Genomic DNA, 136,810 nt, shown 5'->3' with positions numbered 1-136,810 from the left:
TTTCAGAAGCTAACAGGAAAACCCCCAAATTATTCCTTTCTTCGTGTATTTGGATGTCGATGCTTTCCTCTTCTAACTCCCTATCGATCTTCCAAACTCGAATCAAAGACAAAGCCTTGCATCTTCATTGGTTACAGCCCAGACCATAAAGGGTATCGATGTTTAGATGAATCATCTAATAGGGTTTATATCTCTCGAAGCGTGATCTTTGATGAATCAATTTTTCCATTTCATCTACAAAATCAAAAATCCCCAAATTTCTCATCTTCTACTCCTGTAACCCTAAATTGGTCTGTTATTTCAAATCCACAAATTCCAACGGTCTCAAGCCGAGCTGTCCCTTCTCCCACCGTCCATCGTGTCTCAAACACATCTCCTGGAACCATCCCTTCGTCCATTCCATCTTCTAATCCTAACCGTTCATCTCACGTACCACCTGTCAACCCCACAACTAATAACGTGGTCCAACGATTATCAAATCCTGACCGTTCCTCTGCTCCCTCTCATGGATATCCTCCACCTGTCTCTGTGGTCCAACGATCGTCCTCTCCTGCCTCCCACTCCTCTGATTCTTCTTCGTCTCTGAACCCTAATTCAGAGGACGACTCATCTGTCCCTCCCTCTCTCTCAACTGCAAATACTTTACCACCACCTCCTTCAACAACCGACATCTCTGTTACCACCTCTAAACATCACATGGTAACTCGCAGTCGTGATGGTACGAGAAAGGCAAAGGTCCTCTTTACAACTAGTCTGCCCCAATTACCTATTATGGCAAATTCATCATTGCTTGAGGAACCATCGACGTTCCTTCAAGCATCAAAGTCTGAACATTGGCGTGCAGCCATGAAAGAAGAAATTAATGCTCTGAATAAAAACAAAACCTGGAAATTGGTTCCTAGGGATTCTAATATGAATTTGGTCGACTGCAAATGGGTTTTTCGGGTGAAGCAAAATTCAGATGGTTCGATAGCTCGTCACAAGGCTAGGCTTGTTGCTCGTGGTTTTACTCAGCAAAAAGGGATTGATTACACCGAAACTTTCAGTCCGGTTGTTCGTCCGGCCACAATTCGTACGGTTCTATCTCTAGCTGTTAATGGTAACTGGTTAATTCGACAATTAGATGTAAAGAGTGCGTTTTTGAATGGGGATCTTAAAGAAACTGTGTTTATGACTCAGCCGAAGGGATTCGAAGATAATTGTCATCCTGATTATGTATGCAAACTCCAAAAGGCAATCTATGGTCTAAAGCAAGCACCGAGGGCTTGGCATCATCGTTTTAGTTCGTTTTTGTTCGAATTAGGGTTTTCTCAATCAATTTCAGATCCCTCCATGTTCTCAATTCGTTCATCATCAGGTATAACAATTCTATTGCTTTATGTAGACGACATTATTGTCACCGGCAGTTCATCTGAGTTTTTACAATTACTAATTTCGAAATTAAAAACCCAATTTGATATTACTGATTTGGGATCATTGAGCTACTTTTTGGGCATGGAAGCAAAACGAGATTCTTCTTCTCTTCTTCTCACTCAACAAAAATACACAATTGATTTGCTCACCAAGTTTGGTCTATTACATTCTAAGTCTGTCAATACACCATCATTAACTGGTAAGAAATTGTCTAAGAATGATGGAGAACCTCTGTCGAATCCTCAAGAATATCGAAGTCTCGTCGGAGCACTACAATATCTAACACTAACTCGACCGGACATCGCTTATTCAGTCAATCAGGTGTCTAAATTTATGCACTCTCCAACTACAACTCACTTGAAGGCTGCTAAGAGAATCCTTCGATTTCTCAAAGGAACAGTAACAACTGGAATCCATCTCCGATCATCTTCTTCATTACCTCTGTTAGGATTCTCGGATGCGGATTGGGCCGGGTCACCCGATGACAGAAGGTCCATTACCGGCTCGTGTATCTTTCTTGGACCAAACTTAATTATGTGGACTTCTAAGACTCAGCCGACTGTGGCTAGGTCGTCGACTGAGGCTGAGTATCGAGCCGTGGCTCATGCGGCTGCTGACATCATTTGGCTAAGAAATCTATTGGGTGAATTGGGTTACGTGTCTTCCACTTCACCAATCATTCATTGTGATAACTTAAGTACTACATACTTAGCCGTAAACCCAATTCATCATTCAAAGACTCGTCACTCGGCTATTGATTTTCACTTTGTACGTGAACAAGTCAATGATGGTAAATTACGTGTGCATTATCTTCCAAGTGAGTCACAAATAGCGGATATCTTCACCAAGGGTCTTCCAACATCAAGGTTTCAAGAGCTATGTATCAAGCTTTCACTCGGTCCCCGAGGTTCGGCTTGAGGGGGGGTGTCAACATACATTTATATATATGTGTAATTGTCTATGTACACAATGTAATTGTCTATGACTTCAATGTCTAGTATTGTAATCTTGTACATGAAACCTTTCTATAAATACAAAGTGAATAGCCCTCTTTAGGGCATCTTGCCTTCAACGTTTTCAAAACAATGATAAACCCACACCTTTTAACTGACAATATCCAAAACTCATGGAACTAAATTTGCCATTAAATAGTATAAATAGGCTTATAAGCTTAATTCCTTTCACAAAACTCACAACTCAAATGATTCACTTCTTCCCCCTCAGACATGAGCAATAATGAAGTTTGTCGTACCAGAAATTTCCATTTTCTCTCGACTAAAAATACCAGTTTGTCATGGCTATGGAAAAAATGAATATTCTATCTAAGATTCCTGTCACTCTTGAACAAAATTAACACATTTCTGCAAGATTTTGACTCAACACACATTTCAACTGTTTGTTGAATGTGTAAACCTTACCAGATAGTACACTACTTGTAACTATGGCTCCATTATAATGCAGCCTTCTCGAAGAACTTTTATCTTTCGACCATAAACCAACTTCATGAAGTTCTCCTTCCTTCCAGCAGATATTAACCGTCAGTCCACCACGAGCCTTAAGACCTTTAACACATCCATTTGCCCATATATCTCGAGGAAGAGCCGGAAGTAAATACAAGTCATCCACCGTACTCTGAACGAGCATTTCTGCAATTGCTGTACAGAAACTGAAACCAGAAATCACATAATTAATAAATAGAGTCATTTATTTGTTGTAAGTTCATTTTTTTTGTAGGTTGCTTACCCGAAATTGGCGTCGATTTGGAAAGGAGGGTGTGCAGTGAACAAGTTACTATAAAGGCCTCCTTCGAAGTCACTTTCGTGATCTGGGTCTACTAAGTCGATCAAATGCTTTACCATTCGGTATGCATGTTTGCTGCTTTTAAGACGAGCCCATAGACAAGCTTTCCATGTAGTTGACCATCCAGGCCCTTCTTCCCCTGTTCAAGATGGATAAAATACAGATCATGCTTCATTTCTCAAACCTTCAATTATTTATCGACATGGGCCAAGAAGAAATCACTATGTGATGAGTGGAGCGAATCACATAATTCCCCACCAATCACATAAAGGAGTCCTCTTAGTCCACATCGAACACAGACTTCTATAGATACAACGGAACCATAAAGTCCTAGCAAATAAATTAGGTCCAATCGATAAGGCCTGTTAGCTCGTGAAACATTCACCATTATGCAACGAGATAAAATTTTCCTAAACGAACCTCGTTTATAGAGTGTGTTGTCAGCAGCTTTAGAAAGATCTGGAGTTCTCTCAACAGTTATTGTATGGCCTGGGAACAGACCAAATAGGTGCGATAAATGGCGGTGGGTCACCTCTGGATCTTGAAAATCTTTTGCCTGCATCACGTAAACACCGGATTTTAGAACGAAAGCTCGTTATGCATGCAAATAAGAATTTGTGTATTTATATATGAAAAAAAAGATGTTGGAGTTAGTCTCAGTTTGGTTGTAAGAGGGGGTGGTATCACTTTATAAGTGTGAGGGAAAGCTTCATCTCTTGATCTAGCTTTTGGATGAGAGGTCCAAAACCACTTGGGTGCAAGAAAGGCCCAAAGCGACACGCACAAGTAGAACTCATAATGGTATATATCTATACGATACAAGCCGAAAATCATAGTCCGTTTTTTTCTCTCTTACCCATTCTATGATGGTACCGTCTCTTGCAATTTTTGTTGGGGGAAGCTTTTGTTGTGCTTTTTGAACTTTCTCGACTAAATCATCCTTGGTTTTTCCCAAAAGCTGCTTACACAAAGGAACCAAATCAGCGAAGTTTAATACTAATGCAGTCAAGATTGGTAATATGACTTCTCATACGTTAAGGCTCATTCTGAACAAATTACCTTAGATGCGGAAATAACTTCGAAGAAAATTTCCCTGATGATTGCGATGTCCATAGTGGTCGAGTAACTCACACTAGCAGGCTTACCATCTGGGGCGATAAATCTGTGCTCTGGAGAAGTTGATGGATTGGTCCCCAAATATCCTCCAGGGGTTTCAATTAGCCAATCCAACAGAAAAGATGCACAGCCTTCGAGCAACGGATAAGCTTTCTTTTCTAAAAATTCCTAAGCACCCAAAAGGACTGAGAAACTTAATCACAGAAGTTCAATCAAGATAAACCAGAAAAATATATATCATGTTCTAAAACTTCCAATGTAGCATTTTCCAAAATTTACATCTCAGTTCCAAAACCTAAAAAGTTAATATAAATTATTATAATGTATCTTAACTACTGCAATTCAATGGACTCTTAATTTCCATGTGAGAATGGTCACAGTGTCCGACATGGATTAAGGGAAGTTTAAGATCGAGGTCTCTCCACTCATTGTCAGTTGATTTTGATTTGGAACAACCATTAAATTTCCATATCTCCTAATTTAACGATAGTGCATTACCTACAACTTAGGTCGTACTATTTCCCTTTACACATCATCGATGTCCCTTAATTGGTAAGTTTGTGGTCAACCAACCCAAACTATATGATTGGAATATTCGAATATGTGAATTCCTACACGAATTCATATTTGGTGGCTGTGATATTTGGGTTGGAGCTAATATAGCCAATGATAGTCTCATCAGTATCTCATGTAAGAATAGTCCAATACGGACAAAGCGTACCCTCATAGACAAGAATCTAAATTTAGGTCATCTACACTCACTGCCAATTGGTTTTAAGTTGGATGACCACAAACTTAACATGGTATCACTGTATCAGAGCTAGGCCAGCAAGTGATGGGCCCAACGGTCACAGATGCTCCATGTCACCCTCAAACTTAACATCTTGACTCCACAGACCTAGAAATGGCTTGTTTTAGCTACCATGGTTATCTTTATGAAGTAAAACCATAGATAAAGCAAGAAGCGCGTTGTTATAACATACTATTTGAGCTAACTAATATAAAGAAACACTGATGAATAATTCAAGAGAATAGTTCAGAATCCTACTTTGTCCATGGTGTAAGTATAATGCTCCCATAGATGTGTACAAAGCCAAGCACCACCCATTGGCCAAAAAGCCCAAACGGGATCTCCGAAGTCTGGTGATGTTTTTGCCCATATATCTGATACTTGGTGTGCCACCCAACCACCAGCTTCATAATTGACCTAAAATGTAATTCTTTCGATTAGTTACTAAACCAAATCTTTAAGTCAAGCTCTCAAATATTTTATACATGAGATGAAAAATAAAGGTCGTTATGTTCTCTTCACCATGTTGGGTGTTCCTACAAAATGGAAGTAGAATATGAATGCTTCAAGATCTAGTATGTCCTAAGTAGATAAGGCAAGCGTATTCCACCGCTATAAGGTGTAATACCACATAAAGTCTAGTTACTTACTTTTTCACATATTTTACAGTCTTGTGCCCACCATAATATCCTATCTTTAATACTAACCTTGCTTAAAAGTCAATACTTATTTTGATAGTAATACCATACTCAGAGAGACCTTTCACTATTACATCTAAATGCAATTGATATTCAAGGAGTAACAAGATTTACGACATGTTTACTAAATGAGTGCTTACTCGTGCTGTTTTAGTCCCATTGATTGAAAGAGATGAGATGAAATCGAACAGGGGCTCTTGACACTCACGGAGGTTACAAGAAAGCGCAGGCCAGTAATTCATTTGGAGATTGATATTCAAATGCGGAGCACCACTGAAAAGAAACGAAAAATATTGTTCAAATACATCCTTAGCCATGCATAATTTTGTCTCTGTACCAAAATTGAGCGTTCAAAATAATAAATTTGCCATAGCAAGACTAAGTAGACTAGCACATACTCCCATGGTGGCTCGATATCCTTGTTCCATATTCCTTGTAGATTTGAGGGCTGAGTTCCAGGCCTTGAACAAGAAATAAGCAGATAGCGACCATACTGGAACAGAAGCTCAATTAATCTAGGATCTTCGTCAGTTTTAAAGGACTTCACTCTTGCTGCAGTAGAAACATTACCATTCTTCATTCCATTGATATCAGAATCATTTCTCGAGGATTCGTGATTTTCTATTCTATGAAAGTTATCACTTTTAGTTTTCTTAGAGCTCTTACAGAGCTGCAAAGAAACACGGTGGAAAAGTTTTTGATAATCATCTAAATGACGTGCATAAAGATCAGAGTACGAAAATGTTCTTAAAGAATTCAGTTTGTTGAGAGACTCCATAGTCGGATCCTTTTTAGAGTCTTTTGGGTCGGTGAATGGCCCAGAAAATGAAGATGAAGCTACGAGTAGTAAGACAGCCCAGTTCGAACCTTCGACCTTCAACTTTCTGTCCTCCAAAACATTTACTACTCCTACGCCATTACTAATCTGTAAGCCGAGAACTGCACAAAACTGGATCCCTTTTGGATTATCATCCTCTTTAGGTGCGATTCTTTTACCAGGACAATTTCCTTCCATAACAATCTGATTATCGCCATTTACCCAGGAATGATGATGTAACTTGCTATCTAGAGAGACAGTGAAGGACAAAGACCCTGATTTACTAGCAGAGATCTTGGTCACAATTACTTGATCAGGATATGAGCTAAAATGTACTCTCTTAAACTCTATGTCCCCAACGGAATACTTCACATTTGCTGTTGCAGTATCCAAGTCAAGTTCTCGTGTATAAGATTCTTCAGCATATTTAATATGAGAATCGTCAAATTCTAGCTTGATGTCGCCTAGAAGCTGGTAAACCTTCACAATACAAGGAAAGTTCAAATGTAAAACGTTAAGTATCCAATAGTATCATCCTAGAATTACTGAAAAAAACAATCTAGGAACTGGCATGAGAGTCACGAGACCCATTTCTCTTGCACACACAGCATTTTATATTCAACGCATTAGAAAATAATTGAACTGTAAAGATGTGGAAGTATACATTATACCTCCTATATGAAACTCATATCTAATTTCTTGTTATTAAATGGTAGTATAGCCACTTATAAAAATGATGATATACTACAAGTGATGGGTACTTTCACAATGGTCAACTTATATAGTATTAGAATTTTGAATAAGGTTCTAATTACATCATTCGGTATTACCTAAAGTTGATATTAATGATTTATATCCTAATGTAAAACTATGTTCTTATACTTCCTTTGTTCTAACAACTATAAATTGCAACTACAAATAATGTGGGACTCTCTAAGGGAGAAAAGTATCTAATGAAAATAAATAATGTTTCCATAATTATTCATTTAATTGTACAATTAATTAACAAATAATTTAACTTTAGAACCATTGACAAGCTTAATGACACAAGTTGACCGAAACCTAATACAATCAGCATGTCGCACGTGTCACATGGTTGCCACCTCATGTGTTCAGAGCCAATTAGGCCTAACTCACCTTGAAAAACGGCTTGCAAGGAAACTTGTCTACTTTGCAAATTTTGATGCCCAAGTGATGTGAAATAATGCTAATGTTTCCCCTCAACGCCAGAGTTGGAGTCACTCGACACTACCCCTCTACTCCAGATCTGGAGTCACTAGACACTCCCCTTCCACGCAGGGTTAAGGTCATTAAGTCTCGACTCACCCCGGAGACACTAGCTCAGGTCCAATGTGACAGCCAATTGGGTCTACCTCTCGTTAAAAACCGGGTTGCAAGGAAAATATTGCCCAAAGGTTACCTACTTTGCAAATTCTAATTAATATTTAGACGATGAGGGAAACAGCTAATAATGTGATCACGAAAGCTGATACATGTAGCATTATTCATCAATTTATTGTTTTATCAATCAACTCAGACATTGTTGAATGAGTCTAGGTAAAATATGTCCACTTACGAACATTACAACAAAATCAAATTTAAGAATCCCAATAATAATCAAGTGAATTTTTCTCATTTTGATTATAATAATCCCATAAATTACCCTAGAAGAAACAAAATAGTAAATAAAATCGAAATGAAATGTAGAGTAGAACATACATCAGAGGGTTTGCCAGACAATTTGAATCCAGCTTCAGTTGCTTGAACATATTGACCTTTATCTACTAGGTCTCTAACCTCTGAAAGTGCTTTTGGGGCATCTTGGTTAGTATAATTCCCTGGTACCCCAGTCCACAGAGTATCCTCTGAATACAAAACAAGTATAAGTTCAAAACAACAATCAATCGATCAATCAAGATAAATCATCCAGAACAAAAAATCAAATCTGTTAAAGATCTCTAATTTTAGTTCAATGCCAGAGGAATTTCACATATCAGACAGTTTTATATACCCAGAAATCATCATCTAAACTAAACTACAAAAAGGACCCAGAATTTAATTTAAAAATCAAGATCAGAAATGAAGATATCATAGTACTATAAGAATTTTACCGTTAAGTTGTAGAGTTTCAGAGGCAACTCCACCCCAAACCATGGCACCAAGACTTCCATTGCCAATGGGCGCGGCGTCGGTCCAATGCTTAGCAGGAGCAGAGAACTGAACCTTGAGAGGATCACTGGTACCCATTTCGGCAAAATTCAAGGTTGGATTCCAATAGTCGGTTTCCAGTGGAGGACGAACCAAAACCCAGTCTTCATTATCATCTTCCATGAAAACCAGAGAGATGGGTAGAGAGAAAGAGAGTTGTGTGTTTTTTTAATGTTTATGTTTCTCTGTTTGTTGAAGAGTAGGTAACGTGAATTGTGTAGGGAAGGGGTAGGAAAATGAGAGGGAGAGAGAGAGAGAGGGTGAATTGTGTACAGAGTAGAGAGAGAAAGTGAGTGAGGGAGAGAGAGAGAGAGAGAGAGAGAGAGAGAGAGGGATAATAAGTGATTGACAGAGGGCGTTAGACTACGGACTGTGGCGCCATTCGACTCTGTTTTTTTCTTCCTTTTTTTTTTTTGTCAGATATACGATCAGTTGGGAGTAGGGGAGTGTTTGGTATTTGGGTGTTGGGTTGCGCTCTTCATTTCCTTGACGCCACGTATTATAGTTGCGGTGGTTAAAAGTTTGAACATAGGGTGCGTCTATAGGGGAATGGCAAAACTTCTCATGGGGGCTTCTTTGATTTCCATTGACTTACGGGCGCCCTTATCGGATTGACCGCTCTGAGGCCAAAGCCCCAAAGCATTGCCTCGGACTGGGCAAGTCCAAGGCAAGATTTTGGGGCTAGAATTGGGCCAGTCCGAGAATCTCGGTTCAACCTTTATCTTCGCGTTGGAATTCTAGAACATATAGCAAATCTATGTCAACATAGGAGAAGATGAACTTTAGAGCACAAAGCAAATCAAAGGCATCAACACATCTTTGTTCTAGAAAAGAAGAAGAAGAAACGAATAACAAATGAAGATGAAGAAGAAGAAGAAGAAAAAGAAATAAGGGCAGCAAATTCAGAAACAAACTCGGATTTTCAAACTCCAAAGTCCTAAGGTTTCCTTGCACTATCTTTTTTTTTCGAAAATTGACTAGGATCTACGAAATGCATTATAGTGGCATTGATACATCAAATATTATAAACACGATAACCGTCTGATTTAAATTCTTACAAAACAGACGTAAAATCTAAATAAACTGGGCCTAAATTTCAACTACATTATTTTTACCTTAACACTCTAAATTCAATAAACCATGGATTCACTTTCTCCGCAAATCGAATTTGGGAATTCTAATATTTTAGAGTTTATATTAACATTATCGATCACTTGGACTACAATTGACTTATTGTAAGATCTTAAGGAGAGCAGGCAGAGATATAAAGACGAAGAAGGAATGAAAAGAGTTTTTTTTTTTTTTCTTTTGAGTAAGGAATGAAAAGAGTGCAAGTCCCGAGAGCAATTTTAGATCTGCATGGGGGCGCCTACAAAAGGAGGCCCCAAGCCCCCAAGAGCAATTTGGGGGTGGGCCAACCCTGAAGATACTAGTATTGAGGCAATCACGTCACGCGTAGGAAAGTGTGACGGATGTGAAGGCTATTTAGTAAAACCAAGTGTGGGTGTAGGGATAGAGAGATTATTACGTGAGGTTTGTTACTTTAAAACCTACACCACCCCACGGCCCCACCCCTAAATGGACCCTCCTCCTACACATTATAACACATTTACAGCAGACGTCACCCATGATGGACATCCAATCATCCATTACTTCTTTGCCACCGCCATTTCATTTCTTTTTAAATATTATTATAATTGTCGTAATAAAGATATTGATACATATGTGATAAACATGATATTTATCGAATTACTACTGGTTTAAAGTTTGACGAAATTAATAACTTAGAAGTCAACAAAAATAAATGGGTTTTTTGAGCTTACCTCCTCAATACTAATTAATAATTTAGTTTACCCCCTCCCGTAATTATTAATTGAGCTTACCCCCTTGAGTTTAGAATTTTTGGCAAAACTACTAAGGACATGTTTGGCATGGGATAACAAAATCATAAATTCAATAATGTACAAACAAAATTCATCTTTGCTAATCATATTATCGACGAAATAAAATAATAAAGTAAGGTGGAATAACTACGAGTGATCATATTGAAGGATAATTGCTCTTGGTAATCACATTTATTTCACATACGCCAAACACAACCTCTGTGTCTTTGTCAAAAATAGTAAATCTAAGGGGGTAAGCTCAATTACCCATTATTGAGGGGGTAAACTCAATTAGCAATTAGTGATGAGGGGGTAAGCTCAAAAAACCCAAAATAAATTGCATAAAGCTGACAATTCAATTATTTCTAAATTTGCACTTCTATGTGATTGAACATGGGACTTCCACATTACGGAGTAGATGCACTTACAAACTGGACTACCAGTTATTGACTCCGTCTTTTCATTTCTAACTCTTTAATTTTGAAACCTTTTTTGAGTTAATTATTAACCTTACATTTGGTAAATTAGTACGTTTGTCGTCTTTTTGTTTCGTTGAAAGAGTAGGTTTGGTGGTTGGCACTTGGCAGACGTAGTTCCTAATTGTGCAATTTTTAATAATAACTCATTGACATAATTTGCTTAAATTTACTAATTTAGAATATGGTGTTTCGTAAGAAAATATTATTGTTATATCGCGACAATAGAAATAATACTCAACTATATAAATAAACACATAAATACCATAACACAAAAATAAATTTTCAAATACACATAGAAACGTTTAATTTAAGAAAGACACCTTTAAGAAATTGAAACTTCCTTTTATTATGGTTAGAGTTGTTTCTTTTTTCGATTGACTATGTTCTACGTTAGTCGTTACAAGGCACTGATACATCAATTATTTATTATATTATACAATTTTAATAACTAAAGTTCAATGTTACTGGATTTACACTTCCAGTGGGTCGAATTTGGGACCTCGACATTGGAGAAGGATGCACTAACCAATTAGGCTACCAGTTATTGTTATAGACTAGTTAGAGTCTTTATTCTCGTCTTGTAATGAGAATGTGGTAATAGAAGTGGTGGTAGGAGTTGTGTCAGTGAGGTGTTGGTGGTGTGATGATACTAGTATAAGGGTGGTTTCGTGTAGCGGTGGAATGATGAAGTGGTGGTGATAGAGGTGAGTGGCATGGATGGTGGGGAAGTTGTGGTGGTAGAATGTTTAGTGATTGCGACACAAGAGGCAAAAAGTATTTTTCATTTCTTTCGGTGATCTAGTTTTATTAGAACTAATGAGGCGCCTTCAGAAGTTTCTCAACTCTTGTACTCTTTTAGACCGGGTGTCCGGGTCTAACAACAACTCCTACCACCACCAGCCCCTGGCCGTTTTCTCACTGGCCCTTTAGAAACTAATGAGGCGTCTTCAGAAGTTTCTAAACTCTTTTTGAAAAGGCCTAGTATTACTGGGTCTTCGTCAATTGAAGATTAATCTCTTCAGGGAATGGAAATTTTGTAGGAAAATTTGAAATGCACTCACCATTTTCGTTATATACACTCACATGTAGGGTAATTTTTGTCAAAGTCAAAGAAGATGTGAGTGCGGTAGGTAAAAATTGTAAGTGTATATAACATTTCTCAATTTTATAAGCAGACTAGTTTGTAATGAGGTTCATGGGCGATATGCCTAATATAAAAATGTATTGGATTAGGTAATAAACCTATTTCTATTAGTTCTTGTTATATCATCATGTAAGTACACAAATGCATTACTAATATGTTAAATGTTTAATGAAGGTGTGGATTAGTGTAGGAACAAGCTTACTTTTTACGCAATACAACTTAAGTCGCATGAAATTAAACAGTAAAAGACGTAGGGCAATTTACTCTTGTTTAATGCAGTGAGACAACATGTCAAGCAAAAATAACGTTTAGTTGATGGGCAATGACCCCGACCGAAACATATAAATAGTGAGGAAGAAAAGGAGATAGGAGAAACCGATAAAGAATGAGAAACAGATGAAGAATGAAGAGTGAGAGAAAAATGAAATAGGTAAATTCCATTTTATGGCCTAAAACTATAAGAAATTTCCCAAGGTAACCATGGTTATGCATATAAATGCGTTCAAAACGAATTTAAGTCTCGAGTATCACCAAAAAAAATTAGCTCAATTCGCAGGTTGCCCTTAGAGTCATATATTAAGTCTTGAATATCAAAAACATGTGTTTCGATTTCCAAACTTGTGAGAAGTCACCAACTAGGTTGTTGTCTCATTTTAATACGGGTGACATTTAAATACAAGTACCTTAGTTAACTTTGCTCCTTAGGTGGCCCATGGCATAAGGAGAGGAGTGTCGATGCAACTGCACTAAACGCACCCCCCTCTCCAACTCCCCTGATACTAGATAGCTAGCTACGTCTGGATGGTCGATAAACAACAAATAATGAATATTGAAATTTTTGAAATTAGACCGAAGTGGACTGTGGACCGGCCTAACTATCATAACCGTCACAAAATTTTGGTACCCGACCAGAATTGGTCCGGGGAACTTTGGCCGGAAAGCATTCCCGTCTCCGGCCTATCTGCAGTAAAGTCTGCCCAAGGTGGATGGTATCATTGTATTTCATAAAAACGGTTCCAAAAACTTCAGGATTTTTGAGTGAGAGGCCCAAAAAATGGAGGGTAAATAAGTATTACCCCCAACCTAAAACAAAAATGAGAACCCAGTCCAAATTGTCAGGACAGCTCACACTTTTCTGGTTTTTATTTTATTTAACCCTCTTTTACCCCTTTACGGGAAATTTCCGTGTTTTCTGACAATCTGACGGATGACAGCGAAGCAATTAATTCTCCGTACATGACGTAATGTCAGAGAAACATTCAGATTTTTTGAAAATTCAAAAATGGCGCCATTTTTTGACGAAATTTTAGGCAATTTTTTTTGGATCCTGCCCACTATATTTTCTGTTCTTTCTCTCATTATTTGTGAAAACATTCACATTTTATCTTCTTCATCTCTTTCAATCTCCAAGAACATAAATTTTCTGTTCTTTCTCTTTCTAAAAGTTTTATGTTCTTATTTTTGGATGTTCATCATTCTTATTTTGCTTCACATTTTATCTTCTTCATATCTTTCAATCTTTAAAAACATCAAAGTTTCCTGTGTTTCTCTCTCTAAAAGTTTTATGTTCTTATTTTTCTTCTTCATCATTCTTATTTGTTTCACATTTTATCTTCTTCATCTCTAAAAACATCAAAGTACATAACCAAATGGTCAGTGCACAGAACCATTCCCGGTACAGAAGAAAATTCCCAGTTCAAAAGTGACCAGTATTCAACCAAATGGCCAGTACACAGAACAATTTCCGGTGCACAAGAAAATTCCCAGTACAAAAATGTCTAGTACATAGCCGAATGGCGAGTACACAGAACAATTCCCGGTAGACAAGAAAATTCTCACTACAAAAATGTCTAGTACATAACCAAATGGCCAGCACACAGAACAATTCCTGGTACACAATAAAATTCCCAGTACAAAAATGTATAGTACATATCCAAAAAATGGCCAGTACACTAACTAATTCCCGGTACACAAGAAAATTTCCTTGTACAAATTCAAGAAAAACTACAAAAAATGAAGAAATTTGTTGAGATTGGAAAGAGATAAGAAATAAATCTGGAAAAAAGAACGAAATTTGTTGAGATTGGAGAGAGAAATTTAAAAAGATTGGAGAGATAAATATGTGTGGAAGAAAATAAAAAAGAAATAAGAAATAAATCTGGAAAAAAGAACGAAAATGGCAAGTTGGTAAATTTTGTAATGGCAATTCTGTAAATTCGTGGACAGTACAAGGTTTAATGTCAGGTGCGTCAGACTATTTTTCAAAAATTTTCGCATTTCCCGGGAATTTTTCGGTGGCAATTTTGTAAATTTATGGAAAGTACACTGTATGATGGGAGGCGTGTCAGATTATTTCTCAGAAATTTGAGAGTTTCCCGGAAATTTTTTAATGGTCGTTTCGTAAATTTCGAAAAGAAGAAGGGTGTTTCGGAAATTCCACCCCCACCTCCTGACCATTGGACCTGCCTCTTATTCTTTTCCTGCAGTGGACCTGCTTCTTGTTTTGGGTCAAGGATTGGGCCTTTTGCCCAACCCCTCAAAACTTCAGGCCAAGAAAGACTTGGGAAAAGGCTTTTAAAAAGATAAAAAAGACCTCCTCCTCTCGTGAGCCGTGTCCCTTGTTTGCTGGTTGCACTCAATACCCCACTTTTTTCCCTTACATTTTCGCATCACCACACAAGCCCCAATCCCCTCTCTTCCTCCCTTCTCACTTCTCTTCTCTCTTTCCCCTCTCAAACCCAAATACTCAAAACTATCAAGAAACCGTTTTTCTCTTTCTCTTTCTCTCTCTAGAACCAATAGTCCATGCAATTCCAATCAATACTTATCCAGATGAGGGTGTTACAAAAGCCAATAATTTTGCTCATTTTCTCACTCCTACTTGTTGCAGCTGACAAGATTGAAACCAGTACTACTACTATTATGAGTATAGAAAGCAAAAATCAATTACAAGGATTATTAATGAAAGAAAGGGTAATCATTAGACGTCTTCAATATTACCCATTTGAAGCTTTTTTCTCAAACAAAAGAAGAGTTCCCAATACCTCAGATCCTCTTCACAATCGTTAATGAAGAACCCTTGTTCATTTTTACTGTTTTTTTTTTCTTTCTTTCTTTCTCTAGAATTGAGAGCTAGAATGGGTTTACTTACTTGTTCTTGAATTTTGCTTGATTCTCTTAGTTCATTGTATAGTAGTATGAATGAGGAAGAAGAGTACTGAAATGGGTTAGTCAAATTAAAGAAAGAAAAACAGAGTTCCATTTTAGTCCATATAGTTTTTCTTTGTTTTGTGAATTATGAGTATCTCGATGTTAGTAGTAGTAGTAAATACAAAAGGACAATGTGTGTTCTATTCTATGTAAATGTAATTGAGTAACTGTTAGTCTTGCTTTTCCTCAGTCAATTGCTTTCTTCGATTTGGTTAGTTTCAGTCTTTTTTTTTTTTTGGTTTAGGTGTGTTCCAATGGTTGCTTGATTTTTTTTTGTTGTTGAAGATTGGTTGCTATTGATTCTTTAGTCTGCACAAACTTCGAAAGGCACTCTTATAAAAATAAATGTGACATCTAGGTCTTTCTAATCATACAATTTGTTTTAAATTGGTTGTCTCAAACTTTACACTTTACTATTGGATTTAATGTAATAGTCTCACGTCGTTTACGAGAATTTCAGAGTTTGGGCTATAGATACGAGCTCAAACTCAGCAACTATCGAACAATAGCTTTTTAGATATTGTTGTGGAGCCTCGGGGTGATCAATTGAAGGGCACTTAGACTAGTCTAGTCCGTGTTGTTCAAACCCAACACAAACAAGGTCATTTCAACAAAAAAAAACACAGACTAGGTCTAATCCTAGTGTCACTGAACAACCTTTCTGTGGGAGGGCTCAGAATAAGGGCAGGCAAGATTTAAAAAATGAAGGGCGCTTATAGATACTCCCTAAGAAATTTTTGAATTTTATTAGAGAGAAAAAGAGATCCAGCTTTTAATTGTGAAGAGAGAGAGAGAGAGAGAGAGAATCAGCTTTTATTTGTCCTTTAATATATGAATTTTCATGCTTTCTTCTCTTACTAATGATATCTCTCTTTTGGATTCTTCTGTTTAATCTTTCTTGTCCCTGCCTGCCCATTTTCTTACTTTAGATTCCCATCCTTAACTTATCAACTCTGTTATCATTTTACACACAGAAATCTTTCCCTCTTTCAGTCTCTCTGTCTCTCACCAATTCTCTGGTCTTGCTTTTTTTTTTTTTGCATTGAGTCTTGCTTTTTTAATTCTTTCATTCTTTTTCATATCTTGCTTGATATCTACTTAAAGGACACTTTATTGTAGACTAAGCTACTAGTCAGGGGTGAGAAAAATGTAAGGAAAGGAAAATCTTTGATGTATTATCATGACTCTTACCCTTTTCAGATTTACAGAATATTTCTGCCATTCAAAATGTGTATAAAGGCTGTGCATAAAAAATGTATGTCCATTTGGTCAAAGGTTGGTCAGGATTACAGACCTAAGGGATGGTTTATGAAAGGTTGGTCAGGATTACATGATAACTTCCTTCCCCTTTCAAGTCTTTTCAATTCCTCTTGGTTATACCAAAAATGCTCCTCCCCTACCACAAAATCCTTGTTTTGATCCACCCTAAAGGTTATATGATACCTTTGCAACCAAAAAAAAAAAAGGGTTAGATGATACCTAGTATGACAGTAATAGATATGGGCCTATAAAGAACAACTAAAGCCTAACAAACATATATCCTTTCATGTGAGAGTGATGTTGGTGCCCTTACGTGACCCAACAATTTTTATGTGAAACGGTTGTGTAGACAGATATTCGCGTCTATGCGTGCCTAGTCCAATCGTAACTTAAATTTTTTTGTTCTAAGTCCAAATTTGGACCATTATAGTGCCTAAGATCCAATTAGAATCAATGAAAAATTCGGAGTCCAAATAAAACTCTAAATGAGAATCAGATCCAATTGTGAATCTTTATTTTCAAACGTGAATCTTTATGCAGTTGCTCTTTTTTAAATCTATTATAACCAGTAGAGCTTTCATTTTGTTGTTGAAAAGAGTAGAGTTTATTTTGGCACAAATTTTGTTTTCTCCATTGTCTCTCCTACAACTAGTCAAAACCAGCCTATAATCGGAAACAACTATTTCTCAATTGAAATAAATTATTTTTGTCAAAAAACAAAATTGAAATAATTATTTAAAGCCCAAACTTCGTTAACGAAGCTTTTAAAGTAGAATTGTTTGAAGCTTGTTTCTCAAGTTTTATTTGTGTTTTTATTTTGTTTGAAAACTAAAAAGTGTCATTAGTAGCTATTTTAAAAGTTTCCAACCACAAGATGTTTGTAAAACGAGAAAATCTAAATTTTATTGTGTTCTTTTATCTTTCACCGTTCACTGCTTAGTTTTTCATTGGATTCGAAATCTTTACTTAACCTGAATTTCAAAGCTCATGCTTTTTGACATCTTTATCTCGTTGTTTTTTCAAACATTCTTCTTCGTATCCATGTGTTTGAGCTTGTTTTTTTTTTGTCATCTTCATTTTTTTTTTTCAAAAAGCAAAAAGGTAGAACCTCATATTTCTTTTTTGGCTACTCTCTTGAAGAAATTTGTTTTCCAAGACATCATGATTTTCAACCTACAAAATCCATAATGTGTTACGTAGTTTTAGTTTTGTAGTGTTTTTTTTTTTTTGTTGAACTTTAGTTTTGTAGTGTTCACAAAAACAACAATAACCTACTTGCTCACTGCAATTTGAGGGTTTTTTTTTGAAAGTGAAACTAGATTAAAACAAAAACATCTAACACATACTAGTTCAGAAGAAAAGAAGGAAAAACGGTCCAAATACGGTTACAATTATTTTGCTGAGCCCATTTGACAATTTTGTCTACTTGGTAGTTGCCTTTCCGAGGGATGTACGAGTAGATGATGTCTTTGAAGTGTTTGTTTTTTTCCCAAATCGTTATAATGTGATCTTGAGATTGCCATAGGACCGTTGTAGATGATCGTCTTATATGATCAATGATGTTCCTGTTGTCACTACACGAGGTAACTGCAATTTGAGTTAGCTATATACATAAACTTTCTTGTGCACTGCATACTGTAATTTGCTTTATGAATGTAAGCATCACTAAATCGTTGAATTATTTGATTTCTGATACCATGTATCCCAGTCTTTCGATGTGATTTTGTCTGACAACTTATGTATCACAACAAAATCAAAACAACATAATTGTCCTCGAAGTAAAATAATCCTTTGACGATGTAACCAAAAATCTTCATCCTTTAACAAAAAGGGGACTGTCGGACCAAAACAATTCGATTGGAAGGTCAGGCAACATACGCGTACCATACAATGCATCCTGCAAAGTTCCTTTATTGCCTAAGTACAGTTAGATTTTTTGTGAATATTTTAATGTTTGTCCACTACATTATGTATTTCTACTCAATTAAAAAAGATTGTTTAGATACTCGTACATTTTTTGATAAAATTTAGCAAAATATTAGACCTTTGCAGTCGGTTATCAATATATTCGGAATATTTTGACGAAGTTGGTTTGAGAATTATTTAGTAAACGTTTGTACTTATCGAAAAATTATTATCATTTTTTCCAAAAACAAAGGTTTGATTGTTTATACCGTTAACCAAACTTACGCTAAATTTCTCTAAAACCGACAAATATTTGGTTTTTTTGAACAACATCTAAATAAAAAAAGACTCGAGTTAAATTCTTCTTTTTTGTTTCTTCTTCTTTTAGTGAAGGAAATCTCACCCTAGCACCACACAAACAAAAAAAAAGTAATGATCATTCCTTTTTTTCCAATCAACAATTGAACTTCCTAAATACATTTATGAAAATGCTAAACACAATATGATTTCATTAGAAGCTAACGAGAATATGCTTTAGTTATATAGCAACATTCTCTACATTCTTAAAACATTTTTGGTGGGCTTTCGAAATTTCATAATTGCAGAACATTGGCGGTCACTCAACCACGTGGCGTAAGCAGAGTGTAAGCAAGTTGTAACTGTAAGTATTTTTTGAATTGTCAGCGTGCCTCCAGCTGTAACTGTGTAATGCCCAAACATGGGAGAAATTACTTATGCGTTATCCCAAACCAAATTAAGAAGGGCAACAACTTATTAGACGTTGTGAGAGAAAGGCGTGATGGGAAGAGCATCAAGAGCGTATGGGGAGGTATTGAGGTTGGTAAGGAAGTTGCCAAAGGACTCAAGACCTTACTACTCAAAATTCGCTAGAGAAAACTTCGTCAATTACAGAGAAATCGATTCCAACGATCCCAATGCCCTAAACGATCTCTTCAATCGAACCTATAAACATGCTATCTGGGTTCTCAACAAGGTCTTTCTTCTTAAACATTTTGTCTGTTCATCTCTCTATAATCCCAAAAGTATGTATCTTTGATTCTCTTCGAACTAATTGTTTCATCTTATTCGTTTCAGTATTCTGTCGATGAATCCGCTGCCGATAAACTGAAGAAGGTCTGTTGCAAGTGATACATACAAACTGAGTTATGTCTGGTAACTGTTTGTTGAAATTCCTCACTGAGAGTAATTGTTATCATTTTTCTTCATGTTTTTTGGTTCTTGCTTGCGATATACTAATATGAAGAGCTTTCTTGCACCCATCTTCATGTACGTTGAGATTTTGTTACCAAGCTTTCATTGCTTGAATGAATAATGTATGACAATGCCTTAAAATTGTGGTAATTGATATACAGTAGTATGGTAGAAATCAAAACAAGATTATACTTTGACCCTCTCTCGATTTAAGGAACTCCTTCTGGGGATTAAATTTCAGGCATTCATGATCAATTGTGACGAAATCAGTAGTCGTGTTATGTTTTGCTTCCACGCTTTCTTAATGAAGTTTTCCCATTCTATTAAGTTTGTGAACATCTAACATTAGCAACGAGTGAGACGCCCTAGTTATTACATTCTTGGTCGTCAGGCTTCCCTGAACCCATGCCGGATTATTCTCACACGCCCTATATGTATGGCTCTTTCGTAGGCTTATACATATCTTTTTTGTTGGGGGGTGGGGGGTGTCAACCACGTATGACCTTTTACGGCTATCACATGTGGGCCGTACTCCCAGACCATGTTAAGTTTTTTAATAGCTAACTCAAAAGTCAAAACCAATTCGCAATGGGAGTGAGGCTCTCTCGGCAATTCATTCTTGGTTGTGTTTTAATAAGCTTTCAAGACGTATGCTTTGAGGCATCATTTGAACTTGAGGATAAAAACGTGCCCATCTGAAATAACATGTTATTTTTTTGTTGTCAAGCAACAGAAAAATATCAGTACTTTTATTTGTCTCGAGGTGCCGCCTCACCTTGTGAGAGCAAACCGCCTTGAGGCGTAACAACGTATTTTAAAACATTGTTCTCTCTCATTGCTCGAAGATTATAATTTGGTAGAATTATCCTACATAAGTAATAAGTTATGGATTAGATGGTCAATGAGATTGATTTTGTTTGTTTATCACTTTATCTTACAGTGTAGTATATGGGACTTATCCTTTATTTCGGTTGTCCAGTTAGCAATCTAATTTTAATCAAACTATTCTGTCTTCCATTGTTTACGGAGAGTCTCTTGTTAATTTTGGCCCCCAGGATTTGTAGTATTCATCCTTTGAACTGCTCAACGGAGAATTTAGGTTACTTGTTGAAGTTGCTCACATGTTGTATCTTCATAGTCAATTCTGATTGACTAAAGTATTTATGCTCCCGAGAATATTTTGGATGTCCAATGTCGCGACTTTTTCAAACTTGAAGTTAAGGGTAGACTTCATATTGAGTAAGTGACTACCCAAGTATTCAACAAGCACTAAAAGACATATTGCCCTTCATATCTAGGTTTAGGTACCACCCGGGCTCACTAGCTTAGATAAACATGAGACAAGTTCGGAGACATAGACTACCCAAGGTTTTCTCCGTCTCACCTATCTAGGCGCCAAACCTACTCGAAAGTCGTTGTTAATATTGAAGACTGTTTTCTTTACTATTTTTCTATAGCATCATGTTTCCTGTAAAGAGTCAGTTTTCTTTCTCCCATAGTCTTCAACTATTCTTATGATGCAGTTTTAGTAGTTTTTATTGTCAGTGAGTCGTCAGTTGTGATTTTTGTTCAATAATAAGATTTTGAAAGATAAACTAAGAAGATGAACCTTTATAACGACTAACTTGTTCGCTGTATTTACTTAGATATACAAGTAATGTCTTATAAATTGTTCCGTAACTAGTTCACATATGTTCTATAGAATTTTAGATATTAATTGTGGGAACAAGTATTCGCACTTTTTTGACAAAGGGCTGATTGATTCGTATAATTAAATCTAAAGAGACAACCCAAAATCACAATCTAAATAAACTTTCCTATATTTTAGTATGCACTATGCACCCATTTAGGGCTTTGAAATAGCTCGTTTAAAATATGGGAAGAGAACTATTATAAGATAATCAAAAGGTACACGAAAATAAAACTATTTGTTTATAGAAAAAGTAGAAAAGAGTCGTAGGCTCTGCGGCGCTCGCTTAGAATATATGTGTTTTAATTTTATGTCAATATAGTAGTGGCAATGAAAGAGATTGAAACAGTGTGTCTTTTCCTTTTTTAGGTTTTCTTATTTGCTTCCGTTTCAAAGGGGAAAATCTAGAAGGACAAATTTCTAACCTAACCATATCAAAATAAGATCCTCCAAGTCTTACTCACAATAGGATACGTAGATAAAAATCATAAATCTTGTTGATTTTTCAATCCCATGACTTCTAAATTCTAACCCCCAAAGTCTTAGCAAAAAATATTCAAACATAGTCTTGTGGTGTTGTCCTTCTTCCAGATCCATAAAATTATTTCAACAACCATTAAATTTGTCGTATCAATGGATAATTCTAAACTGACCCCCTACACTTATATTTTCTGCCACATCTCTTCTTACCTGTTAGTATTGAAATTCCTAAAAGTTCTTGAGATGGACACATGTATTGGAAGGTGTAAATGGAAGTACATGTTACACCATTAGGAATGAATACCATTTCTTTTAAAATGAGAATTTGACTCAAAATATTTTACATAATAAATAAGAAAAACTCGTTTGACCTTTAACAAATAAAATGGGTCATGAAGTAAACAACTTACCTCATAGAATAACAAAGTCTTTGGTGATGCTAATATGCAAATACAGCATGTTACAAGCTCTTCCAAACTCCTGCGAATCATCTCCAGACTCCAGTTCACCAACCTCGACGCGGCAATTGGAAGATGTATATCGGAAACACAAAATTATTTGGAAAAAAAAAAAAAATCTAGAAACTCATTCATGAAATTGAGTTTACAAGATTTGCAATTGCACAAAAAAAATAAAACGTTATCTTATCCGAGTTTCTTTTAGAGAAGAAAGTTTTGAAAGTGAATCTTGTTACAAAAATAGTGGAAAATTCTTTCTAAATATATAAATTTTATCGAAATCTGACATCCAGTGAAAATGATACAAAGTATATATATATAATTAAAATTTAAATAGCAAATAAAGATATTAGTTATACAAAAGGGCAGTTTAATCTTAATAATTTTTTAAACCTGAATAATAATTATAATGGTCGGTGATTTTTGAATATTATTTTGTTTGAAATAGTTAAAGAAAAATGATAGAGAACAAGAAAATCCAGATATACTTCAGACATACATCCTATGTGGCTTGCTGTGATTTGTGTTTTTGATGATTCTAATTCACAAGACAACGAATCACGACAAACCCACATAAGATATATGTGTAGAGTATATCTGGATTTTTTTTGTTCTCTATCATTTCTCATAATTAAACCCATTTTTTTGAATTTTCAATTGGGGCCTTGCTAGCACTTTCCTAGTCCAAAACTGCAACTTAATTAACTACTATATTATTTATCTCCCTCTTCATACACATATATATAGTAGCTCATTGGAGCTCAAACACTTAACCTTTGCTTCAAGTAACAATGGAGTTCTTATCCTTCTTCTTCTTCTCTAGCTACTACTACTATTACTTTCTTCTCTTCATTTCCTTCCTTTTTGTTTCCAATCTCTTTTTCAAGAAGAGCAAGAACCAGCCACCAGGTCCTACTGGTCTACCCATACTTGGCCACCTCCATCTTCTCAACACACTCTTACCTCAAACCCTAAAACATCTCTCGGACCGTTATGGTCCAGTTTTACTCCTCCGCTTCGGTTCCACTCCTGTCCTATTTGTTAGCTCTCCTTCTGCTATTGAAGAATGTCTTACAAAAAATGATGTAATTTTCGCTAATCGTCCTTCCATTATAGCTGGAAAACATTTAGGGTATGATTTTAGTAGTCTTGAATGGTCATCTTATGGTCCTCATTGGCGAAACCTTCGTCGTTTCACAAATACCGAAGTTTTCTCTTCTACTGGTCTTCAATCTTCTTTCGATATTCGAAAAGAAGAAGTTCAATATATGATTCATGAACTGTTCAAAAAATGCTTACCCACTAATGAATTTCTAGAGTTTGATACCAAGGATATGTTTTTTGAGTTGGTTTTTAATTTCATTATGAAGTTGGTATCTGGAAAGAGATATAGTGGGAAGATAAATTGGTCTCCTAATGTTGTCAAAGAAACTTTCATGCCTGAAAGATTGTTGTATTTTGCCGATTTCTTGCCATTTCTGAAATGGTTTGATTATGAAGGATGTAAGAGGAGTTTGTTGGGTATGAGAAGAAGGAAAGATGAATTTTTGGAAGGTTTGATTGAAGAGAAAAAGATGAACAGAAAGATGTTATCAGGATACAATCATGAAGAAACTACAAAGATTAATAAGGAGAAGGCGATGATCGATGTTTTATTGGATTTACAAGACAAAGAACCAAAAACTTACGCCGACGAAATTATTAAAGGCGTCATATCGGTAAGAAATATATATACTATATACAAGGAGATGCTAGGTTCACAAAAAAAATTGACAAAATTTTTGCAGAAATGACGTGGCAAGATTCTTTTCAAACTTTGACTGAATCTAGACCGTTCTTTTTAATTATGAGCGAATTATGTTTTAACAGTCAGAATTCAATCAAACTTTGAAAAGAGACTTGTCACATCATTTTGACAAAAAAAATTGTGATTTTTCTTTGTAAACTTAGCATTTCCCTTACATAAAACTATGCTAAAAACACACTTCGTGTCGCACTTTCAATTTGACGACCACTCAGGGTGAAACAAAATTGCAAGCAAACAATATAATCTAAGGTTTACTAGGATTGTTATTATCTCGTTTTAAAATGAGAAGTACAATCACTTTGATTGGATGGCAATGCGTCCAAGCAAAAGACTAACTTAAAAACAAGAATATCTGATTTAGTGCTCTAAAAGTATCTGGGGTATGTACTTTATATCTACATTACAATAGATTTATCATTTTTTTTGGGTTATTTTCCTAATAGCCCCCAACTTTGTAACCAGCTTCCCGCCTAGCCCCCTAAATTAGCAAAAATATCCATATGGCCCCCTATTTCAGTTATCTTTAACTTTCGTTACTCTCTCTCCTCCATCTCTTTTTCTCTCTCTGCCAAGTCACGCCACATCATCTATCAGGCCACATCATCATCTTCTCCGGCATAAGTCGCCGGCCGGCGACCTTAAATTTTTTTTTTATTCTCTCTCTCAAAAAAAAAAAGATTTTTTTCTCTCACTTCTCTCTCTCTAAACTCCGGCGAAGGGGGTTTCCCTTCGCCGGAGGTCTGTTCGTCAGGAACAGACCAGGTCTGTTCATCACGAACAGATCTGTTATTCGTGATGAACAGATCTGCTGTTCGTGATGAACAGACCTCCGGCGAAGGGAACCCCCCTTCGCCGGAGTTTAGAGAGAGAGAGAGAGATGTGAGAGAATTTTTTTTTTTTTGGAGAGAGAATAAAAAAAATAAAAAATTTAAGGTCGCCGGCCGGAAATTTGCCCGACCGGCGACTTATGCCGGAGAAGATGATGATGTGGCGTGATAGATGATGTGGCGTGACTTGGCAGAGAGAGAAAAAGAAATGGAGGAGAGAGAGTAACGGAAGTTAATGATAACTGAAATAGGGGGCCATATGGGTATTTTTGCTAATTTAGGGGACTAGGCGGGAAGCTAGTCACAAAGTTGGGGGCTATTAGGGAAATAATCCTTTTTTTTTCTTTTATTATCTAATAGGGTTGTGAACTTGTGATCAACACTAATTAACTAAAAAATAAGTTCTAAGATATGGATTAGTGAGGTCACTATTCACTATCTCATAGTACCACAAGCCAAAATACAAAGACAAGGGCATGTGTAGTGGTTCAAGAATATGACCTCATTTCTATAATATTTATTTGTGATTGTGTAGATAAGCCTTACCCCTTCGGCCCTTCCCACTTGATTGATTGAGACAATAGTTCCCTTATAGGTTCATAAAGTTTGTTGTCAATGGTACCTAAACTTTGATAAATACGCTATGTTCGTGATCAGTATCGTGTTATTTTAGCTATAGATATTTTATTATTATTTTTACTTACTTATTTGTCAGTTAATAAATGAGTTTTGTCAAGATCGTGTTATGTTGGACTAAGTCATCTCTCAGGTCTTCCTCCAAACACAGGCCAAGTCAGTACGACCCTTATGAACCTCTAAGGGCGTATTTAACTTCAAGTACTTCATATTTACCATGTGGTTAAATTTTTTGAGTAAGTTGTAAAAACAGTTAATAATTAATAATTTACATGCACCTTCACTAATTTGGGTATTTTGTGGTTTAGTTGATGTTTACAGCAGGAATTGACACACAACTAGTGACTCTAATATCCACAATGTCACTTCTAATAGAGAACCCACAAGCTTTGGCAAAGCTAAGAGCAGAAATTGACCTCCATGTAGAAGAAGGGCATCTTCTAACTGAGTCTGATCTTCCTAAGCTACCTTACCTCCAATGTGTTATCAATGAGTCACTCCGATTACACCCACCAGCACCAGTGCCGGCACCACACTACTCTTCGCAGGACTGTACAGTAGCTGGTTACAATATTCCCCGTGGGACGATGTTATTTATGAACGTATGGGCCATTCATAGAGACCCTAAGTTATGGGATGAGCCATTGAAGTTCAAGCCTGAGAGATTCCAAAACAATGGGGCAAGAGAAGGGAGAACCGATCTCGGGTTTAAGTGGTTACCATTTAGTTCCGGTAGGAGGGGTTGCCCCGGTAATGGGTTGGCTATGAGGATTGTGTCGTTGGCAGTAGGCTCTTTGGTCCAATGCTTTGAGTGGAAGAATGTTGGGGATGATGTTCTCAAAGTGAAAATGGAGGAGGAAGGGAGACCTTCTTCAAGAGCCATGTGTAGACCAAGAACGGACAAGATTGATCTCTTCTCTCAAATTTGAATTAACTCTACAAAAATGATTTTAATGAGGTCGAGGTCAAATTTTGATATTTGAGTTCGAAGTAATGATTGTAGATTTTCACGTCATACCTTTAGATGTGTGAGTATTTTCCACGTGTGAAAACCGACAATTTATTAGCTTGGTCTCAAACTATGATGGTTTTAGGTCGAACTCATTAAATTATAGGCGGAGTCTTTTGTATTTCTTGGATTAGTGTCTTAGAATTGAGTCTTTTAAATTGTTGTAATAAGGGTCTCTTGTTCCTATAAGTTAGAACCCAAGTCCACGAATGGTGTTTTAAGAGTGATTGAATTGGCCAGAAGACTACATGTCTACATGTAATGTTTGTTATTTAAAAGTTATTTATATATTGTTTTGCTATGGGTCATTTTTCGAATCACAAAATTGATTATAATTTTATATTAGGTCACGTCATTAATGATTTTCTTTTTATTATGCATTATTTTGATATTCACTAAGTCGATTAATATATTAGTTTAAGTACGTTTGAGCGAGCAACTAAAGAAATTATCATAACACTGGTTGTATCCCAATGCTTTCCAACCTAAGAAGGAATAAAGATAGAGCCTAAAGCATATACTAGAATGAAGGAGTACTATTCAAAGACAGCAAGGTGGAATAGGGATTAATGGACTATTCTAAGGCCAATACACAAAGTTGCTTTACATTTTCAATGGAAAAGGAGATTATATTCTAATTTATTGAATAGTAGTAGTGATTTGTTGATCACTGTTTTTGAGTATCATGTCAAATCTCATGGGAAGAAAAAATTGATGATCAAACTTTTAACAGACACAAAGTGAAAAAGGCTTTAATGACAATTCTTCCTTTGATCAACAATGGAGTCCTTTGAATTTCAATAAGTAAACTACTATTGTTTAAAAGAAGGTAAAATATCATATAAGTTCAAGATATTCCTATTCGACCGGCATTAGACAGTCGGCTAAAATTCATAAATTTGTAAGGGACACTTTCCCACCTAAAGTGGTGGATGACTTTCTCCATTGTCCAGATACAATTATAAACAGATTCCAACAAAGAATTAGACATTTTCTTTTCATTTCAAGAATTATAAAGGTATTCCGCATTTCAGCTCCACTATAAACAACTCCGATTACTATTTTATGCACGTGAATTTGTTTTTCTTATTATATACAGTGCATAAAAGAATACAATCATTCCTCCCTACTAAAGTACGAAAAAGTATAGCCCCCATATATTTGACATTTTATTTTATTCAAAAGTATATTATGCATATAGTATCTGTTTTTTTTAGGAAAAGAAGGATATTATTATGAGAGATGTTACAATCACTTAGTATGACATGCTGACTCATTTTAACTGAAAGACAAAACTTTTTCAAAGTTTGACCACGATTTGGACCGTTCTTTTACCCGGATGAATCAGCATGTCATCCTCTAAGTAAGAATTTCTAAGTGATTGTAACATTTCCCTATTATTATAACAATCTTGATAGTAACCGTTGAAGTTTTTTACCTAAGAGTAACTAACAATTGAAGTTTTTGTCTTAATTTCACCCTTACTGGACCTTTCATGATTGAACCATGTTAATGTACTTAATATATGCTGAATAATGCCGGTTAAAAATACCTGAAGTTAAATTAATTTTTGTACGAAATAAAATTTATCGAACATTTTAGAGTTCAAACTAATTTCTTTTCCTACAGTGTTTGTTAAACCCAACCGAGTCTTTATTTTAGAGTTCAAACTAATTTCTTTTCCTACAGTGTTTGTTAAACCCAACCGAGTCTTTATTTTAGAGTTCAAACTAATTTCTTTTCCTACAGTGTTTGTTAAACCCAACCGAGTCTTTATTTTAGAGTTCAAACTAATTTCTTTTCCTACAGTGTTTGTTAAACCCAACCGAGTCTTTAGGCTGACAAGCTCCAGAGAAGAAAGAGAGAGTGAGTGTGAAGAGGAGGGTGTGAGATTTGGCAGCTACTGCCTACTTATGACGAGCTTCATCCCCTGGTGAAGCCCCTCTTTTTGTGTTTCTCTTTCTTTCTTCCCTCTCCGAGAATTTATCGTTCTCCTTTGGTCTCTCTCTTCTCCATTTACCTCGATCAATCTCTCCCCCGATCACTCTCTCTTTGTTGGCGAGTCTCTCCCACTAGTTGAATTCTCCCCTTCCTCTTGAATAATTGCGGGCAGTTCGAGTTTTAGTTCTTTACAAGACAGATGAGAAATGTAGCTAACAAGTGTGCCCTGAGTGGACTCCTACTTGTACTCTTTCTACTATATTGGCGGGACGGGTGCCAGCCAAGTTAGATCACACAAGGCTTCGCACCTTGTGTGATCTGGGATTATCGGGTCGGATTTGTCGGAGATAGCCTGCTTTGAAGGACCCACGGGGTGGTAACGAAGATCAAAAGAAAAATCAACTGCACTACATGGCAAAGGGCTAGTCGTAGTTTAGCGGCCTGTGGCGATGACTGGGTCTCTGCGGGTACTTTCTAAAGTGCTTTCGGAGTAATTTGGTAGAATTCTGGGGATGCTCTGTGTTCCTGAGTGGAATTCACGTCTCGTGTGGGTCTTGAGTTTGCGAAGAAGTTTCGCATCCTCGACCGTAGTGCGAAAATTCTACAGGTTGCTCGTCATTCTGTTGGCAGCAGTGAAGGACTTCGGCGAAGGTAGCGTAAGGATGGGCATGGGACCGGGGGAGAATCACTAGATGTTTGTGGTACATTGATATCATGGTTCAAATCCTTTGCCGCTGGATACGAGACGCTCCTTTGCATTTATTGCGATTCTTTATATAGAGTGGTTCCTTCGAGAGGAGTGGTCTCTTTCAAGTTAGTGACTCTCCCTCGATCTCTTTCTACTCAGCAACTGGCATTTATCGGCTTTTGGTTGTTGTACAAGCATGCGGTGTCGTTGCAAAAGTTTGCATTCGAGCGGGTTGCCTTTCCCCACTGTCAAGGTTTGCGGTCACGCCCGTCTAGGGCCCTGGATGGGCTTTCCACCATCACCCCATAAAACTTACAAGAAATTTGGGCTGGGCTTGACAAATCAAGAGGTGCCTATTTTAAACATTTTAGAGATTGGTCACGAATGGAAAAGCCCATTTCGTCTCTCTAAAATGGAACTGAGTTACGGAAAGGAGTGAAAAGCTAGAGAAAACGACGAAGTTAGAGAGAGAAAGAACCAAAGAAAACAATGGCAGAAACTGAAGAAATTCCCCCAAAATCACAAACAGATGATGAAATCAACAAGAAATTTCAGAAACTAGGAATCTCATTCAGCATTTGGCCTCCTACACAACGTACTCGAGACGCAGTGATCCATCGTCTAATCGAAACCCTATCAACTCCATCTGTTCTCTCTAAATTATATGGTTCCATGACAACCGATGAAGCTTCTTCAATCGCTCGTCTAATCGAAGAAGAAGCTTTCTCATTTGCTACATCCGCTTCTTCTTCATCCGCATCTGGCGATGAAACTAATTCCGTTGAAGATGATGGAATGGAGATCCTTCAGATTTACTCCAAAGAGATTAGTAAGAGAATGATGGAAGCTGTTAAAGCTAAAAAAGCATCTGATCCTGTAATTGAATCTCAGAATTCAATCAACGGTGCTGATACTCCTGCAATTAAAAGTGAGGAAAGTGAATCTCAATCTTCTTAGATCTTGAATTTACTGTTTATTTTTTAGGGTTTGTGTTTGGTATTTGTTTATACTCCTGAAAAGTGATTGTGTGATTGTGTTGTTATTGATGAATGATCTTGAATAGTGATGCATTGTTTCAAACTAAGCTTGATTCTGAAATTGTTGTTTGGAATCTGCTTTAATGTTTCGGATATGTAATTTCGGTTTAGCCTTGATTGAAATTATGTGTGTTAAGATGTGAAAATGATTAGTAGATTATGAAAAACTTTAGAGATTTCTTGATGAGACATTTGATCCATGGAAATGGGAAATGCATGTCTGTAAATTAAGAACACCCCTCAAGTTGAGAATTGTTCTAGTAGTGATAATGTAGTCCTTAACATGTTAAATTGAGAATTCTCAAGTCGATCTTGATGATAATCCCTTTGTAACTTAGAAACATAGGTACTAAATAGTTGGGGATGGGATTGGATCGGATCGGGTAGCCCACGTTCATGATCACTCTTATCGGGATCGTCTCGTGATTGGCTTGGGATTGGTCACCTTTCTAACTACGTATAAACAATTTACATTATTCTGCACACATTATAAATAAATTGACTCGAGGGGTCGGCGTGGATTTGCTCGGCTCTACCCTTCATCCCGTCTAATCCACGTGTCACTTGGGTGGATCGGGAGATCCCGTTTGCATAGGGAATCAATTAAAACTTATGCACTTCATAGAGTGGTTTTTAGTAATGCTCGTGTTTATAGGATTTTATCAGTTCAAAGTGATGGCTGATGGAAACTATAGTTGTGATTCTAAATATAGTCTCGTGATCTCGTCTAATGGACATTTCAGTTTTTTCTTGATCTTCGGGTTTTATTGTCATTTTATTATAGTACCATTGATTGGTCCATAAGAATTCTTAAGATGGAAATTGGTCTAGGACTCCAAATCAAATTCTAGCAACTCAGAAAGGTTTTCTCTGTGATGGGTAAGCATGCATAGATGAAGATTTCGAGGTAGTGTTATACTAATATATTAAAGTGTTACAGTGTACTTCGGTCGACTATAACCAAAATACAAGTTACAAAGTGCTTAAGATTTTTCTTTTAATATGGAAGAAGGTTAAAACTTAAAAATGCTTGTTTTAGGATACAAGGGATAATTTACTTTATTTGCTAGGAGGATGGAGAATTATTTGGAAAATGCTTATTTGTAGGGCTCCACGATCTTGAGGTTACTGTTAAGTTTTTGGTCATCCAACTCAAAACCAATCGGCAATGAGTGCAGAGGACCTAGGCTTTATATTCTTGGTTAAGAGATTATCTCGTTCCCATGTGGGAGTTGGGACTATTCTCACAATTGCGGAAGCTTTTGAGAATGTTCTCAGAACAATAGTAGGGTGAAATTATTATGAAGTTTTGGTATTGCCGACACACATCGGAGTAGGTAAAGTAAGGAGACTAGTTAATCTTGGTATGTTTTAAAGCTTTATAGCATCCAAACTTGTTTGAACTCTGAATACTAGAAATCCACAGTAGACATGTAGAAGAACTTTTCTGTTGATTCCTGTTATTGGTTTTCTTGAATCGTCATGCTGCAGATATTTTAAATTCTCTGGTTGGGTTGTTGAAAAGCTGAAATCAGTATCTTGTTGTTTCTCTGCATTAGTAAAAATTGCATTGGTACTATTCATTTTTTGGGCATAAATTGTACCTACACTCGAAGGAAGGCCTAGATTCATCACTATTTTGGATGAGCTTGTGAACGATTCATGTTAAAAGCAGCCATTGTTTGTTCGTCAATGCAGATCATAGTTTGTTATTAACTCGGAATATCTAGTACAACATCGAGGTTTTATTCCTAATAATTTTCCTTCATCTTAGTGGTTGAAATATTCTTTCTTCTGCTGCTCAAAGTAGATTAACATGAATCTGTCTGATACTCTTAATAGAGTACTCTTGATTTTGAACTGACCTGATAGGTCACCTGCTCACCACCCTTGCGTCACTCGTATAACCTAGAAACTAGCCTGATCCAATCCGTCCAACCTGCTTTTTGTTTCAGTTCTTTTGGGGCATTGGCCATATATCTCAAATAGGATTAGTCGAACCATCTAACCTAATAGAACTCTCTTCTGTTATAGTTTTACCTGGATGACGTTTCATGCATATATCATCACCTCTCGGTTGGTGGAGGGCTATCCCAATCTCGAGCAAACAGGCCATCACGTCTTAAAGACTAAGCTTCTCCAAAAATATAGTTGTTAGGGTTTTATATTCCACACTTTGATCTCTATATTTTGAGCGTATTATATCGAGTCGACCTAACAATACGTGTCACATGACTGAAAATCAGTTTTGGTTTGAATGTGTGGAGTCGAAATAACTGGTGCATCATTAATTTTTCTTTTGATCATAGGAGAAAAAAGAGGGACTAGAGATAAAAAAAAAACGAAAATAGAAGAATAATGTGTGTGTATTGAAGGAGGAGCAATTGGAAGAGGTGTCGGTTGAAAGAAGCACGCCGTGTTACAAAATGTTGTTCCTATTTCTTGTTCCTTTGTTATTGTTGTTTTAGGTTTTCAAGAAGGGAATTAAAACAAAACATCTTTTCCTATCTCTGAGATTTCTGTCCCACGTGTTTCCCAAACTCTGGTTTTTGTACTCCACGTGTTAACCCTCTTTTTGTCTTATTCTTTCGTCTTCTTCCTATTTTGGCCTAAAGCCCAACTCAGGAGCCCGAGGAACTTACTACACCACCACTATAGTATTAGTAGTAGTAGCCAATAAAAGGAAGTAGTGGGTCCGACCCCCTCTCACTATCCCACCGCTTCTTTTCTTGTCTATACACAATAAATAGAGTAAATAACCAAGTTTTGAAAGGTCATTCAAGCTCTAGATGACATTACTGCACTTATTTAGAGTATATGTTTTTATTAAACTTTATAGGACTAATTTTTTTATTTGAAAAATCCTAGTTTTTCTCCTTGCTACTAAACACGCCTTCAAAGTGTTTTTCTAACACATACTCAATTGTCTGCATGAATACGTAATATAATACATTCTTTAGGTAGATATATGACGAAATATCTGACATGGATATGTGATGTAATACACTCTTAAGTCGATAGGCAAAAAAATACCAATGTTATTTTGATGAACAACGAATACTGCTACATTAAGTGGAGATTACAGTACAGAGACGGTGGTTAAACAAATTAGTCACCTTCCATAGTTCGGAAGACCCGATCCAATAAAACATCCATCAAAACCTCGACCTCTTCAACTATGAGGAAGAAAATAATAGAAAATGGTGTATACCACAAATTTAACATATCGAAGTAAAGTTAGCACAATATTAAGAGACCCTAAGTGGTGGATACATAGGCCTTTGGTCCCATAATGAAATCCTCACTCTTTTTTTTTTTCTTTTTGTTTGGGACCCATACTCCATTAGAGATGAAAACAACAACAAAGATGTAAACGAGGAAAATTACTAGAAACGAGATGGTAGTGAAAGTCGGTTTACTAAAAAGACAAAAAGGTTTCTTTACCGTCAAAACCAGAAACATCTTTTATAAGTAAGTACATTTGGAGAAAGAAGAAAAAACCACTGTTGTTGTTTTGGTTATAGAAAGAAGGTGGTTTTGACCAAGACCTGAAAAACCCCAAGAACAAAATTATATAAAGAAACAAAGAAAGCTAAACAAAACAAAACAACAGATGAAAAACTGCCATCACTTAACTCAAAGAAGCTTCTGAATTGTCAGTCTGTCACTTCTTCCTTTATCACCCCATCACCCCATTTCTATCTCTCTCTCTTATTTTCTCTCACTAGCTCTACTATAGTATAGTAGTTGTTGAGGTACAAAAAATTTCAACACTTTCTCCATACTCCGTTTTTCTTTATCTATATAACTTTTTGAGGGGAGTTTTAATGGCAACAAATGAGGGTATTGAAGAAGACCCACTTTCATGTGGAGATTATTCTCAATTTCTTGATTCTGCAGGTGACATCATGGGTAGTAATGGTGGTGGTGGTAGTAGTACTGGAAATCATCTTGATGAACAGAGCTTCATGTATTCAAGTTTTCATTCCTCCAAATCTTCCACTATGCTCTGTTTTGGTAACAATGTTAACAAAGAAGAAAAGGGGTTTCTTGAAAGATCAACTAAGGCTAAAACAACAGTTACTACAAATCACCACCCAATTTCAGGAGTTACTGGTAATAGTGATTCTTCTTCTGCTTCTTCTAGCAATAACAGTAGTAGCAGTAATGGTTTCAACACCAAATCAAAGGTAAGATTAGAGCAAGCAATTGTATTTCTCTCAAATTTGGTTTGTGGGTATTTTTGGAGAGAGATAAAGAGTTGATGTTAATGGGTTTTTCTTTTTTTTGCAGAGAGGTCAAAAAGTTGGAGAAACACCCAAAAAGAGAGAGGAAGAAAGAAAAAATGGGTTAGGAACTTCAGAGGAACCCAATTCAGTTCCATTATCAAAGAACAAAAGAACATCTAAGAAATCAAAGAAGGAAACCCCAACTTCCACAACCAGACCTGTAAAAGTAAGATAATTTAAAATTGAATCTGTTAATAGTGGATTAACTTAATTAATTCCTCTTTCTCTCTCTACCCATCTCTCTCTCTCTCTCTATATCTGCAACTGCATGTCATTAATTTAGAGAGAGAGTCATATGTGGTTTTTAGTACTTGTGTTCTGGACATTTTGTTGTTTATTTTGTTTGGGTAATGATGATTTTAATAACATTTACAGGTTAGGAAAGAAAAACTTGGAGAAAGAATTACAGCTTTACAGCAGCTTGTTTCTCCTTTTGGGAAGGTGATGAATCTTCATTAATTACAGTAGAAACAGTAATGGAGTTAATTTTAAACTGTAACTGATTTTAAACCTTTGGATAGTAAAATGAGAAGTTGATCCAATGGTTGTTATATGAGTTCCAAGTTCCAATGATGTTAGATTTATCAATGTAAAAGTTTCGTGAGAATACCTAGGTGGATGCTTGTTCATTTAGTAGTAGAATCTAGGTTAATTAAACAACATTATTAGCCATCACTGTGTACTCAGTTCTTTGACTAGGTATTTGACTGAGCTTTGATAATGTGTGATTGATGTTGAAATACAGACAGATACAGCTTCTGTTCTTCATGAAGCAATGGGTTATATCAGATTTTTGCATGATCAAGTTCAGGTAAACCACTAACTTATTCAAATTTCATCCAATGACTATTTTTGTCCAGATCGAATTTCGGATTTGTTGAGAATAATTCATTAGACTAGTTAGAACTTGTAGTTTGTAGAAAATAATAAATTCAGACCAATTGAAGTACTTTGTAAGATAATTTGAATCTAAATTTGTCGTAATTGTTAATGCATTTAGAAAATTTTAATTTGTAAATCTAGAAGAATTTACTACTAATTAAACTAAACTACCCGAGTAATTATTTCCTACAATATTTTGAATCCTGAGAGGATGTTTCCGACTACAAACCCATTTGGTTGTTATGTCGTTTAATATCATATGAGCAAATTTCATGCACCGCCCACAAACCGTAGGGCAAAAATAACTAGGGCACACAAATCACTAGTCTTACTACAATTTGAACTTGTCAAAAGTGAAGTATATGCATATGGTCAGGGCAGTTTTACGATACAGTAAGATTCGAATTTTAGTCTCCTCCGTGGCAGACATTCACTTAGGAAGAGGAAAATTTGTGGGAGACCTTTTTAATTCCTAATTTTGTTTGTAACAATCTTTTTTTGTAGGTGCTGTGTTCTCCTTATCTACAAAAGCTGCCATCATCTTCTCACCTACTAGTAATCTGCTCACCTACTAGTAATCTTCTTTTTTTGTAGGTCTTTTTTTTTTGTATTGTTGAATAATATGTAGTATCTGCATTTTGAATGCAGGAAGGTGAATATGGAGGAAGAAGAGGTCTAAGGAGCAGAGGGTTGTGTTTGGTTCCAATTGAGTACACAGCTTATGTCGCCAACTCCAATGGTGCTGATTTGTGGTCACCTGCTGCCATGGGAAGCAACTCCTCTTCCTCAAAACACTAAACCTATATATATATATATAGTTGCTTCATCATTTTTGTGGGTACCAAGATACAGCAACTCTACTTTATAAAATACATATGGTATATAAAGAAGTAGTGATGTAGCCAAGAATCATATTTTGGGGGGTTTTGAGTATGTGTTTTGTAATGTTCAAAGTGGGAATTTTGAACTAATTATGTGCTTAAAAGATGATGAATGAATAGTTTAGTTTTAATGTGTGATCTTTCTCTTTTATGAAACTTTTTGGGAAATTTGGGGGTTAGTGAAGCTAATTTGATAGAGAGTGTGAGTCAGATTGAGTTGTCCATTTTGCAGGTCTTTTTTCATTGTTTTTGTTTCATCTGCATGGGTTGGAAGTATTGGTTTGTACTTTGTGACTTCAGGTTTACTATTTAGGAGTCAGAGTAGGAAGCTCACTTGACATGTGATTTGACTGTGAAGAAGGTGGTGGGGGAGGGGGGGGGGGGGGGGGGAGGGGGTGGGGGGGGGGGGGGGCTCCTAAAAAGTCTCTAGGGCATGGAAATATCTTTATGCTTCCACCACTCTTTTTCTTTCACGCCAACAAGGGTCATTGGCGGACTTTCATTGCTGTTAAATTCTAATTGAAATTCTCGTTATGGCAAAAATAGAAAATCTTCGTTTTCAAAATTAAACCCCATTTTCTAAGACAAGAACCAAATAAATCTTTGACAGGTGATAAAGTCGGCGTTCTGAGGGAAATAATCACATATTTTTTTTAGTTTTCGTTTTTCACAACTCAACCACCATTTGCTACCAATTCCGCTAATGGTCGCCAGCAAACAACCATTATCGATAACTTTAATATTTTTTTTTTGAAAATCTTTTTTCTCCTCCCTCTACCACCACCATTGTTTTTATCTTTTACTCTCTCTCTCTCTAGCCGTTTTCTGGCGAAAAAAATATCGCTGGAAGGCACTAGCTTGGGCTCTTCAAAACCAATCACTGAGAGAGAGAAGATCAGAGAGAGAGAGAGCGAAGAGGAAAATGAGGAATAGAGAGAGAATGATACATGGATGTGGTTGTGGATAAAAATATACAGAAAACTTGTGGGAAAAGTAATGGTGGCGGTGACCGAAATTTGTGGAAGAAGAAGTGTTTTGTTTTCTTATAAACTGCAAATAAAAAAACATATCATCAAGTTTACTCTGTATGATGAAACCAGATTCCCGTCTGGTTTCATAAACCAAATTCTCGATCTGGTTGTTTAAACCAGATCTCGGTCTGGTTTGCAACCAAACCAGACCTTCAAGGTTTGGTTTTTCCGGCGAAGGGGGTTGCAAACCAGACCTTCAAGGTTTGGTTTTTCCGGCGAATATTTAGAGAGAGAGAAGGGAGGATTTTTTTATTTTTTTTAGAGAGAGAGAAATAGGAGAGTTTGAAAAAAAAAAAAATTTATGTTGAAGGTCGCCGGCCGGAAAATTTTCCGGCCGGCGACCTTCGTCGGATAAGAAAGAGGTGAGGTGGAGAGAGAGATGAGGTGGAGAGACATGTATGGTGGAGAGGGATGTAAGGTGGAAGTGAAGTGGAGAGAGATATTTCCTAACTAAATTTATTTTAAAATTATATAAATGGGGGTAGTTATGGCATTTCCATGAAAATAAGGGGCCATATTTGAATTTACAGAAATTTGGGGGCCATAAAGGAAGCTGGCCACAAAGTAGGGGGCCATATAGGAATTAACTCAAAAGAAAATAAAGGATTACCGCCAATATAGATTTAACGGAGCACAAAACAAGAAAGGGATCGAGGGAGTGAAATACTGAAGAGATTTTCGCGCCAAATTGCTTTCTGCTCGTCGTTGCAATTTCTCTACGAGGGGAAATGAGTTCAAGAAATTCGGGCGGGAAGTCGAAGAGGAGCATCAACTCCAATTCCTCAAACCCTAACAACGACAATGCCAAGAAGAGAAAGCCCAACCAGAAAACCCTAGGCGTCGCCTGGGGATCCAACTCTCTCTCGTCCTCCAAATCCTCTTCTCGCAATTCCCCCTTCTCCGACTTCGGCAGGTCTCTCTCTCTCCCTCTCTCTGTACTCCCTTCATTTTTAATGTTATTGTTGATAAGTTGATTCAATCTCATCCAGTTATATGCAAGAAAAGAATCGAAAGCTCCGAAATCAATTTGATGCCGACGCCTCGAGTTCTTCACTCACTGACCCCAATTCTTGCAAACCTCTGTTTCATGGGGTTTCGATCTTCGTTGATGGATTCACTGTTCCTTCTAGCCAGGTTTACAAATCTCCCTCTCTCTACATGTGAAAAATTATTCATTTTTTGAATTTATAAGAGAATTAATTCGTTTCAGGAACTTCGGAGTTACATGTTGAAGTATGGGGGACGATTCGAGAATTACTTCTCAAGGCATCGAGTAACTCATATCATCTGTAGCAATCTTCCTGACAGTAAAATTAAGAATATTAGGTTTTTTTCCAATCTTCTAAATTTGATTAATTTCTTACATGTTTTATAGTTATTCTTCTTCTGGGTCTCATTTACTGGTTGTTTTAACATTTTTAGGTCTTTTAGCGGTGGATTACCAGTAGTAAAACCAACATGGGTTCTGGACTCTGTTGCTGCTAACAAACTTTTGAATTGTAAGTATAGTCGTACTTGTTCATTAGCTTGTCTTTTTGTATTTCTTTGTTCCTCATTGATGTAACGGTTATCACAAATAGTTAGGTTACCATATTTCATTGTACTGTCTTATCGTACAATCATGCGTTTGGTATACTGAAGTATCCAACAACACTTTGTGTTTAGTGTTTTATTTAACCAATGATTGTTAACTACGATTATGATTCATGTGAATCTTACCTTTTAGATACTTAGTTTAAAATGAGGTATTATGAATTGCACACCAAACCTTCATGAAGTCTACCTTATTTGTACCAGCGTGGGCGTATGAATACATAAATGCATTCTTCGAGTTAGAAGCTCGTAAATAGGGGTCAAATTGAGATGCCTTTAGAAGATACGCCACCAAAGAAATACTACATATCCAACAATTCGTTATGTTTTGTTTGTTTGCAATTTATGTTACATGGCCTTCTTGTTCTGTTTTTTCTTCAAAAAATTGAGGATGGATGGTTAATCATCTCATTGTCAACTTGTATGTCAGTAATATTTACTTGAGAAGTTGTAGTTATTGACTTCTTATCTTATCGGGCGAACATGAGGCCCCTCAGTCACCTGGTTTTTGTTGCAAATCGTGTTGAAGCCATTCATGATTCTGATTCTGTAAATCCTTTGTTTTTATAACCTTGGTTTTGGATATCTTTTTTTTCTATTAAAAACCTGGAAGCAAAATTTTTTCATCAATATTCTGACGTAACCTGCTCCTGGTTCGTTCATGAATTGTTTCCAGGGGTTCCTTATCAACTGGATCAACTCTCTAATGAATTTCGTGGGCAGCCAAAATTATCTTCTTACTTTGCTATCAAAAGTAGCTCAAGTTCTGAGGATGCGGAGCCTCCCTCTAGTCAACATGTAAAAATTGAAACTGAGGCATCCTTGTCAAAGAAAGGAAGCACCGATAAGGTTTCATCTGAGGCGGGTGACTTTATGCAAAATATAACTGAATGCAGTGGAGAGAGTGTCCTTTCTGGCGATGGAAAACCTTCAGAAGAACTAAAAATAGAAACTAATTCTGTTGATGTTGATAAAGATTTCTCTGAGGTAAGAACTATAGATGCAAGTCACTCCGATGTAAAAGAAGAAAAACAGTCCAAAGAAGACACTGAATTCAGTCCTCACAAGTCATCAACTTCAGTTAGTAGCAGGTGCTTAGACAATCAAAACAGATCCGAAACAAGTACGCCAGGAGTTCCTGATCAAAGACATTCGACGCTTGGAGATCCTAATTTTGTGAAGAATTACTTCAAGGTAATTAAGTGTGAGTTACCTAGCACTAAACCATAAGACCCGCACAATCATATGATGTAAGACATATCATCTCCCTCGAACAAGTTGAGACTTGAGATTCTTAACACTGATTTCTGACGATACAATCTGTTCTCTTTTGCAGTACTCACGTCTGCATTTCATAGGAACATGGAGAAATCGGTACCGCAAACGGTTTCCAACTTCGCTTGGATGTACTACTGCTAATGCTTCTCATGTCTCCGGGAAAGCTACAATTATCCATGTAGATATGGTAACATTCTTTGTCATTATATGGATATGTTTACTTGCATTCATGACTTTTCTGTTTCCAATTTTTGTTCTGATTAACGTGTTCCTAACTTATTTCTGCTCGTTATGACGATCAATTAATCTGCTGGTTGTGAACCATTTGAAGATAAAAGAGTTTGTGATAATAGGTTGTCGGAGTCTTTCTCCATGACAATGTCTTTCTTTTCATGCTCTAATTACTTCTTTCTTTCTTTCATTTTAATCCTCATCTTTGTTATGATATTTATCTTGATAATGAGATGGATTGCAGGACTGCTTTTTCGTATCTGTGGTCATCAGAAACCGCCCCGATTTACAAGATAAGCCCGTAGCGGTGTGCCACTCAGACAATCCCAAAGGGACAGCTGAAATATCCTCCGCCAACTATCCTGCACGAGATTATGGTTGATTAAGTGTTGCCTTATGCATTCACATTTAAATTTATGTTTGGGTAGAGTCTTGTCAATGATGTTTTGTTGTCCTTTGTCGTCCAGGGGTAAGGTCCGGAATCTTTGTTAGGGATGCCAAAGCTCTTTGTCCTCACCTTGTTATTTTGCCATATAACTTTGAAGCGTATGAAGAGGCAAGTAATAGTGTCCAGTACTCAACTTTGTAGCGAGTAGAGTCAGATACTTCCAGTAGTTGCTATGTTTTAATTTGAGTTACAATCTATTCTTTCTATTGCAGGTAGCTGATCAATTTTATGACATTTTGCACAAGCATTGTAAGAAAGTTCAGGTAACTCTCATAATTGTGTCATCCTCTTAATTGGTATATCACCAATTTTCAGTAAAATAGTAACTGTATATTGAACACAGGCAGTAAGTTGCGATGAAGCATTTTTAGATGTAACAGATCGAGAAGATGAAGCTCCAGAACATCTTGCATCAAAGATCAGGCAAGAAATAGTAGATACAACTGGATGCACGGCAAGTGCTGGTATTGCTGGTAATTTACTCATGGCTCGCCTAGCCACAAGAACTGCTAAACCAGATGGCCAATATTTTATTCCTCCTGAAAAGGTAATTTTTGTTTGGCGTATGGATGATTTTCTTTTTCTTGCTCTATCCAAGTAGTTTGTGGATAGTAGTAGTAGCCAAGAGGATAAACAAGACAATTACTTATGTTACATAAAAAAAGATGTCAATATTTTTGGTACAATGCACTTTGGTTTATCTAATGAGAGGACTGGAGTGATTTTCTTCTCTATTTTTGTTGACGAGTCAAGAGACTTCGACAACATCGTTTTAGAATTTAGTTACCTAGTGTAAGAGGAAGAGCTTCTAAGAGCTCCTGTAATGGTGAGCTGTCTACAAGGTGAAGAGTTGCTTTGTTTATTAGCACTGTTGTATCTGACTATGAGTCTATGACTTTCTTATGGGAGTTCCCGATGTTTTTATTTGATTTACTCACAAAGTCTGACACCAGCTCCAGTTTGTTAACGAAAATCATATATATTCCTAGGTGGAAGGCTATTTAAGTGAACTTCCAATTAAGGCACTTCCTGGCATTGGACGTGTTTTAGAAGAGAAGTTGAAGAAGCAATGCATTCAAACTTGTGGGAAGCTGCGAGTGGTCTCCAAGGTTTGTAACAAGTCTTTTTCTCCCTTAAATGAAACTGGTCGAAACACCTATTCTTTCACAGAACAATGTGGAATTAACTCTGAGTAAAGTAATAGCATATGGTTTATGACCACCAGTTTACTGTCTACTACTTTTTATGGATGACCATATTGTGAAACTATTTTCGCTTTCTTCTAAAGTATTTGCAACTTTCACGATTCATTATTCATTAATCAGTTCTTGGTGTGACTTGTAATATTAAATTGTTTTTTGATTCTGCATAATTTATGTAAAGAAATTTTATTTTCAAATAAAGGTTATAATGTAAAAAGGTAAATACTTGCCATCTTAATGGTCTATACTTTTGTTATTAATAAATTTGAATAATATAACGGTAACGTTATCGCCAAGAAATGGCTATAAGCCTATAACGAACAAGCGGTTGTTCTTACTCTATGTGGCAAAAGGGAACCTTCCAAGTAATGGTAAACTATTACTGAAGATGGTGTTATTTCAAGCTATAAAGAACTACGTGTAAACAATTTCTTACATTTATCTTGTTGGGATGCTTTTAATTTCTGAGAAGTTCCTTCCTGCTTGAGTGTGGGGGTAGTGATGTTGCCCTTGTATGTTGTATCTATTCTAGTTTCCTTGTACTCATACTTTGCCTTTTGGCCTTTCCACTGATCAATGAAATCTTGCCCTTCCTAAGGTGTTATTTTTGTTTCGAAAACCAATTTTAAACACTTAGTTGAAGTAAAATAAAACCCATGATGGTCTATCAATTTTGTGCATATTATGCTTAGAAGTTTGCATTCCAATACATACTCATGTGGATTTAGCAGTACTCAAGTTTTAAATCTTGCCCGTTTGTTGCATGCATTCTCTCCTCCTCAGGAATGTCTTCAAAAGGACTTTGGTGAAAAGACTGGTATTATGCTCTGGAACTACTGCAGAGGGATTGATAACAGAGATGTTAGAATGCGTCAGGTTTGGCAAACATCTTATTTTCGTACTCGATGTGCTCTTCTTGTCCAGATGTTCTTCTAAGAAGTTGAGACCCAGAATTCTAATTGGTTCATCACATTTTTTTTCCTAATCTTCCTTGAGTTGGATGTATGTTTCAAAGAAGATATTCTTTTTCTTGTGTGATGGCCAATGGATTGAACAAAGTCATGGGTGGTGTCTAGGAAAATTACTTCTGAAATGAATAATAGTGGCATGTTTTTTTTTCTGAAAATATCCAAATTATTAGATAGTCTCTATGGACAAAGAAGTCCAGGAATATCTGAGCCCTAAAGTGCACTTGTCAATGATCTGGGACTACTTTACGGCTTAAAGATCTGATGTCATACAAATAAGTTTGTCATTGATTTGGGGACCTGTCTAACGATATGGACTACAACTTTAAACTTATTCCATTCCTCAGTTGTGCGCCTTTACCGTCTTAATTTACTATTAATTTGTAAGCTATCCTATTCTCTTCCTTAAATATATAACTATTTCCGCTACTTGATTCAAGCACTGTGATTAGCAGGAGACTAAGTCCATTGGAGCTGAAGTAAACTGGGGAGTGAGGTTCAATGATTTAAAAGATGTGGGTGTTGTCGTGTTGATATACTGCAGATTTAATATACTTATCTTTTCGTGATGCTAGTTTGACTTAGTAATTTTTCTTATGCTTACTCCATTGCAGAGTCAACATTTTCTTGTAAACCTGTGCCACGAGGTTTCTTTGCGTTTACAAGGATGTGGAGTTCAAGGGCGCACTATTACACTAAAGGTATAACTTCTCATGTTTTCTTTTCTATTTTGTAAATTTATCACCTTAAACTTAATTTTCTTCAAGTATGTTGTGTATTTGCACATTTTTGTAGGTAAAGAAAAGAAGGGAAGGTGCGGAAGAGCCAACAAAATACATGGGGTGCGGGGACTGTGAAAATTTGAGCCACTCAGCCACAGTAATTTGAATCTTCTTAAGTTGCAAACATTTGTTTCTTATTTACATTTTGATGATAATTATCTTATTGCTTTTGAACCCAAGCATGGTTTTCAATCTGCTTAGATTCCAATTGCTACTGACGATGTGGAAGTGCTTGAAAGAGTAAGCAAACAGTTATTTGGTTCCTTAAATATAGGTAAGAGCTTCCGTATGTCTTTCATTTGAGTTTATGTGGGCTTTTCATCATAAGAAATAGTTTTTATCCATGCTACCCTTCATTGAGTTTGGACTTCAGATAGTGGACTTTTAAATTCCAAGTTTGATCGCCGAGGTAATTCACAAATAATTCATTTTAATGAAGCGAACCTAGACTCTACCACCTCAAAATGCCTGTCTCTTAAAACCTATGTCTTCTTTCTAGTTCACAACTTACACAAATGGGAAACCACTCTCAATGATCTGTCTTTGATTATGTTGAGGACGCAAAAGTCAAAACTGCATGCTATTAGAAGATTGTAGTTCCGTCACTGTGTGTCTTTTGTTTTGTACTGCAACATTGTTTAGTTTCTCAGCTTAGTTTGCTACTTTTGACCTTCTCCAAAAACAAGATTTCATACGATGCTTGACCTGGGATGGCTAGACCACTGTTACCAGATACTCTACCATTGCCCGTACTTTTTTTTGGGTGTGTTTGCGATCAAGTACCCCAAATTGGGCGTACCAAAATCGCCTTAATTGACCCATTTTCTCAGTAAAAATCTTTAAGCTCAAGTGTTCAACTGGTTGAGTTGTTAACTAGTAACTACAACAATTATTAGTTACTAGTTACGATTTTAAATTTCATTGAGATAGATGTATCTATTCCATATGCATAGAGGGCATATATAGTCTTGAAAAATAGTCTAAAATGTACCGGAACTGAAAATAAGTAACAACAAGACTCCAATGTACTGGATTATCACATGGTGGCGTATCGTATATGTCTATATGACCAGCCCATACCATGTACTAGAGCGATCTGTTTTCCAAGTAGGGCTAGACGAAGTTTGAACTTCTGCAGTTTCAATCAGTATCATCTGAAACGTTCAAAATTGTCAAAAGTTTAAAACTAGTCGTTACTTTATTTTGGATATTTTGAGGTCTATTGAAAATATTGGCTAGAGTATCTATTGAACTCTTAAGTTCATTACTTCGTCTTATTTGTTATGCATATACTTTGAGTTTTAGAGTATTATCCTAGACATTATCTGATGGATAAATCTTAGCCACGGGAATCAGTGCATCGGTTAAACTCTCCCTTCCTCTGAATTCCTTGTTCCTGGCAAGTGTATTAGACTCGTGTTCTCCTTTTCAGAGACCATATAAACTGAGTTTTTTTGGGAGTCAGCACTATTAAGTTCTCAAATATTATTCGAAACAATTGAGAATCTGATATACTGTCATTTATAACCGTATATTTCTATTTATGTGGCTGAAAACTGCCAAGTGGAAGAAACAAGTTGAATAAGTGGATAATTGCCTTCTTGCAAATAAAAAGGAAAAAAAAAACTTGATTGTGTACATATTAAAAAATATAATTTATTGACGCTCAATTTGCTCGACATGGATAATGTATTTACAAAATTCCTTCAATATGACTTGCATTTCATCTTTATATTTCTTAGTTTATTATTATATTTTGGAATTATCTACTTCTTGTACACATGGGATCTATAGACCTCTTAAAGTAGATTGTCGGTGCTTTCAAAACCATGAAGATGTTTTTTTTTCTTTATGTTTTGCATCTTCCATCTTTTCTAACCCGTTTTTTTTGACGCTCAATTTGCTCGACATGGATAATGTATTTACAAAATTCCTTCAATATGACTTGCATTTCATCTTTATATTTCTTAGTTTATTATTATATTTTGGAATTATCTACTTCTTGTACACATGGGATCTATAGACCTCTTAAAGTAGATTGTCGGTGCTTTCAAAACCATGAAGATGTTTTTTTTTCTTTATGTTTTGCATCTTCCATCTTTTCTAACCCGTTTTTTTTTGTTTGTCTTTGATTTCTTGTCAAGTCTTAATTGATTTTCTTTATGGAGCATATCTAGTGCTGTTTACCAGTCGTGCTAGATGTTGATATTTCTCTTCACTTAAGGTTTTGTCTGTATTGAAATTTGAGTTCTCCGATCCAAAATAAGCTCTCATTAACCCCTTGTGGTTTGATCTTACTTAAGATGTCAAGGAGATCCGAGGCGTTGGATTGCAAGTCTCTAAACTGGAAAATGCAGACATGACTAGACAAGGTGCCTCAAAGAGATCTTTTGCTTTATTACATGCAAATAGATTTAGGAGTTTGCTAGTGGAACCATTTATCATTTGCATCTCAGAATTTCAGCTTAGGCTAAAGAAGTTGTAAAATTATGTCTTCTTTGACCTATTATATACTGTTCAGAAAAAGAAAGAAAAGAAAAAAAAAAGGAAACCATGTTTCTCATATGTGCAATATTACCTCTTTTTGGAAGGTAACAATTTATTGGTTTTGATCATATGAAGGTCATGGAAAAAATGCCTTGACAGCGTGGCTTTCAACTGCGCCTGGAGATAAAGAAGGATCCAGCTTTCTTGCCAGAGAGAGGGGTGATGGAGGTAAGGGCAGGCTGGACACCACTGCCACAAAGTATTACAACTCATCATATATTTTACACATCAATATAAAATGTCAAAACGCTAATTTACTAGTCAAATATACCATTTTTTACACGTCAATTTTGATGAGAAATAATCGTACTGATGATATCCATAAGGAATAGACAATGCAAAAGATAATCTAACAAAATGTTGCATTTTATGATTAACGCAATATTATTTAGATTCTAGAGCAGTATATTGACGTGGTATTCAAACATTAGATATACTTTTATTAAAAAATTAAGTAGTAAATTAGCAACAAATCTGCTAATTGTGAATAAGCCATATAGTGTGCCTGCTGTAGGATTAAACAGTCCGGTTTAAGATATGATATTTTGATAGTACATGCTGCTGCATTTGTAACTCTAGGTGTTAATTCTCCAAATTGTTGGTATATCTATCATGGTTACTGATGAGTCGCAGTTGTAATACTATCACATAGGTGTTTCTTCTCATTGCACAATCTTTTGCATGCTACAGATGCTAGAACAGTTGGTCACTCACATCAAATGGGTAGTAACCAATCAAGCAATGACGCTTTAGCCGGTGCATCAACGTTGCCCCCAATTAGCCATCTCGACATGGGGGTTATTGAAAGTCTTCCTCCAGACTTGTTTTCTGAAGTAAATGAAATGTATAATGGGAAGTTATCTGATTTCTTAGAGAAACACAGAAAGGAAGGTAGCAACATGAAAAGTTCTCATCCCACCTCATCAACTGAACATGTGAAAGGTGATTTTATCACCGAAACCCAAAATTTTTGTTCGTATATGGTTTAAAAGAGTCAATATAGTATACTGTTTTCATTGAGTTCAGGTGGGACAAACAAGGGCAAAGAACCTATTCAACAAAACAACACAGCTGAAGATAAGGTTAGCCTAAGTTGCTTTATTAATTGTCCTGTTTCAATGTTTATATACACACATAAAGAGGCTTGGCTGAGGACCCTTTAATTTAGTAGCCAGCCCGAGTCCCGAGCCTAACAATTCAGCTGAAACCAAAAGAGATAGCATCAGACTATGGAAGTTGAATATTTAACTCCATTGCTGCTCTCCCTGGAATGTTTGGGCGGATATTTTCTTACTGTGTTAAAGTGAAAATGAACAGTTCAATCAAAATTACAAGATGATTTTTTTTAAGTATTATGTTTTGTTCTTTTGGAGGATTTATTATCAACGATATGGACCAGCAATATTTGTCCCTTTTTCTATTTCATATTTGTTTGGTTCAGTACTTTGCGGATGACTATCTCTGTCAGGAAAAAGAGTTCAAACATAAGAAGATTCAGCCAACATCTTTTCCTCGCGCTGGATCCTCGAACTCGCGTATTGCTGCTGCAGGGGCAGATAGAATTGATATAATGCCTGCATCTTTGAGTCAACTCGACATCTCAGTACTAGAACAGTTGCCAGAAGAAGTGAAGGTCGACATACTTGAGTCACTTACTGAACATAATAGGCCTGGATGCTCTAGTGATAATTATAGGAGTTCAGTAAGAGAATCTCCTTGTAATATAAAAAGCATGGAGAATATCCCTATGAGTGGGCAGGAATCTGCGTCACAGAATAGGCTTTGGGTTGGAAATCCACCACTGTGGGTGGAAAAGTTCAAAGACAGCAGTCACTTCATATTGAACATTCTCGCAGAAATGTATTACAAATCTGGGTCCAGTGGTCTTTTATCTTCCATTCTGCAGAACACAATTTCTACTCTGGATGCCATCAATGGCAGAGATGAAGATGCCATTTCACTATTGTGTGATTTTCTTCGACAGTATATTGAATTAAAGATAGAGCATGATATTGAAGAGATCTATATTTGCTTTCGTCTTCTGAGAAGGTACTCAAACTTGCAGTCTCATATTCTTTCATATATACATTCAGAACTTAAAACATAAACCTTCTCATTGTGCATAATTTTATTCTCACCCTTTATTGGAGCCTAATCTTTTTACCCCGAAATTGCTGTTAGGGGGAGTGGCTTGTGATATTTTTTAGATTTAATAAACATTAGTTCTCATCAATTCAGTCATTTGGGATGTGTTCTAGGCTATTAGCTTTTACTTGTTTTCTAGCTTAAATCAGGTATGCCGTATGATCCTTATGGTACCTACAGTTACTTGTGTGGATCTTTATTTTACTAATATTAACTTGTGTAGAGAAGTCATGGAAACATTATGTACCTAAGGAAGTTCAGAAATGATGAACGTAGAAGTGGAATAGTTGGAAATTTTACTCAGAAAGAGAACGAACGAAATAAAGAGAGAACCAAACCTAATGATTTTGTTACAAATTGAAATCTTAATCCTATATGCAGAAACAAATTTACAGTCAGTAAAACAGTATTAAAACAGGATTTCACATTTTTTCGGCACCTTGTTTGACTTTTGCTTTAACCAGATAATTTGTATCACCCTTACAATATAACATATTAATTGAAGATCGTTTTTGCATTAGGTTAGCGACAAAGTCAACACTTCTTCTTCAAGTATGCGAGCTAACACTCCCATACCTTCAGGTATGAGCTCCTTTCTTGTATAGATTTTAGCTTTGTGAAAATTGCTCACTGTTACAATTCCCAGAAGTGCAGTTAGTAGTTGAACCTACAAGTATCATTTCACGAGTCCGAACTTGTCAAAAAAAACTTATATCACCCTTTAGCTTCTTTTGGAAAAGGAGACCGCTTTTGACCGGAAAAGATGGTGCTCCTCCAGTTTTTATATAATATAGAAATATCTAACTAGTACAGAATCTTTGTTCTAAGCCGGCGCTAAACCACGTCTTCCCTCACAAATAGAATCTCTGAAATCTTCTTGTTGAAAATTCACTGTAATATACTAGTCTTAAGAGTTACTATTCCAGTTTAACTATCTGAGCTTTCATATGCAACTTGCCTAGACGAGCGACCTAGAAATTCCAAAATCCAAACCTTTACTACATTGCAAGCGTGATTATTTTGGAGTTTAGAGAGGGGGACACATGTCTAGAACATATATTGACAGTTTTGTTATTCTCAAGAGTCAATGTACTAACATCCCCTCTGCATATATTTAACTTTGCAGGCCTCAGTTGGTGAGCACTATGGAGGGAATCTAAATATTTAGCTTCGGCTAGCCAATATCATTCAGTTATTAACTGCACTAATCTAGCTTTCTGCAGTTCACATAGTGTTATGGTTCGGTGGACTTTTTCTTTCGGTGACATGCCCTGCTTTATGAAGGTATCCAAGCCTGGCTCTCAATTTTGCATTGGGTCTATATATACATATATATATATATGTGTATTTATGTATACTTTGGTTGTTTATGTTGTTTTAATAGGTGTATTGAGTTTACTCGTCAGTTGTCCCCTTTCTATGTACAGGCACATATAATATTTTAAACGCTATAATGTAAATAACAAAAGGGCTTACTTTTATTTACGCTTTTAAGGGATGCGAGTTGCCATCTGATTTTCTTGAATTCAATCCAATCCAAAATTAAACTATAAATGTAGTCCTCCTTCGACTACCTGAATTTTGATCTTAGTGGGAGAAGGATTTAGAGAGAAAGTAAGTGGAGTTTGAGAAGAGGAAGATGGTGGAGAGATTGATGAGAAAGAAGGTGACCATTTTGTATTAAAATAGACTTGTCCTAAATTTCAACAATTAGCGAGTTCAAGCTTATAACTCTCTGTATGAGCTTGAGCTCATTGAATCAGGGTTCTTTTTCAATATATGAAAATATTTCCAATCGGTCTTTACTTTGGTTGAGTTCCACCGTACTGTTACTTTTATTATTATGTCGGCAAAACATTCTCTATACTACATGATGCAATGATCCTTCAATATATATATATATATATATATATATATATATATATATATATATAAGTATAACTATGTATAGGTGTGTCTCATCAAAAAAAAAAATATGTATAGGTGTGGGTGTCGTGTGTATATATATATATATATATATATATATATTTATCACATTATAATATCATTAAATACTTAAATTATGATTTGTGGAACCAGTGGTAATTGCACATTTAGCACGCCAAGGCAAATATTTTTCCTTTTTTTTTGGATGCAGCGGGTTGTCTCATTTTAATAGTCTGTAGGCTTGGTACATTTCTACTTTTGGTGTTTTTCCCTTCCCTCCCCTCAAAGTATATAAATTAAACTTCAATACTTGCACGATTTTTGTATGAACATAAAGACACAAAGTTAGGTCACACATAAATATATATTATACACACTACATGTCAAAATTTTCAAATTATACGGTAACTTACTAGAAATTAAATGTTTTATTACTTTTAGACATTGTAGTTTTATGTGATGAAGCAGATGCCCTTATAGCCTAACGTTGGTGTCGTGTATGCCTCCAAAATCCAAGATATGTCATGGGTCCTATAACCTTGGTAGGGACTTTCTCTCATTTACCTTTCATTATATTATAAGAATAAAAAGTAGTAGTCGTAGTTTGTTTGATGATTTTTAGGGTTTATTTTGAGGTCAGTTTACTTTAAAATAGTTATGTGTTTTTTATTACATTGTTTGTCTTCCTATTGCATTTATATAATTCATTGAAAGAATTTGACTGGGGCTTTTGCCCTTAAAATATGCAGACATGGATTCTTAAGTTTGACTAAAGAAAATCTAAACATGATTTATGTTTGAGATAAGATAAACTCTTAACAAGAATAGAGTAAGATTATATGGCAAGTTACTTCTCTTTAATTTGTCTTATGGTTTATTTAGATGTAAAAATTTTGTTTGTAAGAAACATAAATCTCTTGAAAAGACTAAAACTCCAAGAAACATTTTACTTCTTCGTATTTTCTTCCTCAATCTATTACACCGATATTAAAGATAAAAACCAATTAATAATTGGGTAGCACACAAGGTCGTAGCCTAATGGTTTTGCATCGCGTCTAAAATCTTGCTAGGAGTCATAAACTCGATACTTGAAGGTCGTGGTTTACCTTGTCGTATTATTCAGTGTAATTATATGTGTAAATAAATCTGAAATATTTATCATGACATCTGAGGATTAATTATGGTGAATTTATGTTATAATTCCATCTTACTTGTAAGACATTCTCATGTTATATGATGTACTCATCTTTTAAAAAGAGAAAAATCTTAGGGAAACAAAAATTTGATTAATATTTTGACCAAAAGTTACTTAAAGTCCATGATTCCTGTTTACATATGGAAGATGATTTACTGGTAGACATTCTGTTTCTTCATTTTCTTACTTAGCCTTCCTTCGTCGAAACAGAGCACCAGTTAATTTCCTCGGCCGGAAATTCTCTTTCTAAGTTCTAAGCTTCGTAAAAATTTGGGTCGAAATTATATATTATCACAAACCCATATTTAAAAATAAAAAAATCAATCAAATTAATAGTTCTAAACAATTAAACTTGAAATAATTCAATAAAAGAATGAATCATAAATTGATAAAAACATAATTTACAGCCATTGTTAGCTTCAAATTACATGTATGTGTATGAATATAAACTTCTGTATGTATGAAATATCAAACTGAAAAAGCTAAAGAAATTCTGAGAAGAAAAACAAAAGAAATCTTCTTGATGAGGAAGAAATGTTAAAATTGGAAACTAAACTGTTAGTTCAATTACCAGGACCTTTCCTGCTTGGTCCAGAAACCAGTGTATATACCACATCTTCCTTCACCGACGAGCGATTGTGTCCTCCTTTTGTGTTATTTGTAGAAGAAACAGAGAAGGAAGGTAATAACAATCTTGCCATTGAATCGAATATATCTCCTTCACAACCACCCATTGATTTGATGATAATATTATCATTTTCATTTGATCTAAGAGCTCTAGAATGTACAATCATATTTTCATGGTGAATCAACATCCCTATTAGCATAACCATTAATGCAATCTTCAAGAACTTCATTATTGAGTTGAGGGTTTTCTTTGTCTTCTTAAAACTTAAGAAATTATGGTGGTTGAAGTTCTGTCATTAAATCTGTTTATATAGAGAAGTTGGGTGTTTGTTTAAAGACGTGTCTAAAGACTTTTTGTTTCCTTTGAAATGTGGGACTAAATTAGAATTTTAAAGGGTAGTAATAAATTTGACTTTTTTTTCTTTCCTTTTTCAGTTGGATTTTAATATTTGTTGGAAATGGTTAGGTTTGGAAATCTTGGATTTGTTTGACTAGAAATTGGTTTTCACATTGGAGTAATTATTTAGTAGTAATAAGGAGTCAGCTGATTTTGACTTTACCCAAAGTTGTTTGAGTACCCATTTTATGTACACATCAAGTCAAAGACTCGTGATATTAGGAAAAAAAAGGTCAAGCCATGTGTTCTTTGGTTGGTCTAAATTTGTTACAAAATTACTTAATTAGGGGTCATCAATGTCTCACTCTAAATTTATCTGTTTTAATATATATATATAAGGTAATGAGTCGAGGTTAAACAATGAAAATTACTTGATAAAGATGTTCGGTTGAAACCCTAGAGTTTTGATTAAGACCGACCCATGAGTGTCGAACTTATGGCTGTTTTATTTTTCTTTTTCAGTGTGGAATGGTGGATTTTTCTTCTTGGATCTAACTAGGCAAAGATTCACAGGTAGACAGCCTTAATTGTTAAACGCGGCAGTGCACTTTGTAAGGTGTAAAAGTGGTGTCCGAAATGTGGAGATGGAATAATCGGTGAGATTACTAACCCTATTTTTTCAGTACAGCCGAGTGAAGTATTCTTCTTATTATTATAATGGTTAATTAATAGATTAAAACTACAACCACTTGGTAATAAAGGAAAGGATTTTGGTGGACAAAAAGGCAAAATCCAGGAAAAGAGAAAGTGACTCATAACTTTTAGGAAAAAGGAGTGTTTTTTAATGGTTATTTCCTAGTTTTAATGGCCCATTTGTGAAAATCAAAGTCCAAGCAAAGAAGTTGCATATTAAATCTTGAAAAGAAACTATAATGAAGAGAATGTTAATAAAAAAACGCGGAGAACACCGTCACCAAATGCGTAGGAGTTATTGATTTGAAGGACAAAAGAGAGAGGCTGGCTTCATTTATGGTATTTGTTGTTGTTTGTTTATTTGAATGTGATCTAACACTTGTTTATTTCCAAGTTGCCTTCCTTGGTTGCATCATTTTTTAGGAAGGGACCCGTAACGCTTTTGTACATATGTTTATGCGCATACATTAAATTTATAACTGCAGATTATGGTAACAAAAATAAATGTTCAAACCAAGATATGATATTCTGATTAGTATCAAATGCAGATTATGCTGACAAAAGTAAACGTTCAAATCAAGATACAATATCCTAACGCTGACAAAAGTAAACGTTCAAATCAAGATACAATATCCTAGCTAGTACTTGACACTTGGATATCAAGCTACTATATTTACAATATAAAAATAAAGAACTTGTTTCAAGAGGGGTGTGGTCACACTTAACAACTTATTTATGTTGTAGATGATTTAATTCAAGTGGGTGGTAATGGATTGTTTATATTATCTTTCATTTTATAAATAAGTATCGATCACATTAATATTTAAACTATTATAATATGTTTTCATCATGGTTTGAATATGGAGTTAGACTTAAATTGATTTTTCAACTTTCATGAAATGTTTGTCTGATTGAAACTTTAAGTTGACTTCTAATAACATATGTTATAGTCGTTTGAGTTTACCTTGTTTGACTATATAACCTGTAAATCCATGATCCACAAGAATAAGATCGATTATCGGGTACACAAAAATGATATTCTTTATGATTATCAAACAACTAACTTGAAAAGTCCCACATTTTTCACGATTTTGTAATTTTAAGTAAAGTGTGGGAGAATCTAGTCAAAACACTAGTAAGCAACTCAAAACAGGTTCCCAAATGCGGGCTTAAAGAATTGCTGAATGTGGACTAATAAAAACAGAAAACACAATTCCATTTTGTAGTCTAGTTGGGTACAATGGGATTAGGAAGGAGGGGATTAGTAGTGTAATGAATGAGAGGACTTACAAATAAATCTCTTAAATGGTTTTGTTGAGCCATCCTTGAAAACACTTTTACCTCATTTTCAGCTTCATATTTGTAGTTTTATGGATGGGGTCTTTTCTATCTCTTACGCGGGTATATCAGATTGCATAGGAGAACGTCCGGAGTTTGGACTATATGTGTTTGCTCAGACTTAGTAAGAGTTGGTGTCTTCTGAGTGAGCTCGTCGACCCTTTCTCAAGACCAAAATTCCTAACCCATTTGATTTGCATATGCGTATCAAAAATAAAAATAATATCGAATATTGCTAAGCTTTCGGGAATTAACACTACCTGGGACACTTTCTTGTTTCTAGTTTATTTTGTTGAATATTTTAGCCGTCACGTTTAGGCCCATTTTTGTTACACTAATACAAGTATCTCAAGTAACTTACCTGTTGGTGATCATAGTGGCAAAATGTCGCAAAAATTAGCACAAAAGTTTAAGTTAATAATATCTCTAAATGAGTTCGAGTTTGCAAGCTCTGCAAATTAATCTCTGCAAAGAGAGTTCGCAAAATTTGCAAATTCAGTTTATACAAAATCTGTTTTCTTTTTTCTTTCGAGAGAAAAATATTGAAAGTACACCTGTTATAACTACAATTTCATTTCGTCAGGCTTTAAGCCAAGAGTATTTCGACAGTTATCGTGTTTATCATATCGAAATTCGCATTTAACGACAATATGCGATCACAGTTTAAAGAAAAAATTAAGAAATTAATTACACAAAAACTAATTTAGTCATACTTTTTTTTTGTTAAAGATATAGTTTAGTCATACTAAATAATAATTATGAAATATTTGTTTTTTTTATACCTATTTTGAATATTATTTTGTATCTAATAGCTAAAAGAGGTTTTAACCAAATAGGTCAAAATAACACTACAAATAACTAAAAAATAACAAAACATTTTATACTTATTATTTAGGTCCAAAAATATACAAAGATTAAATGCACTTTTGTTATTTTGTGTAATTCTTTTATTTTTTATTTTAACTTTCGCACTGGAGATGGCTTATGAATAGAAGATTTAATCGTGTCATCTGGGAAAGAGAATCTTAACTGAGACTTGACACATGACAATTAGACTTTTTTTGAGTTTTGGATTTGGAGAAGCTCTATGTAAGTTTATAAGGGTCAATTTGCCCTTTTAAGAATTACAGTTAATTTTTTTCACTTCAAATTTGGCCGATTTGACCCCTAATGTTATTTGGTCATTTGTGGGGAATTTTTTTTGTTGAGTAAACTTTTTTGTAAGTTTATAATCTTTAGGGGATAAAACGGAATCAACCCTTAATGTTAGTAGTATTTCTTATTCTATTATCATTTTAGCCATTTCTGAAAGGTCGCGACTTTGAGGAATAAAGAAAAATCTCCGGGGAATAAAAATTCTTTACGAAATTGGTCAATTGAGATTGACTTTTTCTATATCTAGTTGTTGCTATATGACTTCCAGTTTTAGAGTTAAACACAATTAAATTTTAGAAGATCTCATGAACGAATTATAAAGAACTTTTATAAACTTAAGCAAAATCTTTATAGGGTTCTAAACCTAAACTCCTTCCAAGTGTTTATTCTTTTCTTTATCTTATTTTCCAAAGCTTTGTTTTCTAATCACTAAATTCTAAAACACATGGAGAACAAACCTAATATATTTAGAAGTGAATATATTTTAGGGTTCAAAATTAACTGATTTCTACGGTTTAGAATGTGTTTATTTTGGAGAGGATTAATAGATGAAGAAACTTGCTTTGGACATCCCATGGAAGATGTATTAAAAACTTCAAGATATTTTGTTTGATGATTTATAGGATTTAGAATGTTTTTTTGCTCATTATCTCTCTAACTTTGTTGTTGAATTTAGAGAAATAAGGTTAGTAGGTGTTAGAGATTTGGGGAAAATAAGTAAAAGAAGTGATGGAGAAAGAAAAAGACGAGATGAATGGTTTTTTTTCGGAGAAAAAAGAAAGAAGGGAAGAAGAAAGAGGAAAAAATGACATAAAAAAAATTTAAGTTAATTTTATAAGTTATAAATTACTTTGTATTCTCCGTAGAAACATATCCAGAGAATTTCTTCCTCGAATTTTTTTTTTTATTCCTGAAAACCACGGCATTTTGAAAACCACAAGCCATCCGCCATCCCAAGAAAGTTAAATAGAAAATTTTAATATCCAAATTTTAAATATATCCAAATTTTAAATATTATCTGTTCGTTTTATATATATATATATTTATTGATACTCCAAACGAGTCACAACAGAATACAAGACCAAAGACATGTGGAAGCAGTTGGTTCATCCAATTCAGGAGCACTCCAATTTTGAATTATCAAACTTCACATCAAGGATTCAAGAATAACCTTCAACAAAAAAAAAAAAGGATTCAAGAATAACCTTTTGACCTTTCTTATTTCTCAATGTTTTGACTAATTCATACTTTGACTGCTCCAATATTAAGTCTATATATATATATAGAGAGAGATAGATAGATAGAAGGAGAATACAAATTCTTACTAGTATCAAAATACAGTACAAGATATGCCTCAAAATCATCTACAGTTTTTCCTATCATTTTTTGTCTTGGCACTGGTAGCCTTCCAAGAAATTCAAGCAGTCCAATATGAAGTAACAAACAAAGCAATAGGAACCCCAGGCGGCACCCGATTTACAAAAGAAATCGGCATCAAATACACCAAAAGTACTCTAAAATCTGCTTCAGAGTTTACATGGCGAGTATTTAGACAATCAAACAAAGCTGATCGAAAAAATGTCAAAAGTATCAAAATGTATTTGGACACAATGGGCGGAGTTGCGTATACTAGCAACGACGAGATCCACGTCAGTGCCAACTACACGGCCGACTACTCCGGCAACGTAAAGAGAGAAATCACCGGCGTGCTCTACCACGAGGTTACACACGTATGGCAATGGGATGGAAAAGGAAATGCACCAGGAGGATTGATTGAAGGAATTGCTGATTTTGTTAGGTTGAAAGCTAATTATGCACCATCACATTGGGTCAAACCAGGTGCTGGTAACAAATGGGATCAAGGGTATGATGTAACTGCACATTTTCTTGATTATTGTAATAGTCTTAGAGGTGGTTTTGTTGCTGATATTAATAGAAAGATGAGGAATGGGTATAGTGATAATTTCTTTGTTGAGTTGCTAGGGAAAACAGTTGACCAGCTTTGGAAGGATTACAAGGCTAAGTATGGGAATTAAGCTTGTATTTGCAGCTGATAATTATCATGAGATTATGGTGGTAATTATTTTTCGATTATTGATGATGTATGAAGATACTAAAATCTTATGAAATTAATAAAAGATCGATTGACAAATCACTAAATCAGTATTGTTCATTTTCATCACTTAACAAATAGATCTTTTACCTAAAGTTTAAATTAGTTTTCTTGAGCACCTTTCGTTCAGCTTCCAGTACCATGGTCGAGTTACTTGTCACATATATATGTTTTGACAAACCCCACATACGTATCTACTTAGGCTGACGATCCACTATGACCGACTAATTTGTTATATACATCAAAAGATAGTTGAAATATAAACCCGAATTAAATAAAAAGAAAAAAAGATGAAGATTAAGATGAATAAGATGCAAAGAGGAAGATGTAGAAATATCAAGATCAAAAAAATATAAGAAAAATAGAGGTTCCTTTCGCTAACAAAGGGAGGGTCTCCCTCGTCGGTCTAGACTCTAGACAAAGGGACCTTGTTATCCTTCTCTTTCTCTTTTCTCCTTCGGGGGGAACGCAGGATTCTTGTCAGAGCTTTACGTTCTACATCTTGTTCTTATTTTATTTTTTCGGGTACAAAATGAATACTGGGTGGTGGCACTCTGCCCTTGTATAGCCTTTGTGAAAATTGTGTGTGCCCATTACCTTTTTCCTTTATTTATGGGAAGTTTAGAAGAAGATATCAAATTGGGCTTCTGTTGGCTTTCTGTCAGGTAGACTTTAGAGAGAACCAGATTTAGAACGCCCAGGCTAGACTCCATATTTTGGTATTATTTCAACATGAACCAGGCTGGGTAATCCGGTGGGAACCTATAATTTTATAGCCACCACTTCTGCTCCTGACAAATTTAATACTCTTATCAGTGTTTTTCTAACCTTAACTCTTAAGACAGAGGGCCGGCCTCGAGAATTCATTTCTACACCATGGGTACAACAATAATCTTTACGGGTTCAACAAGGAAACCTACGAATACAACAAGAGCACAAGAACTACAAAATATAATATACTAGAAGTCTCTATGGTGTGAACTTAATGATGTTCGGGCTCTTGAAGAAGATGACGCGCAAATGCTTAAGGTAGCGCGAGATGCTTATATGACTGGTCTTCCACGAGACGCAGGAAACCTCTTCTACTAATCTTTAGTCAGTTGTAACCGTTGTTGTTTAATCGTACTTAAGTAAATTTAAATTTTCAAACAAGTAGTTGTAATCATATTAGGTTAATTGTTTCGGTGGAAAATTAAAAACCTGAAAAATATTTCGAAAGTAGTTCACACACGTTTTTCACACATGCATAAGATCACACACGTTTTTCTCTCACCTACAAAAAACTCATACACGTGCTTGGCACAAGCACAATGTTTAGGCCTGAGCCCCTCAAGAGTTGGAGTTGATATTTTAAGACCGTACCCCTTAATTTAGTGTTGGGTTGAAAAAGTGCTTAGACCCAAACCCCTCTTAAGTTGGAGTTGCTCTTATATAAACAGGGTCCATAGTTTATTTATTAATATTAGAAGGGGCCGTAACTAATTAAGTATTAATAACTTCATATATGTTTTTCTATTTAATAAACGTATTAACATCATTATTCATCTAAACTTTTCCTCCCATTAAAACTGGACAAAATGAAATGTTGGATTTTCCCTTTACCCTAAACCCACCAAAAATAAAGAACAAAGGAGTTACAAATATACCAAAGTTAATGTCATGGAGGTCATCAAACAATGAAGATTGAACCTAAAAAATTGTCAAATTCTGAATAAAATCAAGAGGGAAAAACAACAAATGATCATAAAAGGCAAACGAGAAGATCAGAGATCATGAGCGATCTGATTGTCAATATTAAATCTTCCCAAAATTGTGATCTCAGATTTTTGTAACAATGTTAGTAGTTCCTGCTAGTTGGTTTTGATTTTCTTGTTCGCCTTTCTTTAGTAAGTTTAAGAGAGAGAGATAGGGAGAAAGTAAAAAATTCAATTTGATACTTTTTTCTAAGTTATTTAACAAGATAAATTTTGTTTTGTTAAAGAAAACCCGACGCTTTTATTTTGTTTGATTAAAAATCAAAATAATTTAATATTTGTCGTAGTCATGTTGTAATCCCTCTTACAAATGGTTGCAAATCTTGTCGTTTCCTATTATATACTATTTGCAAATTATTGCAAATTACAAAAGAAATTTAAGACAAGAACAAATTGTGTATCTTTTTTTTCACAGATGAGAAAGATCTCTTTTAGCTATTATCCACGACAAATTTTAATTGTTATCCACGACAAACTATAAAGACTATTGGGGTATTGTTTGTAATTATACCCCCAACATTCATTTTACATCACAATGGTAATGTCATCTCTAAAGGACAACCCTTTCGACCATAAAAGCAAACCACTTCTCTCTCTCTCTCTCTAACTGATTGAGAGAGAAACCAGATAAAAAAAAAAGAGGGGAGAGAGTGAATTCTGTTTCTGGATCGAGTCGAGATGAAGCGACAATTAGACAGAGCTGATGAACTAACACTTGACGATGATAAGATGAAGAAAGTAAAAATCTTTCAAGAAGAAGAAGAAGAGAAAGAAACAGGGTTTGCAAATCTTGATGCAGATCTGTTGTTCGAAGTACTTAAACACGTTGATTCAAAGTCTTTAGCTAAAGCGGCTTGTGTTAACAATCAATGGCACAAAACTGCACAAGATGAAAGATTATGGGAAATGATTTGTACTCGACACTGGTCTAAAAATGGTGGAAGCGGAAATCAACAATTGAGATCTGTTGTTTTGGCTCTTGGTGGGTTTCGTCGTCTTCACTCACTATGTCTCTGGCCCTTACTAAAACCTCCTCCTTCTTCTTCTTCTTCTTCATCGTCGGCATCTGGTTCGGTGACACCGACACCTTCTTTATCTGTTGTTCCTTCCTCGTCTTCGGCAATTTCGTCAAAAGGGAAGATGCCGACGAATTGGGGAAAAGATGAAGTTCATCTTTCACTATCTCTTCTTTCAATTCGTTATTATGAGAAGATGAATTTCAAAAACAAAAGACAGTAATTAGTAGTACTACTACTACTAGATTAATTACTAAATAGTATGTGATTTGTGGGGTTTAATTTACTAGTAGTTATATAGTGTGTTGTGATCTGAATTTCATTTGGTGTTGTTATATTTCTAATAATTAATATGGAGTAGTAATTTATTTCTCAATTGATTCTTGTGTTCTAATGTTTTAGGGTAGATGATAAATTTTCTCTCGTATTTCTTCTGTTATTTTTACCTCTTATTATCATTCCCTATTCATTCCTTAAGGAAGTTGTCCAAAAGTTAGGGTTTTCATTAGGAAGAAGATATATAGATGGAGGAAACCCTTGGTCTGAGTTTAAATTCAAGCGGGCGGTTCCGGACAAGTATTACCCTTGTTTGATTTATCAAGAGCCGAAAATGTGTAGTTCAACAAAAAAAAAAAAAAAAAGAGCGGAAAATGTGTCGTTTCTAATTTTGCCGAGAGTCATCGGACATAGGAGCTCTGAGTTTCGGGGTTTTGAGATTTTTTTTGTAATGGGCAAGTAAATGGAACCCGCCTGAACCTAATTGGCTGAAAATTAATGTTGATGCTTCTTTTACCAATGTGAATGAAATTACAGGTATTAGTCTTATTATCCACGACTCTGATTCTAAATTTATTGAAGCTCATACGAACGTTAAGAGAAGTAGAAATAGTGAAGAAGGAGAATCTCTGGCTATCCTGGCCGACCTAGAATGGGCGATAGAACATGATTATAATTGCATTATTATTGAAAGTGATAATATTAACATCATCCAGAATATTCAGAATCCGAAGCACGAAGTTCAATTTGCGGAAAATTCGAGAGATTAAACGTCATATTCATCAGGTGAAATTCAGTTACACTAGCCGCAGATTCAACTCCCCAGCGGACAAACTCGCTAAATGGGCCAGAAAGAAATTAAAATCGAAGACTTGGAGCAGAATCCCTTTCTTTATGTTTTCCTTGTATTGTAATGACACTTTAGTAGCTTAATATATTTTACCCCTTAACAAAAAAAAAAAAAAAAAAGTAAACTACGGGACATCCAAAATATTTGGTGGACAATAAAGACCTCAGGGTTTTGTTTTGAGTCCAAAATTGATCGGTTTGTTTTTTAATATAATATTAGTCTTCAATCTTAACTTCCACCACCACTACTAACAATAATGACCGCCGAGATTAATGACCGCCGGAACTGATGGTGGTGAGAAGGAAGAAGAAAATCAAAACATAAGAAGTGGATGGTGTTTGGAGGAAACACAAAAAAATTATTTCTACACAATACTTTATTCTCCGAAAAATATCCTTATTTCTGCGAAACATCGAATACAAAAAGCTGACTTTTAAACTTAAAATTTATTGTTGAATTGTAACTTCGTGGTTCAAAAACTACTAACAACTTATTTTTTACATTCGAGGCCAAAATTCAGAAGAATGTGAATGTCAGGCGATTCTTTACGCTCTCCAATGAGCTGCGAACGTTAAGTTGTGACATATTCAAATAGAAAGTGACAACCAGAACTTAATAAGGCATCTTAACAATAACTCTTTGGCGAGTCAATGGCAATTAGGAAAACACCTAATCAGCATCTATAAGCTCAGAAATGACTTTGATGGTCTCCTAGACTAGTCAACAAAGAGGCAGACGAATTGACGAAATGGGGAAGGAAAAATCGTCGTCGACGAACTTGACAATCAGTGCATGATCTTTTTACTACTTCCTTTCTGTAGTTCTTGTTTGTTCCTTGGACAAAAAAAAAACTTATTTTTCACATTGGTTTGTTGATAGACTAAAAAATAATCGGTAACCGAACTACTCTGCCAGTCTACTACACGCGGCCATAGTTTCAAGTCCCTCATTAATGTAGAGAAAGGAAGGGATCTAGAGAGGAGGAGATAGATACTGTGGACAGGTTGTTCTTGTTTTATACGTATGGACAAAAGAGGAGTGGTTCATTGATTATTTTGTCATTTTCCTAATACAAGTGGTGGGGAAGGTGAGCTAGTTTTTGTTTTGTTTGGGACCTTTTCTTTTTTTTTGTTGAAATAAGATTGTCTTGATAAGTAATCTTTTACAAATTTACAATGAAATACAACTATTGTTGTTTCAAATGATTCAGCATATTCCAAAACTACTAAATAATAAGTAAAGCTTAGGATAGCACTTGCATAAATTATATCTAACATGTATAATGTTTTGTGAAGGATAAAAACAAAATTATATTCAATTGTCTTGACAATAAAAGTTAGGTTATATACTTTGGAGACCCACTGGTAAAAGTTTTCAAAGAAAGCACCATCTCCATACTAGATGATCAACATGCCATTTTGTAAGCATTGGTTAAGACAAGGGAATGCCACAAGCAAGATTTTTTGGGATTTTGTGGGATAAGTATTAAAGAAAAAAACAAAAGCATCATTTGATCTATTAATAGATTGTGTTCCCCACCTAAAGTACTTCAACTAAGCATGCCCTGACCTTTTGCAAGTTCTACAGGCGCTCCTTTCCATGTGAATCCCATCTAACATTTTAGTGGAGAGGGCCGGCCAACTACAAACGGAAATTTCAGTGCACTCAACCTTTCTTTTGAGAAATAAAAAACGACGACATTAATATATCAGGAAGATGTAATAAACACGATAACTGTCTAAGTTCAATATTAATGAAAGAGTCCTAAAATCATTATTTACACCTCTAATAATACAAGTTCAATAAATTATGGATTCCATCTTCAGTGAGAACCTGAAACCTCTAGGATTTTGAAGTTTATGTCAGCATTTTTAACCACTTGGCCAAACAAGTGTTGACCACTCTTTTTGTTATATACACTGACATCAAAGTATTTTTTTTTTGTTATAGACGAACCAGATGTTAGAGTACATGTAACAAATATAAAATGTATGTTTTCAAATTTGCAGACTACATATTGTAATGTGGGTCGGGATGCCAGAACTAAAAAAAAATGACTTTAGATATTTGTATTGAAGACAAACGTGAATTGAAAAATCTCTATCTTGCCACATAAGAATGAAAATCTAAATTGAAACTTGACACATAAAACTAATAGAATTTTTTCTATTTTTTTTTGAGTTTTAGATTGGAGATACTTTCTAAGCTATGGTATCCACAAAACCCTACCTTACTCCACAGGTCATCTGCGTTAGCCAACCCAACCTAACCTAACTTTTAGTCTGGCATGTCCCTGAGCTTGGGAAGGTTTGGAAAATGAGATTGTCCAGGTTCAGGCTCTTAGTCTGCCAAGTCGAGCCTATTGGATGGTGAATTTGAACGAACACTTGTTTAATCAGGCGCATCGGGTCAGATAAATTTCAAGAAGATACAACATGTTAGCTGTCGATGAACACTAACCCGATGGAGATTTGTGAGATTTCGCATTAGGTTTAGAGAGAGAAACAGGAAGGAAGAGGATGATCAATAAGAGAATTCTCATTAGTTATTCAATAATGAGCTAAGAACTCATATTTATACAACTTGAGTGTAGTTAGAGAGTGAGAGGGAAAGAAAGTTAGTTATAACAACCTAACAAACTCATGTATATAGACACTCCCTCGTCTCCTCTCTCTTCTGTTTATCTTCTTACTCTTACACTCCCCCTCAAGCTGATGAGCAGTGAGAAATCAGATTGGAGAAGAAGCAAACACCATCAAGGAGCTAAGAAGAGACCTAAACAAAGGATTAGACAGCCCCTTGGTGAAGACATCAGCAAGCTGCATTGATGAGGAAACAAATTCCAACTTAAGAACCCCTGAAGCTACCAACTCCCTAACAAAGTGATAGTCTATTTCCACATGCTTAGTTCGAGCATGAAAGACAGGATTCATAGCAAGGTGTTTAGCTCCCATATTATCACAAAATAGCTCAAAAGTGCCTGAGTGAGAGACTCCCAATTCATTAAGAACATATGAAATCCAAATAAGCTCAGAGGAAGCAAAAGCCAAAGCCTTGTACTCTGCTTCTGTACTCGACCTGGCCACTGTGGGCTGCTTTTTAGAAGACCAAGCAATTAGAGTTGAGCCAAGGAACACACAGTAGCCTGAGGTTGACCTTCTAGTGTCAACACACCCAGCCCAATCAGAGTCACTATAAGCTTTAAGAGAAGAAGTATCTCCTGCACAAATAGGAACACCAGACCCCAAAGATCCCTTGAGGTACTTCAAAATCCTCTTAACTAACTGCAAGTGAAGATCAGTGGGAGAATGCATGAATTGAGCCACATAATTGACACCAAATGATATATCTGGTCTGGTCATTGTCAAGTATTGTAAACCACCAACAAGACTCCTATATAGAGTTGGATCAGACAATGGTATTCCATCATTAGCTGATAATCTTTTACCAAATGGTATAGGAGTAGCAATTGGCTTTGAATCCAAAAGATCAGCCTTTTGGAGAAGCTCCAAAGTATACTTCTGCTGTGTCAACAAGAGATCTGAATTAGGAAGAGTAGTAACCTCAATTCCCAAAAAGTAGTGTAGAGAACCCAAGTCCTTCATGGCAAATTCAAGACCCAAAGTTTCAATAAGAACTTGAATGGCAGATGAAGAAGAGCCTGTTAATATAATGTCATCAACATAGAGGAGAAGAACAAGAGTATCCACTCCATTGTTGAATACAAACATTGAATGATCTGTTGAGCTTCTATGAAACCCATACTGTTGAAGAAAGTCAGAAAATCTTGTATACCAGGCTCTAGGAGCTTGTTTTAAGCCATAGAGGGATTTATGGAGATGACAAACTAAAGATGAGTTGTCTGAATCCACAAACCCAGGTGGTTGCATCATATATACATCTTCATCAAGAACACCATGAAGGAAAGCATTGGATACATCCAACTGCTTTATGATCCATTTGTTAGTAACAGCCATTGTAAGAACCACTCTTATAGTGGAAGACTTTACCACTGGACTAAAAGTCTCAGAATAATCCAGACCATCTAGTTGATGAAACCCCTTGGCCACCAACCTTGCCTTGTATCTGTCAATACTCCCATCTGACTTCAATTTTGTCTTAAAAACCCATTTACAACCCAAAACATTCATAGATGGGGTAAAGGGAACCAAGCTCCAAGTACCATTCTTCTGTAATGCATCATACTCCTCTTGCATAGCTTGACACCAGGCAGGACTCTTAGAAGCTTGCTTATAGGTGGTGGGATCAGGAGGAATATCTAAGAGACTAACAAAAGCCTGAGGTAAGGGATGACACACAGAGAAATGAGAAACAAAATCTGGTAAATACTTTGGTCTATGAATACCCACTTTAGATCTTGTGGTCATAGTATGTATAGGTTGAACAGGTAGTGAAGAACTAGAAGCATCACTATTTTCTGTAATAGGATCAATATGAGATGAGGTATGAGTATCATCTTGAATTGGAACAGACACAGAGTGCTGAGAAGAAGAAGAAGATGGTACCACTGGATTACTTGGTGTCTCAGCTGTGGTGATGATAGGAAGAAGCACTTGAGAAGAAGAAACATTAGAAGATAAAGAACCTTGATCACTATCAAAAGGAAAAAGATCCTCATCAAAGACCACATGTCTTGAGAAATATATTCTGCCTGTGGTCATATCAAGACACTTATAGCCTTTATAAATCGAGCTATAACCCAAGAAAATGTAGGGATTTAAACCCTTATACTAGTGTTTATAGCGGAAATAAGACATCTAATGTCTACACTAGTATTCCCAAGATCATCATGCAAAACTAGTAATTAAACTAATGGAGATAGTAGATTACCTTAATCGCTTTTCCCTCGAACTAATTGAATTGATTAAAGAAGACCAAGAGCTTCAAGTGTAGCTCCTCTACTTGGGACATGAGTAATCAACTTGATCTCCCACCTTGTTGTATAGCTAGCACACCAATGGTGGTTGGAAAGAAGAACACCTTCTTCTTTGACTAGATAGATAGTTAATGGGAATTAGCTCACTTTCTCCTCTCTACTTGATGTGGTAGAGTAAGAAAGCTTAGAGAGAAATTCCACACCTTATTCTCTGCCCTACTAATAAGAATCCACCTCCTTTTAGGTTTCCTAAAACACCCTTTAGAATAAGATTTAGGGAAATAGTCGAAAATAGCAACTCTTGGTATTTTCTCAATTCCCTAAGGAGATGACGTCCAAACCCAGCCAAAATTGTCAGATTTAATGTTCATAACATAAGGAAACGTCCCTCCAAAAATCAGCCCAATCCGAGCCATAGAAGTGCCCGAATCGGCTAAGGCCCAAAAACCATGTTTTTGGCCTTTTTGTACTATCTTTGCCTAATTCCTTTTTAGGCCTATGAGATATGTTTATGGGACACTCCCATGATTATATCTCACTCCCACTAGTCATATCCTAGATCAATTTGACACTCTTATGTGTAACCCGTTGTAGGATCCGATCGAAGTTAGCCGCGAATTACTTCGTAATTCGACGATCGTAGTTGGTCTCTAGCTACAACTCTACGATCCCTAAATCAATCGGACTTGATGATCTTCCACATCAATTGTCCTATCCGACAAATTGTTCGCATTGTCACCTTGGTCGAAGGACATCTCCTTCAACTCCTTCAGACTCCCACTTGGACTTAGAACAAGTGCAATGCCTCGATTCCCGTGTCAATTTAGTATCCCATCTGATACGTCACGTCATTCAGACTTTCTTGATATCCGAGTACAACTGTAAAAGACAAACGATTAACTTTTAATCCGTTTGAGCGCGGCCACGCATTTTCAGTTGCTACTCATCAAGTGGCCATGAGACACTTTGTACCTAATGTGATTAGGGTGACACAATCCATTCTTGCGCTCCCACTTAACTTCATGTCTATCCTGTCCTTCTCAGTATCCGTCTTTATAACCTCCTTTTACGGCGCGGCGTTTGACGGAACCAAAGTCGGACATTCCTTTCATAAGATGAGTGGAGCACTCATGTTTTGAGGAATCTCTCCAATTGTCTTTATGAGAAGTATTGACGTTCATCACGAGTGATGTACTTCTCATTTGAGGGTTATCCAGTGTATAAACCTTTTACACACCCACGTAGTCGAATAGAATATACTATTCCTATAGCCCATGAAATTGCGCTATCCCATCGACTCCCGTGCTAGTCTTCGTGAGTCATTGTTGTCCATGCAATGACCTGGACCAGGGTTTTTGATAATAAATATTCCAAGTTCACTTAATAGGGTTTCATTCATCAGATCACGTATCTGACAAACCTATTCGGAATATTTTATTATCGATGGACTGTCATTTAAATACTAAACCAAATTTAGACGACTTGTGAAATAACTCTATTATTTCCGATAACGAGAGTTGTAAATCTGAGCCTCTTCCGTAAAACTCTTTTACCCACTCAGTTTTACTCGTCGAGGTTTATTCCAAATTTACCTCATGCCTTAGACTGTGTATGAGTCTCATACTATGTCTTAGGTGACAGTTTAGTTTGACTACGTATGTAGTCCGTTTTAAACTTTGCTAATTATCAATTAATTTGAAGATTGCTTACTTCAACCTTGATAATTTCTAGTAACTTTTACTAGAGTTAAGGCTTTTAATTCTTTATGTAATATTTGCAACAGTTCCCGGCTTAAAACACTTTTAGCCTACTTTCCTTCCATGTCTGGAAGTTTGCTTACGATGACATGTTCAACTTTTGTACTACTTCATCATTTAGCCTTCTAGGATGTTTCTAAGTAGTGTTTCGGTTTTCAAATCCGAATTTGGATATTCAAATGCTAATCATATCCAATATGATTGACTTTATGTATTCGAACATAAATCTCCCTCTCATGCTTGTTTGCTACATCGGTGTCTTTTAAAACTCCGATTTAGCAACGCTCTTAGTCATGAGTTTTGGGTCGAAATTCTTTTAGACTTTTCGAGTCTTAAATTTTCTGTTTCGGATCTCAAGCATCTCAGCGTACTGAGTCTCTCCAATCCTATCATCCTTTTGATCTATGCTTATAGATCTTCAGGCCCAAAATGGCATTTCATCCTTGTGTGTGGTCCTTTTATTGAGTCAGTGTGTTCACTGTTACACAACATCTTATGTCGTACTCAATCTTTTGTATGTACTCAGCATACGGACCCGGAAGGTTTGTTTCTCCCACTTACCTTCTTGAAACTCGTGATTCAAGATTTTCTTCATTCCTCAGGAATCAAACTTCTTTGATTGCCTTTTTGAAGATTCTAACTCTTGCGTGCTTTTAATCCGTCGATAGATTTTTGAAGCATGCTTATAGACATAACTTGATTGGAAGAATCTTATTCTTCTTGTCTAGTTTCGGGAAACATGAATGTTTCCATCCTTCTCAGTTTTCTATTTTGGAAAACCAATTTAGGTCTTCTGTTGACTTAAATTATCAAGCTTCATGTCTTGACGAGATATGGATTCCACGATGATTTTGGCTTCTAGCCAAAATCTAGAGTCAGTTTCCGTTTCTGCGCAGGTCTTTTATCTCTTCAGAAATAACCTTTATTTTCTGAGTCTTTAAGATTTTATTTTGACCTTTCTAGGGCTTTTGAACAACAATTTGGAATTTTCTCAACTACTTTGAGATATTCCTTTAGAGACACTTTCACTCGCTTTGAGAGTTCTCCTGCGAATGACATTCGCTTTTGTGCGGTGGGTTTACAAGATCATATCTTTAACCTTTCCTTTTCCGAGGAGCCGCAGTTTGTTGCTCTTGGTCGAATTTAATCGTCTTGTACAAGTTTTCATGATTGTTCTTCATGACTCTTCATGATTTTTCTCATGATCGAATTAAATCGACTTGTACTTTTCTCCCACTTATTCTTGTAATAATTAGTGCTTTTCTCCCAGACTACTAGGTGTGCTAATTATTAGGAGAATACTATCATGAGCAACAAAACTTTGTTCTCTTGATTGCTTGTGGAAAAAGCCCAAATTTCTTCTAAAGAAATTGCGTCAGACTTTAGCTAATTTTGTAATGCTTTTACAAGCTTAGCTGTTAGACGGACTTTGGTAAGTGTGAAAACAATCGTTTATAGAATATGTCCCAAAATATTCGGAAGACTGGCTTAAACCCATCTTTGATCGAATTATGCATAGCAATGTTCGATTACTCCCACTGAATCCACCATCCCTCAGATGTGTTCCATGGAGCGAGTTGGGAAACGTTTTCTCAACTCCTTTGATGGTTATTTAGTATTTGACTCAAGTTTTTATCACTCTAATCTAATCGGATGACTTAAACTCTCTTGTCAAAATGATTCTTTTACTTCAGTTTGTACTTTGTTTGAACCTTTCAAACATTCCGACTTATACTTTATGATTTGTACGTTTCCATACTTCATGAAGTTGTCAGAGTACGTATTTGAAGTTTCTCTCGTTAGCTTCTGCAAGTAAACTTATAGGTCTGCATAACACTGTATGAGTCCTAATAGATTACCAGTCTCTATGCCTTTTGAAAAGGGTGACTTTGTCAATTAAGTCCTTAAGACCTAATTGACAATGCTGAAGTTTAATGAGTTTGAATCTCTTGATTTTAGCCATTATCAATGTTAACCTTCAGTTAATTTTACCACTGGTTTAAAACATCATATGTTTCTAGAAGAACAAAATAATCACTATTAAGTTCTAAGCTAGATCAGTGTCTAAAAGAACACTTTGATCCCTTTCAGCATCCCTAGCATTACTGCTTCTGCTCCCTCTTGGATCTTTACTTCTTTTAGTCAAGTATGTAATTCCCTTAAGCTCCCACTGAGCCGCTCATCTGGTCTTAAATACCTGATGAAGGAATTTTACGATACTTGTTTTTAACTTTGTTAGCAAGGATACGGAACCGGAATTCATAATTCCATTCCTTTTGTCCTCCAGGTGCTAAAGGTAGTTTCCTTTTAAATGGTCTAGCCATTGTTTTAGAAACATTCACAGTAATGAGGAATACTCTTGATCATGTACTCGGCAACTGCTTTTCTTTGATCAAATGTTTGTCTCACTTGACTGATCCTTTTGCCCATTTGAATCTCAAGATCTCTTTCTTAGATTCTTTGTACCAAATCTCAAGAACCTTTCTTAGACTGGATATTCCCGTATGTTCTGCTCAGTTTGTTTGTAACAACCTGAGTAACTCATCTAAGGTCTTTATCAATCTTTGTTCAATCGATATTGAATTGGGTGATAGATGTATTCTGTTGTCTTCCCTTAGGATGATTTTCAGATTGCCTTGGAGGTCTCGTACCTCTCCATTTATGACTTCTGTAGGAATTTCTTCCTTAGTTTGTCTTAATGGTTATGCTAGCATTCATTACTCTTCCAAAGAGAATTTTATACGATTGCTTGCAAATGGCTTTTGACCTTCTCTTGTATGAGTCAACATTGGGATTGGGTATTCTAGTGACCTTCCTTTTGAATCTGAGAACTATTCTCGGATTCATTCTTCCATTCTAGGAAGTGGATCAGCACCTCCCTTAGTTGTGATTCAATGTTGAAATCGTTTGTGTCATCTTAAAACTACATAAAGAAATGGCAAAGTTTTAAAACTCGTTATCGTTTTTGAAAAACTTAGTTTTCCCACATTATTCAATAAAATCGTCCCCGATTGAATAAGTGATTCCAAGATCCCACTTCTTCGGAGTGAAGCGGACTTTGGCCCTGCCCTCCACTTCCGTCGTCCTAGGTGAGTGAACTGCTTCACTGATCATACCCTTATGACTCTTGGTTGATAGATAGTTATTGATGAATGACTAATCTATCCTTTTGCCTCGAGTATCCAAGACTCTCTTGCTGATCTCGTTGAGTAGAACCATTTAGACGTGTAGGCCTCTTCTATAGACCTACCCGCATTGTCCCAAGGTAGAGGAGGTACTCTGCTTTGGCCGACCCACCTTCCTCGAACAAGGGCGCAACGAGTGTCTTAATCTGGATAGGCGATTACTCAAGATTACTTTTGGGGACTTTTACGCTAGTCTGGCGTTTGTTATAGTGAACTATTTAGCCTAACTAACATCCACGACATAAAGCGTAAATAAGTAAGTAAATGCGCGCGAGAAAGTAAATCAAGCAGACATGGATCCTAGTATGGCCCCTAACCTAGAAGATCTAATCTCCTTTGGTCTTTGTCTTGTTTCGCCTTTAGGTTCGTCTAAGACCGCCATCTTTGAACCTCCATTGATTTCTCCCACTCGCCTTTGGATCCCATCCTCGAGCTTCTTCAATGGACTCATAGACCCTAAACTCTAATTACAAGACTCACGATTCGCAGATCGTATAAACTTGAAATTAAAATTAATTACAAAGCATGCACCCATCCGTGCTTAAAACAAGAATAAGATATAAATCTATGGCCATACTAGTTTCCCGCATTCACATCACATGCAATCATATAATATATCAAGGCTAAGAATTATATATGCATGATTATCTTGGGAGATACTTTTGTTGACATCACATGTCACATTACGGACCTTAAGTCTAAATTCGAAGAATTCAACTAATGGTGCGTTCCGGTTTTATCTTTTATGATTTCTAAAATCATCTTTAAGAAAAAACTCCGTTTTGGGTTCTGAAAGCCCGGGTCAATTTCGGGAAAAATATTGGTTCGATTCTTAATGATTTCATAAATCAATTTAAAGAGAAATCCGTTTTGGCCTTCTGGATGGCCCGGATTGATTTTGAAATTATTTGGTTGGAATCGGAAGAAATTTTAGCAAAAAACTCCCACTCGAATGATGGTCCCTTTTCGTGGTCCAAAAAGCCTCGAAAAAGCCCGGGACAAGTCCTAGACAAGTCCCGGCCCAAGCCCACAAAAGGGCTCGGACAAGGTCCGGACATAGCACGGCCCATAGGGCCGGCATGTCCTGACCGAGGCCTATCAAGGCCTGGTCTCGTCCTGGTCGGAGCCAGGACGCTAGTCCATGCACCGGACGCGTCCTAGACGCGTCTGGTGCTGGACCGGACCAGCACTAGGTGTCTCGGACTAGTCCGAGACACCCAGAACCTCCCAGACGCGTCTGGTCGAGTGCTCTGGACGCATCCTAGACGCGTCCAGGAAGCTCCCTCGCAGCTGCTGGTCGCGTCCTAGACGCGACCTGGACGCGTCCCAACAGCTGCTCTGGACGCGTCTCCAAGAGGCGTCCAGAAGCTTCTGTTGCAGCTGCTGGTCGCGTCCTAGACGCGTCTCAGCAGCTGCTCTGGACGCGTCCAGAGGACGCATCCAGGAGCTTCCTGGCCGGACAATAGGGTTTCTCTAAAAAAACCCTAGTTTCCAAATTTTTTTTTTTTTTCTTATGCAACTCTAAGTTGCTATTTTCCAATTTTAAAGCTTTTCTAAAATTTTGAAATTCTTTTTAGAACACTTCTAAAATTTTTCAAAACTTTTAGAAACTTTTAAAATTTTCAAATTTGTTTTGGGAGTTTCCTAAACTCAAAATAACTCCTTTTAGAACACTTCTAAAATTCCAAATTTTTGTTTTTCAAAAGTTTCCAAAACTTAAAAACAACTCTTAATCAAACCAATTTTGGATCAAAATCTAGGTTTTTGAAACTTTTTCAAATAACAATTTTGAAATCAATTTGAAAAATCTTTGAATCCAATTCAAAATTAATCAAATTTTATGTTTAAAACCTTTTTAAACATAACTATCAACTTAATCAAGCATGGATTAGTTTGAAATTCAATCAAATTGAGTTTTTAAAACACTTTTAATCATCAATTTGATTCTCAATTTGAAATTCATTGAATCCCATTCAATAATATCAAATTGTGAGTTTAAATAATTTTAAAACACTTTTAAAATACTTTTATAAACTCAATTTATCAAACTATCAATCATATCTAATATGAACTAGTTCGATTCTTAGCAAAAACTAGTTCATTGCAAGAGGCTCTGACGCCACTGTAGGGATTTAAACCCTTATACTAGTGTTTATAGCGGAAATAAGACATCTAATGTCTACACTAGTATTCCCAGGATCATCATGCAAAACTAGTAATTAAACTAATGGAGATAGTAGATTACCTTAATCGTTTTTCCCTCGAACTAATTGAATTGATTAAAGAAGACCAAGAGCTTCAAGTGTAGCTCCTCTACTTGGGACACGAGTAATCAACTTGATCTCCCACCTTGTTGTATAGCTAGCACACCAATGGTGGTTGGAAAGAAAAACACCTTCTTCTTTGACTAGATAGATAGTTAATGGGAATTAGCTCACTTTCTCCTCTCTACTTGATGTGGTTGAGTAAGAAAGCTTAGAGAGAAATTCCACACCTTATTCTCTGCCCTAAGAGTGTTTATATAGAACCCTAATAAGAATCCACCTCCTTTTAGGTTTCCTAAAACACCCTTTAGAATAAGATTTAGGGAAATAGTCGAAAATAGCAACTCTTGGTATTTTCTCAATTCCCTAAGGATATGACGTCCAAACCCAGCTAAAATTGGCAGATTTAATGTTCATAACATAAGGAAACGTCCCTCCAAAAATCAGCCCAATCCGAGCCCTAGAAGTGCCCGAATCGGCTAAGGCCCAAAAACCCTGTTTTTGGCCTTTTTGTACTATCTTTGCCTAATTCCTTTTTAGGCCTATGAGATATGTTTATGGGACACTCCCATGATTATATCTCACTCCCACTAGTCATATCCTAGATCAATTTGACACTCTTATGTGTAACCCATTGTAGGATCCGATCGAAGTTAGCCGCGAATTACTTCGTAATTCGACGATCGTAGTTGGTCTCTAGCTACAACTCTACGATCCCTAAATCAATCGGACTTGATGATCTTCCACATCAATTGTCCTATCCGACAAATTGTTCGCATTGTCACCTTGGTCGAAGGACATCTCCTTCAACTCCTTCAGAAAACACATCTCACAGACTTGGGACTCAATTTGTCTTCTCTAATAGCTCCTAAGTGTGGATAGCAAGCACAACCAAACACTTTGAGCATTGAGAAATCAGAAACATGGCCAAATAATACCTCATGAGGAGATTTTCCATCTAAAACTTTTGATGGTAATCTGTTTATAATGTAGGAGGCTGTATCAAATGACTCAAACCAATATACTTTAGGCACAGAAGCTTGAAATGCCAATGTATTACCCATCTCAGTGATCTGCCTATTCTTTCTCTCAGCTCTACCATTTTGCTGAGGAGTATAGGGACAAGAGCATCTCAAAGATATCCCATTAGCATCTAAAAATTTCTTAAACTCTCCTTTAGAGAGTTCAGGAGCTCCATCTGTTTGGAAGACTTTAATAGAAGCAGATAGAAGTTTCTCAAATGTCAATTTGAATTGCTTAAAGCAATTGAGACTATCAGACCTCAGCTTCATAGGATAAATCCAAAAGTATCTGTTGTAGTCATCAACAAACAAAATATAATACCTTGCTCCTGATATAGATGTAACAGGAGAAGGTCCCCAGATGTCACAATGGATCATATAAAGAGGAGTAGGGGTAATACTAGATGAGAGCTCAAAGGGTTGAGACTTGCTCTTACCTAATTGACATGGTTCACACACTCCTAAAGACTCAGAAGAATCAAGAGTAATTTGAGCAGACTTATGAAGAGTTTCAAGAATACTTTTAGAGGTATGTCCAAGTCTTTTGTGCCACAAGACTAAGAGCATCTCCAATGGGACACTCTAATAAACACTCTAAAAATCTATTTGTCAAGTGTCAAATAAAGATTCTCTTTCCTAGTGTCAATATAGAGACACTGTACATTTGTTTGGTCTCCAATGGAGATCTCTAAAATCTCTTACTTAATACACATGTCTCTCTTCAATTCAATAGATAAAAAGTAGTTGAAAAGCAAAGTTTTCTATTGGTTGAAATAATAAAGTAACACTTAGAGAGTCTCAAGTAGACACTCTCATTTTAGAGATTCTCTCTCTAGACACTCTATAATAAATGTGTCCAACTCATAATAGAGTGTGTAACAAAGTGTTCCATTGGAGATGATTTTTTAACAAAAACTCCAAAAAGTCATATGTGGCACTCTAAGTGTTAGAGATTGAGTGTCCCATTGGAGATGCTCTAAGGACCCTTTAACACTCGACACATAGGCTTCTTCATGAGATATAATAGTGTCAAATTCAATAGGATATAGGTCATTTAGCATAGGACCAGCAGTTAAGATTGTTTGAGTAGCTAAGTCTTTAATATCATATCCCCATGGAAAGAACTCTACTGAACATTGATTGTCTCTAGTGAATTTAGACACAGATAAAAGATTCTTTCTCAATTCAGGTACTACCAAAGTAATTTTCAGCCAAAAATCATGAGAATTGGACTGTATTTGAACATCTCCTGAACTAGCAATAGGAATGGACTTACCACTTCCCACTAGAACAGATTGAGAACCTAAATAAGGTTGAGATGAAGCTAGTACCTTAGCATTATTGGTCATATGGCTAGAAGCTCCTGAATCAGCCAACCAAGTGCCTTCTGAACCATAATTAGGTTTCATAGATGCAGTATAACACTCTTCAACAATTGCAATATTACACTCTTCCTGTTTGTGCTCATCAATTTTATCATCTTCTGAAATATGTAAGCCAGCAAATGCTTGAGGATGAGCATACTTATCTTGTTCATATCGAAATCTGCACTTATAAGCTTGATGACCCCATTTCCTACAGATTCCACAAGGAATGCTCGAAAAATCAAAATTAACTGCTTTCTGGTTATGCAAATTTTGATTTGAGCTTGTGTTTGAATTTGAATTTGTAATTGAATTTCGATTTGTGTTTGAATATGGATTTGTGTTTGAATTTGAGATTGTATTGGAATTTGAATTCGAATGTGAGCCTGAATTTTGTGTTCTAATTTGAGAATCATTTGATTTCATAGCATTTGTGTTTGAATATTGTCTTGAAGGCTGATTATGGTTGAATTTGGAGCCAGACTGATTTGATCTATAAGAATTTGTGTTTGAATATGAATTAGGTTTCCTACCTTGAGAGGTTTTGACATAATATGCTAGTTGATCATCTTGATCTTGACTTAAAAGCCACTGTTCATGATGAAGAAGCTTAGATCTAAGCTCAGGAAGTGTAATAGTATCTGTTCTATTGTTAATTGTGATTATGAATTGATTAAATTCTTTACCTAAACCAGATAAGATGATCCGAATCATCTCTTTATCAGAAATTCTATCTCTAACAGCAGTTAATGAATCAGCAAGAGATTTGAGTTTTCGAAGGTATTCACTTACAGATGCTGATCCTCGTTTTGTATTTTGAAGTTGACGACGAAGAAGATCTCGTTTAGCCTCAAATTCTTCTGTGTAAACTGTTTCTAAGTAGCTCCATATTTCTCGAGAGGTTTGAAGACCTAGAACATCAGCTAAAATTGACTTAGAAAATGTTGCTTTTAGACAAGATTTAACGAAGTTATCTTGTTTTCTCCAATTGATATAATCAGGATTAGGTAAACTTCTTCCTTCTGAATCGATGATCGAATTCTCTGGTTTACTAACAGATCCATCATCATAACCATATAGATCATTACTGATAAGAATTGCTTCAAATTGATCTTTCCAAACCAAGAAATTCGATTCATCAAGTTTATCTGAGATATAATTCGTTATGTTTAAAGCTGGAGAATGAGATTTTGAGATTGAAGAAGAGAAATTTGATCGATCTGAACTCTCTGCCTCCATTATTGAAGCTCGGTTTCGAAAAATTTCCTTAACCTAGAAGCTCTGATACCATGTGAGATTTCGCATTAGGTTTAGAGAGAGAAACAGGAAGGAAGAGGATGATCAATAAGAGAATTCTCATTAGTTATTCAATAATGAGCTAAGAACTCATATTTATACAACTTGAGTGTAGTTAGAGAGTGAGAGGGAAAGAAAGTTAGTTATAACAACCTAACAAACTCATGTATATAGACACTCCCTCGTCTCCTCTCTCTTCTGTTTATCTTCTTACTCTTACAAGATTCATGAGTTTGGGAAAAATGGGGCGGTCCCATGACAAGATATTTTAATTTAAGGTAGAAAAAAGTAAAATTTCATTCATTCCAACTTACTGTTTACAAAAAAAAAAAAAAAGTATCAATCTGCATCAGACTTTTTTCTTGATCTGACCCTATCCAAGTATAACAAAATACAACGGCATAAATTTCAACAAAAAATTTGAAGATGATCGAACAACCCATCAGAAAAGTGGCTCCCCAATGACCAAAACAAATAATGTTTGATCAACTTAAAATAAATGGTTACTTACCAATTAGAGAAACAATTACTACTTCATTTAAACTTTAAGTCTGAGTGGTTGAATTTCAATAATCTCAAAGTATCACTTGATCAAACGATCATCAACATTTTGAACAGAAGGTCTAATTTCATCTTATATTAACATAACTAGAATTAATAGAGACCAGACAAGAGAGAAATACCATTAGTGAAAGATGTATTTAAAGTGGGTTGAGGGTTTGAAGTGCAGATGTCGAGGCTCAGAACAACAAAAGAAGCAAGAAGATTGAAGACGAAAGATAAGAGGCAAGAAGACAGGTGCAATAAGATTACATGATGAGAAAGGAAGTTTGTTTTTAACAAAGGATGGGTTTGTATGTATTGGCTTTAGGTCGGGCGGAGTAGATTGCTATCGGGTGTCTTCTTCTAGGCGGGTGATGTATGCGCATATCGAGTTGGAAAAGGGTGAGAGCGTAATCGTCCGAGTGTGTTGTGTTATTTCATTCGGCTTGTACTCTCTTCTGGAGTTTTTCTCTTGCACTCAACTCCCGGACAACGGTAAATACCATTGTGTTTCCGCTCGATCGATATATGAATAAGCAACATACGTCAATGAGTACTCAATGGATCGTTGTGAGGTACTATATGGAGGAGTGAAGACCATCCTTTGACGCTTTAAAGAGTAGGGGGTCGTTAGATTCTCTGGCGGTCTTCTTGAACACCAAATCCCTTCTTACTTTAGTTAGGAGAACCCCTTTTGCATGGCTAGTGTGATCTGCGAGCTCGCAGATCACTTTCATAGTCTCTGTGCCAACACACCTTTTTATGCGTACAAGCTCAATTCTAACCTGCTTTACACATATATAATAACTAAAATAAATAAACACATAAACCCGCCCAATATCAAAAATTAAATTTTTCCTCTTGAGTCTTGTTCATTAAGTAGTGCATCCCCTTTGAAATACTCTTAGAGGTTATAGGATCATACTCGGTGGAAGTCGAAATCTATTATTTATTGATTTTGTGTTATTAAGAGTATAAATAACTGACATTTAGGGTAACTTTCATGACTTAGTGTGTATGAGTCTCTTTATTAGGTTAGGAGAGACCCGTATAAATATATTCTATCATTTTGAATTTTTTTGATATTTCTAAATAAATGAAAGTATGATGCATCGTGTATGGGTTTCTTTTGTACACGTTCAATCTTGTAATTAAACATTAAAAATGTTTTTTTTTTTTTTTTGTTGAAAAATGTATTCGGAGGATTCAATCATCTCCCTAATTTAGAAGCGGGCACAAGGCTTGGCCAAAATCCTCATTTCTTCCCCCCTTGTCTCTGAGTAGATATAAATTGAGATAAAAGCAATGACTTGGTAGGAAATGGAGAGAATGGTAGTTGTTGTTGTGGGCATCTTCCTCCTGTTTCTTGGCAGCGTTCACTGCTCATCACTCGATACAGATTACTTCAATCTCCGCCGTGGATCACAAAGTAGAGGCAGTTTGTGTTCTCAGCTGATCAAACCTTCCGGTTACCCATGCTCCGAACACACCGTACTAATCTCTTCTCCTTTTCCGATTTTCGTTTTACTCAGTAAAATGGGTTTTTGTATTCAATCTGTATTTTTTGAATTTTGGGGTTTTTATAGGTTCAAACGGAGGATGGGTACATATTAGCTCTTCAACGAGTTTCATCAAGTAGTAATGGAGATGAAGATATAAAAGTCAAATCATTTGGTCCTCCTGTTATCCTTCAACATGGACTTTTTATGGTTTTCTTCTTCATATCTCTTACTATCTTTTTATCTTTCATTTAATACTACTATTGAATTTAATATATTTGAAAAAATTGAGTTTCTTCTTCTGTCTGAAATGATTATTGGGTTAAATTTTAGAACAAAAGAGTCAATATTACTAGATAGTATTAAATATTAAAGATAAGATGGATGGATGATTTTGGGGGAAATGGGTTTTATGAAATAACAACTGTTTGAGTGATTTGAATTAGAATCATCTTTTACCATTTTCATTTGTTTAAAATTTGAGTACTATAAATTAGGGTTACTGAATAGATTGGGGTATTGGTGGGGTATTTAATTTTAAGTATGAGAAATTGATGATAACTTTTATATTCCTTCCCTATTTTGTTTGGCTCAACAAAGTAATATCCATAAGATAAGAATATCTTTAAAAACCAGGAGAAAACCATGACTCTTTAACTTCTTTCAAATCTTCTAGCAAAAAAATTCCTCTAATCTTATCGATCTCTCTCAATATGTTCTCTATGTTGATCTTAGTCGTTGATGTTTGTACATTTTGGTCTACTATACTATTACATGCTTTTATCAGTGGGAATGCACTTTTTGATAAATTCTACATGGACAGGCAGGAGATGCATGGTTTCTGAATTCTAGGGAACAGTCATTAGGATTTATCCTTGCAGATCAAGGTTTTGATGTATGGGTTGCAAATGTACGTGGAACTCGTTGGAGCTCAGGACACATCTCCTTATCTGAAAGGGATAAGGTAGTCATACTTACTAGTTGCTACTTACCATTCATTATTTGTCATGTGATGTGCTTATACGTGAACTTGTATTTTTTCGCTAAATGGGCCTTTCAGCACTGTAAATTTCGTTTGCTGCAGGATTTTTGGGATTGGAGTTGGCAGGAACTAGCCCTATATGACCTAGCAGAAGTGATCAAATATGTCTACTTAAAAACAAGCTCAAAAGTTTTTCTCATAGGGCATTCACAGGTCCAAAATCTACTTATATCAGTTTGCAGCTTAAATATTGTCGGTGTGATATTTGGTAAAACGGAGTACCTCTTGAATTGCTATGAAACTAATACGAAGTGTCGGCTAAGTCAACTTAAAAATCCCAATATAGGAACATGGCCGTGTACCCAATATTTTCTTGTCTTAGTTATTAACTATTAATTTAAACTTGTGTTTTTTTACTTTGGTTTAACGGGTTTTCCATCATACACAGTCCTTAAACCTAGATATGTACTTTATGTTCCTAAACGATCACGTGAATGCATATATATATATATATATATATATATATGTATGTATATATATATATCACACTATGACCATTGAAGTGACTGCAAATATCTGATACTGCAAAAACAAAATACTTAAAATGGTTTTGCATGTCATGTAGCCATATATTATTGTTGGGAAGGCCGTTTGTTATTGTTGGATCTCATTCTTCCATAAATTTCACACTTCACAGGGAACCATTATGTCCCTTGCTGCTCTGACCCGTTCAGATACGGCGAACATGGTTGAAGCTGCTGCTTTTCTTTGTCCGATATCCTATCTAGGCAATGTCAATGCTCCTCTTGTACGTGATATGGTTAACATGCATCTTGATCAGGTAGAATTCAACCCCAGTTAAGATTTTGAGTGTTCAGGGAATTGATATGTGAAAATGATGATGTGATTTTTGTACTCCTATTGCTAGATGATTCATGCTATGGGGATTCATCAACTCAATTTTCGAAGGTTGATCACACTAGTTGCTATCTTCAAAGTTCAAATCCATTTTGTACAGTTCTTTTACTAATTTCTGCATAATCTAAACTTTTTCTTCATACATCCATTTAATGTTATATTCAGCGACTTTGGTGTTCATATCTTGGATTCAATATGTTCTGAGCGGTTGGACTGCACTGATTTGCTAACTTCGATAACAGGTCTGTGCATCTTATGCTCTTCATGAACTCATAATGTTTATCAGAACTGGAAGGTCGAGTTTTTAAACATGAAGAAATAATCCATGTAATAGCAAGTCCTCATTCTTGAATATACATTTCACTCCTTTTAGACGGTTAATAGAAATTTGATTATCTTTCAGGGAAGAATTGCTGCTTCAACAACTCTCGCGTGGATTTCTATCTTGAATATGAACCTCACCCATCATCATCAAAGAACTTGAACCATCTCTTCCAAAGTAAGCATTTAAAATATTCTTACAGAATATATTCTACTAGTTCGTCATCTTATGTCCTTCACATCAATCACAGTTTTGTATATTTCTCCACATGAATGAATCCTGTAATGAAACACACATGTTTTCGTATAATAACAAGTTCATAAGTCAAAGCTGATGCTACTGCTTTGTTGTTGACTTCTACTTTGATCACAAACCACCCCTCGGAAAATTCGAACATATCTTCAAATTAGGATTTTGGGCTCGTGCCCTACCAGTATTTTCTACATTCACGTACGTACTTCTTATTCCCTATAGGACACTGAAGTCTGAAAGTTCTTTGTTATTTCCTATACGAGTTATATTTCATGTTATTACCCATCTATATTCTTCGTAGAAAGACCCAAATAAATGCAGAAATCTCATCTGAGATGCTCATTCTGTTTGACAGTGATCCGAAAGGGTACATTTGCTATGTATGACTATGGACTGTGGGGAAACATGAGGCGTTATGGTCAGTTTAAAGCCACAGCATTTAACCTCGGAGACATACCTAAGTCTCTGCCGATATGGATGGGTTATGGAGGTAAGGATGCTTTAGCTGACGTAAAAGACGTGAAGCTCACTCTGAAGGAGTTGAAATCGAAGCCAAAATTGCTCTATCTTGACTCTTATGGACATATTGATTTCCTCATGAGTACAAGGGGCAAAGAAGATGTATATGACAGTATGATAGACTTCTTTAGGTCATTGGGGAAGTCCAGCAGTTTCTGAATGTCTTTTTTACTTTCCATCTCTTATCTTGTGGGCTTGCTACTTGCATATATACATTTATTTATTGTAAATGATATTTGCTTTTGTAAAATTGGATTTAATATAAATAAAGAGATTTGTTAATGCTTAGCCAAATATTGGTCAACATTGACGAAGTCAAGTAGTCAAACAGGTTGACTAAAATCCGAGAGGAACGACCCTCATCAAAGTCATCAGGAAGTGAATCTGATAAAACCTTGTCACCTGAGGCCTGCCATGGGTCGGCATGAGTTTCTCAGGCCCTTCGAACCCTGCTCTCAAAAAGAAAAATCAAGCCAGCTCTGATAAGAACCATGCTTTGATTTTAGGGACAGTAAGAGAGAGGTATGCGGAAATAGCTCGGCAGCTTGAGCCCCGTACCAATGTTTTCATTTCTGAATAATTGAATACTCCAATCAGATGAATTACCAACGTCAAGCGCCATCTTTGCCGCTTCCTTCGGCTAACAACATTTTTGTTCACTTCGTCTGCCTTCTTCCCCACCATTACTTCCTCACTGCATCTCTCAAGTTTTGTTCGGCTGTAACAAATCCTTTATAATCACCATCTGCAGGTCTTGATTTCCCCATATTTCAGAAACATCAGTCAAGAGTTTACTGTTAGTTGGTTGCTGTCTGTTGAGGAAACCCAAGTACAGGACCCCTGATGAAATTGATTTTAGTGTCGAATTCCATCCACAATGAGTAACCAAACAAAAAATGTAGCCATGTTATCTCGGTACTGATGTAGTCTGGACGAATACCGTTAGGTAATTCCTCTATAAGCAACAAATTTAGAAACATGACAAGAATTCAAGTATCAACAACTGACTGCAAAATTACTAACGCTTGCACAATAATTCCCATAAAATAATGCATTGACATGAATGTATGAAAATTGAGTTCGGAGCATAGACATTAGGTTTTTGTTCTTATCGGTTCTGTCCAGTCTATGATCAGTGTGTCAATACTGTCTAGGACTAACTTTTAGCTTTAGAAGTTTGTAAATTTGTACTAGGAAGGAAGTTTGTGGACACATCATGTCTAGGTTCATTTTCTAATATGAGCAATAGCTTTTGTGCACGGTAACTATAATATTCGATAATGCAGTAAATGGGATTTAAGTGGTCATATCATTTTCTTTTGTCACAAAAATAAAAGGTAACAAGCTCGAAAGTAACAATTGGACCTAAACTAGTTGATTTCCACCTGATTTTCACTGTATAAGATCAATAAAATTCTGACTGGTGGGTCTCCTTCATTGAAGTAAATCATGCATTTTTTATATCAAAAGTCTTCATCTTTTTAGGTTAAGAAATGGACTCCAAAGACACACTTTTGGATGGATGAAAACTTCTTACTTTACAATTTTCATAGACAATCTAGTACTCTCAAATTCACTTTGTTATTGTCTCCATTGATAAAAGAAGACCAACTAACTACTAGGGTCATTTTCCTAAGATGATATTCACCTAGACATTTCTTTTAATCTTAAGATAAAAAAAAAAAATTAAAAATCAGACCATCTTCCACTAAAACTCCATTGGTACATAGTTAATGATGTATAACTCCATGTCTCCTACATGGGACACTTAAGTGTCTGTCACTTTTGATTTGAAATTTATGTATTTGTTCTAAGAAACAACAAGACTTGAAACTCACATCCCACAATCCCAAAATCCAGACCCATATTAGTATAGTACCAAATTAACAAAATTACTTTATTTTTATGGTCGAACATAAATATCGTTTGGTTTATATGAAAGACGTGAAATAACAAAATAAAGTCACTCTCATTCGGAACTTAACACATACGATTTGAATTCAAACTAATATAAATTAAACTTTCATATATCTTTGAAATAATCATAGAAAGTTTCGTTTAGAATTTAACATGTAAGACTAATAAAAAATTGAATTGTGGACGGGAGATGTTATTGGGGTGTCTAACCATACAAACACAGTTCAATTTTTGGGGTTTGGGGAACACACCCATTTATTAAAAAGAAAAAGTAAAGTTGCTCTCTTTCAACACTCTACTCCAATGTCGAGAATTTAGGGATCCTTCACCAAATATTATAAAGTTCTAATTTTATAAGTGACACGTGCTTAATGAGTCAATAACGTACCAACGATAATTTCAACAAAAGAAAACGTACCAAGAATAAAAAGAGAATAAATTCTCTAAGTTTAGCTGAACAATGGATGAAAGTCAACAGTCACCTGTAGAGGGAGTTAGCCTCAAATTTCATACCAACAATGACCAGTGAGCATAAGTATGAATTTGGCTCGGGCTAATCCGCGAATGTGGATAGTATTATTTAAATTTTTTGAGTTTGTTTTCTTTTCCTCGGGATATAATAGTTGTTTAAACTTATTCAAACAATTGACTTTTAATTCATATAAATGAATATAAAATTATCATGATTAGAGAAATGAACGAGTCAGACGTAGGACACTAGTACAAATAAAAAAATGTAAAAATTACCGCACTTCAATTCAAATATTGAGTAGGATTTGATGTCTAAACTTTATATTTTTTGTTGCAAATTTGAAATCTCAACTTGAAAACAAATAAAGATCATATTAGTCAGAGTGATTTTTAATTACGAGACTATCCAACTATTGATACTTTGGAATTTTGGCCCCACAAAAGGAATAAATAATTTTTCTCTAAATTCGTAGTAGATTAATTATAATTGCTGGTGGAGTAGGTTTATCTCCCTATACACCTATTTTTTTTCTCAATAATACCAAAAACTATCAAAATCCAAAATTAAGTGCAACACATGTAGCGCAAATATACATGGTTCTTGTGTTTCCTTACCTACCAAAAAGAAACCAACAAGTTAGGAAATCTAAAACCCTTGGGGAAGTACCAATTTATACTTTATTTTTCTGTTTAAAGTATCAATTTATATCAGAAACTATGTAAGAAAAGTTCAAAATTTGGGTCCAAATACGAAAAAAAACAAACTCGGGAATAATAATGTTAAAAAAACTCAATTTTAAACTGTTGACAACATTTTTAAAACTGTTGACAACACTTTTGAAACTGTGCCAACATATATAATTATATTCTTAATTATGTGTGAACAAAAACAAATTTGTTCATACAAATAAAAAATTGTTGAGAGCAAATACAAAATTGTTGAGAGCAAACTGTGTTTTGTTCAGAAATTTGTTACCTTTCAGATATGCATTGTGTGGTACATTTAATTGAGTGATAGATAACATATACGTCTTTAACTACAAACATTAAGTTCAAAAAAAAAAAAAACTACAAATATTAGATTTCAGATCTTACCATTTTATAAAAAGTGTTGCGCTATAAAACTATAATAGATTAGGTCAATCGACGAATGTGTGTTTATTATAAGTCCTCGTGATTTTAGCAGATGTTACAAATAACTAAGCAAACATAAATTCAAATTTCTTACTTTCATTTTTTGTCAATGGATTGAATAAGCCATCAAAGAAAAACATTATTATAAATTGAGCATATGTAGAACTAGTCCACTTCTTCTCCATTCAAATTTTCCATGTTCAATATTAAACCTTCCAACTTGGACCCGATTCTCGTTTTTATTTATGTATTTACTCCTCCATTTCCTCTATTCTTTCTCAAATCTCATCTTCCTCTGATGTTTCCCTTTTCTTATATTTCTTCCCCAATACTCACACACACACAAGGTGGCGTCACTGACTCGTCAATTCAACACTTTCCAAGTTTCAACTCTCTCCAAATCAATACGGAACCCCCCCAAGTCCCAACCCTTCTCTCTCTAAAATTTGCACTATAAATATGAAACTTTAACAACCCAAGTTTCCAAACATATACAACTCTCAATTCCATTATCATTAAACAAATTAAAATGGCATTCTTCAACTACTTGTCATTATTTCTTCATCTATTTCTTCTATTAAGTTCTACTACATTTTTTGCCCCATCAGAAGCTCGTCTTTTCAATATTATGAATTCTCTTGGTGCTGTTAAAAACTCTGGCCCTAGTCCTGGTGATAATAATAAGTTCACTGACTCAAGTACTTTGGGTGGAATTAAAAACTCTGGTCCTAGTCCTGGTGATAATAATAAGTTCACTGAGTCAAGTACTTTGGGTGGAATTAAAAACTCTGGTCCTAGTCCTGGTGCTGGTAACAAGTTCACCAATACCCAAACTTTGGGTGGTATCAAGAACGCTGGCCCTAGTCATGGTGAAGGTCACAAGTTCAATGAGTCGCAAAACTTGGGTGGAGTTAAAAATTGTGATACTAGAAGCAACAAATTGGGAAAAGAACAAATTTTTAGTAGGGCATTATCGGGTCCAAGCCCGGGTGATGGTCACGGATTCACAAACGATAAAATCCTTGGTGGGCTTAAAGTTTCTGGCCCTAGCCCGAGAGGGGGAGGCCATCGTAAAAACACCGTTAGTGGTCGTAAAACTAAGCGAAATTAGTTGACGATGGGATTTGTATATTCTTTGATTAACTTGGGGTTTTGGTAGCTAATATGGTCAAAGATCATAAGTAAACATTTTAGGGGTTGATTATTTATTTATTTATTTATTCATTACAATTTTTATAATTTGATAAGTAGTATGTATAGATTTAATCGCGATTTTCGCGAAGTAAGCCCAAGTTATATTGTCAAATGACATTTTGTAAGTTTACTTGTTTAATTTGTGTATGTTCTCAACAGAGATATGTAACTAAATAAAGGAATTTTTATTGAATTTTAATCAAAATCAAGATATATTTCTCTAAATCAGTCACTTGAAATACTTGATCTTACTTACGAGAATTTTGGCATAAAACTCTTTGTTCTACAGCTCCTTGTATTGATACTAATTAACTAACGTAGATCTTAGTCGATTTCTCAAAAAAAAAAAAATAACCGCCGCATCAAATGTGAAAATTACTATGCTTTTCTTTGTCGTCGAAATTGGATTCTCTCGTGGCAGGACCTAGATAATATCTCATGCACATTAATGATATTCACTTTTCTAAGATTTTAGGTAAATTTGAAAAACTCGATGTGACCAATGTTTTGAAATTATCATAAGTAAACCCCTCAAATTATTAATTAGATTCTATCATTTCCTCGAGTTCTTGGTATTATTAAGATTAACAAAGTGTCAATCAGGTTCGATCTCATAATTGGAATCCACTGACTTACCCTTACTTACCAGCGAGGCCAGACATTTTATACGATGGGGGAACACTTAAGGGTAAGAAAAAAAATAATCAGTTGAAGAAAATTTCTTATATTGTCATAAAATCTCAAGTAAGGCCTCTTAGATCATCTCCAATGCAACACTCAATCTTAGAATCTCTGAGTGCCACTTAGGATTTTAAAAAACTGCTCTCCAATGCAACACTCTATTTGGATCTCTATGATGACGTGTCGATGGTGGAATAGAGATACCTCAAGAGGACACTCTATTTCTAGAGTGTCCTCTTGAGATATCTCTAATTGTCCAACTCATCAATATTTGATTTCCAACCAATAGAAATCGAGTCTTCTATATTTTCTAAAATAACTAATTATTTATTGACAAAAATAATTATGTCACATAAGTAAATACGATAAGTTTAGAGTTTTGCATTGGAGACAAAAAAAAAATTGAGGATCTCTATTAAGACCACCTAGGAGTGAGAATCTTAACTAGAACTTGACGCATATGATGAATAGCGATTTTTATGAGTTTTGCAGTGGAGATGCTCTTAGATTGTAGCAACGGTTCAGTCATACCATTTCACTGAATATTTCTCTATGTGGCTTTTGAAAAACTAAGAAATAAAACAATATTAAGTTTCTATCCTCACCTTTTAATACTAAATAAACAATTACTTATAATATATCACACTCCTTTATTTTATTGTTGATGAGTTTAATTAGTTACTACTATGTCTTTTAGATCCATAAAACAGTTGAAATACATTAAAAGAAAAAATTAGCAGTATCATTAACTAACTGTTTACATAATTAGGATTGCATTCAACTCCTAGTGTATAAAAAAAGTTAGGGTTATTTTTCAAATAACCTCCAACTTTGTGACCAGCTTCCTGCCTGGCTCCCTACTTTAACAAATATTCTCGTATGACCTCCTTTTTTCCGTTATCTTTGACTGTCCTTATTCTCTCTCCTCCATCTCACTTTCTCTCTCTGGCAAGTCACCTATCACGCCACATCATCATCTTCTCCGGCAAGGATCGCCGGTCGGCTAAAAAAAAAGGGTTATTTCTCTAATGGCCCCCAACTTTGTGACCAGCTTCCCGCTTGGCCCCTTAAATTAGCAAAAATACCCATATGGCCCCCTTTTTCCGTTATCTTTAACTGTCTGTTATTCTCTCTCCTCCATCTCACTTTCTCTCTCTGGCAAGTCACCTATCACGCCACATCATCATCTTCTCCGGCAGGGGTCGCCTGCCGGCTAAAAAAAAAAAAAAAATTTCTCTCTCCTCTCTCTCTAGAAAAAAAAAATTTTAGTGAGAGAGAGGTGAGGAAAAAAATTCTAGAAAGAGAGAAAATAATTCTTTTTTTTAATATTTGAAGGTCGCTCGGCCGGAAATTTGGCCGGCCGGCGACTCCTGCCGGAGAAAATGATGATGTGGCATGATAGGTGACTTGGCAGAGAGAGAAAATGAGATGGAGGAGAGAGAAAATGAGATGGAAGAGAGAGAGTAACGGACAGTTAAAGATAACGGAAAAAATGGGTCATATGGGAATATTTACTAATGTAGGGGGCGAGGAAGGAAGCTGGTCACAAAGTTGGGGGCCGTTCGAGAAATAACCTAAAAAATTAAATTAATATTAAGAATTTAAGAGAAAGAGGGAAATAACCTTAGTTCTAATTAAGAATAATTCAATTGATGAATGGATTGGAATGGGGAGATAACAAAATGTAACTCCTAAATTTTGGCCCTAAATTTTATGACTTAGGGTACTCCAAAGAAGAGAAAAATATAAACACTCGGCTGAACATGAGACTGATACTTAATATATTGGGCTTTGCTAGAAAATGGTGGAATAATGGGTCGGAAAAACAATGAGGGGTGTATCGAAAAGAAGGCAGGAGCTTGTGGGCTAGAAAATGGAGACAACATTGACCAAGCATATTTTGTGGGCACTTCTTCATAGGTAACAGAAGTGCCCATACACGAAGGAGGACCATTAGGGATGCTTCATTTACAGATAGTAACAATTGTATTGGTATTAGCCTTATTGTTCATGATTTTCAGGTCAAATTTATCGAACTAAAAGTAGAAACTCTTAGAGCTCGGATTAGCGAGGAAAGCGAAACCAAGGCTGTTGTTTCAGGCATCCATTAGGCAATCGATCATAAATACATGCACGGTGTAATAGAAAGCGACAACCAAAGTCTAACCCATCATTTTCAGGATCCCAAAAAACGATGTCTTGCTTTCAAGTTTTCACTGTAGGCTTTGAGGGCGATGGTGACTCGCCGATGCAAGATAGACAGACCAAGTCGCTGGAGGGTTATAATCATCTCTTTACCTTGATCCTATGGAAACATTGGATCTCAAACCCCAGTAGTAAAGTGTTGAGCGTAGCCTTCGGGCCTACGCCCCCTACATGCACCACTTCAATGGATCTCTAGCCCCCGTCTTCGGACCAGAACCGACCGCCTCTTTGGCCTACTGGCTCGATCTATTCCTGCTTCTGTGAAGGAGGGCAAGACGCGGCATGACCAACCCGGGCTTTTCCCTATCTCCCATCCTTGGCATGGAACATCAACAAAAATTAGGCAGGAAACTCCCTAAGCCCCGTAATTGACAATTTGTCACTCACATCCAGCAAGTTAAAGATCCTATATATCTACTCACCAGCATTTAGTTCTCCTACATCGCCAGAATCCACTATAAACCAGAAAGTCGCGAAATGAGCTCAGATAACAGAAGGCAATAGATTATGGAAATATATTTCAAACTTGTTTCTGATATGTACTATAACAGTAAACTTGTTATTAATCATATTATTGTTAAATTTCAACAAAAAAAAAAACTTGAATGACGCTAGGATACCCAACGAGGGGTCTTAAGTCTTAGGTTACTTCCCCTACGACCGGGGCGGTAACCTTTTTCATGCACACCAAAACATTGCAGCCAATATGCAATTGGGCTTGCCAAATGAACATCAAGAAGTTCTTTAACCATTATCAATGATAAGGGTGGATACCATTAATTTGATTGCACATCTACTATACTGGATCATCTAGGGGTACAAGAAATAACTTGTAAAGACTCATAATTAGTGCATTGGCTTTCTATATCCAAGACACTATTTCCTAAAAGAACCACAATAAATTGATGAATATCATAGCTCAAATTAGTGGAATATTTGAATCCACTTCCCTTATTCTTTGATAAATAAAAATGTCACTACCATTGATGCAGATAGAGTTAGTTTACACATTACCTTAGACTATAGTAATCCGAACAAAGATTAATTGACTTTCTGACCAATCTAGGAACTTAAAATGATAGAGACCAAATAAAAGATAATCTAGGATTTCTTAGATAAGCATAAACTTTATGATGTATGAATTAAAAGGGTTGGAAGATATTATTCAATACCTAACACATTAAAAGTCAGAAGTTGGAAATCATAATCTACTTAATATTGATATTCCATCATTATTGTTTAATTCATTATTCTCTCTAATCACAAATATAAAATTAAATATTATATAGTATTGCGGGTAAGACATCGATGTCCAACCTCCATAATTCATATTAATACGTCTAAAACAAGTTTACGATCGACTAAGAAATGAAATTCATGTACATTCTTCTTTACTTTTTCCTACTTTTTGTTCTTGTTTGGTGGTCTGGTGAGAAGCTTAATTTATACTAGTATAATCCACCAACCCTCCAAGACAAAGTCATCCAGGTCAATTCATGAGAGACTGATTCTGTTTGAAGTAGACAAAGAACTACAAACTAACACCCATAATTAAAGTATTTCTTACTCTTGAAAATGTTAATCTATTTTCTTCTAATTGAGTTCTTGAATATATGAAAGTTACTTTATGTCTGTAACCTTGCAAGAGGATAAGGACCACAACTAGTTCCAAAAGGTGAACATATGGCTTATCTTAGCCCAGTATGGTCGACCCCGTACTCTATTTATATTTATATTTATATATATATAAAGGTTAGGGGTGGGATGAATTTTCATTCCGAAGGGCGAGGGCGGGGGCCTCCTCCAATTTTAAATATGATGAAACACTTGTCTTAATACCAACCATGTTGTCTTTGATTTAGGCGACACTTCTTCCCCTCGGTAAATTATACAAATTTTTTTCCTCTGCGCGGCTATGTCTTCAACCTCTCTACGCTTCTCTATCTAATCAATCTAGACGCCAAATCTACTCAAAAAGTCTAACAGGTACGTAACACAAAGTGTTAAGTTATAATTGAGGTGTGACATGAGATTAAGAGTAATACATATAAAAAATTTGTTTGGCAAGAGAATCCAAGTCTAGTCAAATACTGATCATCAGGCCTCAAATATTCGAAGAGTTAGGTTAGGGGCCAACTAGAGCCTGGAAGAATCTTTTAATATGTTTGAAACGGCTGAAGTTTATGGTGGAATTGATCGTGAACAAAATAATGAAAGTTGGATATTAGATTATATTTAGATTAGGTGCATGTCTTAAGGTTTATTGTATGGATTGTATGATTGACAAGGTGGCTGCAGGACTAATTCTCAATGAAAACAATGGTTTGCACGAAATAAGGGGGATTTATTTATCCCAATATTTTTCTAAAAAGATAAAAAATATTACATTAAATGATAGGTAAGAACATCATAATGTTTTTTTTTTCTTTTGGAATTTAATTTCGATGTACAATAGTCATTACAATTTACAACGGCGTTGATACATCAAAGATGTGATAAGCACGGTAACTATCAGATTAAACAAGAACAGGCCTAAAGTCCAACTAAACTATGGCCTAAAGCAGCGAAATAGATATCCTCCCATTTTTTCTGTCGCCAATGCAAATCTCTAAAAGTGTTTTGTTTACTTACATGTCATGATTAATGCTGTAAAGAAAATAATTAGTTATCTTTCAGGTGTACCATGTATGAAGTCTTATTGATTTCTATTAGTCTAAATATTAAAAATGATGAGTCGGTCAATAGAGATATTTGAAGAAGACACTGTGGAAATAGAGCATCTTAATGAGATATCCGTATTTAACGACTGCCATAATATCTTAGACATCAAAATTAAACATGACATTGGAAAAAATTTCAAAAAAAAAGTTCAAAAATCTTATGTGGCAGACAAATTTTTTAAGATTGAGATTGCACTGAAGATGCTCTTAGATTTGAATTAAGCAACCTAAAGAATAGGGATTCATAAGTATTTTTTTGCTTTCAACCTAAGAAATACATCGAGAAGATTAGAGATTTGCTTCCTCAATTTCAAGGAATCACCTTTTTACACATCACCAGAAGACAAAACAAAGTGGCTAACAAGTTAGCAAAATGGACAAGAACTCAAACGGGAAAATTTTGATCTAATATTCCGCATTTCATTTCTCATTTTTACTGTAATCATGCTTTTAAGTTATTAATTTAATGTTTTATTTCAACAAAAAAATACTACAAGGATTGAGTTTGAGTGCGATATGTAAAATTCTTATTAATAACTTTACATATTGTTAATAGGAAAAATACTTGGATGAAATTTTGATGTTTAATGATGATACAAAAAAAATTACATTTTTTTCTAATTATAACATCTTTTGAGATTCTATAACTAGTACAAAAAAAAATACAAGAATTTCGTGTTCATCTTTGTCTCGAAATGAAATAAGATATTTTTGAGTATGCTTTTAATTAAGATACTAATTTGATGCTGATGAAAAATAAGTTGCATATCCAAAATCAACAGTACCGTTAACACCAACATAACTATCTATAGTTTATAAGGAAAGAGAATTAGGGCCTTTCTTGAAACCAAATTATATGTTTATAAATAGATAATTAGACAAAAGAAGATTAATTTTGGTAAATTTGGTAACATTTGTTTGATTGTCTCCTGCCAATTTAAAAAAAAAAAAAAAAAGATTCATTTCCTTTTGGGAAGATGATAACTTAAGAAAGAGGAGAGCACGTTGTGGACGACAATACTTTGGTTTACCCCACCAATAAGGTGGGTAACCAATCTACTTCCAAAAACTGTATTCTAACACTACAATACGAGCTCATCACCATTACAGTTGTACATTGGATCGGTAACCGATTTTTATGTCGTATCCAAAAATCAGTCTGAAATAGTTAGGTTACTGAAAAACTGAATCTTAACCAACCTACCTCAATCCGAGCAGATTCGTTCATTGCTTGATTTGGTTACCGAATCAAACTATACCTGAACAGTTTGGTTACCGAACCAGAAGATGGAACTTCAACGCCAACACGGCTAATTAACTCTTCATCGACGGTGAGGTACTTGGTGTGTAATTGTCACCCACGTTATTATTTGGGTAGTAGGTAAGTGATGTGATGATGACGTATGATTCCACCTACCGCACCTTCCGATTTGCGGACGTGTAAGATTATGCCAAGTCATGGCCAATGATAACTCCTATTTATTCTCCCCAACTCATCCTCAGACAGAGAAACGTAAACAGAAACCCCCTAATTCCTTCTTTCCTCTGTTTTTCTCTCTCTCTCTCTCTCTCTCTCTCTACTTTCTCTCTCTCTCTACACAGACAGAAAAGCTAAGCCGGGAAGAAGGAGATATGGGTAGCATCAAAACTGAGACAACCATCACCGGATGGGCAGCAACTGACCCATCAGGAATTCTCACTCCATTTACTTACTCTCTAAGGTATTTAAAATCCCATTCATTTCTTCCTCTGTTTTTTCTTGTTTTCCATCCAAATTCTTTTGCCTAACATAATCTTCATATTTGTTGAAATCAAAATCAATCAAAAACAGGGAAACTGGACCAGAGGATGTATTCATTAAGGTCATTTTCTGTGGTATTTGTCACACTGATATTCATCAAGTCAAGAATGATCTTGGCATGTCAAATTACCCTATGGTTCCTGGGTAATCACCAAATTCACAAAAATCTGATAGTTTTTTTTTTTACCAATATATGTGGGTTTTTAATCATGGGTTCCAAAAAATTGACAGGCATGAAGTAGTGGGAGAAGTGATTGAGATTGGATCAGATGTGACCAAATTTAAAGTTGGTGAAAATGTTGGAGTTGGAGCAATAGTTGGAAGTTGCAGGAAATGTTCTTCATGTAATTCAAAAGTAGAACAATACTGTAACAAGAGGATTTGGTCTTATAATGATGTTTATACAGATGGAAAACCTACCCAAGGTGGATTTGCTGAATCCATGGTTGTTGATCAAAAGTAAGAATTTGTAGATTACTTTGTATCATAATACGCCTTTCAATCTGCCTCGTCTGAAATCTAACCCCTCTTAATCAGATTAACCTAAAAATCGGCAAATTAGACGAGTCTGACAAAAACAAACATTCTGAAATCTGACTCTCGAGTCAATTCAGACCATGAGTCAGATTTCGTATTTCCTGAAAGAAAAAAATGGTTAAATTCCTTTTTCTAAATTAACTTTTTTGTGAAGGTTTGTGGTGAAGATTCCTGAAGGGTTTGCTTTGGAACAAGCGGCGCCGCTACTTTGTGCTGGATTAACAGTTTACAGTCCATTAAGGAAATTTGATTTGACAAAGAGTGGATTAAGAGCTGGAATATTGGGATTAGGAGGAGTTGGTCATATGGGTGTGAAAATTGCAAAAGCATTAGGTCATCATGTGACTGTGATAAGTTCATCTGATAAGAAGAAAGTGGAAGCCATTGATGATCTTGGTGCTGATGCTTATCTTGTTAGCTCTGATCCTGATCAATTCCAACAAGCTGCTGATAGTCTTGACTATATCCTTGATACTATTCCTGTTTTTCATCCACTTGAACCTTACCTTTCACTTTTGAAAGTTGATGGTCGTTTAGTCATTATGGGTGTTATTGGCCAACCTCTTCAATTTGTTAGCCCTCTTCTCATGCTTGGTTAGTTCCTCAAAACCCTTCCTCTCTCAGTTTTTTAGCTCTCTATCTTGGTATTTGTTTTTTTAGATTGTTAGAATTGGGGTTAGCATTAGGTAGTGTTTTATTTTTTTTCCGAGTCAGATTGAAGTCTGACTATAGGTCTGAATTTACTTATATCGGTTCAGAATGTTTGTTTTTGTTTGATTCACTTGAGTGCATGATTCGAGTTGATTTTAGGTTCATTTGAGTTAGAATATTTAAATTAGACCGAGAGGAAAAAAAAATATAAAGACCACGTTAGTCCGACTTGTCTTAATCTCTTAGTTTGACTTGTCATTTCAGATTAATTTGGACAATGGTCGCTTACCTTGAATCTATTTTATGTCTTACTCGTATGGACACATTTTGAAATCTGATTAGAGTCAATTCTATATTACTGAGTGTGATTGTTGTTTGGTGAAGGGAGAAAGTCAATCACCGGAACATTTATTGGAAGTGTAGAAGAGTCAGAGGAGATGCTTGAATTCTGCAAAGAGAAGGGAATAACCTCTCAGATTGAAATGGTGAAGATGGATTACCTTAACAAAGCCTTTGAAAGGTTGGAGAAGAATGATGTTCGATACAGGTTTGTGGTCGATGTCGCAGGAAGCAAGCTTGCTTAATCTCTTATATGATGAAAAATCAAGATGAACCCAAATTGGTCAAGTCTTTTCTTTTGAATTTTAATTAATCTTGTGTTATTCACATTGAAGCTTTTTTTTTTCTTTTGTTGTTGAAAGTGTTATTCGCATTGAAGCTGAGGTGGGAAACAAAATCATTTAAACTGTTGGGTTATTATGGTTTTAATATTCTGGTTTTTAAGTGGTGAAGTAAGAAAACTTTGTTGGATTTTGGATAATGTGCTCTGCTTTTGTTTTTTTTTTTTTTTTTTTTATTAGATTTGTTTTTCTTCTTTGAATACCATGTCTTGTCACTTTTAATAATGTCATGCCATGAAAAAATGGAATATCTTTATTCTTAGGGGGGGGTAGTGGTTGGGGATTTGGAGGGACATTGCCATGTCCCTCCAAATCCTATGTTATTGGTTGGGGACATTTTAAATGTCCCCAAATGTCTGTGTTATTGGTTGGGGACATTTAAAATGTCTCAAAATGTCTCTAAATGTCCGTGTTATTCGTTTGAGACATTTCAAATGTCCTGAAATGTCTGTGGTATTCGTTAGAGACACGAAATTACGGACATTTCAAGACAAATTGGTTTTGGAGACATGTGAAGACATTTTAGTGTAAATTTGGAGAGCTTTTGGAGAGAAAATGTCTTTCAAAATATGGAAGACACTTGCGGACATTTCATTAAGAAATATAAAAATAATTATTATTATCAAATTAGATTAAATAATTTATAATAAATAATATATAAAAATATTAATTATTATAATACTTTATTATAGTAATAATGATATTATTGCCATTACTATATTATACTATTATTATATTATTACAATATTATCTTATTATTATATTATTATACTATATTATTATTATCTTATTATATGTTACTATATTATTGTATTATTATTATATTATATTATTACTATATTATATTATTATTATTATATTATAGTAATAATGATATTATTATCATATTACTATATTATATTATTATTATCCTATTATTATTACATTATTTTCTTATATTACTATATTATTGTATTATTATTATTATATTATTGTATTATTATTATTATTATTATTATTATTATTATTATATTTTATAATATTATCTTATTATATTACTATGTTATATTATTATTATCTTATTATATGTTACTATATTATTGTATTATTATATTATTATATTATTATATTATTATATTATTATATTATATTATAGTAATAATGATATTATTATCATATTACTATATTATATTATTATTATATTATATATATATATATATATATATATATTAGTATACTATATAAAATAATACATATTTACCAATTGTCCATCAATGTTCACAGATATCTACGGATGGCTACCAAAGTCGAAAAATATATTTTCGAAATAATGGTACAATTATTTTTATTTCATATGATTAAACGATAATGATAAAATTAAATAAATAAATGTCCACTAATTGTCCATAAATGTCCTCAGATATCCACAGACGTCCACAAAACTCGAAAAATATATTTTTAAAATATGAGTACAAATATATTATTTTGTATGGTTAGACAATAATGATAATACTAAAATAATAAATGCCTACCAATTGTCATCCATGATGAGATAATAATAATAATAATAATAATAATAATAATAATAATAATAATAATATTAATAATAATAATAATATTAATAATAATAATAATAATAATAATATAATAATATAATAATATCCACTACACATTTTGTCCATGGATTCAATATGTTGAAATGTCTCCAAAACATTTTGTCTATAAACCAAATGTCTTGAAATGTCCATAAAGACTTTTTGTCCATAAATCAAATGTCTTAAAATGTCTATAAAGACCTTTTGTCTACAGACAAATGTCTCGAAATGTCTTAAAATGTCTCGAAATGTCTACGAGACATTTTGTCCACGAATGTCCTCCTAAATCCCTATCCACTACCCCCCCTTAATCATTGATGGTGGGTGAACTTCTTGTCTCAAAATGTCACAAAATTTAGGTTATCGTTGTAACTGTTCCAAAGGGCTTTGCTAATGTGATTAAATTTTGTTTCATATGTATTACGTAAGTATACCATCAAGATGGAGTTGATTGAGCCGTTAAGAAAGCACTATTGATTGAATCTTTCAGGATTTTGTAGTTGATGGTATCATTTGAAAAGATTAACTATATCGAAGAAAGTATGCATACATAACTAATAACCTTGCCCCATCTTACAAGTGATTTTATCCCAATCTTAAGGCGGTGAAACTTAGGTGGTGGATTCATTTCCGTTCATTTTCGTATAAGACGTTGCCTATTATATATCTGTTATTCACTCATGAACAACAATTAGGATTCCGATTGGAAAATTTTGCTAGAAATGTTTTTCATACCATTAAATGTCTAAACTAGTGTTTCTAAGCCAATAAAATCAACAATCGCCATCACTCACCTACCAAAACTGTCAAATTATGCTTTCTATCTACCAATTGGTGGTCCTAATTGTTTTAGAATCTTCAAAAGGTTGAATTGGTTTTGTTGAAATTTGTCAACCAAAGGCTTTGGTTATTGATTGGGTGGATTGTCTTGGGAAAAAAGTTTGGGTACAAAAAAAAATTTGGGTGGGTTGAAAAATTATTTTCCCCTTACGCCTATATTTGGAGTTTTTGGTAATCAGAAATGGGCCACCCTAGCCCACTGAGTGTTATTGTTTGGGGCATCAACATTATACACTTTACTCAAATATCACGAAAAACCAACTGTATCTGATCATGGTTGGCCTTTCACCTCTTGCCAAATATGTGGGTTCGGTCCTCCAAGGCCTGTTAGAGCTTGCTTCAACCATCTCATGGCTATATCCATGGATTTCAGGTCAAATAGCAAAAACTAGAAGATTCAGCCTAAGGAAAGTGTGTGGACGTATTAGTTTAAGCCTTTGTCCCCGTTTTCTCGCTGACCCATGCCATAGGTACGTTGACTACCTTCTGCCGGTGAACTTTTCTAGAATCTAAAAACAAAAAAAATTCTTCTTCCTCTTCCCCACCATCGTATCTCTTTCTGTCTCTCTCTCTCAATTTCAAGGAAGAGAATTCTCTCCTTCGTCACAACAAAGAGAAAGATAGGAAGAGGGATGAGTGGGAGGTTGTGGTGGGTCTGTGGAAGGAAGGAAGAAAATCTCGAAAAAAAAAAATGTTATTAATGAGCGTCAACGATGCCAGTACCCTGTCGACAGGGCCGTGTGGTGGGGGGTGCGGGCCGTGCGCCCGCACAGGGCCCCCCACCACAAGGGGCCTACTTTAGATTTTCATATGTTCTTTGCGTTGGTCTAGTATTACTAGTAAATAAAGATGTTACTTTTGAACAACAAACCTAGGTAGCGTAGTGGTTAAGTTGGAGGGACTTAATGTGTTTGATCATGGGTTCGAACTCAATGGAGAGCAATTACTATTTAATTTTTCTCTTCACTTTCTCATTCCTTTCATGCAAAGCTTTATCTTGCAATATTCAATACATTTCTCTAAACATTCTTCTCTTACAAAATTTTAACTAAATTTCTCTCTCTCTCTCTCTCTCTCTCTATATATATATATACCGTTGATATCTCTCTATGATCTAATTTTGGATTAACGTGTTAGAGCATCTCCAATGCAAAACTTAAAAAAAAACTCTATTTGGCTTATGTGTTGAGTCTCAATTGAGATTCTCTTTCCTATGTGGCTAACTTGAGTGTCTCTAATTCAAGTCCTTCTCCAATGCAACACTCTAAAAAACTCTAATAGATACACATGTCATACATACATTTAATAGGAAAAAGTGGTTGAGAAAGAAAAGCTTTCTATTGGTTCAAAAATTAAATTTGATGACTAGGACACTTAAGACTCTCAAAAGAGATCTCAAAAATAGAGTTTCTAGTTGAGACATCTTAAAACTTAATGCTTCCACATCAACTTAAGATCTCAATTGAGTTTTGCATTGGAGAGGTTTTTTCTCAAAAAAACTCTAAAGTCCTAGGTGGCACTTAAGATTTTAAGATTGAGTCTTGCATTGGAGATGCTCTTAGAAAGAAACCAGGTTCGTAATTTTGATTAAAAATCTATATAAATCAAGAAAAATTTTATCTGGAAAATATTAGACCAATCTATATATAGGGCCCAAATTAAGTTTGGCACTGGGCCCCTAAATTGTCAGGCACGGCCCTGCCTGTCGATCCTTGTCTGCGTAAAAGGAAAGAAAAGGTGGTGTGGTTTTGGGAACAAAGGATCCACTCAAATTTGTATTCCGAAAAAAAAAATATGTCACCCAAAAGCGGCCGTAAATTGTTTGTAATATCTTTTACTCATTTAAAGAACTGTGGAACTCCAAAGTGGAATGTGAACCATTATCATGAATTGGGCCATCATAGCCTCATAGATAACTTCTGATCCAAATGACTTTTTCAATGTTACCATGAAGCCCCCATTTCACAAGGACAAGCGGGGCATTCAAACCCCACATTATAAATCTCTTATGTGAAACCATTCATCTTTTTTTTTTTCCGTAGGTTGGATGACTTTTTGTAGGAAGTATCAATGACGCGTAGTAACAAAGTTCTTGCCCGTTCAACAGAAAAAAAAAACGAAGTTCTTGACCACTCCAGCGGATGGTCTTGGGCCAGAGGTTAGTAGTCCACATATACAAGAATTTTATGAGGGTTTGTAAGGGTCAGGGGAATGTCTCTGTCATGTTGGGTGGGACAGATGAAACTTTTGTTATGATTTGAAGGGCAAATATAGTGACTCCATATCTATCTAATTACCTACGAATTTATCTTTTCTTGTTGAGACAAAATTTTGAAGCGACTCCTGAAAGGTATTTAGCTATTTCAACATATGCTATGTTAAACGATTCCTTAACCATTTAGTACCGTTATTGTTTCCTATTAACTTATTGAAAACACAGTTGTAAAAACTCCACTAGGGAAACTCGCACTATCGATTTCGCAGTGTTTAAACACAATAGAGCTATGATATAATGTGAGAAGGATAAAATTAATCTATAAGCTATCATAGCACGAACACTAACAATACAACTGTCGCCGACAATTGTTTAGCGAGTTGGTTTTGCGCCTACTCCAAAAATCCAATTTCGGTTCACAATGGAGGTGGAAGCCAATAAGCCATCATTTATTGACTGTTGTCAGAGGGTATAAACAAACTAAAAGTAAGAACCGTCTCTCATGCCCTAGAATAGCCTTACGGGTATTTATATGGTTTTTAGGGCCGAAGATGTCTTTGATAATCGTAGTTATCGAACTCAATCAATTCATGTATTTATTCATGATGTATCCATACAATATTGAACGTAATGACTCTTGGAGTTAATGTCTAAAGAAAAAAAGGCATTACGCGAACACCATGACAACACGTCAGAGTAACTTTTTATCATAGGTTCAACTTCATCATCACTGTCTGAATCATTAATAAGATTCTCTGGAAACTTCACTGTTCTATTGCCTATTAATGGGTTAATTTCATTCTTGGGCTTCTGCCACAAAGTATCCAAGCAAACTTCCACCCAACGAGACCAAGAAAGTGAAGGTGGGCTTGACGCAAACAACTGGGCCTTAGCACCTTTATTTGTGCGTTTAGGCCCCTTCTGTGATGGACCAGTTTCTTTACGAGTCCACCCAAAAGACCTCAATACTTACTGAACTTGAGCATGCACCTACAGTCCAAATTATGGATGTTTCCCCCAAACCCCGCCGAACAATGTGGACTAGAGACCCTAAACTCGATATCCCAATTTTCAACTGATTCATGGTTTATATCTTAACCAATTGTATATGGATGTAGTTTTGACCGCCTCGCTTAGAAAGATGGTGATCTCTCCTTCGTGATTTAAGGTGTAAATTGGGGTGCATCTAACATGTTCGGTAGTTTCTTTGGAATCCTCCGACATGGCGGATTTTTTAACAATCAATCCTTTTGGGGGAATGTCGTCGAACCGGTGGGCCTTGGGCTAGTTCTAAATTGATATAAATCACCATATCTCACACTAGATAGAGTGTATAAATCTTGGATGAGGAAATATGGTAGTGGGAAGGAAATTACTCCAAATATCATAAAACATTATTGTGTTGATTCCAATGTTCACTGAATACAATGTGAAAGTAAAAAAAAAAATGTGTTGATGATGTCATTTTAAAATTATACTAGTATAGTATAGAACAACAACCAATCCCATTAGGATGGAAGAACATTTGTTATTGCTTAGACTCCATTCTTGGAAAATGTTTACAATTTCTTGGACCACATCTTGTTAACTTTAACTCCTCCTCCTGCACATTCAATTATGAACTAGTTTCTCTCCAATCCTCACAATGCTTTCTTAAAGTTAAATATTCATTTCCTGTTTCTATGTCATTGAGATGGCCATGTCACTCAAACCCTCTTTATATGATGAAGTTTTAAGTCTTCTACTATTAAAACTTTGTGAGTTGTGACCCATCTCAAAAGATATACTAGTAGATATTAAACTTAAAATATCATATATGTAGAGAATTTGAAGTTATTATAAGAGTAGTGGTTTAATGGCTTTCTTTTTGGGTCCATAATAGTAGGGATATGCTATAGAATCAAAAGAAATTCCCTTTTATTTTCTTGATCAAAGAAAGAAATAGAAAGAGGGCATCACCAAATTCAAATCAGAACAAACAAGAATCCCTCCCAAGGCTCAGCAGACACAGCCATCCAACAAGGGACATGTCAAGAAAATTGAAGGATGTGTTGAGATAACTTTTTTTTTATGAGATTGTGTTGAGATAACTTGCTTTATTGGATTTGATTGATTTTTGTGAACAGTTTGATGTTGCCTTCACATTTCACTTTGGTTACCTTTTCCTTTTTACCTAATCTTTTGTTTTACTCTCACTCTCTCTCTCTCTCTTGGTGGGCATAAAAACCCATCAGTCTCATACAAAACACCATTGATACTATGTCCATCTCTGCCCAAGTACTCTAGTCCGATTACACCATTGGTACTGTGTCAAACCATAATCTCTTCCCAAAGTACTCTAATCCCTTTGGGGGTATCCTGTGTTTGGAAGAAAAAGTAGAAAAAGGAATAAACATAGTGATAGTTTGATTCTTCGTCGCCGTAATAAATAGGAGGTTACATACCCCGCCGGAACTAGACTAGTCCATTTGACAAAATTAGGCGTTATTTTGAGGGTTTATAACTACGCAAATTCACTATCTGTTCGAAACCTTAAAGCTTGTAGGTTCATCAAAATTTACAAATACTCATATCATCAGCCTTGATGGATCCCTCAACAATTCCCAAGATTAAATTAGTGATACACTTCTTGATTAGAACAAAGGATACGCGCAATATTAAATAGTGGTACATTCGTATTGATACGCGTAACATTTAAATATGGATAATACTTTGTAACATTTAAATATGGGTACATTCGTATTGATTGTTCTTTTTTGAAAAACAAGCACTTTGAAAAAAAAAATTGAAAAGTATGTTATTTTCTTTTCATTTACCCTAAATCTCTTAGGAGTCTTACCAATGCACACTTTGTTCATCTTTTGATCTAATTTGCTGATAACAACAATCAAAATATCAATTTGAATTGTCCTATTGAAGGTCCTTTTTTTTGTCCTTTTTAGGTTTTATAGTTCTAAATTTTATGACCATTATTATAAAGCAAGTAAAAAGGGAGAAATTGAAGTTGTTTAGGGCTTGAAAGCTAAAATTTTATCTTCTTCTCAACATTCATAAAATAAAAACCCTAATTTTGAGTTCAGAACTTAACTTTGATCTCCGACACATCTATGGCCATCCTCGATCTCTCTTTGTACAAAAAACCCAAAATTATTTGTATATAAAAAAAAACACAGAAGGAAATTTAAAAAACAAGATCGCTTTTTTACGTTTCCTTCATCATCTCTCTATCTAATTTCTTCTTCTTCATCTAGATTTTCTTCATTTTCCATTAATGGTGTCTATTACCCATTTTTCTCTAATCGATCTTGCTGATGCCGATTCTCTTCACTAATGAGTTTCTAATCCCATTTTCAGCAGCTTGTAAACAGAGACCACTCTGTTCAAGACCAGACATATAATTCCTAACTTCTTTTTTGATCATCTCTTGCATCACAGATAAGAATTCAGGACTAAAAGGAACAAAAGGTTTCTCATTTGGAATAACAGAAGGTGATTCCGATCTACCCAAATCAGGAAATGGATGATTTTGAATCATAGGTTGTTGTGGGAATTGATGATTTTGTAGTGGTGGAGGTAATGGTGGAAGAGGAGGTAGTAATTGAATTGGAGCAGTTTGATGATTAGATCTAGAAACTTGATGATTTGAAATTTCAGATGAAGAATCATTATTACTAGTATAAGGAAGAGAGAGACATAGATTAAGTGAAGTGGGTGGATCATCGGCAGATTGAGAAGTTTCAACAGGGGACGGGATCATATTCATACCTGATGATCTAGCAGGAACAGGTCGATAAAGATGATGAGAAGAAGAAGAGATTAAAGGAACACTAGAATCACTCAAATCAGATCCAGAAGGACTACTTGGATCAAGATAAAGACCAGTAGTAGTAATTCCACCACCACCACCACCACCACCACTAGCAGTTCTTTTCAAAGGTTGAAGATCATTACAATCAATACTATCACCACCATCTTGATTGATAGATGAAGATTTACGTTTCAAAGTTGAGTTCCAGTGATTTTTAATGGCGTTATCAGTACGACCAATTAAAAGACGAGAAATTGTTGCCCATTTATTACCAAATTTAGAATGAGCACGAATAATCTTTTCATCTTCTTCAGGTGTAAAAGCTCTGTGTTCAACTTCAGGTGAAAGTTGATTACACCATCTAAGTCTACATGATTTACCAGATCTACCAGGTATTGATTTACTAATCAATGACCAGTTTCTTGCTCCATGTTTTTGTACTAATCTTTGTAATGATTCATCTTCTTCTGGACTCCATGGTCCTTTTATCCGATCTAGATCTTTTCTCGTTGATGATGATAAAGCCATCATCTAGGGTTTGAATCGGAGAAGAAAGAAAGAAAGAAACCCTAACCCTAAAAATATTAGGAAGGCGAAGAGGAGAGGCGAAGGAGAAGAGAGGCCTCTCCTCGTGTTATATGGAGGAGGAGGAGGAAGAGTTTAGAGAGAGAGAGAAAAAGGAGTTATGAAAGTTGTATAACGGAAGGATAGGTATGACTGGTTAAACCAGTTGTGTAACCGGCAATTGCCAATTTTAATTTATTCCCTTTTTTAGGAAGTGCACCGTTTTGTTGAGGTAGTCGGTTGCTTGTATACAGCTGTAATTTTAACACGCGTATTCTATTCACTTTCTCTCTCTATAATATCTTTTTCCCTAATTTCGCTTAACTTAATTTCCAAGTTTTAAATATTTCTAGTACTTATTTATAATTTTAGTAGGTGCCCCCACGAATTCCATGTCAACAATTTTGGATTTGCACCGGTATAGATAATCACGGGAAGTTAAATTAAGAAAATATTTCGGGAAGTTAAAGTAAAAAAAAGAAGAAGAAAGGGTGGAACAGTTAGAAAAATTGTGAGGCAGTTAAAAGTGGGAGAGGCTAAAACCACCACGAGGAAAAATAGTTACAATATAGTCATCTGAATTTACAAACGGTTGAGGTAATTAAAGAAGTTTAAAAAAAAAATTGTCACTGATTTATTGATGAAACACGATGGGGGCAAGATTCATATTTCGTATACACCTTATGACTTGTGCTAATAAGGTATATACTAATTGTATTGTGCTCGACTAACTTGAGATTGTTAAAGTAGACCTTGAATTTATGTCGCTTGCACATAAGTCACATTTGTTTTTAGATGAAAAAATTCTATGTACATATTTAGAGTAATATTATAACTTTTGAGTAAACAGTGACGTTTGAATCGAAAATCACACGTATATGGCTGAATGTATTCAGTTAACATAGGTGTTGTATCATATGTACAACTTAGTGAGAAAGCATTCCAGTGTATGCATTATATGCTTGTAAAGCTTGCTCTAATGTGTAGATCGAAATCAACATATAATTATAATGTTGAAACTAACTTGAGAAATCATAGAATTTACATCCAATACAATTGTGTAAATACGATACACCATTGTGAGAAATCATTCCACCATGGTGCTTGCTGCTTGGTTAAATTTACGACGAATCTATCTAATGCAACACTCAAATTGAAAAACTCAAAGTGCCACCTAGAATTTTTTGATTTTTTTAAAATTTTAATCTCAAAATGATGTGGCACCATTTAATGTTGAGATATCTCAGGAAAAAACTCAATACTTGAGATTTCTTTTGAGGATCTCAATTGACCACTCAATATTAAAAACAAATCTAACCATCTAGGACCCTTAAGTTATTTTTAAATTTTTAGAGTGTTGAATTGGAGATGTCTTTTGGATTGTCGATCTCAATATTGAAATATCGGAAAGAGAAACTCAATTGAGCCTTGACACATAAGACAATTTGAGTTTTTTTTGAGTTTTGCATTGGAGATGCTCTAAGCTTTGGGAATTAACCAATAATGAAGATGCCTCGTCTTTTAGATGGATAAAGAAGCTTATTCTTTGTTTTCCTTTTTTCCTTTCGAGAAATCGACTACGATCTACGTTAGTCGTTACAAGACATTGATACATCATGAAGTTGTGATGAGCACGATAGTCACCTAATTTAAACTATAATGAAAGAGGCATAAAGCCCGACAATATGAAAGAGGCCTAAAGCCCGACAAATGTATAATAATGTTTACTTTATATATTGCATGAATTACATAGGGCAAATTTTGATGGCAAACTACTTCTACAGAGACTCGATCTCACGACCTCGTGGATTTAAGAGGGGTGTCCAACTGTTACACTAAAGAGTGGTGGACAGCTTATTCAAACAATGACTTTTTGCCTATTGAGGAGCGTGGCAAAAGCTCGTGATCCTGCTTCAACTTATTGGAGTAAGGGGAGCTCTCCCTTGTTGGTTCATGAAACTGATAAATGAAATTTGTGTAATGATTGACATCCATTAGGCCCGCTAAAGGAAGTAACTGAAGATAGTGCTTAGGTTATTTGCAACTCACGGAATGATATCATAGTATTTGCGCACAGTGGCGAAGCCAGAAACTTTTATGAGTGGGGGCACCTTTGTTATAGGTAATGAAAGAATTCCACAATAAACGATCAAGCTAGAATCGAAAAGCAAATTCTTAACAAAATTTTATTTATAGTTTAGATATTCCGTGGTAATTTTGATGTATAACAATCAATCTCTAATTTTCTCAATATGGATCAAGGATGTTTCCTCCAATTGGATTCCCAAAATATACTGAAATAAAAAACAGGAGGGGATGAAGAGATAATGGTGAAGATTAAGAAGAACCCTTATAGTTACTAATATAAATAGTTAGAAACTATTTTGAAGAGGAAGTGATTGTAATAGAAGAAAATATGAAGATTAAGTTTTCTTTCTAATAACATATTTACCCGAACAAAAATCTAAAAAAGACAATTTTGAAGTTCAAAATACAAGTCACTGAAAAATCAGACAAAATCAAAATTTAAGGGGGGCGTTTAGAAAACTCATCATCTCTACGAGGCCATTTTATTTAGTTGGTCACTTTGAGGAGGTCAAATTGAGATATGTCAATTAATAAGAACCAATTTTAAGCCAAGCATGACCTTTATAATGTATTTTTAATAAGTAGTCATCTTAAACCAAACAATAATTTCAACTAACTTAAGTAGTTCCTTTACATAAAGAAAAAAACTAACTTAAGTAGTAGATACTTGAGAAAAAAAAAGTGTTCGTAGAAATTTTCTAGAAAAAAAAACATTGTCACGTTGTGTGTGGGACTCGATCCCTTGACCTCGATTATTGAAACATAATAGCTTCACCAACAAAACTGGGGAAGATATGTGATTGAAGAATGGAAATATATATATATATAGATATATGTATCTAATATAGCGGCAAATGTCGCATAACATTAACGAGCCACGTTAGGGTCGTGGGGGCATGCGCCCCCACGGGCCCCTATGTGGGTCGCCCCTGTTTGCGCACTTGACTGATGGAAGATGGACTCCAAATTATATTTAAATCTGCTCTAAAAATTCCAATGGGTGGACTTTATAAATAGAAACTTATTTGGGTGACTTCAATGTCAATAACGCTTTTCACCACTTGAATGTTTTCGCCCGAAATACAATATCAAGTGTCCGACGGTGTCGCGGAGGTATATTTAGTATTATTTTGCATGGGCTGAAATGAATATGAATATAAGTTTAAAGACAAAGGCAAAACTTAGGGGATGGGTTTGGATGATAACGAGAGTTGTGATCTTAGTTCGACTAATAATGAAGATGATATCTACGTACTATTGTGTGCTCATACTTTACTAACATTTGGAAGGAATTGTTGGAGTCTCTGATTTTTGAGGAGAAATTATTCGAAAATCGAGTTGTTTACGAGATAGATTGGTACATGGACAAATTCTGGATAATGCTTGTTCTACGATGAATGACCCTTTTAGTCCATTAAACAATGCAAATTTTTTTTTTGAGGAAACCATAATAGATCCCTATGGATGCTTTGTATTAGCGGCCATATGACATGAGAAGTCCCTTTTTTATTTTGAGAAATCGACTACGATTTGCGTTAGTCGTTACAAGGTATTGATACATCATGAAGATGCGATGAGCACGATGACTGTCCAACTTAGATCATAATGAAGAGGCCTAAAGTTCAATAAATTTATTAGATTATTTTACTATATGTATTACCTAAATTACATTAGGTTAATATTGATGACAAACTGCTTCTATCGAGATTCGGTCTCATTCGAGTGTCGAATCATTACAGCAGAAGGTGGTGGACTAGAGGCCCCTTTTACACATTCTTAATGGAGATATTTCATACCAAATTGCCAATATAGAAGATATGATGATGAGTTGAATCTCGAGGAAGCAGTAAATAATTAGTGGATGACAGGAAGAGGTGTACTCGACTGCAGAGAGAAGGAGAGGAGAGAAGTTTGGTGTCTTTTTCTTTAGTTCCAAAATTATCACAACAAAAATTGGTGATATGGATAGTAACGACAAACTCAGATCGCCGAATAGGAAGGCAGATCATTACTGCCATCCTGTCAGTCCAGGCTGTAAGCGTGCCACCTGTATAACATTCTAACGGCCTTCCTCTCAACCACCGCCTTTAGCCGGTAATCAGAACCTTGTCTCCTTTCTTGCTTTCTTAAATTACCCCAAAAACCGACTCTCTCCCCTTCCCGTTTTCCTCACAACTCTCTTCCTCTCATCCTTTTTGCGTACGGAAATCCAAACTCGTACGAAATACTACTACTTTCATCCTCTCTTCCTCCTCCTCCACTATACAATTTCAAAATACCATGTACGTTTGAAATTTGAGTAAAATAAAATAATAATAATAATAATAAATAGTCTACAAGAGAGAGACTAGAGATTGAAGCAGGAGGCAAGGCATTTAATGCAAATAATGGAATTGGTTTGGTATCTCTTTCGACTACTTGTACCACATAGTCACGTATTGCCCAACATTCATTTCACCCTAAACTTTGGATTTGGGTGACCAATTGAAAATTGTAGTAGTTAAAACTTTTTTTCTTTTTCTTTTTCTAATGCAAAAAAAAAAAAGAATTTAAAAATTTTCAAAGTGTCACGTTGGATTATTTAAGTTTTTCGTGTAAAAGACTCTCTCCAATGGAACACTTAATTTAAATCTCAAAATGATGTGACATCATTTAATGCTGAGATATCTCAATAAGAAACTTAATATTTGAGATTTCTTTTGAGGATATCAAGTGACCCTCAATATTAAAACCAAATCTTTCCATCTAAGAAATGACACTTAAGTTATTTTTAAGTCTGTATATTGTTGCATTGGAAGTGTCTTTTGAATTGAGGATCTCAATATTAACATCTAGGAAATAGAAACTCAATTGAGCCTTGACACATAAGACAAATTGAGTTGAGTTTCTTTTGAGTTTTGCATTGAAGATGCTCTAAGCCTTTAAGACTATGATTTCACCCGTAATTTGTTCGAAAATGTCACTAATAACGAAACTTATACTTATAATACATATGAGAAGTCAGATGATGAATATGATGCTGAAGTCTATCGACTTGGTGTTTCTTTGTCCATTGGGGTTTGTTGTCTCTTGGATTGTTGCCTGATCTATTAATGTAGGAAAATCGGATGTCGTTGAATCGCAAAATTAATTTCAATAACTGTTGAGTGTGAATGGTAGACTGGTATAGTACTGCTTTCCGAGGGTCATGCAGATGCTAAATTAGATTGTTGTTGTCACTCTCGATTCTGATGAATTTATAATTGTCTGCTACTGTCCAATCCCATTAGGATTAGTTTTGCTTCGCTCTCCTCACAGTTGTGGCTCTGAGATGAGATGTTTTAGCACAATGGACTTAGTCTGAATCAAACGGTGGTTGTCAATATATATTATTTCTCGTTTCATTTTAAGAAGTTTTCTCTTTGTCTTATATCTATTCTCTCGTTTGGAAAAAGTCATTGGCAGATGAAATTTTCCCACTTTATAGGACTTAGGAAATTATTTGTAAATAATTTAAGGTTATGTCTATCCATTCTCTATTTTTAGTCCCATTCTGTTCCGTCTAAGGCCTCGCACTTTAAAAGTTTTATTAACAAGATACGTGATATTGAATGTCGTCTAGGTTAAGGCGCAGAGTTAGCTCAAGAACCAAAAACTTTTGCTAAAATATAATTTGTCTTAAAAAATAAAGTAAATTGGGTCTCCAACCTAATTTTCTGAAAACATAATTAGTAAATTTGTTTTTCTTTTTCAAATATTGTTTTGATTGACAATTTCAATGAGATGAAAGGCAAAATGCCTACATTTGGGGTTAGACACCACAAAAATGAAATTTCTTTAGTAGCATCGTATTTACCCAAAATCGGCACAAACCAAAATCCAATTTCTTATAGGAAAAAGTTCAACATCACTTAAAAAATAATCAATTTTTTTTGCTCGAACAAAAAACTGTCGAAATAACAATCTATTTTACTGAACCACCACAGTAAAATAGAAAGAAAAACATGTGAGAGATGAAAGTGGTGGTCGGAATATGTGGTGGTCGGAATTATTGGTGGCTGGAATTTGTGGTGGGAATGTGGGACGAGGATTGAGGAAGATGAAGATTAGGGGGGTAAGAGACGAATTAATTAATTTTTAGATTAAAAATAAACATTCCTCCTAAATCAATCATGGTTAACTAAGTTTTTATTCTCTAAAATTTGTGTAAAAGAAGTGTAATTTTATAAACGTTTGTTCACTGCTAAGACTTTGATTTGTGGACCTGCAACTTGATTATTTACCGCAGAAACTAGAGGCCTTATTTCCTAAAGTTTGTTGAGCCGGATCCGATCACCTTCTATAATGTCTTTTAAAATCAAACTAAAAAGTGGTTGGACTTGAATTTCTCTTAAAAAAAAACAGAAAAAACGGAAAGATAGTAAGAGAAAGCAAACAAAAGTAAGCGAGATATGGGGGATCGTACTTTCAGGAAACACGCAGCAACAATCCGTTACTTATACAGCCTGTCACACTTTATTTCCTAACACATTACTTTAACTTCTTTTGTCCTCCCATCTCACGTGTAAGCTCTTCCTTTTAACACGTGTTTAGAATTTTAGGATTCTTGTTACTTGTTAGTTGAGAAAAGGATCGCCCCTCGTTCTCACCGTCCGTCCGATCGTAAAACTTTTTTTTTTATTGCAAACCGAAAATTAACATGGTTAGTGATGAATGATGATGGGTGCTTCTAAAGGCATATGTAGAACTTTAGCATGTCAAATTCACATATATATGACTTTGTACGTCGAATTCATCACGTATCTTAGCATCTTCGCATTTTCTGGCATACATAGAACTTTAGCAAAACAATAACAAAATGTATTCTCTATTTTTTTTTTATAATGTATTGATGTACGAGTAGTATAAATAATTATGATTCTACAATGACATGGCAGTAGAATATCGAGCCAATACACATGAATAATTATTGACACTACGAACGTTATTCCTCTAAACTGAAACACTGATGTGAAAGTGTGTACGTAAATGAAATTTTAAATAGTAATTTTTATTAGATCCTTTTAGTACGGAAATGTAGAGTTTCAATAAAATATATTTCTCGATACTACCAAATAACATTATTTTTGCAGTAGTACTAGTGGAGTTGCTAATAGTAAATGTTGACTATCAACTTGTACGAGCTTTTTATTAAACGAACGGCCAATTTTATCATATAAATTTAATTAAAGAGAATGTAGTTGGGTATATTTTAATCAAGGTGAATAATTTCACATGACAAGGAACGTTCGTTGATATTTCCTCTCTACACAATTTGAATATAAATATTAATTCTAGTAAGAAAGCATTGTAAAATAATAATTTTGCAGAAGACTCATTTCGTGCTTTCCCGATGTTCTGCAAATAAGCATTGTTGCCTTTCTGCGCGCCCATACGAATTAGTGTTCTAAAATACGGGCCATGTTATTATTATCTACTAAAGTATGTTGTATATAGGTTATCAATGAATACACTACGCAGGGAATAGTTTGTGAAAATAAAATAAACATTTATAATTTAATTTTTAATTGTTTTTAACAAAAAAAAAGAGTTTCGGCTAGCTACAAGTTCCAAAGCGTTATAAATAAAACTCAAATGGTTTTTATAAATTTTAAAAAATAAACATTCATAATCTATAATCAATTTTTCGATGAAATACTCTTTTTCATATAGTACGAGAAGTCATAGCTAGAACAAAATTTCTGAAAACATTTTCTCAAATATTAACGTATAACTATATTCTTAACTGATAAGTTCTTTACTGTCCATACCATTAAGCTGAAAAATGAATAAATTGTAGTCCTACAAATTATAATTGTCGATTTCTCTTGAAAACAAACAATGTCAAATGAAAGAAAAAGAAAGAAAACAATGTCCACGGGACCAAGGTAAATGATATTTGGAAGGGTTTGTGATTTTTTTAGATTGGACTCTAAGAGTCATTACATTTGAATGACATCTTCATCTCTAATAAAGATTCTTAGGGTTATCTTACGGGACAAGTAAGTGCATCCAGGGGCGGACCCACGTAGGGGCCTGTGGGGTCACGTGCCCCCACATGCCCGAAACTTATTTCAAATAGGCCTTGAGTAGTTATCTTGATTTCCATTAACTTTGTTAGACTCATTTTTCTCTATATTATTATGTCTTCTTCTTTATTTCATTTTCTTATATACGTATATATTATACTTCTTATTATTTTTTCTTAACCTCAGTCTATAATCTCTTTCATTAACTTAAAAACGTAAAATGTGGTGAACATGTTGCAAGACATAAAGCGCTCTCTTTCGAAATAAGATTTACACTACTATTTTTTTTTATAATTCGAATGTATATGAGATTAATTCTTTATACTGAGAATATAGTCAATGCAACTCACAAAGAAGTTAAGGAGGCGAGTTGGTTCAGAGGTATAACTAATACAATAAAAATAGCACTCGCTTGAACTTCACCTAAAAATGTTGAATAATTTAAAGTTTTTTATTCTAACTAATGGTGCCCCCAGAAAGGAAAATTTTTGAGTCCGCCACTGAGTGCATCTACTGTTTTTATTGCTTAAATTACATATGATAAATCTTAATTATAAACTGTTTAATTGATATTCGATTTTAGTACTTTGTGAATTTAAAAAGGATGTCAAACCATTACACCAATGAGACTTTTATGGTTATTTAGATATATGAAATTGGTGAGTGGGACAAGAGGGTAGTTATGTGGAGGGTCAGTATGTGAGGTGTGAAACAGAGATAGAACCCCCCCTAACAAACGTTTTGTTAACAAGGAAAAACAAACTAAGAAAATTGAGGACGTCAGTCACAAGAGAGAATAAGGTAAGGGGATGCCAGCCAGCTATAAGGCACCGAGAGAAATGGGGTCGTTGTCTCCTTAATACTCTTCCCCAAAACGACAGAGCATCTGTTTCAGATTCGCCCCAACTTGAGGGTACCATTCACTATTTTACTACTTCCCCCCTCTCTCTCTACTTTCTCTCTCTACTAAACCCATGATTCGCGCTATCTTGAACCGTGTAAGTATATCTATCTATCTATCGTACACCGCCCCATTTCCATGATCCACCCCCTCGTGCACTCAATTTATTGCCACGAACGAATCCACGATTAACGTTTCTGTACCAAACGACCATTTTCAATCCCAACTACCCAAACTGTTATTTTTATTTTTTTATTTATGAGAAAAATATATTAAATTAAATAAGTAATTGCGAAATGGTGAAATAGAGTTGGAGTGGTTCGGTTTAGGACTGTGTGGTGAGGGTGCGAGCAGGGCACCCCGTATTATTTTTCTAGATGCCTTCTCCATGCCAAAATTTACAAAACGTTCGTGTTCGAATGGAGCACTTAGGTTCATCACTCTTTGGTGCAGTGGTTAGACACCCCTTCTTACATCCATGAGGTCGTGAGATCGAGTATCGGGGAAAGTAATTTGCCATCAAGATTTATCCATATAATTTAGGCAATAAATATAGTAAATAGTGTAATATATTTGTCGGACTTTATACCTCTTTCATGTTGTTGAGCTTTAAACCTCTTTCATTAATTGTTTAAATAAAACGATTAGTGTGTTTATCAACTCTTCATGATGTAACAATGTTTTGTAACCTCAAAAAAAAAAAACAAAGGAGCACCTAGGAAAAAAAATGTGAGGGCCTATAAAAATTAGATTTGCCAAATAATATGTAAAAAGAGATACTGAACTCTATTTTGGGATTATTCTGCAAAATAGGTTTTTCCTTGTACTTTTTTGTTTTGAAATGGACTTTTACTAGTTGTTGAAAGGGAGATCTTTTTCTTACGCTTAATCTTCATATCTTCATCTATTGGTATTGTTAAGTTTGTGACCATCCAACTCAAAACTAATGATTGGAGAGGAGCTATACTTTATATTCTTGGTTGCTATTTACCTATTCTCCCACGTGGGACTATTGTTCACAGATATTTCTGATCTAATCCATCAATGCGAAATTGAAGATTCCTCATTATATTTCAATTAGTAATGTTCGTTTATGTGTTCCATCAAGAAGATCATTTAACAATTGTAATCATCATATTACGCCCTCAATTTTACGAAGATCTATTCAGATATTGATAAAGTTATTTGTATTAGAAATTTTCTTACTCAATGAATTTTTGTTCTAATATTGTTTTAACAAATTTCAATCACGTAAGAAAGTTCATGATAACGTATAAATGATCCATACCGATTTGTATGGTAAGAACATCTTCAAATTGTTTTTATTTGTGATTGGAGAAATTAGAGTTCAAACCAAGTAGATATGATCAATCAGAGTCCCATTGTTTTTATTGCTCAATAAAAGTAACATCTACTTTATCTACAAGATGTAAAAAATGGTATTCTAAACAGTTTCTGAAATGTTAGGCATTTTCATATTATTTTAATTGTTTTAACTTGAAGAAATTAGAGAGATTGAATCTAGAAATATAATATATTTATGTTAAAGCTAGAAGACTGGAGTTTACTAGCAATTCTTGATTGCTGTTAGAAGTTAACACCAATCCTACTTTTTAAACTTTTTTATCAAGCTTATCTTTTAAAGTCTATAATCAATTTCTTAGAAAGTAATTAAATAATTAATTTAAATTAAAATACAGGAAATTGGGCAGGAGGCCCAATTTCTTGTATTTTTTTGTTAAAAAGACAACCCATCTTTTTAACTAGCTAGGCCCCAAGTAAGTTATAAAAATAGGCTTGAAGGACATTTTTAAAGGCACCAACTTTTTAAGAGTAAAAAATACCCTTCATTCAATTAGAAATACCTAGTAATAATCTAACTAATAAATCAGGAACTTGTAGGGGTTTTAGCTAGTTTTTCGATACAACATTCTATTAGACAAAATATAATAGTTTGTAACAAATTTTATGTTAAATCAATTCAAAACTAATTTGCAAACCATTTACATGGCATTGCAAGGTGTTTGCAAGGCTCTGCAAGGTGTTTGCAAAGCTTTACAAGGCTCTGAAAGGTGTTCGCAAGGTTGTGCAAGGTATTTGCAAAAGTCATGCAAGGTGTTCGCAAGGCTCTGCAAAGTTTTTGCAAGGCTTTGCAATTTGTTTGCAAGGCTATTCAAGGTGTTTGCAAAAACCATGCAAGGTGTTTGCAAGGCTCTGCAAGATGTTTGCAAGGCTCTGCAAGGTGTTCGCAAGGCTTTGCAAGGCAGTGCAAAGTGTTTGCAAGGCAGTGCAAGGTGTTTGCAAGGCAGTGCAAGGTGTTTGCAAGGCAGTGCAAGGTGTTTGCAAGGTATTTTCTTAGACTAGGGTTAGGTTGGTCTTTTTACTGAAATTGAAAATTACATAATTGCAATCAGGGAGGTGAAGCCTAAAAAACTTTGATGAATCCTTTTTAACCAAAATCATAATTTCTTAGGGAGTTTTGGCCAAATTCCCCAATTAAAATATGAAAGTAACTGATTTAGTGCTGGATAATGATCGACAAATGAATGAAGCACAAAAACCACTTCTAGTAAATTTGAATTAAGGAGTTTGCGTGTATTGTTTATTTAATTAATGAATTAACCATCAAACTGGTATGTGTATCACCTTGTCAACATAAAATGATAGGCCACCCCTGTCTTTTACTTTTACGTTCTATTTTAGAATTAGAATAAGGTTGTTTCGCAAAAAACTCAGGAAAAAGTAGTAGATTTTGTGAACCAGAGTGTTATCATAATTTATTATTTGTCTTTTAGGAAGGAAAAAAATACATTGAAATTCTTTGTTGTTTTACGTGCTACAAACATCTCTTGCATGTTCATGGAGTCACATTTGATTGTGCGCTTTTGTTTCTTATCTACCAAAGTCTCAAATCTATATCACCCTAAGTCGTTTAAGAGAAAGGATATTCGAAATATAGAACAGACTTGAGAGTTCTTTTGACGGAGTTGATTTATTTACTGTTTATTTAGTTGCACCCGGAATTTTTGTTATTGTGATTAGTACTGAAACCCTGTCTCTTTTGCATCTCTCTCTTCTTCTTCTTTTCAATAAGCTTATCTTTGGAAGTAATTATGTAACTAAATAGGGATCTCAAAAGTACAATGTTAGAACGGGTGAGAAGTTAGTCTAAGTTTTCAGTCTTTCGAGTTACATAATCTAGCAATTAAAAACTAAATAAGAAAACGTCTATAAAAAAAGTATTATAGTGGGTTTTCTTTCAGATTTTATTTTCAGATAGAGTACAATAGTCATTATAAAGTATTGATATATAAAAAAGATGTGGTAAACACGATTATCACATGAATTAAAGCCTTAAAGGCAACCTAAGGGACCTAAACCCTAACACACTATTTTATTTAAACCCAAATTCAATAAACCACGAATTTATAATTCTATAAAATCGAACATGAAACTTTGGAATTGTGAAAACCACTACAATAAAAAGTGGTGGACTCCATTCAGATCTAGACATTAGGTATACATATATATGCATATTCCTATTCTTGTTCAATTATGAACCTATATTGGTTTTTTTTTGTTGAACTATATTCCTTCAAGAAAAAAAAAAAAAACTAGTTAAGTTTATTACATATATATGTAATTTTTCTCAAGCAGACCTTATGTAGTTATGGAGGCGATGATATCAAAGTCACAAATCGTACCCCACCATTAAAGCAGTTTTACTATCTTTTTTGTTGTTGCAGGCATTTTTACTACTCCTTTCCCATAACATAAAACATACAATAATTCTTGTCCACTTTCATTAACTAATAAAATGGGAACAATTTCATCAAAAGAATGCCATAAACGGTAATACCCCTAAAATAAATCTACCCTATTTAGTGTGAGGGTGATTAGGTTTATGTCCTATCTAAAAGGTAAAATAAAATTTATTTAATTATTTGAAAATGAAAACGAAAAACATCTTAAAAAATAATTGAATAATTAAATAATCAATATTTTTTTTCAAGAATATCACAAATATGATGGTGAAACCACCTACTCTAAGGGAAACTTTCAATAATTAAGTGAAAATGAAAGTTATACATATTAGTTTACGATTATAAATTTTTATAATTCCTAGTTATGATTATCGATTACAAATATATAAACAAGCAACATGCTACCTCATAGATTATTGTATTGAAAAATATTATGGTCAAGATTATGGCCTAACTAAAGATTAGTCATATAATAATTGTTTAATCTTTTATATTTTAGTTCAATAATTGGGGGTAAGTGTTGGACAACAAAACTAGACTTGCATAATAAGTTTCTAAAATCAATTAATTAATATAGTGCAAAAGAGAGTGGGGTGCTGCTCCAAATTTGCAATACCATACTACCATCTTCCCAACTGATAATCACTTAAAAAAAAGTTAAAGTGAGAAGGTGATGTAATTGTAGATTATTAGTAGATATTGATAGTGCCCCTTCAACAACTCCTTTGTCACTTGTTTCTCAATCTTTCATGTCAACATATATCCATCCAAACTTCCGCCTCTTTAATAACAATATCAATTGGTTGATGTTAAATATACATCTCCCAATATGGTGGGATTTAACTGCCATATTCATATTTTATGTGCACTACCCAATAAATTTTTTGTTTGTGAAGTCTCATTACATATTCAAATTATTGAGACATGGTAATAGAAAATGTAGGTTACGTCCGATAAGCTTTTTCCAAGTTTGCGTAGTATATAAGATTGTACAGTAAGTTGATTTGACGTTGTACAGATTAATGGGGCCGCAACTAAATCAATGCGTTATAATAATTAAGGCTCTAATTGTAGAGGTTAGTATGTTTCTCGACAGCTCTATTAGCTTTATAAAAAGTGAAATTAGAAATTATGATAATCACAAAAGAAATGCTCATTAAACAGTTTGCCATCCCCGTTTCAAATAAAGATTGGAGAGCTCTTCTATCATTACAAAATTAACTCATTCTTTTGTACTGTTTTGCAAAGTTAGATGATGATTATTACACAAAATTAGAGAGAGTAGATTATTATATTAAAGCGCGTCTAAACTTGTATACATGAGATAAATCATAAATATTAATAACTATCTTACAACTGCTATTGTGAGTCACGAGAACCGCTCAGAGACCGTTGGAATTGACTTACGAGCCATGAAAAACACGCTTACTTTATTTATGCGGTCCATACCTTTATTTTATTGTGGTGTACTTAGTGGTAATGTTTCTTTCACTAAACTAAATCCCTAATTTATAATTAACAAAATGTTGAGTTGGTTGTTTGTTGTTAAAAGTTTGTTTGTTTCATTCTTTACTTCAAATTGGGAGCTTAGTGGCCATAAGTTTCTTAACTAATAGAATTGTGAAACACAAATTATCTTAACCACTAACTAAAGTTGTGTTTATTTAGGGGTGCAAAAAACTAGCTAATTAAGAACCTCACATTAAACACTTGCTAATGGCTGATTTCTTTTACCTTTCTTTAATCTTCTTTTGTGATTTTTTTTTTTTTGTTGAAAGTAATCTTTTGTGATGAGTACACTTGATGGAATCTAAGCAACAACTTCTCTTTCTCCTTCACATCTTCTATTTACCTGACCTTATCATTTTAGGGTTTTGATGTTTCAATTGTTAGCCCTTTACCTAATAATCTAAGTGCCTTCTAATTTATTCAATGAACCTAAAATTCAAATATCAAAGATATATTGGATCATTTGTTTTTGTTTCTATCCATTATTCTATAAGGTTTTTCTTATGCTTTGTTTATTTTTGTCACTTTCTATATTTTTCTTAAGATTTAAATATTCACAACCTCCATTAATATTTTGCCTAAATATACATATAGGCAAAACAAAAAACTCACAGATGTTAGTAGTTTTGTTGATAAAGTTATCAATCACATCTTACCTTGGACATTTTTTTTGGGAAATCATATTAAGTTTTTGACAAATTTGTGGTGTAAACGTATGTTGCCTTGCTAGTTATGACTTTGTTGCTGAATAGAGAGAAAGAAATTCACAACTTTATTTCACAAACAACTACTTGTTGAGTTGATTGTGCATTCAATTCAGAATACAAGAGGCCACAATATCAAAATTTAATAAAAGTAGAAATCTACCTTTTATTAATTTTCATTTATTAGGTTATAAATAACGGCTTTCAAATGTTTTTAAGATAGTAAATGTGTAATCGTTTATTTGTTTATTTATGTAATATTATTATTTAACAAAAAAACTTCTTACAGAAATCACTTACAACGTAAGGAGTTAAATGTTGGTTAGATGCACACTTTTGGTTTGATGCACACTTTTTACTGAGTATAATAGTTATTATAAAAACACTGATACATCGATATGATGTGATAAGCAAGTCCAACGAAATTAAATGGTCTACAACTAACATAAACTACTTTATTTATATCTAAATTCAATATTACTGGATTTTCACTTTCATTAGATCGAACTTGAGACCTCCGCATTGTAAATATATACACTTACCAATTGAGCTACCAGTGTTGGACGGTTAGATGGACACTTGGAGAGTATCGTAAATGTGTGGTATCCTTCTCTATGAGTATTGTAAATGTGTGGTATCCTTCTCTATGAATAACCATTGTTTTCATCATATTATGTCCTCAACTTTATATGAGATAAATACTAATAACTCTTGCAACTGATATTGTGAGTCACGCGGACGACTCAGAGACCGTTGGAATTGACTTACTGGCCATGAAAAACACGTACGCTTACTTTTTTTATTCGGTCTATACCTTTATTTTATTGTGGTGTACTTAGTGGTAATGTTACTTTCACTAAACTATATCCTCAATTTATAATCAACAAAATATTGAGTTGGTTGTTTGTTGTTAAAAGTTTGTTTGTTTTATTCTTTACTTCATATTGGAAGCTTTGGTCATAAATTTCTTAACAAATAGAATTGCGAAACACAAATTATCTTAATCACTAACTAAAATTGTGTTTATTTAGGGGTGCAAAAAGCTAGCTAATTAGGAACCTCACATAGAACACTTGTTAATGCAGATTTCTTTTACCTTTCTTTAATCTTCTTTTGTGATGAATACACTTGATGGAATCTAAGCAACAACTTCTCTTTCTCCTCCAAATTTTCTATTTACATGTCCTTATCATGTTAGGATTTTGATGTTTCAATTGTTAGCCGTTTACCGAATAATTTAACTGCCTTCTAATTTTTTCAATGAACCTAAGAATCAAATATCAAGGATATATTAAATCATTTGTGTTTGTTGCTATCCATTATTCTATAGAGTTTTTCGTATGCTTTGTTTATTTTTGTCATATTTTTCTTGAGATTTATGGAAAAAGAAAAGTACATTATATGGTATATTCCTCTAAATATACGTATAACAAAACAAAAAACTCACGCATGTTAGTAGTTTTTACGATAAAGTTATCAATCACATCTTGTGAAAGTTCATGTTAGTCGGAAGAATTGAAGATACGAACTAAATAAATAACACAATAGTTTACGTGGTTCGGTCGGAGGATCACGACCTACATCCACGGAGAAAGCCATGAATGGCTGGATTATATTATCTCCACAATCGTGGGATTGATTGGTTACAGACGCGAAGACTCAATGCAACTCAATTCAATATAAAATACATAGAGGTCACTTCTATTTATAGAGTGATTCGGGTATCTTATTTTCCTAGGACTCTATCTAGGATAAGTATAAATAATATCTTCGTATATCTTGGACGGTTGATACGGATATCTACGGATCTCGATTCATCTCGATCTTTATACTCTAACACTCCCCCTCAAGTTGGAAGCGGAACTTGTGGAGTTTCCAACTTGAAAATTGTACTTGGAAAAGATAAGATGTTGCTCGCATACGATCTTATCAAACTTGATCTTGAACTTGAATTTCAATTTTTTTTTTTGTTTAATGTCTAACAATTTCCAATGGTGCTGAAATCTTCGTCTGCAACTTGAACTTGTAATTAACATAAACTTGATTTAATGTTCTTGTCTTTCTTTCGTAAGCTTGAATGACATTCTTGTCTTCTTTTCTTCTTTTATTTCTTTCTTCCTTTATTTCGGCAAAGATGAGAGAATAACGTAAGTGAATATTGTGCATACAATAGTGACGGAGGGGAGGGATGGGTTGACCCGTAAGGCGCCAATTTAAGAGAAGATCAAACTCTTTTGGATGTTAATAAATTGATTATAACCGGATGGTTACGGTTTGATAAATATATCGTCATTGTAGACGAAACATGAAGAAATATGATCTAATGATATTTTAATTTCAACCAAAGGAGGAAACAAATCACAGCTAAAAAAACTGAAGCTGGGAAAACTTAAAGACTGAAGGGATGAACCTTCGTTCCAAGTTAAATCGAGAAAGGAACAACACAAAAGTCGTTGTTATGATCGACAAGCTATCCATTGTCGGAAAGGACAAGGTCACGGGTTTAATTTCGGAACAAAATAGACATATTCAATTCGTTGAAAGGAACTTCCAAAAATATAATTAGGAAAGAAATAGAACTCATCATAGATAAAGTATGATATGGAACGTCACGGTTGAAGCCGTAAAAAACATATAATAGGTCGAGGGTTCACAAGAATCGATTGTGAAGAGGTGAAACGGCCGCACAAATTACACGTTGCAGCCGGCAAAAAACTTTAGAGAGAGTGATTGGAAGTAATCCAAGACCAAGAAGAAAAAAAAAAAAAAAAAAGGAACCCACATCGTGGTGACTCCACCGAGCACACCAGCAGGGTTGTGCAAATAAGTCGCCGATGAGAAGATCCCCAAGCGCCGACGAACAAGGCGAGTGGCAGCCAAGGTGAAAGCAGTGGCATCAGGAAATCTAACATGGATGTCGCACAGAGATAATAAACTCTGGAAGAGGAAAATATAAAGCCATATTGTGAGAACTAGTGAGAGAAAGTAAACCAAACAACCAAGAATCAAAGATGTGGTTACTCTATTACTGAAAAAAAAAACCCAAGATAATCACAAATTGGCATCCAATTACAATGGTGTTTCCATAATAGTTACCCAGATAACCAATTGGAGATGCCCTTCTCTTTAGTTGGATGTGATACTCCAACTAAAGAAATAATAGCAAGAGTAGGGTTTTGAAAAAAAACAACTCACAACGTTGAATACATCAAAACAACATTGGAGGCCGGAGATGGAATATGATGAATATCGAGATGAAGCAATGAAACACGATGATTGAAGAGAGACCATCTATGATATAAAATACATAAATTTGCGACTCCTTATTAAGAAATCCACGACAGTGATTATTAACGATAAATACAACAAAAAAAAATTGTTGGAACTCGCGGAGCTTGAATCCGAACGAAAAAAACGATTAAAGACTGTTTCGAGAAGAGAGGGAATGACTGATTAAGGCTAACTCATCGCAGCCGATAGAACCGCAATATAAGGCGATTAAAAGATATTGATTAGAAGACATAAACTAGAATAAAGAACACAATGGTTTACGTGGTTCGGTCGGAGGATCACGACCTACATCCACGGAGAACGCCATGAATGGCTATATTATATTATCTCCACAATCGTGGGATTGATTGGTTACAGACTCGAGGACTCAATGTAACTCAATTCAATGTAAAATACATAGAGGTCACTTCTATTTATAGAGTGATTTGGGTATCTTATTTTCCTAGGACTCTATCTAGGATAAGTTCAAATAATATCTTCATATATCTTGGATGGTTGATACGGATATCTTCGGATATCTACGGATCTCGATTCATCTCGATTCATCAATCCCACGATTGTGGAGATAATATAATATAGCCATTCATGGCGTTCTCCGTGGATGTAGGTCGTGATCCTCCGACCGAACCACGTAAACCATTGTGTTCTTTATTTTAGTTTATGTCTTCTAATTTACCAACTAACATGAATTTTCACATGGTAAACCATTGTGCTCTGATACCATGTGAATTATCGATCTTGAAGATCGGGAGAGAGAGAGAGATCGAATAGTATAGAGAGAGAGATAGATAAGGTCGTCGGATTACAAACCGAGAGGAAGAGGGTTGATTACTCACAAAACTAAAAAGAAATCAGTCGTGGCTAATAGGGTGATGTCCAAATCGATGAAAGAATTCGATTGGTCTAAGAAAAGGTCGGGAAAATCGATCGGTAAAAAGAAAGTTCTCGATCCAATTTCTGATGAGCTAGAGAGACGAAGTCCGATAAACCATAACTCAAACTAGTTTGGAGTCAGCAATGAATTGATTATACGGTTGATAGAATATATTTTCATTGTAGACAAAACAAGAAGAAAGATGACCGAATGATATTTGAATTTCTGACCAAAGAGAGAGAAAAGAATTTCGTAGCTTAAAAAACTGAATACGCTAACACTGGAGAATGACGAAAACTGCTGAAAACACAGGAGAATTTACCGAGTTGTGTTGCAGAAAAACACATTTTTTCAGAAAAACCGACATCCGAAAAGAAACTAATCCTATAACCTAGTACCTGCTCATTATGGAGATGTGGGAGGTGACTATGGTTAGACTTGAAAAACTACATGTGACGAAATCAATACTTAAAACACTGTTCCTTAACATGGGAAGTTGAGAGAATAAAGCAGTTGATTAGTTAGGTGGAGTAAGAAGATCTGAAGAGGAGGTATGAATGTCTACCCACCCTGACTAAACAGATTACGTTCATGGAGCCATCTCACAATGAAGTGAATTATGGGGAAAAGAAAACGAAGATACCATAGAAGGTGCATAGTGAAAAGGCCGAAGATAATTAAGCCAAACAACTAGAAAAACATTCTTGATAGCATATGCAAGAAGTTTGAGTCACCATTGATTAAAATCATCAAGATTAATCATACTTGGATTGATACGTACAAAAAGAAAAACTCGTCGGAAAAGTGTGGAAGCATGAAGGAGGGTCTATTAACCTGCTCAGAGAATCACAAGAATAACTTGAACAAAAAATATCAACAAAGTGATATCGATTACTTCGTCATAACGACAATATCGTCGATAATAGCGGAAGCTAAAAGAATTCGATAAAACAGGATTGATGAACCTTCTCTTTATAATATAATCGATAAAAGAAATCGAGAATATGAAAAAGTTTGACCAGGATTGATTAACCTGCTCTTGATACCATGTGAAAGTTCATGTTAGTCGGAAGAATTGAAGATACGAACTAAATAAATAACACAATAGTTTACGTGGTTCGGTCGGAGGATCACGACCTACATCCACGGAGAAAGCCATGAATGGCTGGATTATATTATCTCCACAATCGTGGGATTGATTGGTTACAGACGCGAAGACTCAATGCAACTCAATTCAATATAAAATACATAGAGGTCACTTCTATTTATAGAGTGATTCGGGTATCTTATTTTCCTAGGACTCTATCTAGGATAAGTATAAATAATATCTTCGTATATCTTGGACGGTTGATACGGATATCTACGGATCTCGATTCATCTCGATCTTTATACTCTAACACATCTTACCTTGAACTTTTTTTTGGAAAATCATACTAAGTTTTTGACATATTTGTGGTTTAAACTTATGATGCCTTGTTGGTCATGACTTTGTTGCCAAACATGGAGAAAGAGAAGTAAACTAACTTTATTTCGCGAACAACTACTTGTTGAGGCGGTCGTGCAACTGCTCGGAAACTCAAGTAGTCACAATATCAAAACTCTTAATGAAGTAATGAAGTCCAACTCTTTAATGTAGCTAGTCGTAATTGTGATTAATATTTTTTTTTCCTGAAACAACGGGATATTGGGACTGTCAGAAACGATTTTAAAGGCACTCATTGTTTTTTCCTAAAAACCATACAAAATTATAAACTACCTACATCCCAATATTTATAGTATCTTTAATGGCAAAGTTTGAATGTTATATCATGGATTCTCATCACTCTCGAGAATCAAACCTTTCAAGTCTGGGATTTTCCGAGTAGATGCTGGGCCAAGACCCCAAATACAACTATACAAGTATCTCCTGACCTTTTTTTTTTATATATATGTATACTAGTGTATATCCCGTGTCCTAGGGCACGGACAATTGTATCAATAAAATGTTACGAAATTTATTACTATATTTTATTGAGAGAGAGATTTTTGTTAGTTATTATTTTTTTGTATTATTTTTTTTTGTTTCTTTTCTCTTAGATTAGTTATTACTAGGGTATATCCCGTGCCCTAGGGTATATCCCGTGCCCTAGGGCACGGACACGGACACTTCTATCAATCAAATGTCATGAAATTTATTATTATATTTTATTGAGAGAGAGAGATTTTTATTAGTTATTATTTTTTTTCTTGTATTATTTTTTTGTTTCTTTTCTCTTAAATTAGTTATTATTTTATTGAGAGAGAGAGATAGAGAAATTTTAAATTTTTTTTTTAACCCTTGAAATTTATTTTGTTTCTTTTTTTCTTAAATTAGTTATTTTATTTCTAAGAAGGAAAGGATTATTGTTTTTTAAATAGGTAACTTTATTTCTACGAAGGACTATATCTTAAATTTTGAGAAGGGCTTCCAGACAATATCTTTTATTAAAAAAGGATGTTTGTCCCAGTCATCGTTTTCCCTTCTGTTTTATATAATAGATATATATATATATATAAACTCACCCATTCTACTTGCCACACCCACATTTCACTTGATTTGATCAATCTTAGTATCAATTGTTTTGCTCAAGGAAACTGGCGGATAAATTGGAAAGCGAAAAACTTCATGAACATAATCTATGGGATGTACCAGTCCGATAGGTACAAATACCCATCGACTTGCGTGGATAAGGGAACTTATCCGTGAGCTACACACCATTATGTTGTAGAACATATCGGTGAGTTTATCACTAATTGGGTACTAAACCATGACGGTTTGCCTCTGACTTTTGATAGTGAATAACTAATGCTTGATCTTTTTTATTTGTTAAGATCATGTAAAATGATCGCTTCTCAAATATCATAAACACATAATTTTCTTTTATGGATTCTTTGAGATTTTGGCGGTACCACCGATTAAGAATATGGAGATGAGGAGGTCAATAAGCTCATCAACATGGAGACTCCTTAATATCTGCGTGGGAGTTTAAATTCCCAATTTGTAAGTGAATTTTGTATATCTTTAAACGTGTACATGTCGTCTTCAAGCGAAAATAATCCTTTTTTCGAATGAACCCCCTATCAATGAAAACCAAGGAGTCAGATTAAACAAAGGGGTCATGATTTTATAATATTCTATTTTTCTGGACTGAGAGAGTGCTTAAAAGTGGGGAGAAGCTTGTCACATGGTGTAAACAAATTGATAGACAACACAAGTTTGTCGTTTATGCAAGCGATTCAAGCAAATCGTCCATTGGTGGAAAATCTCGACTAAATGTCGCTTTCATTTTTTTTTTTTTTTGAATCCAAGGGAAACATATCCATTAATAGTGATAAAATCATAATGATACAAGGATAATAATAATTATTTCTCTCTGTCGGATGCGTCATGCTATTTACAAACCTGTAAATGCAAATGCCTCCTAAAGGGGGAGAAATTGGACCAGACACAGACACTATTGGGATCCTAAAGATCCGAGAAAAGAGACCCTAAAGATCTGACAAAAGGATCCTAAAGATCCGACGAAAATAACTGAAAACCTTGATGACTTCACCGATGGGATTGGCATCCACTCGTTCTTCTTCTTCTTCTTCTTCCTGTTCTTCTTCTTCTTCTTCTTCAGTAGGATCATCATCATATTGGTCTTCCTGATGATTTTCTTCATCTTCTGCCCCATCAATCGTCCTTTTGTTCTTCTTCTCTTCGTTTCGTTCTTCTACGCTTCCTTCGGATCTTTTGGCTTCTACTGATTCTTCTTCTTCTTCTTCTTCTTCTTCTTCTTCTTCTTCTTCTTCTTCTTCTTCTTCTTCTTCTTCTTCTTCTTCTTCATAAAATAAAATAAACATGGAGGAACTACACCATTACAGTTACATAAAATAAACCTGGAGGAACTACACCATTACAGTTACATAAAATAAACTTGGAGGAACTACACCATCATGTCGCTGTTAACACTCTCTCTCTCTCAACCGTCTCTCTCTTTGATCTTCCATCTTGGGTTGTTAATGGAGATAATGAGGGAAGAGGGAGAAAACGGTTACGGTTTCCCCCTTTTACTCTTCAATAGGGATTATTGATTGTGGGGGGAATCCAGAAACAGGGAGAAGAATGACAAAAGCATACAAGTTTCCCCGCTTTCATTATTGGTTTAACTCATTACATTATTTTTACCTTTAATAAACCAAAGTCTAACAAACAATGGATTCCACCTCCTTTAAGAATCGAAAATGAGACCTCCCGTCTAAATTTTTTATTTTTGCAAATTTCATAGATTAATATAGCCTTTGGTGCAGTGGCAGGGCACCCCTCTTAAGCCCATGTAATTAAGGTTATAAATAAAGTATATGATTTCATAAATTTGTCGGGCTTTAGGCCTATTTTAATCATGGTTTAAATTAGGCGGTCATCGTGCTTATCACATCTTCATGATGTATTGATCAATGCGTTGTAATGATTAACGTAGATCATAGTCAAATTCTCAAAAAAAAAAAAAAAAAAAATAATAATAATTTTGGGGCGCCTATAAGTGGAGGCACCTCTAAAAACTTCTCAAAAAGATATTCCTGCTCTAGAGATTATTGAATGTTGATTGGAGGTGGTGTTTAGGATCTACTTGTGTATTGAGTTGGGACAGGAAGAACACTCACTGGCTGGTGATAAGAGAAGTTGAAGAGAGTGAATCCCTTGAGAATTTCAACAAAATCTAGAGTTTTTGTTTCACTAAATCTAGGGTTTTTTTGGGGAGTCAAGGTAATAAAAAAAAATGTCATCTGGTGGTGGTGGTGGTGATGGTGGAACATCAAGGAGCTCGAATGATGGTGATTTACAGATAATAACAGTACCTGAACGACCCAAACATTCTCTCCCCCCTCTTGCCCTAGCTTCTGCTTCTCCGTTTTCATCAAATAACGCTATAGTCGAGTACAAACCCTCAGACCCTAAACAAGAAGGTGAAGATCTTGAGATTAAGCTCCGCCGTATCCTCGATCATGTTCCTGTCCGTGTTAGCAATACTTCCGGAAGTTCCGCTGGTTCTGGCTCCGGTGACTTTCATCAGGTATATAACCTTCCATTCATTATTATAACTAAACCCTAGAAGTTACAACTTCAGTATTCTGATTTTTTTTACCCTATGTGTTTGTGATTATTTAGTTGATTTATGTTCTAGGGCAATCCCAATTCAATATATTTTAGAGCCAACCACATTAATGTATGATGAAATTCTTGTTGTCTGTTGAAAACCTAATATATGAGTGAACAATGGTGCCCCTTTCATGATTTAGATTGGTTCCGGTTAGTGCCTTGCGTCTTGGGAGATTGGGAGGGATAATGGGGAACTAATGAGAAAAGATAAGAGTCTAGCTTGGTAGATTATCGACCCAATCACAAACTGTGGATGGTGGTGAGGTGATATTAATAGTCGAAATCGTTGTTGATTGGGGAACTATTAGACTTGTAAGTTTTCGTTATAGGTGAAACAATAAGAAGTGTGAAGAAAAGGATTATGATTTAGCCAAATGTCAAACAGAGATAAGTTTTAAGAGAGACCTTGTTATCTGTGGTATGTGAACTTTGAAGCTAGTTTACCTCGAAATCACTAGGATGAGAGAAGGCTGGAAGGTAGAGATTTTTATACTTGAAAACGAATTATTCTCGTACACACACATATACAAATGTATATACGTAAACTTTTGAAACCATAATTGTTGTTCTTTGTCAAATGTAGCTTAAGCTGCTAATGCATTTTAGTGTACTCCTCCTATCTTGCAATTGGAGTGTAACTAGAACTAGTAATAGGTGATAGTATGAGGATGTTTCTCTACAAGCGAAAAGGCAATCTACGAAGAAATTAGCTTCTTTTATGTCGTTATTAGTCAGAAATCCTTATGAAGGTACTTGCTATTTTGCTCTGTTGGTTTCAGGGTATTAGTAAATGGTCACGAGTTCACAAGGGAACAACAAATTAAAAAAATTGTATGTGGCTTCACTCTTTTTCCTAAATGGTTCCCCAAGCCCAAGTAACACAAAGTGCCGTGTCATTTTTGGGCTTTTGGGACAAGTTTGTTTTCGTCATTTTTGTATTGAATTCTCTTCTCAGCCACACTGGAAGTTTTGGTTTCCTACGAAGATAAGATGGATCTCTTGTCGACCTCCTTAGTATATAACTTGATCTAAAATGTCAACTATAGCTATAAGATTGTGTATCAGGATCACATTTATTACCTTCTAGTCCCTTGATATTGTTAATCTCAACTGTTTGGACTATGGATAAAAACGATATTTGAAGATTCACATAATGTGGTATTGTCCTGAAGCAACCATCTAGGCTTGTGAGTTTGGATCTGGTGTGCCAAACAACCAAAATACTCCCTAAAATACTTCAGTTTGAAGAGGGGTTTGGGTTTCTTTCGATTGCCAGAAGTCAATACTGGTGTACCTCGAGTGATTCGAGCATATTGTATGGAACTTCTTGTTATGTAAACTCAGTCCTGTTATAGTTGTGCTTTGACTCCATGCTAGATTGGGTTTCCTATGGCGTTTATTTCTCTTCTGTTTGAAGAATTTATCTGTTGGGTGATCACTCACTGCATCATCGTCAATCATATGTACCTGCTACGCGAGGCAGATGAATGATAGAGTGTGGAGTTTAATTGTGCTTTATTATGTCGTTTTAGTGTTTTACTAGAGAAGTAAATCATTTATGTAACTGTATCTATTACTGTTCCGTTTTAGTTTTTTGCTCGCAAAAGATTGTGTATTTATTATCTCATGTCTCAAATTTTGGATGCAACAGTATCGGCAAATGAGAAGAAAAGAACAAGATCGAATTACAAGAATGAATATAGACTACCAGAAGAGAAAAGAAATTGCTGATTATAACATGAGAAGGGAGGAAAGAGTAAAGGCTGCAGAAGAGAGAACTGCAAAGAAGAGAATGAAACGCCAAAAGAAGAAACAAAAAAAGAAAGAGAAGAAGACTAAGTTGAACCCCGACGGAGTAGAGCCACAGAAAGATGACTCTTCAGATAACGACGAAGATTCGGACGACTGTGACAACAAGTGAGCTCTTCCTTATGCTTCTCACCCATATTCGGGCTCAAGTTAGTTCAGACACTGGCTAGTTTAGTATTTCATCCTGTCTCCAAACTATACAGATTTTACCAACAAGAAACAAAGTATAATGTTAATGTTTTGTTTCTTTGAACTTATTGACTTGGATGGTTTTATGTACTATCGATATCTGTGTTTCTGATCTCCTACCATAAAAGCGACCCCAAAATTTATCTCCACATATTGAATCTTGTCCTCATAGTAATTCTCACTATCTAAGGTGTTCCACTGCCAATGTGGGATTTAACTCTCTAACTTTTTTTTTTGTTGAAGGGATTTAAACTCTCTAACTTGTTCAGAGAAAAGAATATCCAACCCTAATGAAATGTCGTCTATGTATGGACTAAAGAATTTGTCCGACCCGTATACCCATTTTGGTTCTACACATGTCACTTCCAGAACACAGGCAATTCTGATTAATCAATTACCTATAAAAGTTTCAACTTTAACGATGAAGGTTTTGCCTTCTTCTTCAATATCCGTTTCACTAGTCCGTCCTTTACCCATCGTCTCTAAACGTTCGACCACCGTCTTCATCAGATCATCTTCGTCAATGGAGGAGCAAGAGCACCACAAGCCCTCGCGCGTCGTGGTTTGCGGTGGCGGAGTAATAGGCGTTTGCACGGCTTACTTTCTTTCTAAAAAAGGTGCCACCGTCACCCTTGTTGAGAAATCCTCCGTCGCTTGTGCCGCCTCCGGCAAAGCTGGTGGATTTTTAGCCCTAGATTGGTGCGATGGTGGAGCTCTCTCTAAGCTTGCTCGTACTAGCTTCAATCTCCACCGTTTACTTGCTCTCGAACTCGATGGTCCTCAATCCTACGGTTATCGTCCACTCAATACCCTCAGCCTCTCAATTACAGAACCTGAAATTCCCACCACCACTCCTCCTACTACTACCTCTAATACGATCCTTCCATTTTGGGTTGATGGACCTGCTCGAAACCCTAGCGTCATTGGCACCACCGACACCACCGCCCAAGTCCACCCTCAACTCTTCACTCGGAAACTTCTCTCCACCGCCGTATCAAACTACAACTTAGAGGTGGTCATCGGCGAGTTAGAACGAGTCGAAGTTGATGAAGGCCGAGTCAAATCGGTTGTACTTAAACAAAAAGATGAAGATCATCAGAGAGTAATTGAAGCAGATTCAGTTGTCTTAGCTTTAGGTCCATGGTCATCAAAATTATCACTTATTTCTTCTCTCTTTAGAATCTCTGGTCTTAAAGCTCACAGTATAGTTTTGAAGCCAAGAGAACCCTCTGCAATTTCCCCTCATGCTCTCTTCCTCAGTTATTCACCTTCTCATGGCGGAAAACCCTTAGATCCTGAAATCTACCCACGACCCACTGGTAATTTTAATTAGAAAATAAAAACCCATATCTCAATTTCATCAAATTATTAACTTCATTCTTGATTTTTGAGAATTGAAACTGATTTGATAGTTTGATTTGATTAGGGGAAGTTTATATATGTGGAATGTCTGCTGAAGTTGAAATACCAGATGATCCAGAAGAAATTGTTGGAGATTCTGAATCAATAAAAATGCTAAAAAGGGTAGCTTCAACTGTATCAAGTCATTTGAGAGAAGAAGAAGAAGTTGAAGTGAAAGCAGAGCAAGCTTGTTTCTTGCCATGTACTGATGATAGTAAACCAGTGATTGGAGAATTACCAAATGTGAAGGGTTGTTATGTGGCAACTGGTCATAGTTGTTGGGGGATTTTGAATGGTCCAGCTACTGGAGCTGCCATGGCTGAACTTGTTCTTGATGGGGTTGCTAGTATTGTTGATCTTACCCCATTTAGTCCTTCTAGGTTTGTTTCTATTAAAGGGAAGCATAAGAAGTGATAATGTCATAGAAAGAGAGAAGATCTATCTTCATTTTATGGGTTTAGTTGAAGTGAAATCAGAAGGTTGAATACCAAACAAACTTCTCTTCCATTGTTATGTATGTTTGTAGTAGTATCAAATAAATCATATTACCAATTCTAATTCTGAAATGGATGACATTTGATTTTACCTTTATCCAATTTAAACATCTCCCTTGTTTTGGGAAGGTTGATTCTATAGTTGGCAAGTTAGTAGTTTCTCTTCTCTCTGTTTGTAAAAATGATCTTCAGCTTACTTACAGTTAGAGATAAATAAGTGGGACTTGAAGAGTGGGGGAAGTTTAGATAGAGAATATAAAAGAAAAAGAGAAAAATCAAACAAAAGAAGAGCATCTGCAAAGACACACAACGATTTCTTTTATCATTGCGAATATGATCGTGTCCCGAGATAAAGCAAATGGATATTTGGAACTATTTGGCCATCCGCGTGACCAACATTTCTTTCAGACATATCAGAGTTCATGGTATCGAGCATACTTTTATAGACCTTTCGTTCCAGTGCTCAGGTTGGGAGCATATACGCAATCCACCTTATGCAGGCTTTTAAATCATGACAGTCTATGGCGACTTCTCAAGTACATCATTTGACTTCTTGAGTGGTCTAAGGGGGACCATTATTTAGCTAAGCACATATAGTACTGATCATAGTAATCACAACACATCAATGTGTAATGTGTTGCTAGTTTGGTTGGATTAAGATGCAGATAGAGAAGAGAAATACCAATCTCATGTTATAGTGTGATTTGGTCATAAATAAGATGTCCGTAGATATTTTATCAGAAGATTATTTGGTTGGGATTGTGAGAGTAGCAATACTATGTTAGAAAGTGGTCTTAGGTCATTCTTGGTGCAGTAGCTAGCTTGAGAGGTGAGGCTATTGCATACTAGTAAAGTGACCGCCACCTACTCGTACAACCAACGTGGGACTAACTTACAACAAGGATTCCTAGGGAGTCCAATTCCGCTAGGAATGCCATACTCAACGCAACTCTACTAGGAATGGCATTTCCGCATTCTACTAGGAATGCCTTACCACGCGAGTCCTGGTAATCACATTCCATTCATATTGGCAACCACGAGGTAAGTGATGTCAGTAAATGTGGTGGTGTCCTTCATTTGAGGGCCAATAAAGTTAAATAATGGGTTGGGCTGGGACGATCCGGCTCATCTCTTATTTAGCTTCTAGATTCTGCTATACTGAATGAACAGGTGGTGGAATATTACTTGTTTGTTTCTGACAACCTTCATTTTGAATTCTCTGAAACTTGATATAATCCCGCCCACTTCCAACACCAACCAAGGGCGGAGCCAGGATTTGAAATCGCACCTGGCTAGCCTAATTTTTTCATAAAAAAAAACGGTAGAAAAAAAAATTTGTTCCATACACCTATTGTTAGGAAGACGCAATTTTTAACGTACTTACAAGTTACAAAGTTACAATTAGTTAACTATGTTAAGCAACCAACATCTACCCTAATGTTTTTTCTGCAAATGTCAGTCGATAATGCATTTCTTAACAATGATTTAAATTTGCAGAGATTATCGCTAATGTAACTTTGTCATCCTTGTGATTCCATGGTAATTGTATTACAACTTTATTTGATAAAGTGCCTATAGTTTTAATTAAGGCGCAAAAGAATCAATATGGCGAGAACAAATAAAACCAAACTTTACGATAAAACTAAAATTGAAAGTGCACATAGTTGATCTCCACACATCTTTCTACGGGATTTACTACGACTATTTAGTAGTCTTGATAGATCTTAGTAAATCTTAAGAATGTCAGTATGTATGAGTAATTAGTAAACCTAGTCGTTTAAAATCAAGAGAATTCAAGAGAACTGATACGAGTGCATTGAAGAGAAAGAAAAAAGATAGCCAAATAAAGTGCATGGAGGGGGATTTGAAGCATGGACCTAGTGTGTGTGGGGTATATGGCTTACCACTAAGCCATCTCTTCCTCGTGTTTAGACTTAGCAAGGTATTTTATAAAACCTTCCCTGGCTACCAATAAGCTATCTTGCTAGTGTCTATACCTATTGAGAGATTTAACAAAATCTATCCCTGGCTGCAGCCAGGGATAGTCCACACATAGATTCGCCCTTGACACCAACCCTCTTATAGAAGAAGGAAAACCCTTCCTCTCTCTCTCTCTTTCTCCCTCTCTCTTCAATTCCCCATTTCCTGAAACTTTCTTCTACCTACTTGAATTTCTGAAACTTGAAATCCACTAACAATGGCGACCAACATAGGAATGATGGATTCAGCATACTTTGTTGGTAGAACTGAGATCTTGGCCTGGATTAACTCTACTCTCCATCTCAATATCTCCAAAGTTGAAGAGGTCTCTCTTTAACCTAACCCTAATTCTTGATAAAGTTAACATTTTGATTCTTCATTTTGAGAATTTCACCCCTTTTCTTACTTATTTTGATTTTAAATTCCTATCATACAGGCTGCTTCTGGAGCAATTCAGTGTCAATTAATGGATGCCCTTCATCCAGGAATTGTCCCCATGCACAAAGTTAATTTCGACGCCAAAACTGAATACGAAATGATTCAGAATTATAAGGTTCTTCAAGATGTATTCAATAAACTCAAGATTACCAAGGTTTGTTTCATTTTAATTTCCACTTCTTTCTCTTTCCTGAAATATCTGTCGATTTAGGGTTTCTTATTTAATTTTGAGTTTCCCCCCCTTTTGGTCACTGATTTAGGGTTCTTTATGTGTACAATTTTT

General features: G+C 35.2%; 15 protein-coding genes across 21 annotated transcripts in view; 13 read left to right on the top strand and 2 right to left on the bottom strand.

Moving 5' to 3' along the window:
- Positions 1–2,537: 2,537 nt before the first annotated feature.
- On the bottom strand, positions 2,538–9,315 carry FUC95A (1,2-alpha-L-fucosidase). The gene is made up of 10 exons (XM_086645190.1): positions 8,746–9,315; positions 8,354–8,499; positions 6,216–7,114; positions 5,958–6,090; positions 5,378–5,536; positions 4,273–4,497; positions 4,070–4,171; positions 3,634–3,769; positions 3,157–3,352; positions 2,538–3,079 (listed from the first exon to the last, which is right to left on the bottom strand). Exons 1-10 carry the CDS (start codon positions 8,963–8,965, stop codon positions 2,764–2,766), a joined length of 2,532 nt encoding a protein of 843 aa, XP_086501316.1. The 5' UTR covers positions 8,966–9,315; the 3' UTR covers positions 2,538–2,763.
- A 10,135-nt stretch (positions 9,316–19,450) lies between these two features.
- On the top strand, positions 19,451–20,116 carry LOC147533284 (complex 1 protein, LYR family protein). The gene is made up of 2 exons (XM_086646984.1): positions 19,451–19,717; positions 19,819–20,116. The coding sequence occupies exons 1-2, from the start codon at positions 19,523–19,525 to the stop codon at positions 19,870–19,872; spliced, it is 249 nt and encodes an 82-aa protein (XP_086503110.1). The 5' UTR covers positions 19,451–19,522; the 3' UTR covers positions 19,873–20,116.
- A 1,547-nt stretch (positions 20,117–21,663) lies between these two features.
- Positions 21,664–27,167, top strand: LOC147533283 (cytochrome P450 81C13-like). Its single transcript, XM_086646983.1, has 2 exons — positions 21,664–24,281; positions 26,142–27,167. Exons 1-2 carry the CDS (start codon positions 23,355–23,357, stop codon positions 26,760–26,762), a joined length of 1,548 nt encoding a protein of 515 aa, XP_086503109.1. The 5' UTR covers positions 21,664–23,354; the 3' UTR covers positions 26,763–27,167.
- A 2,724-nt stretch (positions 27,168–29,891) lies between these two features.
- LOC147533282 (MFP1 attachment factor 1-like) lies at positions 29,892–30,654 on the top strand. Its single transcript, XM_086649322.1, has one exon. It carries the CDS (start codon positions 29,961–29,963, stop codon positions 30,426–30,428), a length of 468 nt encoding a protein of 155 aa, XP_086505448.1. The 5' UTR covers positions 29,892–29,960; the 3' UTR covers positions 30,429–30,654.
- A 3,517-nt stretch (positions 30,655–34,171) lies between these two features.
- On the top strand, positions 34,172–36,691 carry LOC147533281 (basic helix-loop-helix (bHLH) DNA-binding superfamily protein). The gene is made up of 6 exons (XM_086645525.1): positions 34,172–34,698; positions 34,802–34,963; positions 35,173–35,238; positions 35,543–35,608; positions 36,184–36,234; positions 36,328–36,691. The coding sequence occupies exons 1-6, from the start codon at positions 34,336–34,338 to the stop codon at positions 36,475–36,477; spliced, it is 858 nt and encodes a 285-aa protein (XP_086501651.1). The 5' UTR covers positions 34,172–34,335; the 3' UTR covers positions 36,478–36,691.
- Positions 36,692–38,171: 1,480 nt separating this feature from the next.
- Positions 38,172–52,955, top strand: REV1 (DNA-directed DNA polymerase). 6 transcript variants are annotated; one of them, XR_015227237.1, is made up of 25 exons: positions 38,172–38,504; positions 38,581–38,725; positions 38,802–38,917; positions 39,014–39,090; positions 39,861–40,378; positions 40,521–40,649; positions 40,938–41,070; positions 41,161–41,249; positions 41,354–41,404; positions 41,485–41,688; positions 42,131–42,250; positions 43,127–43,219; positions 43,767–43,826; positions 43,926–44,012; positions 44,107–44,190; positions 44,295–44,367; positions 46,397–46,465; positions 46,716–46,808; positions 47,331–47,582; positions 47,667–47,722; positions 48,109–48,689; positions 49,307–49,367; positions 49,912–50,069; positions 51,180–51,253; positions 52,481–52,955. XR_015227237.1 is itself a non-coding variant. In XM_086645524.1 (23 exons), the coding sequence occupies exons 1-23, from the start codon at positions 38,320–38,322 to the stop codon at positions 49,951–49,953; spliced, it is 3,318 nt and encodes a 1,105-aa protein (XP_086501650.1). In that variant the 5' UTR covers positions 38,172–38,319; the 3' UTR covers positions 49,954–50,266. The 6 variants fall into 6 exon arrangements, 2 of the variants coding, with proteins under 2 accessions (XP_086501650.1, XP_086501649.1); XR_015227238.1 differs by lacking the exons at positions 51,180–51,253; positions 52,481–52,955 and adding an exon at positions 50,377–50,580; XR_015227236.1 differs by lacking the exons at positions 51,180–51,253; positions 52,481–52,955 and adding an exon at positions 50,170–50,266.
- Positions 52,956–57,376: 4,421 nt separating this feature from the next.
- On the top strand, positions 57,377–58,216 carry LOC147533279 (Plant basic secretory protein (BSP) family protein). Its single transcript, XM_086646657.1, has one exon. It carries the CDS (start codon positions 57,406–57,408, stop codon positions 58,090–58,092), a length of 687 nt encoding a protein of 228 aa, XP_086502783.1. The 5' UTR covers positions 57,377–57,405; the 3' UTR covers positions 58,093–58,216.
- Positions 58,217–60,478: 2,262 nt separating this feature from the next.
- Positions 60,479–61,315, top strand: SLY1 (F-box family protein). Its single transcript, XM_086646658.1, has one exon. It carries the CDS (start codon positions 60,602–60,604, stop codon positions 61,160–61,162), a length of 561 nt encoding a protein of 186 aa, XP_086502784.1. The 5' UTR covers positions 60,479–60,601; the 3' UTR covers positions 61,163–61,315.
- Positions 61,316–79,509: 18,194 nt separating this feature from the next.
- On the top strand, positions 79,510–83,173 carry LOC147533277 (lipase 1). The gene is made up of 9 exons (XM_086648050.1): positions 79,510–79,884; positions 79,980–80,102; positions 80,716–80,856; positions 80,977–81,087; positions 81,572–81,715; positions 81,803–81,843; positions 81,958–82,034; positions 82,196–82,291; positions 82,722–83,173. Exons 1-9 carry the CDS (start codon positions 79,714–79,716, stop codon positions 83,042–83,044), a joined length of 1,227 nt encoding a protein of 408 aa, XP_086504176.1. The 5' UTR covers positions 79,510–79,713; the 3' UTR covers positions 83,045–83,173.
- Positions 83,174–86,931: 3,758 nt separating this feature from the next.
- LOC147533276 (uncharacterized) lies at positions 86,932–87,598 on the top strand. Its single transcript, XM_086650407.1, has one exon. It carries the CDS (start codon positions 86,937–86,939, stop codon positions 87,516–87,518), a length of 582 nt encoding a protein of 193 aa, XP_086506533.1. The 5' UTR covers positions 86,932–86,936; the 3' UTR covers positions 87,519–87,598.
- Positions 87,599–94,680: 7,082 nt separating this feature from the next.
- ATCAD4 (GroES-like zinc-binding alcohol dehydrogenase family protein) lies at positions 94,681–97,016 on the top strand. Of its 2 annotated transcripts, XR_015227378.1 has the most exons (6): positions 94,681–94,928; positions 95,039–95,152; positions 95,240–95,467; positions 95,700–96,139; positions 96,581–96,852; positions 96,898–97,016. XR_015227378.1 is itself a non-coding variant. In XM_086646656.1 (5 exons), the coding sequence occupies exons 1-5, from the start codon at positions 94,840–94,842 to the stop codon at positions 96,778–96,780; spliced, it is 1,071 nt and encodes a 356-aa protein (XP_086502782.1). In that variant the 5' UTR covers positions 94,698–94,839; the 3' UTR covers positions 96,781–97,016. The 2 variants fall into 2 exon arrangements, 1 of the variants encoding a protein (XP_086502782.1); XM_086646656.1 differs by having other exon boundaries at positions 94,698–94,928; positions 96,581–97,016.
- Positions 97,017–104,512: 7,496 nt separating this feature from the next.
- Positions 104,513–106,189, bottom strand: LOC147533274 (transcription factor MYB73-like). Its single transcript, XM_086649104.1, has one exon. It carries the CDS (start codon positions 105,842–105,844, stop codon positions 104,801–104,803), a length of 1,044 nt encoding a protein of 347 aa, XP_086505230.1. The 5' UTR covers positions 105,845–106,189; the 3' UTR covers positions 104,513–104,800.
- A 23,454-nt stretch (positions 106,190–129,643) lies between these two features.
- Positions 129,644–132,341, top strand: LOC147533273 (PRKR-interacting protein). The gene is made up of 2 exons (XM_086648232.1): positions 129,644–130,130; positions 131,868–132,341. Exons 1-2 carry the CDS (start codon positions 129,837–129,839, stop codon positions 132,135–132,137), a joined length of 564 nt encoding a protein of 187 aa, XP_086504358.1. The 5' UTR covers positions 129,644–129,836; the 3' UTR covers positions 132,138–132,341.
- Positions 132,342–132,383: 42 nt separating this feature from the next.
- LOC147533272 (FAD-dependent oxidoreductase family protein) lies at positions 132,384–134,181 on the top strand. The gene is made up of 2 exons (XM_086648231.1): positions 132,384–133,533; positions 133,641–134,181. Exons 1-2 carry the CDS (start codon positions 132,510–132,512, stop codon positions 134,027–134,029), a joined length of 1,413 nt encoding a protein of 470 aa, XP_086504357.1. The 5' UTR covers positions 132,384–132,509; the 3' UTR covers positions 134,030–134,181.
- Positions 134,182–136,176: 1,995 nt separating this feature from the next.
- Positions 136,177–136,810, top strand: part of LOC147533271 (microtubule-associated protein RP/EB family member 1C-like) — a 2,743-nt gene continuing 2,109 nt past the window's right edge. The window contains exons 1-2 of the mRNA XM_086645278.1: positions 136,177–136,414; positions 136,526–136,681. Coding sequence (XP_086501404.1) covers positions 136,307–136,414; positions 136,526–136,681 — 264 coding nt within the window. The 5' untranslated portion in view covers positions 136,177–136,306. The remainder of the gene's footprint in view (positions 136,415–136,525; positions 136,682–136,810) is intronic.

This window comes from Eschscholzia californica, unplaced genomic scaffold (genome assembly GCF_041429995.1).
Source record: "Eschscholzia californica isolate CP2 unplaced genomic scaffold, dmEscCali1.0.p SCAF_6, whole genome shotgun sequence".
In the NCBI taxonomy this organism is placed as follows: Eukaryota; Viridiplantae; Streptophyta; class Magnoliopsida; order Ranunculales; family Papaveraceae; genus Eschscholzia; species Eschscholzia californica.
The sequence above is the reverse complement of the archived record's forward strand: the minus strand, read 5'-3'. Positions and strand labels throughout refer to the sequence as shown.

Bases quoted from the DNA above. Each gene is read 5' to 3' on its own strand.
- FUC95A (XM_086645190.1), bottom strand. From the start codon at position 8,965: ATGGAAGATGATAATGAAGACTGGGTTTTGGTTCGTCCTCCACTGGAA. The intron at 7,115-8,353 runs GTATGTTCTACT...TGTATTGTGAAG, and splicing joins TGTCTGGCAAACCCTCTGAT to GTTTACCAGCTTCTAGGCGA. The intron at 3,080-3,156 runs GTAAGCAACCTA...TTCTGGTTTCAG, and splicing joins CAAATCGACGCCAATTTCGG to TTTCTGTACAGCAATTGCAG.
- LOC147533284 (XM_086646984.1), top strand. From the start codon at position 19,523: ATGGGAAGAGCATCAAGAGCGTATGGGGAGGTATTGAGGTTGGTAAGG. The intron at 19,718-19,818 runs GTCTTTCTTCTT...TATTCGTTTCAG, and splicing joins CTATCTGGGTTCTCAACAAG to TATTCTGTCGATGAATCCGC.
- LOC147533283 (XM_086646983.1), top strand. From the start codon at position 23,355: ATGGAGTTCTTATCCTTCTTCTTCTTCTCTAGCTACTACTACTATTAC. The intron at 24,282-26,141 runs GTAAGAAATATA...TTTGTGGTTTAG, and splicing joins TTATTAAAGGCGTCATATCG to TTGATGTTTACAGCAGGAAT.
- LOC147533282 (XM_086649322.1), top strand. From the start codon at position 29,961: ATGGCAGAAACTGAAGAAATTCCCCCAAAATCACAAACAGATGATGAA.
- LOC147533281 (XM_086645525.1), top strand. From the start codon at position 34,336: ATGGCAACAAATGAGGGTATTGAAGAAGACCCACTTTCATGTGGAGAT. The intron at 34,964-35,172 runs GTAAGATAATTT...TAACATTTACAG, and splicing joins CCACAACCAGACCTGTAAAA to GTTAGGAAAGAAAAACTTGG. The intron at 36,235-36,327 runs GTAATCTGCTCA...TTTTGAATGCAG, and splicing joins CATCATCTTCTCACCTACTA to GAAGGTGAATATGGAGGAAG.
- REV1 (XM_086645523.1), top strand. From the start codon at position 38,320: ATGAGTTCAAGAAATTCGGGCGGGAAGTCGAAGAGGAGCATCAACTCC. The intron at 40,379-40,520 runs GTAATTAAGTGT...TCTCTTTTGCAG, and splicing joins TTGTGAAGAATTACTTCAAG to TACTCACGTCTGCATTTCAT. The intron at 44,368-46,396 runs GTAAGAGCTTCC...ATCTTACTTAAG, and splicing joins ATTTGGTTCCTTAAATATAG to ATGTCAAGGAGATCCGAGGC.
- LOC147533279 (XM_086646657.1), top strand. From the start codon at position 57,406: ATGCCTCAAAATCATCTACAGTTTTTCCTATCATTTTTTGTCTTGGCA.
- SLY1 (XM_086646658.1), top strand. From the start codon at position 60,602: ATGAAGCGACAATTAGACAGAGCTGATGAACTAACACTTGACGATGAT.
- LOC147533277 (XM_086648050.1), top strand. From the start codon at position 79,714: ATGGAGAGAATGGTAGTTGTTGTTGTGGGCATCTTCCTCCTGTTTCTT. The intron at 80,103-80,715 runs GTTTTCTTCTTC...CTACATGGACAG, and splicing joins TTCAACATGGACTTTTTATG to GCAGGAGATGCATGGTTTCT. The intron at 81,844-81,957 runs GTTGATCACACT...TGTTATATTCAG, and splicing joins CATCAACTCAATTTTCGAAG to CGACTTTGGTGTTCATATCT.
- LOC147533276 (XM_086650407.1), top strand. From the start codon at position 86,937: ATGGCATTCTTCAACTACTTGTCATTATTTCTTCATCTATTTCTTCTA.
- ATCAD4 (XM_086646656.1), top strand. From the start codon at position 94,840: ATGGGTAGCATCAAAACTGAGACAACCATCACCGGATGGGCAGCAACT. The intron at 95,153-95,239 runs GTAATCACCAAA...AAAAATTGACAG, and splicing joins AATTACCCTATGGTTCCTGG to GCATGAAGTAGTGGGAGAAG. The intron at 95,468-95,699 runs GTAAGAATTTGT...TTTTTTGTGAAG, and splicing joins TCCATGGTTGTTGATCAAAA to GTTTGTGGTGAAGATTCCTG.
- LOC147533274 (XM_086649104.1), bottom strand. From the start codon at position 105,844: ATGATGGCTTTATCATCATCAACGAGAAAAGATCTAGATCGGATAAAA.
- LOC147533273 (XM_086648232.1), top strand. From the start codon at position 129,837: ATGTCATCTGGTGGTGGTGGTGGTGATGGTGGAACATCAAGGAGCTCG. The intron at 130,131-131,867 runs GTATATAACCTT...TGGATGCAACAG, and splicing joins GCTCCGGTGACTTTCATCAG to TATCGGCAAATGAGAAGAAA.
- LOC147533272 (XM_086648231.1), top strand. From the start codon at position 132,510: ATGTCGTCTATGTATGGACTAAAGAATTTGTCCGACCCGTATACCCAT. The intron at 133,534-133,640 runs GTAATTTTAATT...TGATTTGATTAG, and splicing joins AATCTACCCACGACCCACTG to GGGAAGTTTATATATGTGGA.